At 41.2% G+C, this 139,837-nt stretch overlaps 4 protein-coding genes across 4 annotated transcripts; 3 read left to right on the top strand and 1 right to left on the bottom strand.

The window, feature by feature from the left end:
* Positions 1 to 4,691: 4,691 nt before the first annotated feature.
* VIRMA (vir like m6A methyltransferase associated) lies at positions 4,692 to 31,357 on the top strand. The gene is made up of 24 exons (XM_086465096.1): positions 4,692 to 4,754; positions 7,611 to 7,726; positions 7,976 to 8,062; positions 8,785 to 8,833; positions 9,369 to 9,537; positions 10,471 to 10,593; positions 11,116 to 11,403; positions 11,986 to 13,138; positions 14,097 to 14,588; positions 15,340 to 15,494; positions 16,883 to 16,965; positions 17,448 to 17,541; positions 17,681 to 18,225; positions 18,804 to 19,039; positions 19,749 to 20,001; positions 21,525 to 21,742; positions 22,997 to 23,129; positions 23,732 to 23,884; positions 25,375 to 25,535; positions 25,790 to 25,886; positions 26,911 to 27,077; positions 27,212 to 27,543; positions 28,409 to 28,552; positions 29,011 to 31,357. The coding sequence occupies exons 1-24, from the start codon at positions 4,692 to 4,694 to the stop codon at positions 29,166 to 29,168; spliced, it is 5,469 nt and encodes a 1,822-aa protein (XP_086321222.1). The 3' UTR covers positions 29,169 to 31,357.
* A 5,351-nt stretch (positions 31,358 to 36,708) lies between these two features.
* Positions 36,709 to 43,300, bottom strand: LOC104343185 (RING finger protein 151). The gene is made up of 5 exons (XM_009947003.2): positions 43,081 to 43,300; positions 41,714 to 41,853; positions 39,765 to 39,927; positions 38,422 to 38,542; positions 36,709 to 37,451 (listed from the first exon to the last, which is right to left on the bottom strand). Exons 1-5 carry the CDS (start codon positions 43,284 to 43,286, stop codon positions 37,215 to 37,217), a joined length of 867 nt encoding a protein of 288 aa, XP_009945305.1. The 5' UTR covers positions 43,287 to 43,300; the 3' UTR covers positions 36,709 to 37,214.
* Positions 43,301 to 49,014: 5,714 nt separating this feature from the next.
* Positions 49,015 to 112,726, top strand: RAD54B (RAD54 homolog B). Its single transcript, XM_086464991.1, is given in 16 exon segments — positions 49,015 to 49,049; positions 52,899 to 53,052; positions 53,751 to 53,925; positions 89,833 to 90,033; positions 93,218 to 93,505; positions 96,077 to 96,239; positions 96,926 to 97,151; positions 101,853 to 102,060; positions 102,586 to 102,725; positions 103,323 to 103,613; positions 104,952 to 105,127; positions 107,276 to 107,537; positions 108,817 to 108,883; positions 109,187 to 109,387; positions 112,499 to 112,707; positions 112,709 to 112,726. Coding segments are annotated over 15 exon segments (2,763 nt in total). The 5' UTR covers positions 49,015 to 49,049; positions 52,899 to 52,914.
* Positions 68,562 to 73,942, top strand: FSBP (fibrinogen silencer binding protein). The gene is made up of 2 exons (XM_009962177.2): positions 68,562 to 68,957; positions 73,171 to 73,942. The coding sequence occupies exons 1-2, from the start codon at positions 68,587 to 68,589 to the stop codon at positions 73,694 to 73,696; spliced, it is 897 nt and encodes a 298-aa protein (XP_009960479.1). The 5' UTR covers positions 68,562 to 68,586; the 3' UTR covers positions 73,697 to 73,942.
* Positions 112,727 to 139,837: the final 27,111 nt, after the last annotated feature.

Raw genomic sequence — 139,837 nt, 5'->3', positions numbered from 1 at the left:
TGGACACCCCGCCCGCAGCCGCCCCGGCGGGTCGGCGCCCTCGGCGCGGGACGAGCGGTGCGGGGAGCAGCGCGGCGGTGTGCGGGCCGGGGGCGGCGAGAGGAACTCCTGCCGAGGGAGCCCAGCGGCCGAAGGCGGCGGAGCCTTTTCCTCTGTTGTGCTCAAGGCAGCGGCGTGGCGGCTTCTGTACCGCCCTGGGACGGCCGGTCTAGCCGTGTGTTAAGGGCTGGTCCGTTTAGCTGTCGTAGCCTTCCCTCGATGAGTCTGGTGACAACACCCTCTCTTCTGGCGGTCAGTGTTTTTCACCGAAGAGGTCACTGAATGGAGGGTAAACAAGTAACACTAACTTTCCCCAAGGAAATCCAGTAGTACACCTTTAAGACCCCGTTTGTGTATTTCCAACTTCATTGTGATGCTGCTTCTCTAAATTTTGACGGAGATGATGGTGCACACGATGCTGTCCTTCATCTCTGTCTCTTGTGCTGGTTCACAGCTCGCACCACCTTTTCTTAACACACACGTTTGTTGGCTTGGCAGGAAGGGAAAGGGTGTGTTCCCCAAGCGCTGGGGATCCCGTCAGCCACTGAAAAGTCCACACGGTGCCCAGCACCCTTGTCCTGCCCTGCCGCAGGCTGGCGCAGCAGCGCAGGTCTCGCTGCAGCGCAGGTCTCCTTGCAGGGACTACCACCAAATTCCTGCTTGGGAGTTTGTGCGCTTTGATAGACAGCCTTTGTGTGACTGAGGGTGGCTGGAGTAATTTTCTCCCTTTTTGGTGTAACATTTTGAAAATGGCATTCACTGACAGCAGATACTGCGATTTCACAGCGGTAAAGATGGCAAATTAATTCCTCTGGTTTTTCAAAGTGGTAGCTGAAATTTGCCTTGTGAATCTGGCATCAGGAAACACCCGAGCTAATCGTGCCCCTTTTGCCAGAGGGTTAGAGTGCCTGGTTTTCTTTGTGTATTTGTCTTCCAACTTTCCGATGTGTTGAGTAAGACATACGCAAAGCGGAGCACCGGGGTGTGCGTGCTCAGCGGTGGTGGCAGCTGATCCGTACTCTGCATCTGAGGAGCGGGGCTGGGCCTCACGCAGGGAGTTTGCTTTGTGACCTATGCCTAGCCTGGAGCAGCGGGATTCGATGGTATAGAGAATTTCTTTGCACAGTTTCCCTTTCAGGTCTTAGTTTAGTGCAGCTTCTTAAAAAAAGCTTTATACTTTAGTAAAAAAGTCCAGAAGTACCTTTCTGACTTGCTGTCACATTGGAGCATGCCAGGTAGATAGTGCTTGCCTTGTGGGCTGGTCATCTTCCAGTGAAACTTCATCATCCGTTCTAGATGGTTTCCCTCCTAATGCCTGCTTGGCTTTTGAGATGCAGCCCTCATCTCTGTGAGAATAATGTTTGGACGGGCACCTGTTCCTTTACTGGTGATTTGTTGTGTCCTGGCTTGTGTGTTTCTTTTTTTCTTTCCTCTTATGCCTTATTGTCTCGTCCTATCTTGTCTCTTTCCATCTAGGGGCATCAGACTCCCCAGCTTATTGCTACAGCAGGCTGCCATTACGCATAGTAACCCTTGTCATTGGTTAAGCTCTACCTTAAAAGTATTTTTAATTCCCGTTACATCTTTTGGGTTCTTCATCAATCTGTGTTTTACTTATTTATTTATTTGTTTTGGAAGCCGCTTGCTGCTAGTTGCTACTGTAGTACCATTAACTTTTATTTTTCTCTTTCTTGGGTAACACATTCCCTAAAATGGTTATTTCCCAGTCACAGTTCCCATTCCACCCTCTTTCTTTCATGCCTGCAGTATCTGGTCTGACAACATGCACCAGTTGTTCAGGTTCCTGTGTTGCGTTGCCCAGGCTCCTGGCATTTGCGTACTCCCATTCCAGTTGCTTCTCCCTGGCCGTTCATTATCCCCAGGCCTGGTTAAGCACAGTCTTTGCATGAAGTGTCACCTTCCAGATGACATCATGCTGTTACCTACAGGAATGAACTAGGGTGCTTTGGGGCACGGTGACCTCTCAAGCCTCCTCCCAGCACCTTGGCACTGTGTTTCTCTCCTCTGATATTCCTTCCGTTTCCCGCCTGCTGTCCGTCTGTCTGATTTCCAGCCCCTTTGCTAATCTCAGTGTAACTGTTTCTCTGTCCTTTTTATAGTAGTTCCGGTTTCCCACCACACATCCTCTTGTGACACTTTCTGTTTCAGGACATTCCTGAAACTACTCTCACCTTCCTTCATGCCAAGGTCTTAACACCACCTGCTGACCACGGCAAGAGACCTACGTGCCCTCTTACTTATTTCCCTCATGTTCTTGAAGTTTCCTCACTGTCTATTTTGAACAAACCTGTGTCTTTGCACATCTCGCTGTCTCCAGGTTTTTCCTGCGAGTTCTGCATCTCCCACCCTGCTTTATTCCCCTATAGGAGGGTCTTCAATTCACCTCAATGCCACCTGTAGCTCTGCTATCCTTTTCTGTGCAGACCTTTGGTCCGTGCCAGGTCTCCCACCTGTATCACTCTTCCCCACCAGTGCTCATGTTTTCTTTCAGAATATCAACTTTTTACAATTGGAACGGGAGAATCAGCAGAGCTGTATCATTTTGTTAGAATGTGTTAATGGTTATCACCAACTGCTTTTTTGGTCTCTCTAAGATAAATGTTGCTGCTAACCAAATTCTGTTTTCTCCACTTTCATCAGCCAATAAATAATTCTCTACTGATAGCTAAATTGTTCCTTGAAAACGTGCAACTGCGTGTGACATTCAAACACTGCTGCTTTACCTTGCAGCAAAGAAATGCCGCTGACTTGTAAGCCTGGCCATTTGCTGAAATCAATGGCAGTGCACTCAGAGCCATCTGAACTTAATCCTGCAAAGCTGATTCTTCTCACGTCCAGAGCCGTAGCTGTTACCGGCAGCAAGGGAGTCACTGCAGCTAAAAACACAGGGCTGGAATTCCCCTGCCAGTTACTGAAGCTGCTCGCGCTAGGTGATCTGGTTGCAGTACTCTTCCAGGTTGTCCCAGGAGAGAAGCCATCTGACTAGGACTGCGCTCCTCCGGCACCATGGTACGCACGACGATGCCCATGTTTGGAGCAGGTCTGCAAAGCTGCTCTTGCATAGAAGTCTCCAAAGAGCCCATACACATAACCAAAACAAGCCACGGCAAGTGTCTCCAGCAGCTGTAAGGCATCGTGCTGCTTTAGCAAAATACATATAAAGTTTTTTCGTTTTCTACATTAAAAAAAAAATATATATAACTCCAGGAGTTTAGATATGTTTATCCATCAGGATGAGAGAGGGTCCTAGCTCAGGGCAAGAATGAGAGCAAGCAAATCTGCCAGCATGGCCAAGGAGGCCCCTTGATTCTCAAATTCTGAAATGTTTCTGTGAAGGGATTTGCAGTACTTTAACTACATCTGTTGCAATAGTATGAGGAGGCAGCACCATGTTTTCATTTTGGAAGCAATTCCAGTTGATGAGTCTCCCTGCACTGGCATGTAACATCTCTTCGGGTGTGCCAATAGAACTGGTTGTGGAACTGCGCGTTGTGGCCCAGCTCCCCAACATGTGGTGTGGGGACAGGAACTTCCTGAACTAGTTTCACCACTGAAAATGGATATATCAGACCACAGCCTTGTTTAAGCTGACGCAACTTTTTCATGTAAAGTCCAACCTAGAGGACTGCCACTCTTGGTGCAAGTGGAACTGGAGCGCTGAGAGCAGCTAGATTAGCTACAGAAACAAAAAAGAGTCTCACCAATTCCTGGTGCGCACACAGAACAGCTTATTTCATTAAGAAGCTGTTCCAGAGACAAGGCGCAGATAATAAGGTGTAATTATCACTGTTGAGGACAGCGCAGGTATGTGGCTGAGGCTCCAGTTGGCAGTTCAGAGATGTTACATCCTTTTCTCGAATTCCTCTAAAGGCACATGGTGCAGTTTTGCTGTTATAGCCATCAAGCTTGCACACAAAACTTGTGTTAACGGCTTGCATAAGATCAGTTCCACATCAGTCTCCTGGCCACGGGCTGACTCTGGCTTCACGGTGTCTCTAACTCACGTACAACTTAGTTGCTGTTGCCGAAGGGCACCGGATGCTGAACAAGAACATCGGAAGCTGCGGGAAGGTTGCAAGGAATTGTTCTACACCTGCTTGAGTGAAGCGATAGTTTCTTAAGTCTGAAAAGGGTTAGTTTTAAACACAGAAAGGCTGCGAAGGCAATCTCTCAAGCAGGACTGAATGGAGCCAGTGTGGAGCCGGAGCTAGGTCTTGTGAACCGAGCAGCTGCAAGGCTTGGGGCAGACTGCAGCGGCCAAGCGCACGGCGACGCACTCCGCGCTGGGGCCCTGCAGAGCAGGGGCACCGCCCGCCGGCCCCGGTGCGGCGGCAGCGACGCCGCTCCCGCCGCCGGCCCGCAGCTCTCCCTCCGCTGCCTCCCGCGGGCAGCCCTCGCTCGCAGGAAAGCCCGCGCGCCCTCCCCGGGCCTTTGCTCCGGTCCTGTACGGTTGCCAGCGCCGCGAGTGGCCCCGAGCGGCGGCAGCAGGTCTGGGGCCTCCCCCGCCGACCCGGCCCGGCCCAGCCGCGCCTCACGCCGTTGAGGGCGGCGGTTCCCGCCCCAGGACACGGCGGCGGCCCGGAAGCGCTCGCGCTGCCGCCCGGAAGCCCTTCCCCCTCGGCCCAGCCAAGATGGCGGTGGACACCGCAACCGAGCTGCTGTTTTTAGACACGTTCAAACACCAGAGCGCGGAGGTAACGCGGCGGGGGCAGCGAGACCGCCGCTCCCCTCCTTTTCCTTCTTGCCGGCTGCTGCCGGCGCCCGCCTGCCCGCACCGGGCCCTCCGCGGCCGGCCTGCGGGGCGAGCGGGACGGTGGCAGGCCCCGGCGGTGACAGGCCCCGGCGGTGGCCCTCGCCGCAGCGGGTGGCCGGGCTCCCGCGGAGGGAGGGTCTCCGGTTCCTCCCCGCCTTGCCCCCGAAGCCTTGCCCGGGCCGGGGCGCCGGACCCCGCGGCGCGCCCAGCTCACGGCTCTCCTGGCGGCCCGGGGTGCCGCTGGCGGGGGCTGAGGGAGGGTACGGCGGTGGGGAAGGGGCGGAGGGTTAGAGGTAACGGGGAGGAGAGGCTGGCGGGAAACACACAGAATAAAACTGATTCGAGATGTCCATAAGGGAGGAAGTTAGGGAGAGGGCGGACCGGGGAGCCGCCGGGGAGATAGCTGGTGATTTTCTGTAGCGGACGAGGAGGAGGGGTGCTTGTGTCTATGTGAGATGTTCCCGTAGATTTGGGCGGCCTGTATGCGTCGTGCACAAAGTGGATATTTCAGGCTTGTTTCAGCTGGGAGATCGTGCAAATACTGCACTTGGAGGCTGTTGGGATCCTGAGCATCCTTGAAGCTGCTTGGGTTGCAGCAGGTTTGCTGATGGCTCAGGCCGTTGCGCTGGTCAGGGAGGAAGAAGGGGACTGTCAGGGGAAAATGAAAAGTGTAGTGTAACATGAGAAAGATGTTGTAGAAGTATAGAGTATCTCAGCTGTGTTCATGAACAGGCATTAGGGAAAGAAAATTAAGTATTTTGAGCTGATGCTGCAACAAATGGGGAGTTCTTCTGGAGTCCTTTCTAGCTGCCAGGATCAGAGACACATGTGTATTTTTAATTCTGTTATTCAAGACAGCATTGGGCAGGAAACACTAGCCACCTCTTTTCCTTTGGGTAGGAAAGACGAGCCGTTCCTGTTACCCTCCGGGACAGTATGTTCTCTTATTGGACATTTTTAATTGCGTGTAACGTTTTCTGGGACTTTCATTCTCGCCAGTGACGTTTTCCAAACCTGAACCATATTGGATTTTTATTAAAGAAAAAGCCAAAATGTTTTTTACATGTTGCAGAAAAGCCTTCCTTGTGTTATGCTTACTCTTCAGCTAAATGGATTGTGAGTCTTGCCTTGGAACTTGCAGTTCTTTGAAAGTACTGCTGAGTTTTCTAATAAAATTATGTAGTTGGCTTAGCTCTGCAGTTTAACATGTGTTGGGCAGTTCTGATATAGTTATTTTTTTAAATGTTTTGGAGGGAAAGTGAATTGGATTCACTCGCCATCCTGGTGATGTTGATGCGTGGCTGTTAGGGCGCAATCCCATCTCAATGAAGCAGGAATTTGCCTGGTTTTGGGCTGTGCTGCCGGGGTGCAGCCGCCGCCGCCTTCTCAGCAGCAGCCCTTCCTCCAGAAATTCCGCCTGACACATACAGCTTTTTTTAAAGGCAGAGCAAGGAGCCCCCAGCCCTCGCTCCTCGCCGGCTGCGGTCGCCCCGTTCCTGTCGGTCGAGCTCTGCTCCCTGTCCCAGCGGGGCGGCCTTTTGTTCTCCCTCCGTCCGCTTGTAACGCGGCAGCCCTCGGGGCGAGAGGTTTGTTTGTGTGCTAAAGGAGGTGTACACAGATTTTTTACTAGAGGACAGTAATGTGGGCCCAAAAACACACGCTTGAATATTCTTTTTTAAAGCTTTACTCGTGAGTATTTATTTGTTTATTAGTTTTCTAAAAATCTTCGTACTTTTGTGCCTTATGCTGGTGATTTTGGGGTTTCTTTTGCTTTCTGCTTGTGATGGAAGTTATATGACTTTTGACTGCAGATGAATTTGGGTTTTTTAGTTTTCATTTTTTAGTTATGTTGGTAGACGCTTAGATCAGTTGTTTGGGTTGTTTGTTTGGTGTGGGTTTGGGTTTTTGTTTGGTTTTTTTTCCCTGCTAGTGAGTCTTTGTTAATCCGGCTTGCTAACTGGAAACATTCAGTGAGAAGTGTGATTCTGAGCTTCTGTTCAAGAAAGTCTTTATATGCTTACAGTTGGACACATAGTTGATCTATGTTTACTGTTTTCTGAGTGCAGATATGATAGAGGTGATGTATAAATATAATAAGACCTAATATAGTGCATCTAGTCAGAGGGGACTTTCAGCATTAATTTGGTGGCTGCTACATGAGAAGTCACTGTGACTTTATGATTACTTCCTGGTTTGCTGAAACATCTTTTAGGAGTGCTGAAGCATAACATTTCTTTATACTTGCAACTTCTGTGTTGTAAACAGAAATGTTATTTGCAAAAGGTTTTCAGACCTTGTTGCAAAATTGGAGAAACAAACATTGTACTGACTTTTTGTACAAGTCTAGCGAAACATTTATAGTATCATTATTACTTCTAATATTACATTTGAAATACAGTATTTGCTAGTGTTTAAAATGAAAACATACTTTTTCTTTTTTCCTTAGTTATAAACTTGATATGTTTTACCAAAAAGGAACTATATACTAGTTTTTTCATTAATAATTTAAGTTCCAGTTTTTGCCCTTACCAACATACCTTCTGTTGGAGAAGTTAGAACTTTTTGCTGTTTAAAGGATTCTTGCAAGTAAAGTGAACTAATGATGTAAATAAACCAGTAACGCTTTCTATGAAAAGTACTAGAAGAAAAAAATCTTGTTTAATAGTGTTTATCATTTTACATAATTGAATTTCGTAATTGCTAGGATTGTGACCTTAATTTAATTAATAAAAATCTGAGTACGTTATGTTGTTTCGATTTTACATTTCTTAGACTTTCACTGTTCTTTATTTTGTAGCAAAGTACCAATATAGATGTAGTTCGTTTTCCATGCGTGGTTTACATAAATGAAGTGCGCGTCATTCCTCCAGGAGTGAGAGCTCACACAAGTTTGCCTGACAACAGGGCTTATGGGTAAGTCAAAGATTCTGGGTGTCTGATTCAGAAACACCTTCCTGTTGTTTTTTCTTGAACTTGTATATCTCAATAGAGCCTTGTATATAAAAAAGGTAAAATGCATTTATGTGTCTGCTGAACTGGAAATTATTTTAAGGAATTATTTAGACAGGATAATTTAGAGTTGTGGGGGTTTTTTCCCTTATTAGTCCTGCTTACTCTGATAAGGTGCTTGAATGGTTTAAATTTTACTTTTGCTGTTTCCAGAGAGACATCCCCACATACATTTCAACTGGACTTGTTTTTCAACAATGTCAGCAAGCCAAGTGCCCCTGTCTTTGATAGGCTGGGGAGGTAAGTACTTTCAAGATTCGTGCACGACTTCATTATCTGTCTTTTCTTCCTGAGAATTTTTTAGTGCAGAAAATCACAGAATCGTGGAATGTTAGGGCTTGGAAGGGGTGTCTGGAGATCACCTAGTCCAACCCCTTTGCTAAAGCAGGTTTGCCTAGAGCAGGTGGGTTTTGAGTATCTCCAGGGACAGAGGCTCCACAACCTCCCTGGGCAGCCTGTTCCAGTGCTCTGTCACCCTTAATGTATAGAAATTTTTCCTTATGTTGAGGCGGAACTTCCTGTGTTCCAGTTTGTGCCTGTTGCCTCTTGTCCTGTCACTGGACACCACTGAAAAGAGTCTGGCCCCATCCTCTTGACACCCACCCTTTAGGTATTTATAAGCATTGAAATCCATACTCCCATGATCCGTAAAAAATCTGTGTCTCCCATGATTTTCCTGTTTGATCTGTTCTTTACTAGTTTGTGTTCTTGCCCTTCCAATCTCTGTGGGAGGACAGAGGTTCATGCTTAAAAGAAGATTCTGTTGTTTTTAAACTTACAGAGCACTTACATATGAATAAAAAAGCATTTTGTAGAAATAAGTGATTTTGCGCTCTTGTTTTTAAGAGCATGTATTTGTTCAGTGTTTTATTATTGGCTTATGGGTTTAGTACTGCTGCGTTTCATTTCTGCAAACATGCTTTATATTAATGTAAAAATAACTTTGTGTATTTACTTAACAGCCTTGAATATGATGAAAACACTTCAATTATTTTCAGACCAAACGCAAAGGTAATGCAATGTGATTTAAACCTCCTCTTTTCTACATGTCTGTTGTTTTGGTACAAATATGGTTGTATGTGGGGCATTAGCACTATGTAGAGCATTTGTTGTGTAGGATCTTGTTCTAAAACCTGCGTGTAGTTCAGATCCTCATTAATTTAGAGTCTGCCTCTATAACGGCATGAGTTGTAGATGATTTGATTGCTTAGCAGTTCCTATGGAGATTACCAACAGAACTATCCACTGCTTATGAGCAAACACAAATCAGAACATTGTGGCTGTGGGCCACAGCTAAGCACATAATTTTCCGTTCTGTTTGGATTTATTTCGTTTAGATCAGTGTTTGTGTGACGCACGGTAATGGGTTTTTTTGATTAAAAGCCTGTGTAGATTAGCAAGGAATTGCTAATATTGCAAGGAATTGAAGCCTTTAGAGAAAGATTATTTATTTGTTATAATGATTGATACTTTTAAAGTTTTCTGTGTTCAAAATGTGGGGTAGAGATACTTTAGTGTTTTTTTCGCTTTTCTTGCTTTTGCCCAGGTCAACACAGATGGATTGGTTCTAAGAGGGTGGTACAACTGTCTGACTTTGGCAATATATGGCTCAGTTGACAGAGTAATAAGTCATGAGAGAGAGTCACCTCCTCCACCCCCACCTCCACCCCCACCTCCCCAACAACAGCCTGGTTTGAAAAGAAACCCGAAACACGGTAAGCCTTGTGAGAAGACGTAGATTGATTTTTTTTTTTCTTTTTTTTTTTAAATCAAAATCAACATAATATCCATCTGAAAAAACCACAGTTCTTTCTCATTTTAGATTGCAGTGGCTTTAATTTTCTAGCTTTATGTCTTTGACCTTTAGTTTTGTATTTTCTTTTAGGCTTCTGTTGAATGGTTTTAAGTAGATTCTTGTCTAGTAGTTTTTTTGGGAGTGGATTATTTGGATCTGTTGCTAATTACTTATGATGGTCAAAATGCACTTTAATTTGTATGAGCTCATTAAAATTTAGATGACTGAAATCTCAAAAAAAATGGTTAGAATATTGTTAAAATTATAACAAGAAAATTTCAGTCATAATTAACTTTCCTTTTGTTACTTGTACGTAAGGTACATTACAGAAGAGTCTTTGCTTTGCCTTAGTGTTAGAATGGCCATGAATAGAATTCATGACCAAGTTTCTGCTTCAATTTTGGTTTTAGATTTAGAATTAGAATGGTCTTGTACAAGGTACAGCTGTTGGGCTGCCAAATTTGAATGCTCTTTAGTAAAAACCAGTTGTAACCTGTAAAAACAAGTTAATTAAAATGTAAACTTTTTTTGAAGTAACTCAGATGTTATTGGTAGAGTTACAATATTGCTGGTCTCAAAGCCAATAATGGCAATTACCGATGTTAATTTTAACCCAGTATTGTATTAAAAAAATGATGGTGTTAATAAGTTTGCTTATTGAGGTAGTTCTTGTTTATGTCAAAAGTGACGTCAAAAAACTGCCTATCATACTGCAGATGCAGAATACAGATTAAATAACAGCTGGGAAATGAAGATGTTCCCTAGTCAAAAGTAGCACTGAAAAACTAAAATTTCCTACTTTTATTCCTGTGAGTCCATTAAATGCAAATTTTTATTTTCACAATAAATATAGTTGATGGAGAGAAAGAAGACCAGTTCAATGGCAGCCCTCCAAGACCACAACCTAGGGGACCAAGGACACCTCCAGGCCCTCCTCCTCCTGATGATGATGAGGATGAACCTATCGCAGTGTCAGGTAGAATGAGAACAGACTGTTGTATCTGCTGCATGTCACTGCTTAGTGGAGGCAGAGTTCTGGGTTCCGGCCCGGTGTGAGGTTTCCTGTCTGCTGTTAACTTCTGCTGGGCAGATTCAGTTTTAGGAAAGGGACTTGAATGAAAATTTGTTGGTTGTGTTAAATTATATCAGTTGGAATATCAGCTGTTGACCAATACACGGCTTGAACACACTGCTCATATTTTATATAAATGTTCTGTTGACTCTGGTATTCGTTGCCCTTCTCCTTCATCCCTCTTCAGCATCTGCTGAGTTCGCTGGTCTCCATATGGGTTACAAGTGCCAAGAACTACTTTACGTGTTTCCTTAGTCTTGCTGAGCTAAGTGATTGTTGCTTGTGTTTGGTCAAATCACCTGAAGGTTTTCTTCAAGATGCTTTTTTGTGTCTCCACTATGTGTAATGTGAAATTCTAAAACATATTATTAAGTATTTGGTTTCAGAAAAGTATTCTCATTTCTTAAACTTTGTATGTATTTTTAGTGGTTGGGGAAAAAGAAGATGATGTGGACCATAGGGAGGATTACTTTGAGCCCATTTCTCCTGATCGAACATCCATTCATCAAGAAAGCCAGTATTCTGACGATGGAGAAGTGGAGGAAGATCAACCAGAAGACGGAGAAGATGAAGATGATGTGGATGTTGAGGAGGAGGAGGAGGATGAGGATGATGATGATGGGCATACAGTAGAGAGTATTGGTGATGAGGAGGAGGAAGAGGAAGAGGAAGATGAAGATGAAGAAGAGGGTGAAGAGGAGGAAGAAGGTGAAGGTAAGTGAAAAAGTTAAGGAAAAAAAAAAAAAGTTGGGTTTATGAACTTTCGATGACAGTACCATTATGGTGACGAGGTGCGAAGAGAACTGGATTTTTTTCCCTTGGTCATTGCACCATTGCCTGCCTTATTTGTGGTTCTGACATCTCTTGAGAACAGTATTTTGCTGTGGAATGTTTATTCCTTTATAGTAAATCTTCCTGTTACTTCCTGTAACATTTGCTCTTATCTGTTTAGTTTAAAAATATAGGAAAGTGGTGAAATAAATTATTTCTTAATTAAAAGTCAACAGCATTCCTGTAGTACCTAGTGGTACCCTAGTTAAACTTTTTGCTTTATACATTGTTTTAAATGTCTCTTATTACATAAAAAAAATCTGTCAACTGGGACTTTCACTTATATCTGGAGAGAGAAGACTTCCTGTGTGTTAGTGTGCGATTGTTCTCTAACCAGTAATGTTTGTATTAAATAAATTGCTGCTTTTTTATTTTGAGTGGATTCTGAGCGGTTATGAACTGGTTTATCCATAACCTATTTTATGTCATAACGGAATTTTTTTTTTTTTTTTTTTTTTTTTTTAGGAGATGATGGATATGAGCAGATTTCAAGTGATGAAGATGGAATTGCTGATCTGGAACGTGAAACATTTAAGTATCCAAGCTTTGATATTGAATATACTCCTGAGGATCTGGCATCTGTGCCTCCTGTGACGTATGAACCTTTCGAAAGGGAGCTCGGACCTCTTTTATACTTCAGCTGCCCCTACAAGACTGTATTTGAAAATGAAGTTGGTAAAATAAAGGACCAAGACCCAGAAAAAGAAAATTCAGGGGCAGTGGAAGCCTCAGTTAAATTAACTGAACTGTTGGAATTATATCAAGAGGAAAGGGGTGCAAAGTGGGTCACTGCATTAGAAGAAGTTCCAAGTTTAATAGTAAAAGGATTGAGCTACCTGCAGGTGAAAGACACAAAGCAAGACTATATTACCCAGCTAGTAGACTGGACCCTGCAAGCTTTAAACCTTCAGATAGCTCTCAAACAGCCCATTGCTTTGAATGTCCGACAACTCAAAGCTGGGACAAAATTGGTATCGTCGTTAGGAGAATGTGGGACTCAAGGAATAACGGCACTCTTGCAGGCAGGAGTTATTAACGTGTTATTTGAGCTGTTGTTTGCAGACCACGTATCATCATCCCTTAAACTTAATGCTTTTAAGGCTTTGGATAGTGTTATTAGTATGACTGAGGGAATGGAAATGTTTCTAAGGGGTGGTGTGGATGTACACGAAAAAAGTGGTTATCAGAAACTCCTGGAGCTCATACTGTTAGATCAGACTGTGAGAGTAGTTACTGCTGGTTCTGCAATTCTCCAGAAATGTCACTTCTATGAGATTCTGTCAGATATTAAAAAGGCAGTTGATCAGTTAGCAGAGAACACTCCTTCTCTTCCTAATCACACGGAGCCAGAACAGGACCAGGACTTGGCAGGGCTTGAAAGAACCAGCCAAGAATATGAGAATGATGTGGAGGCTCCTATGGACATGGATCATCTTTTGGAATCTTCTAATATAAGTGAAGGAGAGATGGAAAAACTTGTTAGTCTTCTTGAAGAAATCTTCCATTTGATGGAAACTGCTCCTCATACAATGATTCAGCCACCTGTGAAATCTTTCCCAACCATGGCACGCATTACAGGCCCTCCAGAAAGGGATGACCCTTACCCTGTCCTGTTTAGGTATGGCAAGTTCACTTTCTAGAATCTGGATTGTGCTTATAAAGTCTGAGAGAGTTTGATAGTTAATGTATCTGTTATTTTGTTGTCTTTCAATCAACATAGCATGCATATGACAAGAAGTTAACCTCTTGTTACTACTGGTACTGTGCTAGCCCTTTGGTTGCAGTCATAGATCCTGGATGAGACAGTTGTGGTAGGTGCTGTACAAGTGTATATTTGAAAATTGTTACAGATCTAGGGTGTTTTCCCTTTGTCGTCTTGGAACACGTCCGTGCACATGGATAAAACGAGCCTGGAATACCTCTCCGTATGCCGAGGTGGCAAGGGACAAGCCAGCCCCGGTTAGAAGTCATGCAATTGTGCCAGCATGGCTCAGTGTTGCACAGAACGGGCAGAGGAGCTGAGGCCTGCCTGCTTTCTGCCACTTGAAGGATCCCATGGGCCATTCCTCTCTTAGCAAGTTTCTGTCTAGAAATGATTTCTCTAAATGCTAAGAGGTTTCTTTGATAGTAGTGGTGTAGATCGTGGCTGAATAAAAGTACCTACATGCAAAGAGTCCTTAAATCACCTCTTACGTATGTTATAATGAATAATTTCTTACCACATTTAAAACATTTTATGCAGCGTTGATAATAATTCAAATACAGCAAATTTAATAGAATATAAAGTGTTATTTTCTTTGTAGTTAAGGTGAGGTATTTTGGGGGTTGGGTTTTTTTTGGAGATCAGAACTTTTATATTTAGGGATTTATTTCCTGTAAATATGATAGCAATGACATTTTGTAAGATTAACATTTTGTACTACTTCATAATTACTTATTATTTCTCATAGTCCACAGAGCAGTAGGTACTGAAGCTAGGAGGTGTGCAATTTCATATAATATTATTATGCAGTGTTGACAGATTATTGTAATATTACTGATTATTTTCCTGTTGGTTTTGCTTTTTTTTTTTTAAGGTATCTTCACAGTCACCATTTCTTGGAATGCATTACTTTGCTACTGTCTATTCCAGTGACAGGCGCACATCCAGGTGTGCTCCAAGCTATACGAGATATTCTGCGTTTCCTGGCACAGTCACAGAAGGGTCTTCTTTTCTTCATTTCGGAGTACGAAGCGACGAACTTGTTGATTAGAGCACTTTGTCAGTTTTCTGATCCAGATCAAGAGGAAGGTCTCCAGTCAGATGGTGCCAATGAGGATACTTTTGCCCTGTGGCTCCTGCATTCAACACAGACATTACAGTGCATTTCAGAATTGTTCTGCCACTTTCAGCGGTGCACAGCCAGTGAGGAGACTGACCATTCAGATCTGCTGGGAACACTTCACAACCTTTACTTAATTACCTTTAACCCTGTGGGAAGGTCTGCTGTGGCTCATGTATTCAGTCTGGAGAAAAATCTCCAAAGTCTTATTACTTTAATGGAGTACTATTCCAAAGAAGCTTTAGGGTAATTTATGCATTTATTTATATCCTTTAGGTTTTTACGTTTTATAAGTATCTTTTATAAATAATTCAATAAATTAAAATATTTTTTAGATCGTGATGTTTTTATTTAAAAATCAAACAAAAGAAACTTTTAAGAAGAACAACGTAATAGAAAATCAGGCCTGTCATTTGTGAAGTATTTAATACTCAAACTCTGTGTAGGTGATCCACAAAGGTGTGGTAATATAGGTCAGACTTTTGGCTAGATGAAGAGATCAGTAAGTAGGCAGTTTTCATTCAGGCATAAAATTTGACTGTGAAACAAGCAAAAGATTTGACTGGGGAAACTGGACACTGCACACTTCTGGGGTGGGTGGGAATCTCTCAGTTCTTTAAGTTCTTATAGGTGTTAAAAATAGTCATTATTTTCTCTGGAGGCAGTTCTACTGCTTAGGTAGCAGTGCTTTTAAAACAAGATTTGTAGAACAGACAAAGTTATGGAAGAAGATTTGCCTGCTGCTTGACTCGCTCTCATCTGTTGTGGATGTTGAAATAAATATGAAGTCAATGTAAAAGAAAGCTTTCACTTTTTCAAAAAGCATAGGAGGAAATGGTTTGTGGTTTTTTTTTTTTTGGTTGTTAATTATATGGGGCAATCCTTGGTGAAAGTAAAAGTTCTGTAGATAAGATTTTTAGGGGTCAAAGAATGAAAATGTAAGAGATACCCAGTTGTATTAGCTGAGATCTAAAGAAAATCCTTATTGTTGTTTCAGAGACTCAAAGTCTAAGAAGTCTGTTGCTTATAATTATGCCTGCATCCTTGTTTTGCTGGTGGTTCAGTCTTCCAGTGATGTCCAAATGCTGGAACAACACTCGGCGCCTTTGCTGAAGCTTTGTAAGGCAGACGAAAATAACACCAAATTGCAAGGTACAGTATGTGTCATTATCAACTGAATTGTTTGTATGTATAGAAGAAACCTTTTATATGTGAGTAATTGGTGCTTCATGGTTTGGATGATGTATATAATGAAGTTCCGTTTCCAGCTGCATGTGGTTAGTTGGGTCACTGAGATAATGTGTAGATTTTTTTTTTTTTATTAACGAGACTTAAATAGGAAATCTTTTTAAAGGAAATTATTTTTAAAGTAATATTAACTACATGAATTTTGGATAACTGCAGGAAGTTTGAAATTATTTCTGTGTTGAAAATAGGAGAGTAAATTCTAGTAAAAATGGACTAATTAGTTGGTGAGTTTTGTTGTTCCCTTTAGTGATGTAGCCTTATGGGGTCTTTATATACTAATAACCAATCCTGGGACAGTTTTCTGGCATCTAGGCCAACTGGCATGGAATAGTCCATGTTACCCTGTTACTAAATCTTTTGACCTCCAAACCATGTCTTGATGTGTTCCCTGGCTTGTGTCGACTCACAGATCAGGCCCAAGTCATTTGGAAAAAAGCTGCTGGGGACAATTCTGACACTCTGATGTCCAGAGTTGTGCTCTGCACTGTGTGACTGACACTTGCAGACAATACCAATAATTTCTTCCAAAACTTAAATACACTGAAAAGAAATCAGAATTCTTCAAACTTTTAGTTTAATTCTCTCCTCTGCCGTGCTTTGATTTATTTTCCCCTCACCTGATCATCAGACAGTTTCATGAGAAGCGGGGCTAGTTTATTAAACCAAATCATGAAATCAGTCTGAGAATAGTTGTCGATTGATGTCCGATCAACCTTTGAACCTTCACATTCTTTTAAATATTTTCAGGAACAATGGGTTTTAAAACTGTAAATCTCTTGTCCCAAAAAAGTGGACTAAGAGAGAGACTGTTAATCTATAAGGACTTCCAGTTTTCGTATGTGTTACTGGTGCAGATTGCCTCTGTTTGGGCATTTAATAGGAGTTTGTGTTCAGTTTTTAATAACCTGTTATGTACATTAAGGGGAATGTGCGTTGATCCTTGCTCTTGATGGCATTTTCTTCAGCTGACAGTGGGACCATTAGTGTCTTTTATAAAATATGTTTAATTACAAATAATACAGATAATAAAAGGAAAATTAGTTGAGTGTGTTTGGGTTGACTTGAGCCAAATTTCATCTGCGTACACGATGGGTATTCCCTGTTCTGAAGTCTTATTTTTGTTGATGCTTTTAAGCTGGCTACAGATGCAACATATGCCTCACAAGTGTCACACTTGGCCTTAGTACCTGTTGTGTAAATTAAGTACGTTTTTACTGAAAAAAGTTTTAGGTTCATAAATGCACTGACAAGTTACTTGATTAAGTCTTTTTTTTTTTTTTTTTTCCCCCTAGAGCTCAGCAAGTGGCTTGAACCTTTGAAAAATCTTAGATTTGAAATAAATTGTATTCCAAATCTCATTGAATATATCAAACAGGTCAGTAAAATAGAGATAGATGCTATCTTTTAGTTGTGCTCTATAAGCTTAGAACTTTTGTAGTTTCATATTTTATCTTAGGTATATACTAGCATATGATATTAAAAATGTATATGATTACCTAAAACAGATGGGTTTATTAAAGCTTATGATCATGGCCAGTTTTGCACACATATATAATTAAATAAATATTTAAATATTTATTGAAACAAAATCTAAAGTAACTACATGATGCAAAGATCCAACTGTTTAGGTCTTTCAGCTTCCCATAATACCACAACGCAAATGTTGACCCTCGTTTTTTTTGCTTCTGCTGTATTTGTGACTGCTTTCCAAAAGGTGGAATAATTGAGCTTAAATTTTGTGGAATACTTACAGTAACTAAATACAGAATTTGAATACTAAGCTAGTGATGTACTTGTAAAGTCCTTTCTTGTAATAATACTCTTTTTTTTTTTTTTTTTTTTTTTTTCCCTTATAAGAATATTGACAGTTTGATGACCCCAGATGGAGTTGGCCTTCCTACTGCACTTCGCGTTCTTTGTCATGTTGCATGCCCCCCCCCTCTGGTAGAAGGTATGGTTGATACATTTGTACTGCTTAACATGGAAGTTGTAGTTTTCCGAGTCTTCTACTTAAACGTGTGTAAAGTGTCACTAAAGTGATTGCCCAGGAGAAACCAGACATACAGAAATGTTATTTCTTTTCCATGCAGGTCAACAGAAAGACCTTAAATGGAATCTTGCAGTTATTCAGCTCTTTTCTTCTGAGGGAATGGACACCTTCATCCGGGTATTACAGAAGCTGAACAGCATACTTATTCAGCCATGGCGACTCCATGTCAACATGGGCACCACGCTTCACAGAGTTACTACAATTTCTATGGCCCGCTGCACACTTACTCTCCTTAAAACCATGCTAACAGAACTCCTGAGGGGTGGATCTTTTGAATTCAAAGACATGCGTGTTCCATCAGCACTTGTTTCTTTACACATGCTCCTGTGTTCCATTCCTCTCTCAGGCCGCTTAGATAGCGATGAACAAAAAATTCAGAATGATATTGTTGATATCCTACTGACTTTTACCCAAGGTGTTAATGAAAAACTTACAATTTCTGAAGAAACTTTGGCGAACAATACTTGGTCTTTAATGCTGAAGGAAGTTCTCTCTTCAATTGTGAGAATTCCTGAAGGATTTTTCTCTGGACTTATACTGCTTTCAGAATTGCTGCCTCTTCCACTGCCCATGCAGACGACTCAGGTATAATTTAGATTTATTTAGTTTTAAAAGAATTTTAATTATGTATAACCCTTGGACTATTTTGGTAGTTCTGGAGTAAGCAGGTGTGTGGAAGAATGAATTAAAGTTTCTGTAAAGCATTTGTGTTCAGATAGATTCTTTGGAGTTACATCTTTTTCTTCAGAAACAACATTGTTGTTATTTGGAGCATCTTTTTAAATTAGCAGTCATATGTTGTCTTTTGTTCCTTGTGAAATTATCTAGACTCCCATTCTATTACTAAATGATTGGCTATGAAGCCTTTAAATTTAACTCTGCATGCCAAACTGTCAGTGTATTAAGGCTCTCTTTTGGCATGGATCTTCAATTTGTGATCTTTAATAAGTAAGCATGAAAGGTGTGTGACAAACCGTGCTCCTGAAGGAATACCTAATTTGCTGGAATTGTGCCCTGTCATTCAGTGATAACAATGAAAATGGCATTCCATGTTTTTGATGAGGACAGTATTGCTATTTAGTCTTTGTTTATACCTTGTGATAGAATTCAGGTTTTATGGTAAAAGTTGAAAGGAAAAACCTCCTGTCCTTCTGTTCCTGCAGGTAATTGAACCACATGATATTTCCGTGGCACTCAACACCCGGAAGCTGTGGAGTATGCATCTTCATGTTCAGGCCAAACTGATCCAAGAGATAGTTCGATCTTTCTCCGGTTCGTCTTGCCAGCCTATTCAGCATATGTTGAGACGTATTTGTGTTCAGTTGTGTGACTTGGCTTCACCTACTGCTCTTCTTATCATGAGGACTGTATTGGATCTGATTGTAGAAGACCTGCAAAGGTATCTTTGTTTCTATTGCAAAGATTTCTTTCATGAACTGCTAAATCCACCTTGGTTCTGTGCAGTAGATTTAGCAGGAGGAAAATACTTTCAGAAACATTACTTGTCCATTATGAAGTGAATGAATTCTCAGCCCAGTGCTATATACTTGACAATGCTTAATGTTGCCAAGGGTATGTTTATGGTAAGTGTTTTAGGAAGATTTTTTTCAAACTGACCCTATGAAGCCTTACCTCATCTGTGAAGTGCTTCTAAAGGACTTGTCTGATATAAATAGGAAAAGTAGGCCAGTAAAGTTTGCTATATTGGGATTTGTGTGCCAACAGGAAAATGTTAGATGTTTGTGAGCTGGAGGAAGTTGAATACTACAAATTCAGAGGGGTTTGGAACAATGAGTACTGTTTATTTAAAAGTGTAATTATCCACATAGAATTATATACTGTTTGTATAAAAGCGTATTTATCTGTATACAATTAGATGCCCTATAGCGTGTTAAATTCATAGTAGATTAGTTAATTTGTGATGCAACCAGAAGTCATTTAGTGAAAGTTGAGCAGTTTTCAAAAAGTAAATGAAACCGTCAGTTTAAGTATGTAAACTAGGTGTTTTTTTTTAAAAATACAGAATTATGACTCCTGTAATGGTTGTTTTTATAGTTTTTTTAATCACTTTAAAACAGCTTTTTCAAATTGCATTGATATCCTTTCAGCAACACAGAAGATAAAGAGAAGCAGTACACTGGACAGACCACTCGACTGCTTGCTTTATTGGATGCCCTGGCTTCACATAAAGCTTGTAAATTGGCTATTTTGCATCTTATCAATGGAACTACTAAAGGTGATGAGAAGTATGCAGAGGTTTTCCAGGAGCTCTTGGCTTTGATGCGATCGGCTGGGGACAATGTCACTCATCAACAGTGTGCTGAATATATAACTTCCCTTTTGCAGTCCCTCTGTGATCAGGTATTTTCGAGATTTAATGCATAATGGCTGTTGATAATTGTAGGGGACAAGTGAGGTTATTTCTTAGGTGCCTGCTTTTTTCCAAAAGAAAAAAAGAAAATTGAACATGATTAAAACACAAAAAATAAAAATATGCATGGTAGGCTTCTTTGGCAGACTTCCTATCTTGTAAACCCTTTTATTCTATGATATCCCTTTTGCATTATGTGCACTATTCTGGTAGCTCATTAGAGACCAAAAACTGAATGGCAGAGACTGACCGTCCCCTCAGCTGAGAGGGATGTCGTTTCTCCCTGTGGGCCACTAGCAAAACTATTTGCCTCTTACCTGGTTGAATAAACGTGTATCTCTTAGTTGTCTAACTGAAACCTCTTAAAAATGTATTCCAAATATAAAGATAACATGTGATATGCTGCTACCATAAAACTCCACCATTAAAAAACAAAGCACCTAAGTTACTAGAGCAAGGTAAGAAACGTTACCTGAAAGGTGATTCATAGACTAGCCCCAGTAGTTTCTCATTAGTTGCATGCATAGATTTGCATGTCACTATTTGCCTTACTAGTTGCATGTGTTTATTTGCTGTAGTGTTTACCCACTTATGCAAAAGACTTTTGGGTGTTTTTGGTCAGTAGAGGTTAATCAGCCGTTCACATACAAACAAGACATCTTTGCCCATGCAAATTCATTGTGAAAGGCAATCTGGTTTTATTTTATGTAAAATATGGAGGGGGCAGTAGACCTCAAACTTCCTAGGTTGTGTCTGCAGCCTCTTAATTTTCATAGAACCACAGAATCATAGAGTATCTCAGGTTGGAAGGGACCCATAAGGATCGTGGAGTCCCACTCCCTACTCCTTGCAGGACTACCTAAACCTAAAGCATATGGCTAAGAGTGTCGTCCAGATGGTCCCTGAACTCTGCCAGGGCTGGTGCCATTACAGTTTCCTTGGGGAGCCTGTTCCAGTGACCGACCACCTTCTCAGCGAAGAACCTAATGTGCAGCCTGAACTTCCCCTGACGCAGCTGCGTTCTATTTCCTCATGTCCTATTGCTGGGTACCAGAGAGCAGAGATCAGCACCTCCCCCTCTGCTGCCCCCCTTGAGGAAGCTGTAGGCTTTGATGAAGGCACTCCCAAACCTTCTCTTCTCCAAGCTGAACAAACCGTGACCTCAGCTGCTCCTCAGGTTTTGATGAATGCTTTCAGATTAAGGGACAGTTGGTCTACCTACTGTACACACATCCAGTGACCATTCGGCCTTTAGTTGTGGCTCTGCTATTGCATTTCACCTCTTAAAGCTTTTACGGTTTTAAAAATCATATGGTTAGTAACTCTTAACAGAACCAAATTAAAAAGGAGTACCCTGAATTAGTATTTTACTGGTCAGTAATTGAAGTACTGGAATGAGATGATAAAGGAGTAGTGAAAGACCCTAGTGCTTCTGACTTCATCTATGGTTTGTACTTACTGCTGGTATGCAGAATGCATTTTTTACCATGTGTATAATAATTGTTTTTTATAGGATATTGCACTCATTTTGCCAAGTTCATCAGAAGGTTCTGTGTCTGAATCGGAGCAGCTTTCCAACTCCTTACCAAGCAAGGAGCTGATGCCCTTAATTTGTGACTGTCTGATGGAAACATTAACTAATTCTGAGAGCAGTTACAGTTGTCTGCTGACATGTATCCGAACAATGATGTTCCTTACAGAGCATGACTATGGCTTCTATCACTTAAAGAGGTATGGTATTGTAAGATATCGCTGGCAACTTAAAATTACTTAAAAACTTCTGCAGTGTGAAATCATTTCCTACTCATCTAGTAGGAAATGTTGAGGATGAGGCACCTGAACTTTTATTTCTCTTTGGGGCGATTTTACTCACTATTTTGGTCTTCCTTCACTTGAGATTTTACCTCTGAATCATTTCTGCAGTAAGCACACAGGAGTATTTTCTTTCAAGAAACAACCAAAGCGCTGAAAAAAGGTTTGTAGACTCATTTCCCCACTCCAAGGCTGGAGAATTAGAATGAGATACAGTGCTCATGTCCTTCTCTTCTGAGTCACTAAGTAATTAGAGCTCTTGGCGGGGGACATTGGAGAGCTGTCTGTCATTCCCTTGATTTTGAGGGTGTTCGGTTTGCACTTCCCCAGAGTGTTCTGAGCTCCAGGCAATTAAGGCTTTTGAAGCAAGGATTATTTTTTTTTTAAACTACTTCTGTTGACTCCACTCCCTTTTTAACAGAATATACCCATGCATTGGACAGTACTGTGTTGTTTTGACAAATTCATGTCCTGTGTTTGGACCTGTTTCTGTCCACTGAAGGTGAGGTGCAGAGAGGCAAGAAAGTTGTGAGGTTCTCAAAGACAAAAAGGTGGTACCTGGAGCCTTGTCAATAAAAGATTGTTCAAAACACTCTTCTAAGAGGTGCTACAGAACTGTGCTGCTTGGATTGCAAGCAGCTGTACAGCCCCCATATGAAAAATAAGCAGGTTAAAGGTGCTGTTGTTTCTATGATCCTGTATGTCTAGCGTCAGCTTCAGTGTGCAGCCTTGCTGTTTCTATGTTGATGATTACCTTTGTGGTTTGTTTCTGCAATTAGGCATCAAGGGGTGCAGTGGAATTGTAACAGCAAGCATGATCCTGCTTTATACACCAGGCCCTTGTGCAAGGAAATATTTCTATACTCCTGTCCCTTTTCTGCTGAAGATGAAAATGTATTCTTGCAAGATTTCTTGCAGGTTTTAGAGGTATTGCTGTAGTACATATAGCTGTATGTGTGCAGTCTGGAATATCTGCCAACAGCACTGTTGAAAGCAAGAGTGTAGTACAGAGAAAATAATGAAGCTCCAACTTCATAATTAAAACTCAACTTGATAATTGTAAAATTTACCAAATTAGTTGCATATCTGTTGTTTTCTTGTAACAAGTTACAGTGGGGTGGTCACAACGTATGCACTCATAAAGTATTTTCTCTCTTTTCATTATGAAAACAGCTCTCTAAGAAAACACAGCAGTGCTCTGTACACTGTGTTAAAGCGAGTAATAACTAGTTTTAGCAAAGACACGGGCGAACTGGCCTCTTCCTTTTTGGATTTTATGCGACAAATTCTAAACTCTGATACGCTGGTAAGTGAATATGTATTGAATACTTACACACACTCAGCTGCATTTCTTTGAAATCTGCAGCGTGAGACACATTCAAGAGCAATTATTTCAGAAAGGAGTTGGCTGTGCACATTGCTGTGTAAGGCTTTTCCACCCGCAGTGTTAGTGCTGTCTTCAGTTTTTAATGAAATCCATTGAAAGCTGGGCAGAATGTATGTTTAGTAAATAACAGGGGTTTTCAGTAGGAAGAATGGCATATTGAGTCATACTGATTTCGTAAGTGAATAGCTTGCTATTCTGTCGAGGTTTTAGATTCATAGCATCCTGTTAGAGAGTTACTGTATTGATATGTAATATAGAAAGGAATCTAAAATATTTGTTGATTCTGTGATACAAACCTCAGCTTATCTAGGAAAGGGTTCCATTCATCTCGATGCAGCATCTAAACTTGCCCATTGAAGTGTACTTTATTAAAATAATTTGCATAATATGTTTTTAAATCAAGAGATTACTCTTGTTTTGTTAGATTTGCTCTAATGTACATTTGAATTCTAAGGGGTTTGCAGTCCAGAAGTGTAATGAATATTTCTGTGTACTCATTTCCCACTTGTCAAATATTTCAGGGATGTTGTGGAGATGACGGAAGCCTTATGGAAGCAGATGGATCTCATCCAGGCAGAACGCTGGGTCTAACTACTGCAGAGTTAAAACATCTACTGCAGAACAAAGAAGAAACCCCAGAAAACCTGCTGCTTGATCTGGAGAAACATGTTATGGTAAAAGAATTTAAATAGTTGATGTTGCGGTCTTGTACCTGAATGTGTTTTTAAAAGAATATAGGCTGTCCACTCTTGATGAGAAGGGGGTGCAATTCTGCGGCATACCTTGCGGGATTGGTATTAGCTGTTGCCATTGTTTCCATACTGATGTCCGAAATCACCTGTTCTGGTGCAGGATGGATTCTGGTTGTATTGTTTGTATTGTGGTAATGCTAAGAAGTTTCAGGTAGGGCTGGGATCCCCTTGTGCTTGGGAGTATTTGCACACCATAAGAGCACAGGCAGTTAACTGTGCGATGAAAGGCAGCGAATGCGTACAACAGAGCACTGGGTAGTGGTGAAGAAGACTGTTAATGTAATAAGCAACAGGAACCACTGCTTAGCAGTGGCTTGGGGTTACTGGTGACCAGTAACAAGTGGAATACCCAGGAGTCCATACTGGGGATGATATTGTTAGATGTTTTAATGAGAGACTGAACATGGATACATCTTCAGTGAATTTGTGGATGACAGTAAGCTGGGGGAGTCATTAATGTGACAGACAGCAAAGCCTCAATCCAGGGGGACCTCAATAAACTTTTTAGGATCCATTTAGCAGAAAGCTTGTGTGGTTCGTTAGGAAAAATGCAAAGTTCTGCACTGAGAGCAGAGTAGCCCCATGCCTCACACTCCTTTTGGTAATTGCAGATGATAAAACCAGGGGCAAAGGGGCAGTGGCCTCATATTGTAGGTTCAGAGGTTCAGGTTGACATTACCAAAAAAAATCAGTGAGAGGGAAGTGCAGCACTGGAACAGGTTGCTCAGCGTGGCTGTGGGCTCTCGATCACCGGAGCTTTTTTGAGATGCAGCTACGTAAAGTTATGGCTGACCTGATTTGGCTTTGACGGGCCTGCTTCAAGCAGTGGGCGCTGGACTAGAGGATGTGCAGAACTCAACGCATCTAACATTGCTGTGATTCTAACTGCAAACTTAACTCTGTTACTCAAAGCTAATCCTACATAATTGATGGCAGCCGTGCAGTAGGTGGCTGATGTAGAAGAGTCCATAAACCAGCTGCTTTGCAGCCTGTTGGTCACAAATACCTTCCCAGTGCCGTACTCACTCCTGTCCTTTCCCTGGCCGCCTGCACCTGTGGTAGAAGATTAAAAGCCACAGCTGTGCCGAAGGAAAAATAGCGGACACTTGGAATGCTCTAGCAGAGAGCTTGTTAACTAAAACCTGGGGTGATGCCTTTGTTAGGACTGTGTTGTGGAGGTTATTGCATCAACTGGAAACGAAGACTAGAATGTGCAGGTGGTGACATGGTTTGTTTTATAGCATACTGAGGAGCTCTGCTGTTGTTTGTGTACTCGGGTGTCTTAGTTTTGCTATTTGTGGATGGATAGGCTGTTTGTGTAGTAGCCCCCTCCTTTTTTTTTTTAATTAGCAAAAGTATATTTCCCTCTCTGAGGAGGGGAAAAAGTTCTGACTTGTGCTGTGTTGACTTAGGATCGTTCCAAGGAAGATGATGGCCTTGAATCCCTACTGGACAACATCGTTGGAGTGAGGCAGATGTTGGAATCGGCGGGTGATTCTTGCCCGCTGAGTGACCAAGATGTAGAGCCTGTTCTTTCTGCACCAGACTCTCTTCAGAATTTGTTTAACAACAGGTAAAATGGTTAAGTGTGTGAGCATGCTACCTGTGACTTACTTAAGAAAATGCAATAATTTATGCATGAGTATATTACAAACAGGATCTAAACAGCACTGTCGTCGCTGCTACCGACTAGTCCCAGCGTATTTAATGTCATGCAAGCAGCAGGGGTAAGGCAGCAACCTTCACCCCAGGTTCTGTGACGCTGTGTGTGCTTGCAGTTGGTTGTAGTTCATAAGCAAAGAGGCATTTGGCATTGTTCTGTTGCAGGACTACGTACGTGTTGGCAGACGTGATGGATGACCAGCTAAAATCCATGTGGTTCTCACCCTTTCAGGCTGAAGAAATAGACACTGATCTCGATATGGTAAAAGGCTTTGTTAACGTAGCTTAAAAATGAAGGTTAACCTGAGCTAGTAGCATCAGAAATTCATATGGCCAAATGGTTTGTTTTCCTGAGCTCACCCTTGTAAACTGACACAGAAACAGGGGTTGGCGTTGGTTAAGGGTGGTTGTCAAATGCCTTCAGGTTCACTCAGAAGCGGCCGCAAGATCGGCACCTTCTGCAGTGCTGTAATGCAGAAGTCATCTCCTTCAGAGGAACGGTTGTGTCAGTCCTAACCTGCGTTTGCATTGCTGCTGGGGCTTTTCAGCAGTTTGTGTTAAATGTAGGTAAAGGTTGTGATTTTTTTTTTTTTTTTTCCTTGCTTGTCTTCCGCCACTGCAGTAATATCCAAAGAGCCTGATAGCAACAGGCTTTTTTAAAGAATCTTTGCTCTGATGCAATAAAAGTGGAAAATGGCAGTAGTAAATGCAGCTACTTGCACAAAAACTTCTTGTAATTTTTAAAAATATACAATGACATTCTTTTTTTTTTTAAACTAAGCAGTTGGCAGTGTCTTAACTTCTTATGTGAGAAATAATCAGTTTCTGTTGACTTTATTGCCTTCAGACTTTCTTTTTTAGTTTTACTTTTTGTTAAGTTACATGCAAAGATACTTGTGTTTTACTTTCTTAAGCAAAACCAAAACTGTTGATTGCTGTAAAAAAGCAGCACGAATAAATTTACAGTACAGTTAGGTTAAGCAAGAGAGTGCCTCGCTGTAGGTTGGTTAGTGATAAGGTGGGTGTTCGTACTTGAAAGCTATGCCCTTGACTTCACCGAGATTCAGAACCATCAAGATAATTTTGCTGCAGCTCTGCTGCTTTTTTGTTTTGTTACTGCTGCTTTTTTGTTTTGAGCCACACTACTGCATGAAAAGGTAGAGGATGGAGCTGGTTTTGCTCTAGTAGAAGGACCTTAACTGAACCTCATCCATCCTGATGCAGCATCTTTTCTTCAGAGGTGCTAGTAATGATCGTTGTGATAAAACTAAACTCTGTCATTGCAGGTAAAGGTTGACTTAATTGAACTGTCAGAGAAGGGCTGCAGTGACTTTGACTTGCAAGCTGAATTAGAGAGGTCATTTTTGTCAGAACCATCATCTCCTGGCCGCACAAAAACCACCAAAGGGTTCAAACTTGGCAAGCACAAGCATGAGACCTTCATAACTTCAAGGTAAGATGAGTTTAATGAGTAAACAGTGTATTCAGCACTGATTTGTATATTGCATCTCTGATATGGAGAATGCCTGACCTTCAGTATGAATTCATTTTTACACTAACTAAATAAATCATGGTTTCTTGTGACAGTGGAAAATCCGAGTACATAGAGCCTGCAAAGAGAGCTCATGTTGTGCCACCACCAAGAGGAAGAGGCAGGGGAGGATTTGGACAAGGAATTCGACCACATGATATCTTCCGTCAGAGGAAACAGAACACGAGCAGGCCACCCTCCATGCATGTGGATGATTTTGTTGCTGCAGAGAGCAAAGAAGTGGTTGCTCCAGATGGGATACCACCAGCCAAAAGGCCACCAAAAGTATCACAGAAGATTTCTTCACGTGGAGGTTTCTCAGGGAATCGTGGAGGACGAGGAGCTTTTCACAGTCAGAACAGGTTCTTTACACCACCTGCTTCAAAAGGTAAGTTGTTTCCTGTATTAGAATAAGAGTAAACCAATGCTGAAAATGCTTCAGTAACACCAACCCAATTTACTAGCAGTTAATATCCCTGGTGTGGGATATTCCTGAAGCAGTGTGATTGCAGCAAGTTGTTTAGCACTAGAAAAGGTTCTCTTGAGTGCTGTGGAATTGAAACAAGGCTGCAAGTTCCTGTGTTGCCTCTTTCTCCCTCGCTTTTAGCAACGGGGCTAGCTGTTTTCTTGTAGCAGCCGTTGGAGGGCCTCAGAGATGCAGTCAGAAAAATAAGAAGCCCTTTCTACCATTTGTGACGTGGTAGTTCCTGAAATCAAGCATCACAATGCATCTCTGGGTTTAAATGAGGCTTTTGAATAAAAGGATGGAAGATACTGAGAAGGACAAGATGCAATTTTCAGTGAACCTGGAGGTTCTAGCTACAGAGTGTTAAGTTTCTTTCATATATAGACAAGTTTGCATTCCTTTCCCTTCCATCCCGTAATTAGGGCAAGTCCTTGCAGAGTAGAAACAGAAAATACTTCCATTTAGTAAAGTTATAAATACTAGGATTTACTTTACCACAAAACCTGAAAGTATAGGAGTCTGTCTTAGTACACTAGATAACGTGAATTCTTTTAGATTTAAGTTCATGTATGAAAAATAGATATTTTCCCCGACTCTATATAATACAGTAACTTGCAGACTTGGAGTTAGAATGCTGAGGGTATGTTGGTGCAGAGTAGCTTTGTCTATTTGAATTACGTAAATGTTACGTTTACCACCCTGAGTATTGTGAACATTGAAATGAAAAAAAGAAAAAAAAAAAGTGATGTTTGCTCAACAGCGTGTGGGTTTTTCTCTCCCTATCTAGGAAATTACAGTCGTCGTGAAGGCGCTCGAGGCTCAAGTTGGAGTGCACAGAGTACGCCCAGGGGCACCTACAATGACAGTAGAGGTGGTCAAAGCAATTTTAACAGGGGTCCACTGCCACCATTGAGACCATTAAGTTCAGCAGGTACATGGTATTCATATGGGCATCGAACTATACAAAATTCCTTGAATTTCATTTTTGCTTTACAAATGAAACCATGCAAGGATGCTGCAGACACCTTGAAATTCAGCAAATGTTTTAAGCATTTATGAACAGTTGTCACTGAGACTGTCAAATGCGTGCTTTCATACGAACTGCCCTGTAATCCGTAGAACTTGCTGAATTGAACACTTGATCGCAGAACCTTAATTTTGCATTCAGATTTTTGCAATTCAGTTGTCTTCGTACCTACATGGTAATTATAGAGCCCATCAGAGCGAAAATGCTTGCCTAAAAGAAAAGTGAAAAGTAAAAGGAGAAAACAGACCCCGTTTGTGTCTCATCCTGTTTTTGGTTCGTTTGCTTTCCCAGCAGCTACTACGCCTAGGGCTTTTTTTTTTTTTTTTTTTTTTCCAACTGAGTATACTTTTCTTTGCTTTAAGGCTACCGACCGAGTCCTCGCGATCGTGCTTCCAGAGGCCGGGGAGGAATTGGACCGTCTTGGACAAGTGCTAATAGTAGTAGCAGTGGTGGCTCAAGAGGAAAGTTTGTTAGTGGAGGCAGTGGAAGAGGCCGTCATGTACGTTCCTTCACACGATAAAATGAGACCTAATGGAACAGCCCAACCATGTGGATTTCTGTGAAGATGACAAAAAGCAGCGGCACTAAAGGACCAATTCAGTTACTGGTATCTGGAGGACACCAAGAGAATATTTTTGTCCGAAGAAAAGTTTTTGTTTGATACAAGACTCGAAATTTCAATAAAATTCAAGACTTTTTGTGTACAATTGTAAATTTTTTGTTCCTTTTGAAAGAATGTTTTAATTTTTTTGTGGACTTCTGTAGACAATACTCAGTAAAGAACCTCTTTGAGTTAAGACTTGAAGGACTTCTAAATAATCATTGTGCCAAAAGAAAGGTACAGATATTTTGTGTGTGACTTGTTACTGCAAGAAAATTAAAAATATATATATAATGTAAGGCAATTTTAGTTTTTTTCTCTCAGGTTTAGAGCCATTAGCCCCTTTTTTTTTCTCCAGCCAGTCCGAGTTATGATGAGTGAGGTCCATCTGATGGCAGTTGAAGTAGCAGGTGATGGAAGATTGACTGAAATCAACTAATCTGTGAAAGGATACAAATGTAAACATAATTTATGTAGGTTTTGTTGTACATCTTTGGTAATGCGATCAGATGCTTAAATCAGATCCCACACCTGTTAAAATGAGTAGAAGATCTGTCACTGACTTCAAGGAGACTAAGAAAACATTCCAGCATTTTCTTTACAGCTCCAGCTCATGCATGAGGAGCACAAGGGTTATTTCATTGGAAAACAAAGAGTATTCTTTGAAGGTAAAAGGCAAGATACCTGAACCCATAGAGAGCCTGGAGTTGATGCATTGCCTGTCTCTCTGCTGGCTTGCCTGGTTGAGGAGAAGGCATAGAGAGAGATGGATAAACTGAGCAACCACACGGTGAAGTGCTGAACCTTCCCTTGGGGTGGATGTTTGGATTTTTGTTTCTGTAATTAGACTGAGATACAGTGTGGAAAGAAAAACTTTGAGAAGCAGGAATTAATACAGAAATGTTACTACTCAATTCAGCTCTAAATTTATTTTCATACTACATTGAAGTAAGCTTTGTGTATGTTTGCATTCCTCTGGGCTCCATGGGATTTTGCAGAATTAACCGATTCTCAAGAGCCTTTTAGTGTATCTTTGGATGGGGTGGGGAGTGGCAGCTTTTTCTGAAGGCCATACACAGTTTTTACAAACGAGCTCCGCTGTCAGGCTTAGCTGAGCTCAGTTGTCACTTACGCTTTGGTCTCTTGATGTTACAGAGGTGCTGTAAAGGGGTCTTAAGTGCTTCAATAAGGCCCAATTGTAAAGTCCTTATTTTACCTAACGTTGACTGACTTTGGACAGCTCTTCTGCCCAGACTCATAAACTATAACACCCTATTTTAAGTCTTTCTAAAGTGTGATACTACTTTAAATTCAGGTTTTTTGTAGTTATACCGCCTGGCTAAAGTAGGTTTGTATTTGATGCCCAGAAGCCCCCTATTATGTGCGCTTTCTCTGTGTGGAGACTCTGGGACAGTGTCCCGCTGTGAAAGGCATTTGGGTTGCACAACATCAGTTGACGTAACCTGTGAAAGTGGTAAATGTGTATGAATTGACTGCGTGCAGCTAAAGGGAATAGTGTCAGCTCACAAGGGTATGTGTTTTAACATTGTTTAAAATAACATGAACAAAGATTTGGATTGGAAGCCAAACAATTTTCTGACTGGTAAAATAACAGGAAGATGTAATTTTACTGATAATGCAGCTGTTATGACTAAAATGGGTGGAGCTCTCGCACACATTACAGGTATTAATGCTAATTTTTTTAAGGAGCACTGCATAAATATTTTTAAAGCTGACTAGCTCCTTCAGACCATGTTTAAGGTTGTTTTAATTTTTTTAGAAACTTTACTGTGTTGGAAACTAGCAGGGATATGAATCATTTGTTTTCTGGCAGGGAATTTGAAATGAAAAGTAATAGAAGTGTCACACATGGAATAAATATGTAAATATTTAGTACTGGTTCCTGAAAGTTTAAAATATATGGCATGTCACACTAGTCATTTTCAAAGGAGGGGGAAATAACAGATTGGTTAAATCGTTTGATGTATGGAAGCTCTGTAAATTTAGTTGAACTTGAAAAAGAAGTATATGTCTATCATGTTTTGGTTTGGTGGTGGTTTGTTTTTGTTTTTTTTTTTTTTAATGAATTCAGTTCTGTGACCCTTCAATGCAAAGTGATTATTTTCTTGGATAAATTTCAACTTTAAATAGTGCTGTGTAAAACTTGGGAGTTATTTGGTTTGCTCTTTTAAACTGGATTCCTACCATGAGTAAATAACACTTTAAGCATTAAAATCTGCTTTTTATACTCTGCCCCAAAAGCACTTTTCAAGTTCTGTCGCCTGACTGGAGCACCCGAGCCCTGCCAGCGCACCGCTGAGGGAGCCTCGCACGCACCCGTGAGCGAAGCCCGCGGGAGCAGCGAGCGACGGCAGCGCGGCCCCGGCCGCGCCGTGCGGCTCCGGCCGCGCCGTGCGGCTCTGCCGGCCGCGGGCGGGGGCTGCCCGTGTGCGGGCAGGCTGCGGGGGCAGCACCGCCTCGGCTGGGCGAGGGGCCTCCTCCGCGGGCGGGCAGACAGACAGACAGACAGACAGCCAGTGGCGTCGTCTGCGTACCGGGTAGGGGCGAGGCAAGCGGTGCGCGCCGCGTCCCTCCAAAACCTTCGGCGGCTGAGCGGCCCTCGTTACACCGCCCGGCTGAAGGCCGGCGGGGCACCGCTCCGAGCAGCCGAGCTGCCGACCCGCAAGCTCCTGCGCTGCTCCTGCAGCCGCGACACCCAAGCTGTGAGCGCTCTGCCCGCTCAGGGGCTGCTCCCGCCGGGCAAGGGGACGCGCTCCAGGCAGTTAATGCCGGGTGGCGCACGCAGCAAGGTCGTGCTCTCGAGTGCCCCGTGTCCCGAGTGTTCCTGTTTAAGCAAACGCATCCCTAGATTACAACTTCTGAACCACTCTCGTTTTCCTGTTCCTGTATGTTCATACCTTACACGAGCTCTTGTAGTAGCTATGAAAAAATTACGTTAGGAACGAGATCCCTTCAGTTGAGCGACAGTGAATTAATTTTTCCCTTTTTGACAGTTTATTATCCTGCTGTCTGTGCAAGACAGGAGTGGCACACTCTTGTAGTCTAGGCATTTTCAAAGGCGCTTTGCCTTCAAAACAGCTGCTCAACCCATCCAGAAAGCGCCATCTGTGAGGCAGGACAAAAATCCTTGAGAAGAGATCCTGGTTGACTGAACACCTGCCTTGGTTATGGCTATATAGTCCCTCTATTTGGCAAACACAGCCTCACCTACTGCAGTGCTCTGACCCTGAATCAGTTTATTCAGGACTTCTTCCCATGTTGTGCAGCCAGCACACCTGAACTTTGCTATTATTTCATCTGATAAAGAGGGTACTCAAACTTCCGTAACAGAAAAAAAGAAGTGACCCAAACAACTGCATTAATTATGGTATAGACCCTTTATTAGTTCAACTTTTATACAAAGTGTACTTCAAAGTGATACAAATAGTGTTACTGCTTCTTTTACAGACCAGAGATTAAGATCTGTTAGGTACTGTTTTATCCTTTTTCTGTATATAAAGGTAGAAAATGTAAATAGGTTGGCAGTGAACCATAATGCTGGAAGACAGTTCAATGTTTGTTAATAGAAAGTTGCATAGAATTGTAGGTCTTTATAAAGGCATCTATCTACGTGGCAAGATCTCCCTGACCTACCATAATTCATCCGACAAGCAGTACGGGAGGAAGGCAAGGCTAGTACTGCTCCTTTGAAATACTATCCAGCACTTCTAAGTAAAATGGCTGCAGAAAAGCACCATGCAAGAAATATCCGAGAGGACAGCACATGGAAGATTTGATTTGCAAGGCTACCCATGTCTATAAATCTTAGCAAGTGTTTGCCGCCTGGGACCTACTAATACATTAAACTTCTTAAAAATGCCTAAGAACATTTGAGATAGATAAACACTTTTGGACAGTCAAAATACGTCACTAATTAGGTATTTTGCTTGATCATGTCATTCCATTCCCTCCTGTGCTGACGAGAAACTCTTGTATTTGTGTGCTACTAAATTAATTTATCTCATATGAGGCTGTTACTCCAGTACTAGAATCACACGAACTAAAACCTGCCACCTTAATGAGCAACTCCACCAAAATTCTCACTTGCCACTCCTGCATCTGACTCAGATGGATGCATCGTTCTCAGTCCCACACCCTTTGGTGAAACTCATCTGAACCTACAGGAAGCTTTCCCCAGAATTACTGTTCCCACCTTAAATAAAGTAATCCTGGCAGCAATGGTCCATACTGGCCAAGACCACCAGCAATTTTTTGCTTTGCGAGGAGCAGAGGAGAACAGTGAATGCAGTTTTAATGCTGAAGGGAACAGAGGAAACAGTATGTTGTCTTGCATTTGACCTCTCACGCGCAGAACTCAGTTTAAGGGAACTAGCTTACATGTGGCCTCTTGGGTCTTCAGAATAAATGTGTAAACATTGATTTTCTTTAAAAGACAAACTTAACACTTGCTTTAAAATAGTAATATCTTTAAATCCATCCTTAATGTTACTCTTTCTTGCCCAATTCAATGTATTAATTAATAAGGACTTGCTCAACTCCTTGTAATACCCTGTGTCTCATCTACTTAACAGCTTGCTCTCTCCAAGTTTCATTTGTGAATCTCCCAGGCTTGGTACTATCACATCTCGCACCCACTTAATTGTGGATGAAGGTTTACTCTCCGTTGAATTCTGCCGCTAGGTCAGCTGTGGTGCCACACGGCAGCAGTTTTCACTGGGGAGCCAGCTGGTGGCACAGGCTGGTGCAGCTGCACCGCCACTCTCGGGCTGAGGGACGCCGGCCTGCACTTACCCTTTCCCTCCGCTCTCCCAGCTCCACAGTCTTCGCTCTCCCTCCTCTAGCTGCCATTAGCGGCAACTAAAAGTACAAGAACTGTTTGCAGGGCTACTGGCCCGTTTGAGGAACAGTTCCACTTGCTCTCAGCACAGTTCCACTTGTGAGGAAACGGAAGTGATTAATGTGTGATTTGGCATGAGAACAGTAATTCCAGTAATTCGGTGATGGAGCCCTCCTGTAATGCGCTTTTAGCAGTGTCTCTCATACAATCCTAAGACACGCTCATGACTAGGGAAGGAGCATTTTCAAGTGAATGCCTTCACTTACACCAAGTCTACTACAATATCGGGACCCTTAGTTTTTATAAAAAGGATCAACAGACTATTTGAAAGAAAGAAAAAAATCCCTTGCTTCTGCCGGCTGCTACTAAGAGCTGTGTAATACATGAGACTGGCAAAGCTAAAAGTAGACAAAATATTAACATAATGGGCTATTTAATTTCAGCCTAGTTAATTAAAAGACAGGTAAAATGATGACCACACTTCAGCATACACCACCCTGCGAGTGGTTCATTAGCAGAGGAGGATCTGAAGTGTGGAACAGTTACTAACACAAAGGAATGAGATTAAGCTTAAAGTAACTGGAGGGATCTGACGCTATTAGCTACTATGTGCCTGTTTAAAATATCTCTGCATGTGCTTCTTTGCTGCTAAAGGAAACCCAGGCTGACAGGTGATTCCAGCAGCTGGTGGGCCCAAAGTGTTGCCACATTTCAACGCTGGAAGTTCAGACTCTCCAGAGCTGGCACCGAGAAGCTACATAAATTGCACAGCACAAACTCCTTCCTTACCACCTAGGGTGCCTTTTCTCACACAGTTTCATGTCTCGTATGTCACTTAGGGGCTGGAGAGCAGACCAAATGCCAAGTAAATATTAAATAAAGCCTATTTCCTATACTAGAAGGAACATAGTCGTAAATAAGTCTAAACCAAACAAATGCAGAGATCCTGTTATGGAGAAAACACAGAGCTAATAACTTGCTGTTTTCTGTGGTCAGAACAGAAACGACTGGATGATCATTACTGCCCTCCGACCTGGGAAAGATGATCCAGCTCATCTGAGTTCTACAGGATTTTGGAGTAATTTTCTTCTTTCACATTAAGCAAAGTAGATAAAGTCACATCACAGAACCGCACAGTTACAGCACACAGAAAAGCACCGATTGATTCCAATAGCATGAAATCTGGTGTTGCCAAGAAGCTTCAAAATTAGTGTGAATGCTAAAATAGTCACACAGACCGCAGACAACAACAGCTTGCTCATTTAGAACACAAGGTAACAAAAGCATTCTTACTCTCTACCTACAGCTTTAATACGCACACCGATGTATGTCAGTTGACTGCTGAATGTTCAGTGTAAATGAAGGTCTTCCCAAATTACAGCTACTGTTCTACTCTTTCAGATTGTTACACACAGCTGCTTAAGAGATGTGCTATGTCATGAGTTGGTGAGACTGCTATAGTGACCTAAATACTGCCAATGATTCTAACTTAATCTAGAATATAAGGACTGAAAACAAGTAAGTATTTGGACATAACTCTTCCTATGAATGTTTTCTTTTAGGTAAAAAACCCCCAACATTTACAGAAGGGTTATTTCTGTCAGTTTTTAAATGCTCTACACCTGAACACGCGCACATCTGCTTCAGTGGTACTAAAGAAACATCAGTTTAGGAGGATTTATTAATGCCCAAAATTAAGACAGCTCTGACCGCAAGTCTTCATAATGCAGAGCACGTGCTGCCTCTCTCTTTGGTTGTGCTGTTAGCCATGAAAACATTGCTCCGAGTGACAGCAAGGCATGCACAGGAATTTCTAAATTATAAAACTAGCTTATTCGGATTGTGGCACCTGCACACATTTTCCTGAAAGTTCAAAACTGATTTAGCACACACTTTACATTCAGTAAACAGCAGGCCAGGTTTTTCCCCAGTTACTCCACTGAAGAGCTGCAACAGATAGAATATGGCTTAGCTGTACCACTGAAAACAACACAAATAGGCTGTGCGGGAAGTTTATAGGAAAGTCTTTGAGCTGTACAGATTTCTCATGCAGTCCTTACAGACAAACACCTTCTTGATTCAGTATTTGTGGGTCTGTTAAAAAAATCCTTGCTCTTACACAACTGCAAACTTGAGTACTAATAAAGATGTCCAAAGTCCAAGGGACTGAGCAAGTGTTTATCTGTTGTGGATATTAATGTTCAAGTAGCCTTAAACCTGCCAAAAGAAAACTAAGAATACTCTAGGTATTTATATATGCTTTAACATTACTGAGTACTGAATGGGCTGGTCTTGACCTTAAAGGACCCTGTAGAAATAGTTGATACTTTCACATGTAAAAGCTCCAAATTTTTAAATGACACACAGATCCCCTCCCATGAACTCCAAGTTGCTCACACATCTATTTGTAATGTTTTGGATGACACTGTTACCTTGAGCTTTGGTATTAGTCTCTTATGAGTGTATCAGCCTGGGAAATTAGAGAAGCTCTAAAATAAAAGTCAGCCTCACCTGAAACTGTTACATAGCAGTAGAATTACAATTTAAAGTGCTTTCTTTCCACCTTTGAAACATACCTTCTACAGACTATAAACAAACAAAATCTATTTCTACTACTGACTTACTAATTCTATTACTGACTTTTCCCAAAATTAAGTACACCCCAAATATCATTACTGATGATCACATTTTCTTTCTGTTTCAAGTATAAGCATAAACTAGACCTAAATGGACTGTAATGGAATAGGAAGGAAATAACCTTTTAAGTATTTTTCACTTCAAAAGGCTCTAGCTTGCAGGCCTGGAAAGACTCCTGTAAATGATGCACTGATGAGATAACAAACCAAGTCTCCTTCTCCCTTGTTTTTATAAAAACGTTAGCTAAAACCGTATTTGCCATTACTGGTTTTAATGCCCAGTGTTCCCTAAGAGAAAATTCACCCATTTGTTTTTATCCCCCAAGAGGAAATAAAGTATTAATCTACATTTTAGAAGAAAACAAGTAAATCAGGAATGACATAAAGTTTACCAATCATTCACAGAAAGTAGAAAAGTTTGCCAGATGGTCACAGAAATTGGAAAAAAATTCTTTTTGAGCTTACTTCTGTTTAGATAACTGTAACTTCCCTAGGTTTTCGTTTTACACTCTCTAGTCGTGTCAGAGGGCGGAAATTTGTTAACTTCCTGCTTCCTTCTGTAGTAGTCAATCGACAGTCCTTCTGCAGCCCCCTCAGCAGCTCCGTTAGTTCCCGTTTTTCCAGCTCTGCCTGCTCCAGCTCTTGACGGTGCTGTCTCTCCGCAGCCATCAGAGAGCGTACATCTGACATCATTCGTGACATCTGACTCTGAAACGCAAATACAAATTCACTGCAAGAAACAAACTCTTTTGTAACGATGGTGGCATGGAGTCAAATTGGCCATGCATGTAGGGTGATGTATTACAAAGAGTAAGCAACACTGAAATAATTTCTTGATAGTGCAGCCAGTGTAAACAATTTGAGACACAATCCGGCGTTCGCCTTCTGAGACGGTCTTGTTTCAAAGGCTCCAATAGTGTTTTCCTAAAAGTGCAAAATGTTTCTTATAAAGTACAGTAAGAAACAGTGGATTTACCCCGTTGCTGCTTACATTTTCTATTTCAAGACCCCAACCAAAATAAGGTTTTGTTTATGTTCAGGTACATTCTTCAAGGATTTCACATCAAATCCAGTAAAAATAAAAATGTAAACTACAAAGCACACCCATTGCTTTGGCTTTAAAAATCACTGTTCTGTGATGTAAGAAGAACAGGATGAATGAAAAGACAAGACGCCCTTGCTCGTTACTTGATTAAGTTTTACAGTGCAACTCTCCAAGCTTTTGACCACAGCTGAACAGTAGCGTAAGCACCACTGTCTGCGGTAGGGCTGTGTCAGCCCTTGATTAAGCCACTTTGGATAGCACTAAAAAAGGAGCTGGGTATTTAATTACACCCAATTTGTGATGCATGCCCTATGTTTATAGACACTGGAAATGAGTTTCAGACTGATTTGCCAACATGATATGCCTGCACAGAACAATGCAGTCCTCGCACAGGGGTACCCAGGTTAGCTCCAAATGAATTTGAAGTAGATAAACCACATGAATGCAGCACTCAGCCTGCTTCTCAACAGAGCTGATTAGTCTGGCAAAGCATCGAGCTAACACCTGTTTTGCTTCCCATACTTAATGTAACTCTCATCTGTATGAGACCACACTTACAAAATAAGAGACCGCTACTGGGAAAAGCAAAAAACTAGACTGTTAGGAGAGGAAAAAAAAAGTTATCATATTTACCTTTAGTTCTTCAATTTCATTTTGCAGAATACTCTCTTTTTGGACCATATGCCTTCTCTGTGAATCTAACCTTGACTCCATCTCATGTTTTGCCTCCTCCACTCTGCAGATCATTTCTGACCTAAAAAGTTTATTTCTCCTTGTTAAGTCTGGTAAGCACAGAAAAAACAGTATTTTCAAGTTCCAGAAAACCTTCTTGCAGCGAAACAGCCTGATCTGATACCCATCATACTATACAGGACACCCCTCTAGAGGCAGGACAGTACTATTTATTAATGTAAATAAAACTAGCATTAAAAAGTGCATTGTGCCTAGGGAGCACCAAAGTGACCCTGCACAGCCTATGTAAGGGACCACGGTATCATATTCCTGAAGTAATCCTATGTGCTCAAGAGCATCTATTTATGATTTAAATGCTTTACTGCTTTTCACCTACAGTATATGCTTGCTTAGTATTACTAAACACATGCAGTCAAGATAAAAAGTGTGAATGCTGTAGTATTGCTAAACATGTAATCTTGTCACTCTCATGCTGGACACTAAATGACAGTACGCAGTAAACTATGACAACCTAACCGTTCCCACAGCTTCACAGCCAAAAACTACCTTACCCTTTCGAGTTCAGAAACCAGGTAGGAGAAGCCCTTGTGTCTCAATGCATTTAAACCAGGTTTGAGCCTGGCTTCGCAGCAATGTTCAAGAGCACAAGACGTGGTGAGTTGAAAGACAGAAATGGGAAGGAGAATGGGCGTAGGGAAAAAAAAAAGTCCAACTGGAGTATCATGGAAAGGGAAAGCTACAGAAACACATATAACAGGAGAAAGAGGATGCTGGTAAGAAGAGTCACATTCACCAACTGTTATTAATCTGCCAGGATTTTAATAAAAATTGAAAATCAGATCCTCGGAGGTTTAATCTATCAGTCTGTACCTGCCAAAATAATTAGAGATTTTTATCTTCTGGATCTGTAAAAATATAGACTAAATATAATTATTAAATCATGTGACTTTGGGTCTATAACAGGCCAACGGAAAAATGAAATTGTCAACTTCAGTTTTCTTAGGTATTCTGTCATTTTACATAGTCAACTCACAGTTTTGTTCAACTGCAGGCAATGATATTTTAGGATTTATAACAACTTGGACAAAAAATCTAACAGCAAAAGAATCAAAACAGTAAGAATTTAAAGCCTATGCTGACTAATAATACTCTGGCCCATTAGTATTAAGTAATTGATGGACTATTTAACACATACCAGAATCCAGTGCTAGTATTTGAAGTGCCTTATGCAGTGATTTTAGGCCCAGACTAACACAAGCATCAAAGAAACAGAAGATTTGTACCGAAGTAGTTCTAGCTCGGTTCTTAGCTCTGCTACACAATTATGCTGTGTGTCTTCTGCACTGAGAATGGTGTAACCACAACCATTGGGGCATTCGCGGCTCCGATATTCACACACTGCCAGGTGACCATCTAAGTTACGTCGTTCAATCTGAACTGTACAACCTGAACAGGAACAGTAAGGTAGGCCAGCTGTTTACAACTAACAAAAGCATTTTAATTAATTCCAAACAAAAACACTCAAGCAAGCAAGATGAAATATCCCGAGCTAAGCAACTGTCAATCTGTTAAAGCATGAAAAAAAGTAATTTCTTTAGAACATGAAATATGACAGTTATAACACACAAAACTAGTAATAAAACACTCTTAAAAAGTCTTATTAAAATATTTTTTCATTAATTTGAAAATACTGAAAAACTGGAAGTAGGTATTTTCTGTAAAGCCTTCTACTGTTGCTCAAGCGTTAAAGCAACTTCAGTAACCACAGTGCGGATGCCAAGCTAAGACCCCAGCAGCTTGCCTGTGGCTGGAATTGATTTAGAATGCACATGTGTAAAAACAATTACGTTATCAAATTTAGGAAAAAAAGGTCCAAAGACACATAGTAAGAGAGATGTGGGCCAGATGGAATGTAACCTTGTCTTCCTGACATGTGGTTGGTCTTGTGTATAAAATACTAGACCACGTAAATAAACAAGAATGTTTATTGATGAACATCTAATAACTGATGCAAAACTAGAACATTTCCACAGAAATTCTAGGATACAAACTTTACAAATCTGTAGTGATTAAAAGTAAAACGTAGAGAACCAAAAATGAACACTATATAAATTACTGCTACATTTAACACTCTGAACTTCAAGTTTGTAGTCTTAATGTTTAAGCTTTGAGGCGCTGTTTGCTGTAATACATACTTGCATTAAATTTGAAGATAAAATTGATGTAAGAAAACTGAAACAATGAAGCAATGAAACTTGCCAACGAACCACATCAGAAAATTACAAAAGACAGCCCTCCAGAAGAGCTTTACTAACAAATAAAACAATTTGTAACTGAGGTACTCAAAATACACTCCAATGTATTCTTGAGAAAGAGTTCAAGGGATGCAAGAGCCCTCACACCCTGATCACCAGACATCAGAGAGGTGGCGTGGGAACCCTATAAATGCTACCATTTCCGCAGAAAGTGAAACAGGTGAATCTGAAGCATCCGCAGGAGTCAGTTAACTGCTGAAATTATAACTTCCAGTGGAGCAATTCTAGCACCTTAATCTTCTTACAATTAATTACAATGGCAGACTTGACTACACCTTTAGCATCATTAATCAGAAATGAACTTTGCCTAGGAACATACAGCATTTTGAATAAAATCGGCTGGGAAATTTTAAAAGTACGTTCCCTTTTAGCAGCATGTTTCTTCATCAGGAGGTGGAGGTTTGTTTTGAATGAAAACCTTAACATGAACCTAACAATTCTAATCAGAATTTAGCTTAAAACAATTCTTATTTCCAAGATACGTTTTTGTTAAAACCAGGAGACAGTGAGCGGATGCACAGGTACCAGGCAACCAGCTGTTTGATAAACAAACTGCGACCCCCTAAGAGTTCCGTAGATGCTATTACACTGATTCCAACATCAAAACAAGCAGTCAAAATTGAAAGACAAACTCATAACTTGACAGAAAGCAAAACAAATGCACTACTGTATTTTCCTAAATTTGAAGTCATAGTCACTCATTTTGGTTAGTTCTTGGATAAGAAATTGTTGCTAATGATCATGATTGCCTTATACTGGTAATACATTTGGGTCAACAACATTGCTGTAAAGTGTGGATCATGCCAAAGCTTCGATTTTCTGTTTGGAAAGATCGGCCATGATTGCCATTCTGTTGACAGATGACAAACATATGTTTTCTGAATATAAAGGAATCAGCTTCTCTGAACATTACTCACCGGCATTGGAGCAAGGTATCTGACTGTATTCACACTCCCGTTCATGCCTGTCTATAGACTCCAGAGAACAAACCATTTCACAGCCATACTCTCTGTTTTTGCAATGCAGCTGAAGACGGTTTAAATCATTTTTCATATATCTACACACGAAAAAAAATAATTTGTTCTTAAATCTGGGAACATTATTAAAAAAAAATGTATTTTCAACTTTTGGGAAAAAAAAGTAAGATTCCAATCTGCCTCAGGAAAAACTGTGAACAATCAATTAAAATTTTTTTTTCTTGGAATTTAAGGGACCATATTGAAAAAGAACAGGCTTAAAACAATGTTAATGGAAAATTCAGTCTCCAAAATTAAATGTGCTAATGAAATCTTTATTTTTGAATAAATTTTTTACTGTGACCTTTCACTAGCTCAGCAGATATTACCAATAACAATCACTCGGGCTACTCGTTCATCATTTGTGTTTCTAAACATGCCAAACCAAACTGACTCCAGTGAGTACAGACAAAACAATCTATAAATTAAACGCTAGGGTTCTGTCTACAGTATACTTCAACTTCCCAGGCAGTAAAACCTCAATGACAACAATACTGGGAGTACTAATGGAGTTAATTTAACATTTGTGGCTGAAGGTTTTAAACACAACATAGCTGTTAATCTGAGGAAGACTAGACAATGCAGGGGTTCAACACCAAGCAGTGTCTACTGATGAAACTGTGTGTTGGCAATGGCAGGAGTTAGTAGCATGGAACAGAATGGAAAAGTTCTGTCCGAAAGGACCCATAATGACCACCTTGTCCAACTGCCTGACCAAGTGTGGAAGACACTTGTGAAAACAGCCTGCTTACATGACAAGGTGGCTCATAACAGATAGTCTTACGGCTAAAGACCTTTTAAAAAAGGATTTAAAGGCGAGAAGTTTGGTTCTTATCTGCAGGAATTATTCATTACAAACCCCAGTACAGTATCTAGGTAAGACTCAAAAGAAAAACAAAAGATATATAGTGTTTAGTGACTGTTGTCAAGAGTTGCTTTGCCTGCTTTCTCTAAAACATTATGTGAAAGTTTTGATGCTCTAGAAGAAATTCAGAATAATATCCAGACAGATAGCTAGGATCAGCATTCAAGATATAAAATGGTGGAGAACAAACTAACTGTTCTTTCCATTTTGAAATTTTAATACCTTGAAAGTTTATTATAAATGGAAAGTGCTAATGCTTTCACGCAAGTGACTGATTTCTGCCATAGGCATATTGGATAAAGACAATTTGAGTGGCAGTAATGACAAGAGATGAAGCTGTGCAAGCAAAGTTGAGAAATCCTAAATTCATGTAATTTCAACATACAGCAGCATTATTGTATACCTGTAGAGAGGTCGTAGCAAAGATACATCAATCATTTGTCTGTCTTCAGGGCAGTTACTGTGATGAACAAGCCATCCATGTATACAAGCAGCACAGAAAGCGTGTTCACAAGGAGCCTGTAATGGATCTTCTAACACATCACGGCAGATGGAGCATAATAGCCCGTCATTGACGTAACCGACGAAACGCTCAATATCGTAACCCATAATCTCCACACACTTTCAACCTAATAAAACAACACAGAGAAATAAAGCAGTCTTTGTCCTGAATCTGTGTGGTTAGATCCACAAAAAGGCCTCGAAGCAATTCTAGAAATATAAAGAACTTACTGTGACTAAAAGAGTGAGAATACAAACACTTGCACAGTTTGGAGGCTTTAAAATTTAAGTGAAAATTTGAGGACTGTACTGCTGGATGTCAGAATCCTGATTTTCTGTCAAGATCCTCTGAATTCTGAAAGCAGAGACTTTAGCATACAGTTGAGCTGCACCTGTTTTGAACTGTTACTGAACACAGTTCTAGCAGACACTGTGAAACATATAGTTTCTATTTACTTGAATTCTACCTGAAGCAGAAACATCATAGAAGTTGAAATACAAATGTTTGCTTTCCATTTTAATGCCTTTTACATAATGCCTAACAAACTTACAAAACAGTGTCCTTACAGACAGTAGCTGTGGCACTTTTAGCTAGCAGATTTTGTACTTACAAACTGCACATCACTTAATGTGTTGCTTTCATACTGAAAAAAAAGAGCTAAGATTCTCTGCTCACTGTAGACTTCCATTCCAGAGGGAACAGCATGAAATCTCCACATGCCTACAGAAATACTTAATACTCAGAAAGCAAATGAAGCCAAAACTGCAGCTAACCCAGAAATTATGAGGAGCTACTGTCTTCTCCTACTTCTCTATTGTATAAAATCAAGCAGCTTTTAAATGGATTTGAAAGCTTTGTGAAAAAGAACTAACAGGCAATCAGCTTTCATCAAAATCCTATCATGAAAAGCCTAGTAGAATTTGGTAAGACTCCAGAGAACTCACTTAAAAGAATATGTTTTAGGCTTCACATTCCTCCTTAACATACAAAATTACTTTTGCAATCCCACTGAGACTTGTGAAGAGGTTTTCATTAGTTATGAGGTTTTACAAATTAAACAGAAAAGGACAATATCCTACCTTTTTAGATTTTACTACATATATATGTAGTTTGTCCAAATACTTCAGAAACAGTTTTCTGACCAGTAAGATATGTAATAGTTCCTTCCTTCAGTTTTCCTTCACTGCTTTATTATGCCTATGAGAAAAATTAGAAAGAAAAAGGCTCAGTGGTGTCTCCTAAGTTACCGAGTCCTACGTCTAACCAGCTAGCTGCTGAATAGATACTGTCCTAACAGACCACTAAAACAAAACTTTCCAAAGCAAGCCACTGTAAAACATACAATTCAACACAAGAGAGATCAGGGGGAAGAAAAGACTCATCAATCTCTTTCACTTATTACTGATGCAGATACTTATAACAAAACTGATCACCATTTAATTTTGAAGCCTTACATCTTTGTAAGACTGAAGACAACAGAGTTCATTATTACTGAAAAATAGCAACTGATAAAATTATATTCCTTAAAAAGATGAAAGTTTCTTATCTAACCCTGGTTTTATCTGGGCATGATATGCAGTTCATTTTTAAAACAAAACTACCACAGTCAAGTTCATTGTATCGACAAATACCATTGCTTTGATGTGTAGCATAACTAAGATTGCTCACTTAAAACAAAAAATTAAAAAGGACGTCATGACTCCAACCCCTTAAGTTGGTATCTACCAACTGCAACATGACATTCAAAGAGATCTCAATCTGAATTAGAACTGTGTAAGAATCTCTAAGGACTGATGTCAAATTTTGCTCTAAATGGGAAAAAACTCCGCAATTCACCTTCATGAATACAATATAAATCTGAAATTTAGATCTTGTATATCCGAGTATCAAAGTGTATTTTCACTGATTACGAAAGGTGCTTGTGTTAAAAGGGTGTTTGCTACGATTAAAGTTAATAAAAGCTGTAATGGAAGCATACAGAACACAAGCAAGGCCGCATTACTCAAATACAAAGCACATCATCTGCCACGCAGTTTCCGTATTGTGTTTTGTTTCTACTGGCACATTTATCGCACACGCAGCCAACACCAGGGCTTGCAGGGGTGCTTGAGCTGGCTTTAGGTTAGCTGGGACACCTACTGGCCGGGTCACCTAGTGACAGCGTTGCCACAGCAGCGGGGAGTGCAATCCACACCGACTCCTGACAAGGGCTCAGGCAGATTTCAAAGGCTGCATTTAGCCTTGTGCTTCTGCGGCCACATTGTCATCAACACCACGGTGAAACTATGGTGACAGGTACCTGGGATATGCTATTCCTTCGGCCACCGCATGGACACTCTAGGTCTTAAAAGAGTCTGCTCCAGAAAATACCATATTATGGAGGTGACAAACAATTGTTTTTACACTTGTTTCCTTGTATGTTTTTACAGATCTCATGCAGCCCGGGAATTCAGGACTTTGCTAGTTCAGCGTGAACAAAATGAGCATTAAGTTGGCACAAAGCTGTGCTGTAAGACAGCAAGGACCACAATGGGAAGTTACAAAAGTGGAGAACAATGTTAATTACCAGTAGCAGAATGTGAAGTCAAGTACTAGTTTCCAGTACTGATGAAAACATTGAAACACAGAGTATGTTTATGCCGGAGGACTGTTAAACAGCACATATACATCCTATAGTTTGAATTGTGAGCCTAAAATTTTGATTTGGCTTAGTGGATCCCCGAGGACTCAGCCTTTAGAAAACTTTCACAGAGATGTAAGCCAAGTCAACAAAACTGTGAGTATTTTTGCTGTCCTAGTTTCTGCTCTACTGGAATTGCAGATGCTGTAAGCTACATTTTGCACATCTTGCTGATCCCTCTGAGCACTAAGTCTTCAAGACACTCTTTGGTATATTTTAACAAGTTTGAAGTCTATCAGAATGCAGGAAAGAGTATTTTTATCAAGTGGGAAACAAAAAATTTATTTGTGCTTGACAGAAAAATGAAGTGCAACAAGTGTATATATACATATGAAGCCCCAACAAAAAACAGAGCTCAAACGGAGAGTGGATGGGAACTTCGAGGCAAAAAAATACAATCAAGGGGACTTCTGATGAGAATTTCAGAATGTTTTCAAGACTGATGTTGGAGCAGCACCATCCCACACAGTGCCAGAATCCTTGTGGCTTTGAGTCTTGAGATCTATGACAACATCTGTCACTGAAGTCCCAGACCTCCTCTGGTAGAAATTTCCTGACCTGAAGAACCAGAGATGTTTTATCTTCTGCCAACTCCAAGAGATGCACTTTAGTCAACAGGTAAGCAGAGGGAGGGCATCACATGAATGCCATGTGCTCTAGCAGTACAGATCACTTTACTCAGTATTTCCACCATAAAATGACATAATTTTGGACTTCTGTGCTTCCTCAGAAACTTCTCTCTTCTCAACTTGGCCTCAAAACCTCTTCTTCTATTTCTATCACAATTCACCAATTGTCATGCTCTTTTTTTGTTTACAGCTAGAAACCATGTAATTTATCATTGCCTTCCCACACCCCACTAACATTTCCAAACCTTGCCTTGTGTTTGGTTTCTCTGGTCCGGAATTTTGCCCATAACCAGCGACACTGTCCACAAGGATATCTAGAATTTGTAGGTGCCAAATCTGGAAGGCAGAAAACCCACAAACTATTACATGCTCTCCCCATGGTTTTTGACAAAGCAAAAATCTCCTCCAAACTTCAGAGATACTTGCTGTCATCCCACTTTGTTTGCCAGGCAGATGCACACCTAAAACCAGCCTTGAGCTATGTACTGCGCTGTGTGGATGTAACAGCAGAGAGAATATGGATGGGAAGTAGCTCCCAACAGCATAATCGCACAGGTTGCTAAATGTCTGGCACTAATCAAAGCTATTCCATTCTAAAAATCAGGACACTGAGGTCAGATTAGTAACTGCGTTTTTTTTGTCTGTAGTTTTTCCCTGATTTTGAAAAACTGTTTCTTTTCCACGTGACAAAACAAAGCATAACTGTTTGAAAGGCTGGACTGAGTCACAACAGAACTACAGATGTGCATCACTACGCATTTTCAGAAGTGCTATGTGGCTGGAAGAACAATCCATGCAGTACCCAGGGATGAGGTGACATTAAAATACAATATTGCTTCAGCTTCTATTTTCACAAAGGTACCCTGTGCTTTCAATCCTGCTATATAGAAGCAATGTTTTAGGGTGTCTTATGCCACTTGGCCACAGTCACTGTAAGCCACTTCAAGCCAGAATTAATGCCCAAAGAGGCAGGCTCACCCCTTCAACTGTGACAGTACAAGCTGTTTCTACAGCCACCTGATGTACATAACTGACCTGTTTTAAGACCCAATTGGAAAAAAATAAAAAAAGTTTTAACTTCAACTGTTATTCTACAGTAGCCCAAGCCAATCTAGCCACTAATTCATGTTCTCCCAGCCTCTCTCTACTTCCTCCCTTCAATCAGTTAGAATGTTTAATTCGACCCTTTCCTGAACTGGCTCAGACAATTAAATGTACAGACAACTACTCACTGACTTGCTAGGCTAGATTTTATTGTAGACGGCTCAGCAAAAACTCCAGTGACTGTGGAAGTGGGGCAAGACAGGGGATAAGAAACCACAGGCAGGGCAGAAAGGAAAGAAAGACAACAGTTAAGGCTGCTACAGAGCTACTCCCTCAGCTCAGCTCTCCAGACTGGTACATCGTGGAGTCTCATTAACACTCGTGCAAGAGAAAGGGAACAGAAGAGGGTAAGAATGAATGGATTGCAATACCAGCTTACACTGATTTAGAAAACTGACTCAGTCAACAAAAGCTTCTATAACAACCAGTACAAGACACACAATTAATGTAAGGCCTCTACTGGGAACTACCTAAGAAACTGGAACTACTTTGACAATGAACACCTGCTGTCCCGGTGCAAAACCTACTCAAAACAAGGCAACACAAGATATGCATCTCGCAGACCAACTTTTAGGCTTTGAAGGGCTGTATTCTGCTGCACCGAGGCAAGACCAAGGACAGAATAGCTCTCCTCAGAGGCTCTGGGGGTGGGGGGCGGCTCTGCACAGGTAGGAGGAAGGCCTCTGGGTCATGCCTGGGTAGGCTCTTCAGGAACGGTCAACGATCTTGGTCACATAGAACAAAACTGGCCTGGAAACACCTGGAGCAGCAACGTAACGCCAAGCAACCGCACCTGAGTGGGCTCAGACAATCGACACGCACTTACCGTTACCTTCTCAACAGGACGGCAAAGCCACCACCAGCCCGGCACAGGGGCCCAAAGTGCAAGCGCCAGGCCCGCCGACGGCGAACGACCCCTGACAAGCGCTAAGGTCGCCGCCTCCCGCCCCCGCTCCGCACGGCCACCCGCTTCGGCCTCGCTGCCCCCCGCAGCGCGGCTGCCCACAGCCCGCCCCGGCCCGGCGCGCCGGCAGCCCCCACGGCGGCCACAGCCACCGCTCACCCCGCCCGCCGCCGCCTCGCCCCGCCGCCGCTCGCTGTCGTGAAATCCAGGTTACTTTCGCGGCCCCTCTCGCTTGACGGCCGCGCGGCGCTGCGCAGGGAACGCGGCCTCGCCGCCATGCTGTGTGTGGCACGAAGGCCTCGCGCATGCGCCCCTTCCAGCCGCGCCAAGAGGTAGCTCAGCACAACGCACGCACACCTGCGTGTTTCCTAGGCGGAAGGGGTCGGGCATACGCAGTTGAAGCCCCCCCCCCGCTCACGGTTTCGGAGCATGCGTGCTTGGCGGGGAGCGCTGCACGGGGCGGGAGGCGCGCGTGCGCATGGTGACCGGCGGGCTGACGGGAACCGGTGGCGGGACAATTGAGTGCCGAGTCGGCGGCGGGGCTGGTGCTGAGGTACGGCCCGGGGGGGGCTGAGGTACGGCCCGGGGGGGGCTGAGGTACGGCCCGGGGGGGGCTGAGGTACGGCCCGGGGGGGGCTGAGGTACGGCCCGGGGGGGGCTGAGGTACGGCCCGGGGGGGGCTGGGATACGGCCCGGGGGGGGCTGAGGTACGGCCCGGGGGGGGCTGGGATACGGCCCGGGGGGCTGGGATGCGGCCCGAGGCGCTGAGGTGCGGCCCCGGCTGCGGGTCGCCGTGCAGGAGGGCTGCTGGTCTCTCCTCGCGGGGGCGGCGGGCGGAGCCGGCTGGGCACACCCGGCCCCGGTCCTTGTCCGCAGGGAGACACCCCGCGACCCCCCCGCCCCCCGTCTCCTACCTCCCCGCGGCCGTTACCGGGCGGCTGGGGCGGGGCGGGCAGGATAATAGCAATTTGAATGGCATTGCTTCTTGGACCTGCTCCAAATCATTAGTTACTACTAATTTGAAGTGATTTTTCACTAATACTGATGTTCAAGGCGATGCACCCGCTGCCTGTGGTTTAACTGAGTAAAAGTTAATCCTGTGTCGCATCTATTCTGCACCTCGAGTACTGTGTGCAGTTTTGGGCCCCTTACTACAAGGACATTGAGGTGCTGGAGCGTGTCCAGAGAAGGGCGACGAAGCTGGTGAAGGGTCTGGAGAACAGGTCTGGTGAGGAGCGGCTGAGGGAACTGGGGTTGTTTAGTCTGGAGAAGAGGAAGCTGAGGGGAGACCTTATTGCTCTCTGCAACTGCCTGAAAGGAAGTTGTAGCGAGGTGGGGGTCAGTCTCCCAAGTAAGAAGCGATAGGACAAGAGGAAACGGCCTCAAGTTGCACCAGGGGAGGTTTAGATGGCACATTAGGAAAAATTTCTTTGCTGAAGGAGTGCTCAAACATTGGACCAGGCTGCCCAGGGAAGTGGTGGAGTCACTGTCCCTGGAGGCGTTCAAAAAACGTGTTGATGTGGCACTTTGGGACATTGTTTAGTGGGCATGGTGATGCTGGGTTGACGGTTGGACTTGATGATCTTAGAGGTCTTTTCCAAGCTAATGATTCTGTCTTTGTAATTGTCCACAAAAACTGTTTAGCTTCTTCTCCAATGCTGGGAATGCCTATTCCAGTGTTCAAGAGAGCAGCTGGTTGAGCTTGTGCCAAGATGAGTAACGTAACTGCCTGTAACAGGACTCTGTGCATACTGTGTTGAGTTGAACATGTAAAATTTTGAAACATTCTTTGTATATGTATTTCACTTTAATGCAGCTGTTAAGGTGCCTTTAAGGGGAAAAATTCTACTGTGTTCAATGCTTGCAAAACCAGATGCATTCATCAGATATTTTAGGCTGTGGTTTCATGGTATGCTTAATTTTGTCAAGCTAGGCTGCTATAAAAGGCAGGCTCAGTGCTTTTTTCATTGCCCCCAGCTGTTGCCCTGCATCCATACTCAACAGTGTTGCAACTACAGGGTGTTTCAACATATTGGTGGCTGTCTCAGAAGAAAGGGTGTGTTTGCTTGTCAATTGATTTAGCTGTAATGTGGAGCTATTCCGTGCCGTTGCTACACCCGCTCTGATCTCATCTAAAAGATCTAGCAGCAATCATTTGTCGCATATCCATAATGGCCGTTTTTCTGTATAGTACTGTAAAAATACAAAATATAAACCATTTTTTTATTTGTATTTTTATTATCTTTTATAAAAGCTTATATTTTGAAGACAGAGAGGTGTATTGCTGGAAGCAATATTACATTTTAAAAAACACAAGCCCTAATGGCTTTTGTAGTTGCAAGTAGGTCATACTGGTAATAGTCTTACGTGTTCTTAAATTTAACAGGAGTGAAGTTACTGAGTTATCAAGGTTCATATCTTTTATATTTCTTACTAATTTGCAAATCTCTTAATTAGTCTGTTTTTGTGATTTAAGAGCAAGTGACAGTGCAAAGGCCAAATGGATTTGAAAACAAACCACTTTCATCACAGATACGTGCAGTTTATGAATTGCACAAGTCCCCTGTTCCACAAGACATGTGACAAGTTCTGGAAGTGAAGTGGGCAGGGTTAGTGTCGCAATTCATCCATGCTCCATAGTCCTCCTGTAGAGTCATGGGGTGCCCTGGGTGGCCTTCCCAAGTGTCACCATGCATTATAGGACTGGGTAGAGAACTTGTTCAAATTCACATGGCACCTGATGCTGGCTGTGGTCAGCGCTGGCACTTGCAGTCTGCTCCTCTGGAAGGTTCGTGACACCTTTGCAACTTTCACAGTGACTACCAGTTGTTTACACTATGGGTACTCCTGTTATAATAACCGAGGTACTCCCTTATTGTGTAGGGTTAACTAAAGGTCATGTGCTAAGGCAATTGTCAGGTAGGCCTAACTTGGGCGAACTGCTCTTGACACAGCCAGAGACCTCTTTACTTATATTTTTAGTAACAGCCACAATGGAAGTAACAACAGTTCAGGTCATTTTGGTTTACGTAGTAACATCCTATATATGCTAATTGTTCAGATACGAAGGAGACAGCAGTGCTTGCGTTAGTGTCCACGTGTTTGCAAAATATTTTGACAGTACTTGCTTAGTACTTCTGTGCAGACCTTGGGGAAAAAAAGGCTGTTGTGCCCTAGTAAGCCACTGGAGTGCAGAGTAGTGTCAAGAAAGTGCAGAAACACACTGGCTGTTGCAACAGGATGCAAACATTCTTTCAAGGTGGTAGAGCGGTAGAGAAGTTTGTGTCCTCAATCCATATTGTGGTTTATTTTTACCTAACAGTTGGGGGATCAATTAAAATAAACAGTTCATGTACAAATCATAGAATCATTGAGGTTGGAAAAGACCCTTAAGATTATTGAGTCACAGGATCACAGAATGGTAGAGGTTGCAAGGGACCTCTGGAGATCATCTAGTCCAACCCCCCTGCCAGAGCAGGATCACCTAAAGCAGGCTGTGCAGGACCGCATCCAGGCGGGTTTCGAATGTCTCCAGGGATGGTGACTCCAAACCAAAATATGTTCCATAAATTGCTGTACCATGCTTGTCTTCGTCATTCCAGCTGCTGGGTTATTCTACTGGAATTTTCTTTCCTTGTGTTGTTTCTACTGCTTTGAAGTATTAAGATTATAATTTGTTATTCTAGTGGTTGCAAGTATGCTTTGTATATTAACATCAGTGTAAGTTTGGTTTTGTCCTGAGGTTGTTTAGGGCAATAATGGTCTTATAGTTTGAGGGAAAACCTGTAATATGTTCCCTTCACAGTTCAAGTGGACATAACATGGAGTGATAATTTCTACTGTAATTTTGAGATAATTTTCTGCTGAATTCTAATCTTATTGCAGTGAATCTGAATGACCGATATAATTGACTGTTTAATGCAAAATACTACTTCCAGATATAAAACATACCTTCAACATTTGCTGTTCATTGTGCACTAATAATGAGCTTTTCAACATTATGTTTTAAGTGTTCAGAATAGTTAGTTCTGTTTCAAATTGTCTTTCTTTTTATAAACTGGTCTGAGTGTGTTAAACAGCCCTACATAGTGTATCTCCAGAGCATTTCTTGCTATTAAGAACTGCATTATTGGCTTTTCAAATGAAAAAGGAGGTGTTCAGCTGCAGAATTTGCTGTAGCTGATCTTTCTTAAACAATTAAACAATGCATTGCAATGATATTACTTTTTCTTAAGTTGTATTATGCTTGTGAATTAAGATTATTTGAAAACCTTTTATGCTATCTTTTATTTTGTTTTAAAATAGTGTTTATATTGTTATCTATGCATATAGTTTTATATTTAAAGCCTGTTCTGACTACAGTTGTCTTTATCTGCTTCCTTCCTTCCTCTCCACCCTCCAGAGCAGTACAACTAAATATGAGGCGATCAGCAGCTCCAAGTCAAGTGCTAGGAAATGTAGCCAAAAAGCCAAGGTTTATACCACCAGGAAAAAGTATCACAGTTTATCTCAAGAATGAAACTAAGGAGATGGACCAAGAAATGAAATCAAAGGAGGTAAACTGACCGATGCACTAAAAAGTGTATTTGTTTGTACAGTATTGTTACTAAAAGATAGCATCTGAGCTCACCACAATCAACCTCTGCTTAAGTAATCATTCTGTTCAGAATAGATCTTGACACCTTTGCTCTTACTACATTTGGTCTTGCTTCTCAGGTAGGTTTTTTTCATTGTGTGAATGTGAAGTGGATGCAGAAAAATGTTTTTCAAATACATAAAAGTAATCAGTATTTGAGTCCAAATACAATTCTCAGTGTAGCTGATGTATGGATTGCATCTTGGTGTGAGCTGCTTTGGATTCAAATGTTTGAAATGCTTTGGCAAAAGCAGTTAAACCAAGACACTTAGTAATGAAATGTCAGTACATGGAGTTGCAGTTTTGCTTCAAGGAACTTTCTCTGAAACCTTTAGTATAAACCAAAAAAAGCATCACAATTTTTATTGATTTATCTGCAGAAGACTCCTATTAAATTCAATTCATAAACTACTTGCACAAGTGGTGTTCAGTATTGTATGCATGTGCTTTTTGTTGTGAACAGTGGGATGCATATATTCGTGTAGGGATGTATGTATTTATGTGGATAGTCTGGTATCAAGATTAGTATCTATTAAGATCCCCTCTCGTTGCTCTCTTCTCTGTTTCTCTTCAACTGCACAAAGGGAATGCTACTGTGAGCTTGTTTCTCTTTTGCAGATAGATAAGAAAGAGGGAAGTGCTTCATTGCTTTCTAACATATATGGCCAGAATCAAAACGCAAATTTTACACAGTCTGTGGAGTCAACTGGAAAAGTAAAGACTACAAAAGCATGTTTCAGCGTTAATAAGTGTAGCAAGGTGGAAATGAAAACATTAAATACGCCCAAAGCTGGTAAGGTGCTCTTTCATATTTACTGCTATGTATCATAAGATAATTGTAAAGCTTATGAATGGTACGCTACTTACTAAACTTTTATGAATTACTAATATAAGGGTCATGCAATAGTGGCATTATTTGGCGTTCTGCTGGGTAGAGAGTGAAAGAAACAAACATTAAATTATTTTTTTTAAAATAGAAAAGGAAAAAAGTTGATGGTTTAGAAGCCAGTTGGTAGTGCTGCTATTCAGGTGGGTGTGTGTTCCAGAAGAGTACTGCAGTCACTCACATTAATCCAGAGTGATACAAGATGAGAGTTGGGATACCCTAAATAGTGGATAAGCGTTGTAATTTGGAGACCTTGTTGGCCTCATGCAGAGAATGCTAACTGTTCTGAGTGGATTCGCAGTTTTCAGAATTCATGAGGGTTTCTTTTCTTCAGTGCAAGATCCAAACTGTTTTTGTTGGTGTCTCCAGTGGGCACTCAAGGTTCAAGCGTGGGCTGCTAAGTCTAGTGCAGCATCAGAGCAGAACTGGCTCTGCTCATTCAGGTGTGTGCACCTACTCATTTGTTACCCCCGGTAATGAATATTACTCTGAAAAGCTGGGTAGTAAGCACTGCAAAGATACCGAGTGTCTGAACTGTAGCAAATGCACTTTGAGGGACCTGAATGACTGTGTGGTTGAGGGTCTTCATTTTCCCCTCTTCGTGTGCCCTGACCACAGACACAGAGCAGGGACGTTCTGTGTTGTGTGACTGCAGGTGTATGATCCCAGGAACCGAGTGCGCCTTGATAGTGTTGCACTTGAACTGGGTTACTAACATTGCTGGATGAAAGTTGTTCCTCGGAGCCAGCTCAGGCATTTCAACATCTGTCTTACAGTTAATTCACTGTTGTTTCCTCATAATTAATTACACTGATAATTATCTTTGTTTTAGCGTTCATTTAATTGATAATACTTTGTGTAATGAGTGGAGTTTTAAAAGAGCATTTCATGACTCCTTATTTCCTGATTCCACAATGGTTGGGATTATAATTCAGAAGGCTTTTAACAAAGTTATATTTAGTTTTGTTTGTAGTAAGAGTTGCTAAATCTGGAAGCCTGATAGAATCAAAGCTGCCATAGCTCTGTGTCCCAAGGTCCAGCCAATAGTGAGGCTGAGCATGTATTCCTAATAGGCACGCATATGTAAAATACATATTTACATATATACATATGCACATGGCTGGTAACATAGGCCAACACAGAGAGAGAACACAGCACTCGGGCAAACACAGGCAGTGCCAATGGACGCATCCTGTGCCCCTCTCTGGCTAAGCCTGAACCAAAAAGCCACTTTTTTGTGGAAAATAAATGAATACCTATACCTATATGTAGATACATACAGAGGGACTATAGATCCCTCCAGTAACTGATCTTACATGCTGAGTCTATTCAGTAGCTGGCTCCTTGATCTGTTGGGCACCCCAGCTGTGGGCACATGAACCACAAAGGCCCACAGCTCGCAGTCCAGTTGCTGGTACTCAGACCTGTACTCCCACAGGTAAAAACAGACTGTAGGTCCCTCCAGGGCTTTACACACTTGAGTGTACTTAGTGGTGGGCTCCTGGATCCACTGGTCTCCCAGTTGCCTTGTGCACAAGAGATGCATACATACAAACATGTCTCTCTGGTAGCTAGACTTACTTACTAGTAGCCACCCCCAGATATCCTGGTCTCTCCAGCAGCCAACTCTTAGACCATCTGGTCTCTCCAATATGTGGCCAGACTCATGGCTGCTCCAATATACTTGGCTCCCAAGCCTCTTATCCTACTTGCCAGCTAGTCCAGCTTGGTGTTTGCCAGCGATCACACAGTGTCACAAATACCCAGGCAGTACGCATGGGCTCTGGCCTCTCCACTTGCTGGCACATCAGGTTCCTGGGCCCTGTGACCTGTGTGTGGTCCAGCTCCAGCTGCTGGCATGTACGCTTCCATACACACTTAGATGTGCAGAATAGAGTCCCTTCACCCAGGAAAATATTAAAAACATAGTTTAATAAGAAGATGGGACAGGCTGTGGCAACAGGGTGCAGTGCATTGCTGGACAAGCATACTGACCAGTCACCTGTTTAAAGGTGACCGTTTTTTTCCTTTTATTTTCCTGTGCTTGTTGTTCCCTGAACCACCTTCAACTTGTCCTTTTGCTTGTCCTTGTTTTTTTTTCCTTCAAAAACCTCATTGTAAGCCTTGTGCGATCTCCAGATGCCCTTTCTAGCATCTTAGGAGTTCCAAGTCGCAGTAGGCAGCAACCCCCTTCATTCTGTAAGGTGCTCTGGAAAGCCCTTCCCATTGACTCTTCTTTTTGGGTTTCACTCTCAGAAAATGGAGGTTGACTGGTCCCCTGTGATAGCCCTGAGAGGATCTGCCATTATCATGTTATGTGACCTAGAGTATATGCACTCTGTTTGGCATGGGAAACTTCAACATGGGAAACTTCAGCCTCCTGGTATGTCATAAGTCTTTCTGGTCTCACAGCTTTTGTGTTTATATGCTGCATGCTGTCACTTCCCAGTTCTTCTGATGAAGCTCATACTTGCAGAAAATTTTCAGTGTGTGTGAGACAAGTTCTTGAGTGGTCCTATTTCCCTACAGGTACACCTGCAAAAATTTGTGTCTGCTAGTTCTGTCCAGCAGTGCACTTGAAAGATAACTTGTGGATTTACTTCCAAAATAATCTGGGAAATCAGCGGTCTTTCCAACAAAAAATGTGAAGTGGAAAAGATACTCAGTGCTTTTTCAATTTCATGAATTCTGGGTGCAGCTGGTATGGGTTCTCTGTGATGACTTTGGATAAATAACCAAAAAGATGTGGAATGAGACTGGATGAGCTGTTTCTGTTGGTGTTGTGCTGCTACCTTTCTGAGTGGCTGAACAAGCCCTTTTGTGCCAAAGCCTCTGTAGAACGCGGCTAACCTTGCAAGTCTTTGTGATATAAAATAATGATATCTAATGTTAGTTATGGTCATCAGGTTCACTAGTGATGCAAGCATTGTACTGTGAAAACAATCCTGCATCGAGGCTCCGTTAAATCTTAAGTAATTTCTAAATAACTTAAGTTTTCCAAGACAGCTTCTGCCCTTTGCGTCACTTTTGTCTGCTGTTCATTACAGCTAATGTAGCAATTACGTAGACTCTGTAAACCATAACCTTCTTTGTAGTGTGAAATGAAATTGTTTTGTCAAAGCTGTTTTTGGTATGAAATTCAGAAGTAATGGAAACCAGTTGTGTAAGCCAGAGTCAGTTTGGGTTTTTTATTATTAATATTGTAATGGAATTTTATCTGACTGCCAGTCTCTGCAGCCAAAGAGCACTTCTCTGTTAAAGGGGCATTAAAACAATTTAAAGATTGAAGAAGTCTATATGTATGCATTATTTTGTTTGTTGCTTCCATATAATTTAATGCATATTATAACTCTTTGTTAGCTTTATACCATGCCCAAGGCTGCTGTGTTTGGGTTTCCAGTGCAGCAGTGGCATGTGTGAATAAATACCCCACTTTCTATTGAAATTCTTGTGAAACACCTGTGGACCGCTGGACAACTGCACTGTTCACAGAGCTAATCTTTCTGAAACCCAGCCCTGAAAATGCTGCACATTCTTTCAAAAAAACTTCCCTGACACATGGTGTCCATTTCCTGGAATAGACAAGTTAAGGATTTGATTAAATAGCATCAATCTAAAAATTATAGCATATCTGGCTTAAAAAATACTTGCTTTTTTTAGGCTTCTTTTCAAAATAAACTTTTTCCTAAAATTTCACAAATAAAAGTAAAGTGGAAGTGACTCTGAAATGCTATGAGATGAGATATTTCTAAAGATGTTTTAATGAGATTGTAGCAACTGTTGAGTGAAACCTATCTATGTGTTGTAACTTTAGGACAGTTTGAACTGTAAGATATTGAACATGCTGTTCAACAGGCAGGTTACTAATTGTGATTATGAGCTGCGAATACTGGAAAATTATGTTTTTCCATAAATATATATCATTGTAGGAAAATGAACTTTACTACTGCTTTATGAGTCAGAGTTTGCTTGTTTTGAAGAGGCAGAGAGCATTGCAATCTTTTGGTATCTTTGTTTTGTATTTGGCTTGCTTTTTGTTGGTATTTTTAATCTAAGACAACGTTGCTCTGTTTTTTTCCTTTGGGCTTACTATGGCATGTGAGGAAATGAATAGCTCCTTCACCTGCATACCTAGACACAACACGCTAGTTGAACTGAGATTTCATTGTTTGAACCTGACGTAGGTGAACAGAAAAGCTGGATAGAGAGTTTTATTCCATTACAGCTCACCTCCTGTTGGGTTTTTGGTTCAGGAGTACTTTGTCTTTCATCCATCACTAACATCTGTTAATGCATCTTCCAAGAGGAACTTGGTGAGAAGTTGTACTCAAACACTACCTTTGAGCTAACAATGAAGACATCGCCACTGTATTTCATAACAGGGTTAATGTGTTCACCCTATGTCTCTCGACAGATGTTTTTGAATGTTTTTCATGCCTATGATATTAACTGTATTTATTATTTGCATACAGTTTTGAATGTATTTTCTCCCCTCTGAAATGTTAATGTTTACTGAGTAAGTTGGTCTATAAGGTTTAGATTGCCCATTTAAGTCAGTTTTATTTTCATAATAGGAATGTTTGTTGGCTCTTTCAGCTTTCTAGAACATTGTTACGGGTTAGTCTGGTGCCTCCCCTCACTTGATATGAATAAAAACCCTCTTAACCAATTAATTTGATTGTTATAAGAGAAAATCCACTCTTCGTTCACTTGTGACAGTAGCAATCAATTGCCTATCACTTCTAACCAGAGGATTAAAAATGTTATTTTCAGGATTTGTCATATTGTCCGATGTCAGTCTAACGGCCTACTTCTGGTTTCTAGACAACACACCTAAAACTGTTCAGGCCTGACATCTCATAATGAAGCATATTATTGGTAGAATTACTTCGATATTTGCAAAAGTTGAAGTATTAATTGTAATTTCTGTTATTGCATTCATTTCTATTGCGCTTCACAAATCGAACTGGGAAAGATACTCCAGTCAGGCGTATTTTTACCATCTGTTTATTTAGTGGTGGAGCTGCATGTATAGCTGCAGTTCAGTGGGCCCTCAAAATGTTTTTATAAACAGTTGGTAAAGCAGTTAAGTCTTTGGGTAAAAGATACTGCATAAACATCTGTAGCTGTTAATAATTACCAAGTACGCCTTAGTTGTACTAAGGTGTTACTGGATGCCTGAGTGCAAATAATTCATTACTGCATTGTTTGCAAGTTAGCTTTTACAGTTGTAATTTTTTTTATGATTTCTTACTCGAAATAGTATCAAATTACTTTGCTAGCTCTTTGTGATTTAAAATGACCTCCTACTCCCTGTAGTGTTGTAGGTAATACCGTTTATAATAGTGAATAGAAAAATGTATAGACAATGCTGTTTCTCAATTCAGGGTAGTTTCTTTTTCTTTACTGTTTGTGTCATCTGTACCTGTTTGATCAGTTGATCTGAGGAGACAGGGACTGGTTAAGAAAACTAGATTGATGTAAGTATATTGGAAGAGAAATTGGCCATTCTCCGATCTGACGCTGGTTCCAGAAGTGTTCATTTATACATCAATCATGGTGGGTATACACACAAATTGTCACCTATTGGCCCAGTGTGCCGCTGCCCGGCAGTCAACATGTTGCAGGCAGACTTCTCACTGAGACTCTGTGATTATTTAGTCCTAGATGGTTCGTGGTTTCTGGTCTGCAGCTTCGGGACTCTGACATCTCCTGAGGACAGACACCACCTTCTGCTTGCTGCTCTTCCATGGGATGTGAGATGATGTCTTCTACTCTGCTGCTGGCCTAAGACCTTTCCTAGCATCTCGCCAGCTGATTATGCACACTCAGAGTTCCCCTTGGCTGTGGTCATGCATTGTTTATAGTTTTGCATGGAGATGCTAGCAAAGCAGGGCAACAGCATTTTAGCAAAGCAACTTTAAGTAAAGATTATTTACTGTAATCTTTAAGTGTTCAAAGCTCTCAGGACTCTTAAAAAACAAACAAAAAGATGAGACGTTCTTTCACAGAATCACAGAATGGCCGGGGTTGGAAGGGACCTCTGGAGATCATCTAGTCCAGCCCCTCTGCTAAAGCAGTCTGACATTGCTTGTTCTCATGACTCTTAAGGGTTTTTCAGGGTTGGGTTTTGGGTTTTTTTTGCCTTCCTATTCCTGTAGATTCATCATTTCCTGTGTGGTAGTGACCAGAACACTGTCCTCGAGGGCTTTTGTTTCTGTGTTCAGAAGCACCACACACAGCAGCCATGAATTCCGTGCTGCTTTAAAGTCTGTTGGTGGAGAAAGCAATACTGGATTGTAGCAATAGTCAGATAATGTGAAGGCAGGTGCCACAGATGGAAAGCAAGCAAAAAAGTAGTGTGCTTATGTGATACACTAACCTGTGAAGGAGTTCACATCCCTAAGCAGTGTTACTCATCTTGAATTTGGGCTGCCCATCAGCTGGGTGGCAAGATGCTCTGTAATAGTAGAATTAGCAACCAAGAGTGAGATGGGAAGAAGGAACTTATACCAGCTTCACCACCTAAGGCATAATACTCGGCGACTGCAAAGCTGCCATCTGCAATGCAGTGTACCAGGCTGCTGTAAAACAAACTGAGACTGGTGTGATTCTAGTGTGGTATTTCCACAGTTAGTACAACATAATTTATAATTTCATATGATCGTATTTTGCTGTCACGTGATAACTAGGCTTTCTGTGATGATAGATGATATAAACAGGATATTTACACATTTTAGAAGACAGCAGCGAATTGACAGTGAAATACACTTTTCATTTGTCCTAGTTAAGTGTGCTCTGATATGTGTGTTTCAACTAATGGAGATAATAAAGGAGAGGGGAAGGGTACCAGAAATCAAAAGGGTATTACATGGTCAGAAAATAAAGAAAAACAAAGTTATATTAGATGTAAGATATTTAACATTTTTCAAAAAGTTGGAGGGATTAAAGGGAAAGTTTTGCAGTAGTAACTTGACTATTGAATGGAACTGTTGTTGCTTCTTTACAATGAAAAAATACAACTTGCTAGGTTCTGTACTTTTGAGTAGTGATATATCTGCTAGTGAAGAGAGCCGAGCATGCGTAAAGATGATAAACTTTTATGCCTTTTTCTTTAAGTTACCGAAAATCAAAATTTGTAAATGGAAAAAAAGACTTAAATACTCTTCCTTGTGCAGAGACAGAGACCTAATTTTGAAACTGCAGGTGTAAAGCAAACGCCTTTCCAAGGGGCGGCAGATGGGTGTGCTGGGAAATGAACTTGCTATCCCAGTGTATTTGTTATAATTTAGCTCCTGGGAGTTGCATGCAAACACACGACATATAGTCTACAACATATGGAAAAGGAATTTATCTAATATTGTAACTTTAAAAATTAGGAACTTAGGAAATACTCTGTATAGAGACTGTTTTCAAGGAAAGTGGATTTAAGGGAAGATGGACAAAGTGTAGCTATCAGGTGAAGGGACAAGAAATGCCTTATTGAAGGGAACTGGAAGGTTTTTTTGAGCTATCATGAGTAGTATTACAGACTTGGCCTGGATCCTTTCAAAGATAGTCACCAAATCTTTCTGTGGCTATGCTTATTGTTTGCATCCGCTTTGTTGCCATGCCAGCATAACTTTTGGCTTTGGGCCTTAAGTTTTCCCCTGAAACGGAAGGTTTGTCACAGTATGACTTCCCTAAAATCAGCAAGATAGTGATAAGATGGTTATCTCGCTGTCCTTAAAATATCCACTGAGTCAAATGAGAAGAATGGAGAAAGCTGCTTCTATGTCAAATGCAGGGTATAATGCATGGGGAAGTATTTTGAGATTAGTATTTAAAAGCATAATTTTTTCCAAAATTTTCATCTCTCTATGAAAAGTTTCTCTGCAGAAACTTGCCTTCTCTTAGCCTCTAGAAAAAGAAATGGTGCATCTTGTTAATAGGAATCTAAGAATTTAAGCAAAACAAGTATGTATTGGGAACGGGATGCACTATTGAATTTGTGAAGAATGGTGCTCTTAGCTTTTGTAAGGACATGACTTACAAAGTGAAGAGCTAATTCATGGTCACTGTATAGTCACTTAGATTATAATTTAGAGTCCTATAGCTTTAAGCCAAACTTAGTTTGAAGGATGGTTACAGATCTGAATGTGTGGGCCGTGGAATGTCAGACTGAGATGAAGATAAATTCTTTAAAATCGGTATGGGAGGGGGAGGGGAAGAGATTTTAATTGTCTAATTTGAATATTTCCCATTTCAGTGGGCTAAGTATTGAGAGAATGCCTTACATCAGCAGAGGGGACGGAACTGTAAGTTAGCTTTTGTGCTTGGAATTTTAGCTGATAAGAGCTCTGGAGTGGGCCATGTGTAATTCAGGCTAGTTTCAAGAGAGTGGTGTAAAGGTAGTAATTACTTTGTTAATATCTGTGTTTTCTGTGCTTGTCGCGAGATACCTGTGCCCTTGTTCTTGCAGCAGTTGCAGGAACTGTTAGATGTTAGAAGTTAGTATTTGCTAGATGGTGATCCCAGAAATAGATGCAGAAAAAAAGTGGTAAAGCTTCTCCTTGTTCTCCCCGCGCCAAAAGCAGAAGGGAGGTTTAGAATTGTTTAGAAATAATTGTGCAGGAGAAAGGAAAGGAGTGGTCTGAGAGGTTCAGGTACAGCAAGGATAAGAACAAGAAAGTGCAAAATTGATGGTGAAGGTGTTGATGAAGATGCAGGAAAAAAAACTCAAGTGATGCGAGAAAGCTGTTTGAAACACCACTTAAATGATCTAAAAGTATTTCTGAAAAGTCTGGTGAGAATGTATTTAAGCACTGCAACTTCCAGCCGAAGTTGTCTTGCAACTTTTGACTCACAAAACTTTGTCATACTTAACCCTCTCCTTAAAAATTAATGCCTGCAACCCTTTGTTTTGGAGATTAAACAACTGTCCCTATGAGAAACCTTTGGAGTTGAAAACTTTCTCACCCACCCTTTGCTGCAGCAGGGTCTCGAGACAGGCAGATCGAATGACTTGGCCCTGTCTTGCTGTCATGTCAGTAAAGAGGACTATATGATGACCTAATGGAACTTTTGCAGCCCTTACTACCTATAGACACTCTCAAGTCATCTTAAGCAGCTGACAAATTCAGTTGCAAGAGTGAGCAACTGCCTCAATACTTGCCAAATGTTTCCACTGCCAGTATACCCCGGTATATTCAGTGATGTGTAACATACCCCATGCTATCTGCTAAAGCTTCTTAGTTTCCCATAAGCACAGGGGTATCAGGGTTTCACTTCAGCTTTGATGCAAAGCTTGCAATCTTCCTCTTGTCCTTAAGATTTTCAGGTTCCTAGGTGATTGCAAATGCTAAACCCAGGTCTCTGCAGAGCCTAGCTTGCTTGCATGTTATTAAATAACAGATGTCCTTCAGACTTATTCTGGGGCTACCACTTTGTGGGCAGAGCACCTTCACAGAGTTTAGCAATCCTTTATCTGTTCATTTGGTATTTTTTGCACTAGTAGGTCCCAGCCTGAATCACGTAAGCCAGTGTCTTTCCTTTCAACATGCAAGCTTGCTGTCTGATCCAGACTACATCTTTCAAGACACATTCTTTCTTAGGGCATCCTTAATTCTCTCAGATTTTTTTTTTTTTTGTCTTTGAATCACATACCCTGTAATGATTTTTTTTAATTTTTTTTTTTATTTTTTTAAAGTCTGTCATGGAGAGATTCTTCCTCAGTTCTGTGTGACAAAGGATCCTTCCTCTCCCTCCATCCAAGATGTTGCCCCAATTTAAGACATTCTTCTTTACAGGGTGTTCTGTCTCTCAGTGTGCCTAAATTTACATGAGCCACTTGATGCAGTCATTGGCCAGGATACAAATCTGTTGCTTGTAAAATTTGGGCCCATTGAGCTTTTTCAGTAATTCATAGTCATTTGGCTATTTCAGTCCCTGACTCTATTATAGCTGTGATTTATTAATCTCTTGATAGCTCTCCAGGATGCACTATTTGTATCATTTTTTTGGTATTGATTCTAGACTTTTCCACAGCAAAAAGCTGAACTTACCTGTAGTTCTGAGTCTTACTTTCCAGCTGCTGAAGTTCTGCAACTTTAGCAAAAGGGGCTGTTGCTTGGTTTTTGAATAATGATGCTGATTTTCCTTTCCCTAGAAAAATACTCTGATCTACTTTCGCTGCTCCCATTTTTCATGAACTTCTAAATACAAAGATTTCATCTACTTGAAAACTGGGGTTTAAAATATTAACATTTTATTTGGGAAGAATCTGTGGGGTTTTGTTTTATTTTAAAGGAAAGAATCAAGCAAATTAAAAAAGAAAATGCTGAATCCAATACTTTTTTCTTTTCAGAATTCTGAGTAGATTAGTGAATTCCATCTTGAAAATATAAAGGAAAAATGAGCTGTACCTTCTGCATACAATTAAAACAGGAGGTATTAGAAGGCAGTAAAGTGATCTGAGGGATGCATGTATGGCTATTTTCTTCAGCAGTGACCAAAATTTCCTCCCTGCTACCTGTGGTTTGCTGTCCCCTCAGTTATGTTAATACAAGTTTTTGTAGGGTGCATTGCAAACCATATTGCTAAAATGATCCAGGTAAATGATCCAGTCTGAAGAAGCTTTTTCGATGTATTTCTTTTGTGCGAGCTATTTGTCCTGTGGCATACTGGATCAGGGAACTGCTGGTGGTTAAAACTAACGCAGCTCAGAAAAAAACAATTAATTTGCAGACAAATCAGTTCCCTGATCTGACTTGCTCAGAAGATTTGTGAGTGCTCATATCAGCACAGTGAAGGAGCAGGAACATGACAGGGTTGGGGGGAGGCAGAAATTCCTGTTCTGGCAATGCCCCACATTTATATTAACTTAAACAAATTATTAAACTCTATGCTTGCCAAAAAAAATAATAAATTGATTAGTCTGTAGCTGGATCATCTCCTTGAACTGGCTGTGCCCTGTGTTGCATAAGTACTAGTGTTGGTGGAAGGTATAGGATGAAGGGTGGACTGTGGCAACATTTCTTTTCCTGTAATTGTCTTGGAACTACACCTAATGTTTTAGCTCAATGAAGTCTATATGTAACATTAATATCCATGCTTCTCACCTTCTGTGATTTCTCATCCAAGTACTGATATGACCTTAGGCTGATGAGCGGAGCTATTTAAAAAAAAAAAAAAAAAAAGAAAGAAATCTTGGTTGGCAACCAGCTTCATTTTTACAAGGTTATTTTACACTCCTGCAGAACAATACGTAATTCAGACTGGTTCCTTCAGGCACTTGCTCAAGAGAAATCTTTGTACGGTATTTTTCTATAATTGCATTAGTGTGGAAACTTGGTCTCTCTAGCAACATTTAGCAGTAAGGTGATAAAGTAATACAAGTTTACATAGGTCTATATTAGGAGCTGCTGCATCTGGTAGCCCTGTATAGAGAAGACTGCTGAGCTCCTTGTGGCCGGGTCCACAAGGATGTATTCCCAAAAGGTGCACATGTACACTGTGTGTGTATGTACTGCCAGCCATACAGAAAACGCAGCAGTCACACAAACATGGATGGCCTCATCCTTCCCCTTCACTGTCTGACTGGGATGGAAGCCTGTTTGTAGAAAATACAGATGTATACAATATGGATCCCTCCAGCAAGTGGCCTTGGGCTCTTACTCTGCTCAGTAGCTGGTCCCTGGATCCCCTGGTCTCCCAGTTGCCTCACAAACCTGCACCGGGTCTTTCTGGCAGCTGGTCTAGATTTATGACCTTACTAGTGGCCAGTCCTGAAGTGTACTGGTCCCTCCAGTAGCCAAATCTCAGACCTTCTGGTCTCTCCAGTATCTGGCCTGCACTCAGGGTTGCTCCAATTCTTGGCTCCCAAGCGTGCTTGCTGGCTAGTCCAGCTTGGTGTTTGCCAGAAAGCACGCTGACAGGCAGTACACGTGGGCTCTGGCCTCTGCTTGCTGGGTGCCCCAAGCACTCGGGCCCTGTGAGCTGTGGTACGGCTCCAGTCGCTGGCAGGTACGCTTCCAGGCAGTCGTGCACGCAGAGCAGAGATTCCCCTCGCCCGGGAAGACAGTTACAAATGTAGTCTAACAAGGAGGTATGACGAACTGCAGCGATCAGTCGCAGGGCACGGCTGCACAACCATTCGGAGCAGCCACCTCTTTAGATCCACCTGGCCCCTTTTATCCCTTTTTCCCCAGTATCTTCCTACACTTGTTCTGTCCCAAACCACTTTCATCCCTCCCTTTTCTTGCCTTCAGTTCTTCCTCTAAAGATCCTGTACTATGCCTTCTGCAATCCGCAAATATTCTTCCTGACATCTCACAGTGAGTCCCATACCCAGTGGGCCGTGACCCCCCCTTCAGTCTGCGAGGTGATGTGGAGAGCCTCTCCTGTGGGCTCGTCTGTCTGGATCTCACCCCCAGCCCACGGGGCTGCTTGAGTTTCTGACAGCCCTGGGAGCAGCTGGGCTGAGGGCTCCGTGTCTTTCATTCGGGTTACTGGAGTTCTTCTGCCTGGCACTGTTCATCTGTGCTCTTTTGTGGGGAGGAGCCTTTAATCACACAGCCCAACACAGACTTCTTTATTTTGGTCACTGAGAAGTCAAGAGACTGGCACTGCACAACTGCTTCCACAGCAGAGGGTGCAGCGGAGGCTCACCTGTGACTCCTCCGTTTTGATACTGCCAGAACTTAAATTATCTGAGGCACGTTCAAGTTTTAATTTTTTTTTTCAGTTACTGAAGAACAACCAAGTGCATAAATAAGGGGGGGGGGGGAAGGGAAAGCCACCAGCTTTCTACTCTTAATCTTTGCGAAGTGTGGGGAATTTGGGAAGGATTAGGTGTTTAAAAGGGACGGTTTTCATAGAGTTATTCTAACCACATGAGTATTTTGTTTCTCAAATTCTAGTATTCAGACTGTAAAATGCTTTATTTAATCTTGGCTTGAAAGCAATTCCAGCAAAGTGGACTGGTTGCAATTTTGTTAGGTGGTACGGACAGGCCGAGCCTCAGAAATGGTTCCAAACGTGTTTATTATTCTAAATGCTAATTGATTTTTAGCAGTTGAAAGTGTCCCTTTGTTTAGTTTTAATTTCTTCTTTTGAATATGGTTTGTGTCTGCTTTGTTTTTTTTTCCCCCCTCTGAGCAAACAAGTTTGTACCTAGATCTTTATAGCCTTAAGATACATCAAACTATAATTAGACTTCTCTTTCCTTCACCCCCCTTCTAGGCTCCCTGCTTTCAAGGCCGAACATGTTAAGCTCGAGAAGCTTTGCCACTATCTCAAATGGCGTTTGTTTCCACCCTCTGGACTCTATTTTTTCAGTGGTGTACGTTGTTTTTCAAACTTCGTTTTTGCTTTGTGTATTTGAGAGCACCTTCCCTTGCATCTGCAGCTTTTTCTGTCTCCGATTTGTTGAGTTTAGAGCAGAGAAATGTAAAGCCTTGTGTGCATTTTTACGTGAAGTCTTGGCTTAAGGTGCTACGTCTGCGTTTTGGAGCAGACGTTAGCGCTGCAGGCACACAGCCTATGCCCACCTTCTTCATGAGAACCAGGGGTTTATCCCGAAAGAACGCCCGGACGCGTTACTATCCAGCGGGTTGCTGCCGGGTGGACATCAGCAAACCCCAGCACCGCCGCGCTCCCGGGCACTGGCCAGTGTGGGGACCGGCCGCAGGCTCCCGCCGCACCCCGCCTCGGTCGCGCCGCCTCCCCGTCCCGGCGGGCCGAGGGGCGACGCCGCCGGCGCGTTTCGGCGGGCGCAGCCGCGGGCCGGAGGCGCAACAAAAAGCCCATTCAGCGCCGGGACTGGCGGCTGGCGCGTCGCTGCGGCCCCGGCCCGCGGCGGCGGTGGCGGCCTCTTTAAGAAGCCCCCGCGTAGGCAGCCGGAGCGGGCTGCCGAGCGCTGGAGAAGCTCAGCTTTGCGGCGAGGCCCGCGCCTGAGTGTAACCTACCCGGCTGGAGGATATGCCGGCCCTGATTGACAGCGGGGCCAGCGCCGTGCAAATGGCGGCGGGCGGGCGGGCGGCGCGGCGCGGCCGGGGGCTCTCTCGGGGAGCTCGCTACAGCCGCCGCCGCGCCCGCCGCCCGCGCCCCGCAGCGCCCAGCGCGCCTCACGAAGCAATTGTTGCTTTTTTGGGGACGTCGCTACGTGTAAAATCATCTCGAGCGCGGTTTCAGTTTGAGATACGTGTGAGAGAGCTAGGGAGATGTGTCAGAGCTTGTTACTCAAGCTAAATTAGGTAATTTTTAGCTGGGTAACGTGCTAATCTTTAAACCTTTATGTTTTTAAATCCTGCGTGTGTCTGGTCTCTTCATACAAAAGTGTATTTTGCTTGTTTCTTCTCGTCTTCTTCAGTCTGAAGCCTTATGTAGGTCAGGCTTGGCTTAAGCAGATTTCCTGAACCTGCGTCAGCTTAAGCTGAAGGAATTTTAATAAACCCTCCCTTGTAGGCGTGGGCCTAAATGAGACTAGCCTAGTTAAGCCTGATCTTTTTCTGTTTGTGAAAAAGAGCTGAGCAGAGCTAGGGACTGCATGGTGGCTTCACAAACGGCTTCCTTAATTCAAAGATAACAATGGTTGGGAAGGCCAGATCTTCTAATTTTACCTTATCTGAAAAGCTCGATTTGCTAAAACTCGTGAAGCCATACGTTAAAATTCTCGAGGAACATACGAATAAGCATTCTGTAATAGTGGAGAAAAACAAATGCTGGGATATCATAGCTGATAACTACAATGCCATCGGAGTAGATCGCCCTCCTCGCACTGCACAGGGCCTGCGCACGCTCTACAAGAGGCTCAAAGAATATGCCAAACAGGAGCTATTGCAGCAAAAGGAGACTCACTCAGATTGTAAAAGCAGCATTTCCGAGCCAACCAAGAAAGTTGTGGAGATGATTCCACAGATTTCCAATGTGTGTTTAAGAGACAGGAGCGGTGTTCAAAGGTGAGACGATTCTTTTTATTTTGTTACTGAATGAAAACTATGGCGCCTCCTATCTACGCTGTAACGTTTTGCTTGTGTTAGGCTCCTAAAGGAAATGTTTGTCAGAGAGAATCCCCCCATGAGGAACAATGACAAAATAATATTGCCTTTGTTTTATGGGAAGCTTTATGGTGACTTAGCACTGCATTCATTTTTTTTCAGCTCTCACAAAGCCTGTTTCAGAGTCTTTGTCATACTCTGGAAAGTGAGGGTTAAGAGAGAATCAGAGAGAAATAGTAGCTCCAACCTCTACCCCTCCCCTACCTTTTAATAGGCAGATTATTCAAACACTGGCAGAGTGATGGCTATTCTCCTCCATTTAAGGTAATACTGCAGTCATTTTGCAACATATGGAACTATTACCAGTTTATATAGGATTTTTAATAAAGTTAGTTCACAGGGCTAAGGTATCTTACTTACACACCTTTTTTTCTCTCATTGATGTTTGCATGTTATATTTTAACTGATCCAAATCCTTAAAAAAATATATCTCCCCACAACACAATGCCTTTTTGAGTGCAAATGTTTTTTTAAATTATACTTTTCTTGCATTGACGGTGGTTCCCTGAAACTGGAGCAAAGCTAATTGCAGTCTAAACTCCAAGCAGTTCTGTACTGTATGTTAGGTAGTTTAAATACAGAGAGAAACTGAGAGGTACAGCACTAGAAGTTTTCTTTTTTTGTAGTTTTGCTTTTTTTTTAGCTGCTCAGTAAAGTGAGACACACTGTCTAGATTTGAGCCAGACATAATACAGGCAGGCAGCATGCAGGCTTTCTCCCACAGCTGGCTAATGCCCCTCATATCTGACTTGCAACACTCTGCTGGTTCTGTATTGGTCCTTGAGGGATCAAAAAATGCCTGGGTCAGGTTTTGGTTCCTCCAGATTCAAAAACTAAGCTAGGGAGGAGGAAAAAAAAAAAGTCAAATAACTCTCCAGCAGCCTTGAGAAAGATCTGATTTTTCTTATTTTCCCAAGCAGATTAATGAGAAGTGAACTTGCCGTATTTTAATCAGATATACTGATAGTCGGTGCAGCAGCATAACACTCTAAGAAAAGCTGGCATGCGCACAGACGCTGTATTGGATTCATGGTGCCACTGGTTGAACTGAATGGTAACAATTGTCTAAATCCCAACGTGCCAGATGCTCTAAAAATATGCTGTTGTGGGTCCTTTGCGTAAAGAAGTCTGAAGCAACTGGGCTGTGCTCCTGCTCCTGGTGAATGCCCCTGGAGGAACCGTTCCAAAGAATTCTCTGGAACAAAATGAGGCTTTTAATTGCGCTAATAAAGGTTGCAGTGTCTTGACTACCAACTTTTGTAAGGAGGAAAAAAAAATAGTGTGAGAACTTTGGTTTGTAGATCGGCTTATAAAAAGCACTGACGCTTTTCATGAATGATTAAGAGCTAATGATCTCCATAGTTTGTCTCCTATAATTTAAACATTTTTTGCAGTCCCTTACGGGTCTGGGAACATTGACTTGGTTACTGCTTACCCAAAATGGTTGTTCCTAGGACAACCAATACACTGTGTGCTGAAGGAAAATAATACAATTTAAAAGATTATTTTTTCCCCTGCCCAAGTACATCATTATTTAATAGTTATAATTTTAACTCCTGAGTTGCATTTCACCCTAATTTTCAAAACCCTGTGTTGGGTTTTAACTCACCAGGACATGGCTTAGGTTTGTAGGAGGGAAGTACAACTTACAATGACTCCAAATTCTTAATCGCACCATTAAGCAGTTTCTAGCTCCTTGTGATTAAACAAAACCTGGTGAATCACGGGTGCCTGCAGGGTTATAAACACCGTCCCCCAATTGTGGTAACTGTTGTTTGTCTTTCTTTCAGTCAAGTTGTCAGAAACAACATTAGTAACCACCATACAGGCGGCTCTTTTGTTTCTCAATTCCTTCTTTCTCTCTTTGCTGTCTAAATTGTTTTCCTTTTAAGACACTGACTCTAAGGAAAAAAAAAAAAAAGAAAAAGAAGCCTGATCAGGGTTACCTGAAGATTTGGTAATTTTCTAGTGCTGTGTGGATTACACTTTAAGAGATGGATTTTTCACTGTTTGGAGGCTCTAGTCTATGTTAGACTAGATCTTACCTATCTTTCTTCTCTTTAACCTCTCTCACTTTCTCTTTCAGCTTTCTCTCTCTTTTCCTTTTGTCAGTGACCTGCTTCTCCTGCTGGTTGTTTCCACTTTTCTCAGGCTAGAAGCTGGCCAGGAGCCAGCAAATAAGAAGGAGGGAAGCTGTGTTAGAAGCTGTGGTTGTGAAGAGGGGGAAACCCAAAATTACAGTCAGCACTAGGGAAAACAAGTGAAAATTTGTGTGTAGGATAATACTTCTGATGCTCAGTGAGAGAAGTACAAGGAATGTGAGAAAGAGATATACAGGAAAAAGTGAAGCTTTGTGGCATGAGGAGGAGGGAGTAAGGTAATAGAATTGATACTCTATAGGCAGCTCAGGTAATAGTCAATAGAATTAAGATTATCCTGGCATTTTCTTCGGGGAATAAATGAAAGGTCCATTTTAAATACCTGGTTCAGATGGACTTTTCTGGGTTTTAAATCTTCAGTTAAAATAGTTTGGGTGGGTGACAGGATTAATTTCTGGAAAATATATTGCTCTGACCCTGTTGAACATTTTTACAATTGACTATTGAGAAGCTTTCATGCTTTCATTCTAGAAAATGCACTCTCATGTTAATGGATTGCAGGCTAGATCAGGGTCCTTTGGAAATAGCAATTGTGACTGCTTATTGCTTTTAAACCAAGAGTTTTGAAGAGCATGGGAGATATAGAAGAAATGATCGTGCCACCCTTTGTTTTAGGAGTTAGTGCATTTACGCAAGAAATAGGATGTGCAAATTAAATTTCTCCTTTGCTTCTGGGAATTTGAACCCACATCCATTGCTAACCAGGATAGTGTTATAATAATTGTATAGCGTTTCTCAGCTTGTGGATTGTAGGGCTGACAAGGAGTTTAAAAAGTGTAAACAAACACCTCCCACCCCCCAGTTTAATAGACAGCAACTCAGGTCCTCCAGGGTTGGGAAGCATCTGTGGGTGTTACGTTAATCGTGGATCCACTTGCTGCCTTTAGCTGCTAGCAGCAGCTCAGTTCTTCAAGGTTTGGGGAGTGCCTCGTATCTGCAGCCACCAGTTAATGATGCACTGTCTTCAGTATCAGTACCAAGTTAATATATTCCTGTTCCCATGTTACCCTATACTGCTTTCCTAGTCATGCTGAAAGTATTCTTTGTAGATCTGTACTGTAAAATAGATCCAGAAGCTGATCTGGCTTAAAAAAGCATTACCTGAATAAAGGAGTGATGTGCGGAAGTGTAGGGTTACAAACACAGCTGATGGTAGAGAAGTGGCAGGAACAGCTTGAGCCATCAAAGCCAGTGTAATGTCAAATCATGATTTGAGGTGCTGCTGACTCAGGGGTTTACACAAAGACAGATGAGTCAAGTGGGTGTTGTACTTTCAAAAAGAAATGCACAGAACTATAGGCTGTTCTTAAGGGAAGGATACCTGTGTCTTCTCTTGAAGCTTCAGAAAAACATTGAGATCACCGATTCAAAGAGAAGGAGCAAGAATTAGTTTGATTCCCCAATCTACTGGCAGGGTTATCATTTGGGCTCTGGTTTATTCTCTCAAGGCCCTTTGTGTAATTTTATTCAGTGATTGTTTTACATGAAAAAGACCCCAAATACTTGGGTACATGAATCAGAAACGAGGAACACATTACAACAGATACACGTAATAATTTTGGGAGGTGGAAATGATTCTGCCATAGTCCACTCAGTCCAAATTAATGCCCTTTTAAAATCACATTATATATTGTATAAAATCTTTGTCACTTACATGACTTGCTGCTGCTTTGTTTTTAAGTCTCATTTGTCACTAATAGCCTTTCTTGGTTCTCCAGTGTCAGAAGAAGGGCCTGGCAGTTCTCTGTTGGCTGTGCTGCCTTTATAGCAATAGAATCTGAAGAAGACAGGGCTGTGTATGTGTGGTGGAAAGAAGGAGGGGTACAGGTGCTGTTCATGTAACTAAGTAGACTCACAGGCATAGATAGCAGGTAGTGAAGCTTGGGTTACTTACAACTACGCCTTTTAAAAATAGTTTTTAATGGATTGTTTAAATATGATTTTGTGTGTTCTAGTGCTAGTATCGATAAAGAAACAATTGCTGGTACCAGTTCACCACAGGCAATGTTGGATCACCATTCTGCGACAGTCATGATGGAGTTGCAGTCAGAAGAGGATGTCAAACCTCCTCCCTCTTTGATTATAGACTCACAGCAAAATGAGAATTTAGAACAAGAGGAAGAACACCAGCTGGTGCATATTATGGAAAGGTCTCCTTCAACATCAGTGTCTTCAGTTGATATGAGAGTGATGATGTCTCCGTCTCCTGTACCAAGAAGAGATGAGTTTTTTAGGCTTGAGGTTGGAGAACGCTTTAGACCAATGTGTAGTTATGACCCACAGATGTTACAAATGCTGAAAGAAGAGCATCAAATAATATTAGAAAATCAAAGAAAAATTGGTCTTTATGTCCAAGAAAAAAGGGATGGTTTGAAAAGAAAGCAGCAACTGGAAGAAGAACTGTTGCGAACAAAAATCAAAGTAGAGAAGCTGAAGGCAATACGACTACGCCGTGATCTGCCAGAATACGGCAATATCTAAATATTTTATTACCTCTGTCATATTCTTTGAAATACTTAATAATAAATGCTTTCGCCCTAGCAAAATTGTTTCTTGCGTTAATGTGGATGGATCAAAATCTGGGCTTGAGAAATGAAAACATATTTTCCATGTTGTGTTTATGTACCTTAGAAAAATACATTGTATGGGTTTGAATGCACCAACTCTTCCGATCTGAAGTATAATCAAATCTTGTATATTTAAGTGTTTAGGTTGATAAAAATCCAAACTTTTAAAATATTTCTGCTTATCTCTAATAGACTTGTGATGAGCTAATGGAAATTTAGCTCAGCTCTTGTTAAAAGTTTTGATCATATGCATTATTTTTTCAAATAATCACCTATCCTTTCATATCTTAATGAAGTTACAATTTAATAAATACATATAAGAAGGAGGAATAAGACACTATGTTTGAATGTCTTACTCAAGTTGATAAATCTTATGACAGTGGTGAGATTTTGCTGATATATCAGCTTGGAAAACAGAATTACTGGATTGTTATATTTTTTTAATGTTCAGTAGGCAGTTGAGTAAATGTACACCTTTTTAAAAAGTTAATACTTTTTATTGTTGCCAGTGGAGGAGTGTTTCCTTAGGACATTATTAAAATAGAGACAATGAATGCAACGCTTGGTTTTTAAAACTGCATGCATGTGTGATTTGTGTGTACAGTTACCATGATCGTATATTGAGTTATAGTAATTATACTGGTGATCAACCAGAAAAATGTCTGATTTCCTCATTTGCATGCATAATTACTACAGTGCATGTGCAACCAAGACAGTTGCAGGTGCCTTTGATCAATATCACTATGACTATAAGCTACTGAAATGAAGTTTCTGTATGTAAGTAACATGTGACTTGAAATCAACGGAAGATTCTTTGTTATTCTGGGTTCCTTTTATAAATGCTGTTGTTCTGGTCTTTCGATTAGTTTCAAATAAAAAGCCCCAAATGAAAAAGAAATTGATTCTTCTGTCTGTCCTAGTAGCAGCCGTTTCCTCTGCAGTTATGATCAACGTTCATAACTGGAAGAAAAATACCTGGAAAGCATAAGTCGCAGATGATTCATTTCTTCATAATTCTTAGTCTCCTGCTTGTTATGAATGGATCCACAACTGCCTTAGACGTCTGGCACTTATTCTCTGTAACAATACTTTCTCCTTCCTCTAACCTTTAGCACAAAAAAAGGAAGTGAAGCACAGCATCAAGGAAAAAGAGAGAACAAAGGACATATAATTCCTCCTGTGCCTCCCATCTCAGAGGGCCCCAGCAACAGAAAGGACAAAAGCAATAGGAAGGAGAATGTTTCTTCCTGTGGCTGCTTGTAACTGTTGCTCCTGTCACGACTGTTTTCCCAAATTTGCTTCCCTCTCCATTCCCACAGAAGGTCAGTGTGCGAGCATGGGGCACTGGTCTGCATCAGCAGACTGCATGAGCAGCGCACCTCCTTGTCACTCTTCTGAGTGAGTCAGGTTACCGTTGTAGCCACAGGGATAAATGTTTATTGAAAACTGAAGGGCTTAAAAAATTGTAGTTAAAATTTTATGGTAGTGATAGGAGGGAAATAATCTTGACTCATGGTGCCTAGGATAACTTTTAACAGGTTACAGGGAAGCAAGTCTTTTGTTTACAAACTGAGGAAAAATACAGACAGTGAAAACCCATCATCAATACGGAGTTCCCCAATACTTCCTCTTGCAGTTGTTCTTTAGAGAAGAGAGCACTGTAAGTGTTCTGTTGAGAAGTTTTATGTGCGCTGAAGATGGTGATGCCTGAATAAATGGCCTCTGTTTCTGTGCAGTCCTTGGCTTTCTGCTGTATTTTTCAGTTCAAGGACATTGATCTGTTTTTGTGTAGCTGGAAACACTTCAATGAGATACACACTTCCCTGAGTTTGTAAGAATCAAAATACTGATTTTAATAAGTAAGGATTTTACTTGTTCTACTTCTCAGAAATGGGAAACAGCACTAAATTCTTTATACTTGTCATATATTGGAAATGCCTGATCTTATACTTTCAGTTGAAAGTCAGAATTCTGGTTTCCGGCGGTAAGGAATTAGTTTTTATTTGTCGTTTCTATCCAAATGAATAAGTTTTTAGTAGTTCAGAAAATAATTCCCATACAGCTCATTGTCTTGCAGTGGTTTTTGAATTGCAGCTGCTCTTATGTTGGCCACCAAAATGCTCTAGAGACTTTAGAATATTTTCTGTTGAATTCTCCTTGAGCTAGATGAAGAGTTGACCTCCAGGTTTCTATTGGCATAGTATTTTTATTTTGAGGACTAGAACCAGAGGTATTTCCAGTCTTTGAAAGCTTGCAGTCCTTTCTGAACTGACAGGCAAAGTAGATGCAGAACTAGGACTCTGGGTAGAGCAAAGTCGCCCTTGTATTCTTGATACTGGGAGGATGCAAATGAGTAAAGAAATAAAATACGCTGGCCTGGTCAGAACCGTCTCCCTATAATCAGTGTTCTTCCATGTTTGGTTGTTCTGGCTTTGTCTCACTTCGTAGTGGAAGGCCTGTCATTCTTATCTGCAGGCAGCATGTGTGGTTGAGAGATTTCTCGTGCTTCTCATTTCTGTTGTTCTCGATTGTGTTTCTTTTGGTTTCGGGGGGGCTTGGGACAGAGGTGACATCTCTCGAGTCCCTGTGGAGTTTCCTTGTTTCTTTACCAGTAACATGACATTTATTTCCTTTCACTCTAGAAATGTTTCCTCCTTCAGTCACATTATAGTACTCTGTCACGCAGTGTGGTGCTGACTATATGTTACACCTCTCCGTGCTGGTGGATCTGCATTTCTTTCTCACTCCACATCTGCTTTACAGTATCAGGTTATCTGTCTGAGTCAGACTTCTCACTTCTCAGTGCCTGTGTGTTGGTTTTTTTCTCCGTGTATTCCTAATGCGGGTACATGCACCACAGCTGTGGCTAGTCCTTCTGGGCCTTGAAGTGCTATGAATTTTTACTGTTCCAGTGAATGATACTTCGTTAGCATGTGTGAAAGGGCTGGTAGGAAGCACTTCCCTCCTTCAGCCCGTTCTTATCCTCTTTATTGCCATCACTACATCTGGCAGTGCCATTCCCTGTCTGCATGTTTATAATGTGTGTAGTACAAGCAGAGCAATTTTAGGCAAGGACAAATTTATACCATATGTTCATGTCCTTCTACTAAGATAACTGAAATAAACAGGCTTCAGGAGTAATTTAATTACCAACGTCTAAAGCACTTATGTTTAAGATTAAGAGTAAATAACTGTAACAATGATAACTTTGTAATAATTGTGGTAGCATCTTGGGTAACCTCATCTATCTGAGTAATTGTCTAATGTTCAGTCTATAATTTTGTTGGCTGCTCCCTAATTATCTTGCTTTTTTTGTCCCTCTCCACTTCCCGACGTAAGCTTTTGACTCCTGTGGAATCGTCTCTGTTGATGTGCTTGCCTTAGATCAAAATTCCTACCAGGTAGAAATGATAGGAGAGAGTAGTTCAAGACCAGGAGAGATTGGTTATAGCTAATTTTGCTTGTCATACTCTGGCTTTCTAACATTTTCTATCTCACTGGCTTCGATTCCTTTCTTTCATTTGTATTTCTACGCGTTTTCTGGCTTGGGATTTTTACCCCCATAGAAAGAAAATACATAGACTAGAGCTTGCATACTGTCTTCTTTGGGCAGACTTTGTGTCCGCTGGATTTCCAATAGGCAAAGCCATTAAGTTCATATAATTAAAAGAGAGTTGTTTCGAAGTGGGAGGAACAGATGAGGAATTGTGATATCCAGGCTGGCTGGCTAAGCTGTCTTTTAAAATTTCTTGTGTCTTATCTTAAAATGCTTTAGGATGGTTCCACATGAATTTTATCTTTGGTAAAATCATAAAAAGGTTACTCGTGAAGATGATAAAGTGTTGTTTTCCTAAGATGTTGATTACTTTTCTATTTTTCACATGCAAATAAAGAGAAGCCTTTAAAAAGAATGCCTTTTGGCATTTTTCAAGGTTTTAAAAGACATGAAATGTAGCTTCTCAGTGTGTATTTCTAACAAGTCATGCTTTTATTCTGCTTGTAAATATCCAGGTCTTAAATCATTTGAGAAATCTCATTGTCTAAGTCTTAGATTTAAAAAAAAAAAAAGTGTGCTGTTTACAGTAGTTAAAATAATAGTGTGTTAGCTGAGTGTGTAACACACGACTAAATTTCAGTCATTCTGTGACCTGTGCTTCTGTGTTTTATCTCTGCTAAAAATGAAAGCGTTTACCTTGATGTGGGCCAAGTTGCCTGTGTAGTGATGATTGCTTTTAAATGGCATCCAGTTTGTCTGGGCAAAGTTTCCTCCATAGTAAAGATATAATTTCCTGAAGTTCTATTTAATACTAGCTAACCAAATTAGTCTCTGTGAAAAAACCTGCACTTGTTCAATGCTAAAGTAGTTGAAAACCTTGCTTGTGATTTGTGTGTAAGGGGAGGTGGATAAGGGTCAGAGAAACCAAGGAAAGCGCAGCTGTCTGCAGGCACTGGCATTCCCCACTGTCCCTGCCTTTCTGCAGCGCTACGGGATTTTCACACTACTTTATCCTAGTGATTACACAGAACAATTTGTTGATGTATCCAGACATCTCTGAGTGAACATTAACACCTTGTTTGATTCTATTATTCACACAAGAAGAATATAATTTTCACTGAATACTTAATCAGCAGTTACTCCATATGATTTATGACTTCTATTTGCTGTTTAGCAAAACTGCAGACTTGAAAAATCCTACTTTTTTTTTGTATTTTGTGTATGCAAATAGAATTTTTAAAAAAGTCGTTGTTTCCTGGACATTTTCTGGTGGCTCTCAGTTTTCATCTACGGTTAGCATAATCACAATAAGTAGAATCATTTAACATAAATGTCAGCTAAAAAATAATTACTTCAGAATAAGGTGCCCCTTCATAGTCAGTTGATGCCAGGACCCAGTTTGGTTAAGGCTCGGTCATTTTGTTTATAGTATTCGATATGTCACCATTTGCTTACTTGGTATGTCTTTGTATGATCGTTGACAATATTGCTAATGCTTTCTCAAAAATGTCTGTTTTTAAAGCTCAGAACTTTCTGCATGCTTGAAATAAGTAAATCAATTTATAAATTACCAATTCTTTTTAAACAGTAGGACAAAATGTTTATCTAGTTTGGGGATGGGGAGGAGGGATTTTGGACTGCCTGTGGTTAGTTACTACAGCATAATTTGTTTCGTCTATTGTGTCAGATAAAGTCTGTTGCAGTGATCTTGAGTCATATCTGTTATTAATCACTGAAGATGTCATGTGAAAGAAGGTAATTTATCATAAATCTGCAGCAATTTGTAGGTAAATTTTACTTAGCCCACTTGTCAATGGTGTTAATATCATTCAGTGAAGTTTAGAAATGTTTGTGTGGCATGTACCAGAAATGCAGAAGTAACAGTGGATATGTGTAACATTACTATAACTGTGGATACATTTGCTGTCATAACATGGAATTCACTTAGGGGTGCATGTGTAAGCCAAACCCATTAATTTTGACTTGTAAACTTTGCAGATTTCACCTAGGTGATGTTTGCATTGTTTTGCATTGTAAGGAAGCTTTGGCAGTAGGTTGTACATCTGGATGGACTTCCGAGTGACGTTGGTAACATCAGCTATCGGTTTGGCCAAACCACTTTGTGCTGAATTACCTCCTCCCAGGCTATAATGTGTGTGTTCTTGTTACATATTTGTGTTTGTTTATGTCTTTTTGAAGTAGCTCAGCTTTTTTTCTGTGAACCAGACTGAGGGGAGAATACTCTGGTTTGAATGTATTGAATTTTTATGATCTTCTGATGGTAGTGTTCTAGTTTCTCTGTGCTTTTGAAAAACTACTTAAATTTGTCCATGTGGTCTTCGGCCACTCAAATTTGTCTAATTCATAAGTCATTGGCAAACACAGCATTTGGTCATTTTCAAGTTCGTTATACTTCAGATGCAGTCCTTAATTGAACTCTTGGGAGAGTGTTCAACCTGGGCACATTGCACTGATGAGAGGAGGACAGTGATTTCTCAGCTGTGAGCACCTTGAGTGAAAGCAGGAAAGCGTGTCCCTAGTTTTCCCGTTAGCAGGCCAGGCAGCCTCAGTGAGGAAGCTGCTTTTTTTAGATCCAGAGAAGGTGACAGCAAGGATCTCAATCACAACTGCCCTTCTTTCAGGGCGATAAGGATTTCAGAGCTCTTGGACTATACAGCTGGATAGGTCATGGCCCAGGTCTTCTGCGAAAAGTTCAAGACCAGCAATAGCCTGGAAAATAGGGCTTGCAGCTCTGTGATTCAGAGTGCTGCATAGTGTGAGCACAGGTGAGGGCCGAATGTAGCCATAATTGGTTGTTATAATTATTTCTGCTAGATAAAATTTGTTCCTTTCTGAAGAGGTTTTGTTACATAGTTCTATGTGCTAATTTGCTGTAGTTGGATTTTGGAAGAACGCAATTCCTAAGTCAACTTCCAAGACGGAATTAAAGATGTTTTTCAGCAGTTCAGAAGTTAAATATATTTTGAGTGTTTCAGATACTTTAGCTGTGAAGATATAGTGGGCATCTGTAAAGATTGTTTTCAGATGAAATATAGTAGAGATAAATTTGATCTTTTTAAAAATCTTACCCTTCTCTGATGAGTATGCGCATGTACATACTACACCCCCCACCCCCCCCCAATGAGATGTGCATATGGTAAGTTGATAAGAAGAGCTGTGCGTGCTGCAGACGCTTTCAAGCGACATCAAGGGTCAAAGCTGTCCCTTGGGAGCAGCAAGTGGACCCAGTCTGCTGATGGAAAGCTGCCACATCTCCATGTCTTCTAGTGTTTCCTCATGTAAGTGATCAGCTCAGAATAAAAAATAGGTAGCGTTGACACAAAATAGACTCTGTTAAAGGCGTCCTGAATTTATGGATCCCTGCATGGAATCGTCTTATTAATTTGCATTGGAATTTCTGTGCAATTTAAGTTATATCCAATTTTCTTACATCCAGAACCAGCAAAGGCAGCACGGTAAGTGTTGCTTACCTCCACAAGGATGAATTTCTCCTCTTCCCTCCTCCCTCATCTTCCCTGTTCCAGTTTTGCTTTCCTAGTAAGAATTACAACTAGAGCTCTAGGTTTTTGTGCTTGGGCCATAAATACTACTTTTCTGCTTGGACTACTGAATGGATTACATTTATGTACATCAGAGTTATGTAACTTGATTTGGAAAGATTACTCTTTCCCTTTCCAAATACTTCGTCAGCCACTCTGCAAGTAATCGTTGCTGCATAACACATGAAAATTCTCAAAAATATGACTCATCCTTTGTGTGCCTCTTTCCAGGGTAATGTCATAAATTTTAAACAGTCCTGTTTAAATAATTCAGGATAGGAATAGGTTGTGTTTCCTGCTTATGATAGTGGGCATAAGTTTTATTGATTATTTTTATTTTAAGGACTCTTTATTATAATCCAGGGAAATCAAAGATGGCCATTAACAACATGAGCAGTACATTAAAAATGTTTTTCCTTCCAATACGTGCTAAAACAGATGTTAATACAAAGGATACGTGATCTTAAATCCCTTTCTGCCTGCTTGCTTTTTGTTACAAATCTAAAAGTCTGTGTATTTTAGGAACAGAGATTTTGTACAGCGCAGAAGTATAGTTTTATAAAAACCGGTAGAAGTAACAGCAAATACTTCAGAGAATGGCAAGCTATGCATTTTCAAAGTACCACATATGGATTTAGCTGTGTACCTTCTATTAACATTTAAACACAAAAGGATGCATACTTACATCTCTGCAAGCTGCTTCAAAAATTGACTCCTTTTTGAGACGGCTGCAATGAGCCTGTGTTTGTGTAATAGTTTAACTATTTCTTAGTAATTTGGGGTTTTGGTAGTTGAAATATTTGGAATTTTTCTGTTTCTATCCATTTAGACTATCATTTATTGCAATAACATTCAATGTTTACAGAACCCAAGTATAGAAGTTGCTTTCTGACGTGACTTATGCATTTATTTTTTGAAGTAGAAGAGCCATTACTTGACAAATTAATCAAAACAACTTTTGGTGTGGATGGCAACATTAAAAAGTGTAGTAAACAGACAAACTTATTATGGCATTTGACTGGTTCCAACGTTTTACCGAGCTGATCTGGCTTACTGCACCGAATGATGCCTGCAGCATTTCACAATTCTCAATGATGCTGCTTTTTCCTTTGATAATAGGACTTGCACATCTATTTCTGTGGACTTGACAGAAGCTTTCAGCTTAGTTCATTAAATTTTTACAGTGGAAGCTGGGGTCCATTGGATTTTTAGACGGTTGAGAGGTTTAGGAAGAATAGTTTTCTACCATGGAGCTATAATTTTGAAAGCATGGGCTTTCCATCCTCCCTTCTCTGCAGTTGATACCCTTAAGAGGTAAATGTTTCATTAAACAGTGATGAAAGGATTGTTCCTACTTGCTCAAATTAAGTACCTCTACCATCTCTGTTATTGCATGTAGAAGGTTCCTATTTGAAAAGAAAATTAAGGTTACAGACCCAAGTACCCAAAAACTTGCAAATACGCACAACCTGAATCCAGCCTTAATTACATGATTATGAATTATATTTATGTAGGCTTCCTTGCTGGTTCTGGTTCACAGAATGGACTGTGTCCACTTAGCGACCCACTATTCAGTATTTTCTTTCCACCTTTTCGTTCAGTTATAGACTTATGCCTTGGTTTCAGCACACTATTCAAACTATTTTGAATTAATTAGCTAATGTGTTTGTTTTTTTTTCTCTGGTGCCCATCATGATAGTATCTGAATGCTTCACAAATGTAATTACGTTTCACAACATCCTTGTGAGATAAGAGCTTGGTATAATCTCCACTTTTTAGGAGATAATACAGGAATTGAGGCACAGAGAGAATAAAACCAAAAAGCCCCGTTATTACTGAAGGTGCAGACTGAAATCAGGTAGGACTGCATTATCTCAGTGCTGTAGCATACCGTACAGTTAATCTTTCCAAACCACAACTTCCATCTGCACCCGTGAGTGTTCACTGTTACTACAAATGAGGCTGAACCACAAGTCAGGCACTCAGACAAATGTTTACTGCTGAAAAGTTGTGGTTAAATGTGTTCCTTACACCACAGAGTAATTCTAGAAGACAGGCAAGTAACATCCAGTTCTCTAAGGCACAGTTCATCTTATCTGAGTGGACTTTCTGTCCTTGCAATCTCGGCCTCCTTGGTCACACACCTTTTGCAGCTTGCCACAAAGCAGCTGAGGGATCACATAGGAAGCAGCAGCCTCTTTTTTCCTGCAGCTGCCGAGCAGTTCGGTTCTCTGCACTGACTGAACAAGAGGTCCTGCAGCAACATAGTGCAGCGTGTTTTCTGTAAAGACCTTATTAATGCATACGTGCAATGGGGCAGATCAGGTCACGGGAACAGTCTTATTTTTTGACACCTCCAAACTTTGCTCAACTTCACAACCTTAAAACTATTCACTTAGTGGAAACTAGGGTTTGGGGGATGGTGTGGGGGTGTGACGTAGTTTTGTACCACGGGGTTGTAGATGTTAATCTTTTGGCTTTTAGAGCAAATTAACATTTCTAAACAGATTATTCCATATAATTTGATGTTTTCGTCTATGTGAGACAGGCAAGGTTGAAACCCTTATCTTTACCCTTTGGGATAATAAAGTGAATGACTGCATTAGGAGGTCACTGAATTCAGTGTAGACCATTAATACAGTGGCATGCAGTGTTTTGCTCAGTGAGTTTTGCACGTGTTTGCTGACAGCAAAGAAACTGAAAGACTGAAAATTTTTCAGGTTGAAGAGCAGAAAGTATCAAAGGCATTTGGGGGAAAACGATACAGTGATCTGAGCTTTAGCTTCTGCTTTGCCTTCACTGATTTGCCCACTAGAAATTATTTGCCCGATTCTGGGTCCTCCACCAGTCCTAAACTCAGAATTGATTTGGGTTTGTCTTGCAGGGTACAATCAGTGAAATGGGTTGAGTTCAAAAGCTTAGTTGCCTCCATCTGCTATGTTGTGCCTAAATCTCCCCTTGCTCTCCTGCCCCAGCCCTACCCACATGGAGAGCAGCTGCTGAATCTCGTTCTGTAAAATTACATGGAACAGCATAACAACGATAGTAGTTTTATATTGGCTACCTTTAAGACTACCTTGGTAGTCTTAAAATTTGAATTAGTGAAAATGTTAAACTAGAAAGATGGGGGAAGAGAAGTGGGCCCTGTTTACCAGGAGGTTGGGTTGCTCTGTGTGCCCTTCTGGGCTCACCTGCTTGACATCTTTAATGTTGCAATGCCTTGTTGTCCTTAGCTGGTTTCTTCCACTGTCACTTTTCATTTTATTTTCCCTGTCACTGTCTAATCAGCTCCTGTTCTCATTTCTTCTTCTCAAGTCTTCCCTTGATTTCCCATGATGGCTTCCAGCCCATGTGTTTGAGTGAACTTTGAATTTTAAGGGACAGAGATGAGGGGCAGTAAGTTTTTCTTGCACCAGTTTGCTCAGAAAATCCCAAATCTCTTTCTGCTGCTTGGCTCTTATAGTAGACTCCAGTCCCAGTCTGCCCCAGTTATTTTCCCCATCCCTTCTCCTATAATGATCTGTTGTCTTCCTGCTCTTTTTATTCCCTGCTTGGTTTCTAGCCTTTCCCTGGCATGCTCTGATTCCAGCTCTGACTTACCATCTTTTACCCAGTTGTCAAGTTTTCTAACAGTTTAATGTCAGCCTTCCTTTCCAGCAGTAGTCTTTCTTTTCAGGCTTTTTCTCTCAAATTGCTCTTCCTTGTAACTGATCCTTATCCCCTCTGCCATTCTTCCCTGGTTGGTATCAGAAGGTGAGATGGTATCTCCAAAGGAGAGGGGACCAGGAGAAATTCCCTGCTGCCGTGCTTAGAAGAGACCCAGCTTTGGTCTGAGTCATGAGAGCTGTGACTACAGAGAAGGCTATTCTCAGCCTCAGTTAGAGCATGTCCAGTGTGTAATCCTCAGGAAATTAAGCTGCGGAGAATGTGCAAACTGCATTTATTTCCAAGAGCTTTTAGCTTTCAGGAATGGGAAAAGTTTTACCTCAGCCAAAAGAAAAAAGAAACGCTATCTTTTCCCGATTTTTAGATTCCTCTCCAGACTATTGAGTTATTAGAGCTTCTACAAGAAGTAATAGTTTATTATGACTAAAGCTGTATTAATATGTGATTTTTGTTCTCACAAACAGTTACTTTTCTTTCACTGAAAGTTTTTATGGCCATTGTGCATGTATGTGAATATGTATGCTTGAACTGAGGTACCCTGGAAGATGTCATATGGACTGATGAAGGCCTGGCAAAGTTATCAGCTAGGTAACATAAGATCTCCTAATGGAAATCCTCATAGTAATGCACATTCAGCAATCTAGAGGCTAGTTTAATTGGAGTTTCAGGTGAAACCTATGCATGTAAAGTGACTTTGATAGAGATGTTTACAAATATTAAAATATATTTATCATTTGCATTTTTGTTTAAAAATGATTTTGAGTGTAAAACAATGATATTTTTTCAAATAAATATTCCTGCTTGAAATAGCAGTCTTTAGGTGAGTTTGCAAACGATGCTGCTATGTGCGAGATGAATTACATATACATTTTGTGTTTGAAACAGGAGTGCAGAGCATTGGGTTGTGATCAAGCAACTCTGAGATGTAATCCCAGCTGTTATCGACTCCTGTGGTTTTAGGGCAAGCCAGCTTGACTCTTGTCGGTTGCACTCCTCATAAAAGTCTCATAGAAGTGCTGTGAGAAGAGTTATTACATATTTTTCCATCTTTGTGGCAACTAATATACATTTACATGTTATCTTAGTATTAAGTTTATCGTTAGACTGAAATTGCTTTGCAGATGAAGGATGGTGCAGCCTGTGTTTCATATTTCTTTAAATATTCCTCAAATATCTCAGGAGTGCTTAACATACAGATCTTTCATATGGAACAAGACATTTAACTACTATGTAAACATATACATCCATTCTCTAAATGATATGGATTAATTAGATTAAAGGATTTTTTGATTACTTCCTCTGCTCAGAAGATGGAGATGACACTGGCTTTGCGGAGCAGATCGATGGCACACGCGCAGAGTGGCAGAGCACTGCCATCACATTTCAGCTGTAACTCACTCAGAGCTCGTATCTCCTTTCACCTCAGTCCAGATTTTTTGCTCTATCTCCCTTGCTTTTTTAGTTATTCCTTAGTGCTGTAGAGTGAAACTTGAATTCAAGCTGTCTTCTTTCAATTGTAATTTTGCATTGCAACAGTGCTTTTTATTTAGAAGATTCAGAGCGATTGAGGGAAAACTCCCCGTTATTCCATACATGCTTACAATGTGGACATTCAGGTATGGAGGTGTTGGGTAACTCGACAGGTCCCGTGGTTTTGAAATCACCCCAACATAACAGTAGCTGCCACAAAAAAAGGGTCAGCCACCCAGTCTCCTTGTTCTGAACCACATATATCCCTTCCCTGTATTGACTGTAGTTGCTGATGGGATTCATTGAGCTGGCTTGCCTGCAGCTGGTGGATGAGAAGCAGAGGGGGAGAGGGAAGGGAAGGTGAGCTCATGGGCTTTGGCAGCAGCCTACAGTTGGATGGGGTTAAGCCATCCATTAAACTACACCTCAGGCCAAGGTGTCTGGTGCCCTGCTCACTGGAGCATGCTGCACTCCTTACCGTAACACGTTTACAGTGCTGCAAGCTACAGCGTATAGTCCACTGAAAACGCATGTTTGAGTTACCTCTTGTAGTCTTTCATAATGCAGCTGCTTTCTTGGTGCATAGGGAGTAACCTAATGCACTTCATCAATGCATTTTCTCTAAATCTTGCTCATCAGAAACTGGTTAAACTAGTTTGCCATTGGAACGCTCCCCTGTCCCCTCTCCTGGATCCTGTCCCGCTTTCTGTAAATCATCACCTTCCTGAGGCTGCTGAAACTTTTCCTCGTATCAACTAGGCTATGGTTTATATCTTGAAACTTAAGCCCTTGCTTTCTCAACCAGAGAGAGAAAGCTTTTTCTATTTGTGAAAGCTTTTCAAAGCCTTATTAGCCATGTCTTTAAAGTTCCCCAGCCCTTTGTTCTGGGAGGAAAGACATGCCACTTTCTTGAGTTTCTTGATGGTTAAGAAAACTGCACTCCCAGTCTGGACGGTTTGCTGTTTGGGAGAGAAATGAGCGGGCCTGATTTCCTGATCTTTCTCACTGTGGTGTACACGTAGTTCCTGTTACTTATTATTTTGACTCCAAACTGATTAACAGCAGAGCTCAGCATTTACAACTACAGTTTTTCTTTCAGGGTCTCAGCAAACCCAGCTCTATATAAGATACTGTCCACGGTTGGTGAGCAGCAAGGGTTTTACTGGTGAAACTGTTGCTCTCTGTACCCATGTGTCAAACACTGAACTTAGTCCCTGTGCATAACAAACCCGTCTCATTTCAATTCCTGAAAAGTTCCTGACACTGTAGTTATTGAATTTGGGTATTCTGCTATTGCACTGGAATAAATCTTTGAAGCTAAATAGGTGTGATGCTAAATACAAACAAAAATGTTAAGATAAAAAGAAGGTTGAATGCAAGTACCTGATCAGCATTGTTGGTATATAGGTTTAGGTTTTCTATTCAAGGAAATTCTGTGGAAGATAATTTTGAGACAATTAAATTATCTTTACATAAAAATGTTTCATTTTTAAAAAAAGAAAAATACCTTAACACTTTCATCTGAAACTCTACTGTAGTTATAGTAAAAGGAGAATATCTTATGTAGCATAGAAACAAATTGTTATTGGATATTTTTATAAACAGAAATTAGATAGTTCACAAGACAAATTGAGGGAAGAGGTCTGAGCATTGCAGAGGCTGTTATTTTTCAGTTTTCCGTAGGAAAGAATTATATGGAATATTGGTGCCCAGTTTGCTTCTCAGTGGAGGCAGCTTCCTTTAGAAATCCTCTTCGGCAAGTCACTATTACAAAATGCTATCAATTTCCAGCCCTGTTCCAAAATTATTGTTTTTCTTATTATTTTAAATGAAGGAGAGATAAGAAGAATTTGAATAGTTGTTATTGACCTGAAAGTTAATCTACTGGTGATTCAGGTAACGCCACACAGGACTCCCTGAGTAAAAGAGCAATGACCGTAAAACAGATCTCAGGGGTTGCCAAACACATGTGGGAGGTCAGTGGAGGAGACAAGGAGGTGGTCATTTGTTTATAGATGGCCATCCTTCAAGAGAGAAGAAGAAAGTTCTGCAATGAAATCTTCAATTCTTGCAGTAAGTTACTTCAAGTCTTAATACAAGGGAACAAGTTGCTGATTAAACTAAGAGAATCGGTTTGAAAGGCAAAGAGAAAACACTCTTATATTTGTCCTGTTGAATCAGTTTACAGTTAGAAACGCAATGTAGAATCAAATTAGTCTTTTGTATTTTTAGCAATGTACAGGTTTTCTCCCACCCGACCCCCTCCTTCTCTCCTCTAGATCTTACCACTTCTGATTACTGAAGATCCAATAGAGCTCTTGTAGCTTTTAGCAAAACAGCAAGGATTTATTCTTGCTCTCTGGCTCATTTCCCAGGTTTCATCTACAAAGAATCCCCTCCATTTCAAAAAGAGATGCTCTGCTATGTTTTCTCATCCTTCTGTGGTGTGCCAGTGTTCAGTAGCTGTTCTGTTACCCCTTGGAGATGGGGGCATCTGTCACATGAAACACTACGGATGTTGGCTAATATCCCGAAGAAACGTCCACCCATGGAAAATCCTGTCTACGTTAGGCACTGTGTTAGCATAGAGTTCTATACAGACTTTAGAGAGCTTTGGGAAGAAAATTCTATTCAATAAATCTAGCATTTCTCATTTAGGTAATACCTTTTTAGTAAATGCTAATCTGAAGAATTGCATTCGTTTTAGGCATGTGACTTAGGAGTGTTTTGCAGTTTTAAGAATATGTAGACTTAATGTAGAAGCGATAAAGTCGCCTTTATGTTGGACCATTATTATGACCGAAGGTTTATTCTTGCCACTTCTCCTTTAAATACCAGCACGCTTGGAAATTTCGGAAAGGTTAGTCTGTGGCATAAGCACTTTTTTGTAACAATTTTGTATAGTGTTGAATCCCGGATGGAATCAAAGGAGCAAATCGATTTAAGCCTTTAACCAGCATGCAAGGGTATTTTAATGAAAATTAGTCTGATTCTCCCTTTGAAGCTGTGCATGTGCTGCAAAGGAATGCTACAGATATTCTTTTAGGTAATGCTTTGGACTCATCTACTATTACTTATGTCAGATTGCTGACTCTTGAAAGCAAGTGTTTATTCTTAATTGATACTGTAATGAACTGCTGTCTATTCTATTACAATTTCTTAACCTTATTAACCTAAATATTTCCTATTAATATTTACATCTGTGACACTTACAGTTAGGTAACTGCTGCTAAATCTAAATCAATCTCAGCCTAGTAGCAACATTTGAGTTGCTGCAAACTGAAGAGATGGTCTGTTTCAAATTTGCACAATTACTTGTTTTTAAAGGTTATAAGGAAAGGAGTTGAAATAATCTTTTGCATTATTACAATTATGGTTATTCTGCCACTTACTACTAATGACTTCAGCTCCAGATCTGGTTACTGGCTTCCTTTTCTCCCTTTCCTGAATTCTGTATTCCTGTCCTTGCTTCCAGAACATTGCCCAGTACCATCTGACCAGGACCCTGTTTTCATTTTCTCCTGTGCTTGTTTCCCTTTTACTTTTTTCCAGTCTTTTCTTTTATCCTTTCTCCACTCTCATCATCCTGTATGTCCAATCAGGAGCTCTCTTACTAATGCACCAAGTAATGTGCTTTTCCTGAAAGTTCATACTTTCCAAAAACAATTTAATGATTCCTATTTCAGCACAAGTCCTTATGTGCTGTTCTGTCTCAGTCCAAACTTACCAGAAGTGGCCCAGGACAGGAAATACACCGCTTTGTTTATGTAAGATGAATGCATAGATTGTCCTTGATTTGTTTGAAATGCAAATATCTGTATGCTTGAGATATTCTTTGTTATTTTATTTCCTTTTCAGATGCACTGTGTTTGGCAACATCAGGGACAGCAAGGGGAGAAGCAGCTCAGGAAGAACCTGACTGCCTTGAGAAATATTTCAGTGTTGTATGGTGTAAGGCATCAAAGAAAAAGCACAAGAAGTGGGAAGGCGATGCTGTTCTTATTACAAAAGGAAAGTCGGTAATATTGAAAGATATGGAAGGCAAAGACATTGGAAGAGGTACTATAGATTTGCATACTTGTGTAAGTGAACAACTGGTTTAAAATTGTTGTGCTTTGAATAACAGAGACACAGCTCTTCAGATAATTTATATCTATCTTTTATATCTAAAAAGAACTCTAAAGAGTTCTCTATACCAGTGTCAACCACAGGATGAAAAAAGTCTTTGGCGGGGAGAAGGAGACAGAAAGAAAGCTTTATATTTTTTACACACAAGGCAGATGCATGGGGGAGGCTGGGGCAGGCTGAATAACATTATTCACAGAAACACCAAATGCTAGTCCAAGGAGAGGATCTGGAAATGAACGGCTGCACTGATTCAGCAGAGATGCCAAATTGGGGGTGAGTAGTTGATTTTGGTTGCTCATATAATCCACTGGAGAAGGTTTAGAATTAGGGGAAGAAATACAGGTAAGTTTCTTGTAGATAGTCCACTCAGTAGTATGGCAACCAGGAATGTCAGAGGCTGGATCTGTGCTTTTCAGCCAGTCAAACAGCTAAAAATACTACCTTTGTCAGAAACACAAGCAAACAGCAACATTTTCCAGCCCAGCCAAAGTCAACTGTGCAGCAATTTTTAGTCTTGTAGTTTTAGCAGCAGCTGCTGCTATAAGACATGGTTTGGGTTGATATCAGAGTTAAAAATAAGACTTGCAAACTATAGGCTGCAGTCAACTTGAAGCAGTAATTTTTTACTGAAAGCAAAGCAAGAATTAACTTTGCTAACGGAGCTAAAGATATTTTGTAAGGGAGTAGAATTGGACAATGTTGCTACAAAACGTAGTTTGATTAATTTTAGAGCTCAGATGGCTTGTCTGCTCTTTTGTTACAATCATGGCATTGTGAGCGTTGTTAGGACCAGGCAGTTTTGATTTGCAAATCAGTCTGTGACTTAGAAGTTAATTTGAATTTATTTATAGCAAAGCAATATATGTACAGACTTGCTTGTTTTTGAAAAAGGCAGAGAGAAAGAGAGTAATGCGTGGAATGCATCAGCCACCACCCTGTTGTTCTTGTGTTTTTTTTCCAAGTCCTGTCTTCTTGAATTAGCAGAAAACACAATAGAAAAATGAATATTCTGATCTTTGCTGGTAGAAGTCTTTTTGCTGTGTTTGATGGTGTCAGGGATCACAGTGATACTAATGTCATTGGTGCTAACTCGCCCATTCAGAGTTGCTTTCAATGCTTACTGATTATAAGAAAATCATAAATTGACCAGTTTAAGCAGCGTAAGTTTTCAATTTCTGCGATTATTCTACAAGCCCATTGCCTGAGAAGGAAAGGTCCGGTAGTGGTACTTCCCTCCAAAATTATATTTGATACTAGGAATTTACAGTGAATGTGAATGAGCATCCAGGATTATTATTTTTAAATGAGAAGAAAAGGCAAAGGAAGATTTTAATTTTTTTTCTTAGGCATACCAGGGCTGGATCTAAGAAGTGGCACAGGAGCCTAAAACCAGCACAGGCTGTAGCTTGTTTTCAAGGCAGCAGAACATTTTGCTTTTCTCCCCTGCAAATGTCCTAATTCCTTGATAATGTATTACAAAGAATTTAGGAAGTGCTCTCTTGTAATTTGCTGTATGTTGTAGAAACAGATTTCTGGCAGTTGCATAAACATTTGAGCTTTGTAGGTTTGCTTTTTGCCTTTCCTAAGTTCCCATCTACCCTTAAAGCCCATCCTGTCTTAGAATTAGACTCTTCAGACTAAAATCCAAAAGATCCTGCACAGGGATACACCTGTATTCAGTATACTCAGCCTGAAGCTATGTAGAGGTAGTAACAGAAAACAAAAATGCAGAGCAAAGGAGAGGTCATAAATGCCCTCTCCTGGCACCTTGTTTAGGAAGGTATGTGCATTCCCTTGTGTTCAGGCATCTTCACCTCTTTCCTGAAAGCAAGTGTTCTTCTTTCAAGAACCAAACATGGTTTGCTGTGTGCTTTTTGAATACATTTAGAGGAGGGGAAGAAAAATACCTCCCTTTCCCTTTTGGCCAGCCTATTTTTCAGCTCTTGGTTAGACTGTGAAACACCTCGGTAAATCTTTTCTCATAAAGGAATTCAAATCCAGATCTTCACCTTCCAACCTTCCACATTCCTAGAAGTGGGAGTCCTGAGCTTTACAAATGGCTCTCAGAAGTCTTTATATGTAGTGCTTGCTGGGTAAAATATGTGTAAAACCTTGTGAGGCTTTGCCTCTTTCACAGGTGAGTGCTTTAACTGCTGATCTACACAGTCATGCTTTTTAGTTTTTTGGCCCGACTAAGGATCCAAGCCTGTTTATCCAAAGTGGCACAAATTCAACAATTGGTGTAAAGAACGTACCCGATTCTAATTCTGAGGTAGAGATGTGTCTTTGCCCTCCCTGAGATGAGAAAATAAATTATGTATGTCTCCTGTTCCTTATGTGAGAGCTTCAGCCGGTAGAATGCTGTTTCAAAGAAGGAAGCACCACTCTTTTCTACATCTTTATCTTAAAGGAAAGTGGCAGCTGTAGCTGTATTTTGTAGTGAGACTAATAGTATGTGGTAGCTGCTCTGAGAGTGCCCCCCTGTCAGAGTCCCTAAGGGGACACAGAAAAATGCATCACCTACCTGGTAGGTTTTTGAATAAACAAACTATTGAGCTGATTGATAAATCCTGGCAATAATCAGAACCTATACGTTTTAGAGCATGTGTAGAAGTAAAGATTTCAGATGCATGTGAATGCTTAATTGTAAAAAGGTAATTTAGAATGATTTTGAAAGCATCATATTCTGTTCAGATCAATAGCAAGAGGGGGTAGTTGTATTCTTGTTGGGGCATGAAAGGAAGGAAGGAGGACCTAGAATGGTCATTAGTTTTGACCAAGTTTAAAACTAAGGCAAGCTGCTAGATTTTATGATACGGGGATGTTTTTTGTAAATTCTCTTAAATGGGTATTTGACATTCAGTAGAATTAATTGTGGATAAGGATGATTGAGTATTTGCTCACATATTCTGCTATCTGATTCTGATTGTTAGCACTCAAATGTCAGTCTGTTAAGGAGGGAAAGACTTTATGAGTTCATATGTGTAACAATTCAAATGCTTAAGAGTCAAATACCTGCTCACAGTTTTGCTTTTCCTTCCTGCAATGAGGAATGGTGTTAAGGAAGTAGTATTTGCTGTGTTGTTCTAATTGATAAATTTTTATATTCTTTTAGGTACTGGATATAAATCCAAAGAGCTAGAGAGTCTTGATGAAGGTCAAACACTGATGGTTGGAGGAAAAGAAATTGAAGTGATGGGTGTAATTTCAGCAGATGACTTCAGCAGTGGCAGGTGTTTTCAGGCTGGAATAGGGATTCATGACAGAGTCCCAACTGCTTTGTCTCAAACCAGTATGAAACCATTCTGTAAACCATTCAAAAGTGTCTGTCAACCCAATACTAAAGAGAATATGTGCAAAGATTCTCAAAGCTGCAAACCTCGCCATGATCCAAATGCTTCAAGTAAGTTTCACATTATGAAGCTTCTTTAAGCACCCTGTGGTTCTCAAAAAAACGTTAAATGTGTAACCAAAATTTTCATGTTACCCAATGTATTACTGAAGTATTTCTGACATATAGGCCTTGTGTTTCTATCAATACTATGTTAGGATTTATTATGTGTATTTCTTACAAGTGAAATACTCTACACTACATAAAGTTTCTCATAGTTGTTACAGATGGCTGTAGAAACAAGTTAGAGTGGTTTCTGAGAGTTTTGCCAAGAAAAATTAGTTTATTGATCAGAAAAACAGTGTGACACATGCTAGAAGTTCTAGATGAGTTCCAGCTTCCCACTTGGCTCAGTGAAGCACTGACATAATATGGCAGCACAGTAATTGCAGTGGAGGATCAGTAATAGAGAGGTTAAGCCTGATTCAAAGCACTGCTCCTGACAGTGGTGGATCCTTCACAGCCAGCGAGTGTAACTACACTGCCCAAACTGATTTTGATCTGGAATAAAAGTTTTGTATTGTGATGCTACAAGTACCATGTGCCGAGGAACCGTGAGAGTTTACAAATTGCCTGGACACAGGCTAGTTAAGCAGTTGTATAAAGGGGGATCCTGTGAACATTTGATAGCTGCAGGAAGTGGCATTGCCTATCAAAATGAGAAGTACTCTTTTGTCTGTCAATAACTGACCATTTAGGAGCTATATTCTGCTGATGGCTTTATCTTTCTGATGCAAGATAAAAATGATTTTAAAGAAATGTTATTAAGCAGAGCAATGCATAGTAAAAAAAAGGAAAGTTTGTTCTACATTCTTACTATAGTTTTACCTCCATGCTACCTGATACTATATCCTGATACTATGCGGCTTTTCAGAGCAGCTACCTGGCTGCTATGTAAATAAACAATGAAATCCCAGTCAAGTGGTAATTAGTGATATCGTTGGCCATTTTGTAAGAGCAGCCTTATTAACACCAGCTTCTGTCTGAACTCAGCTTGATCCTGTTGTATCTAAGAATATTCCTTCCTGTAGTTGCAAGATGATACTCCATTAGCTTTCTAACCTAAAATCCGGCAAAGACATGATGTATTCAGCACTTAAATTAACTTCTTTGTTCTTTGTGTGCTAGTCTGTCAAAAAGCTATGCTTTATTCTAGTTCTTTGTCTCCCATGACTTTTCTTCTGGTGAATTTGAGTACCTCCTATGAGATTTCCCTCAACTGCCTGATATGGAGGGCCCTCAACACATCAGTAGGTTGGACTCTCGGTCATTAGTGTTGCTTACACAGGAGAATCAAGTAGATTATTTAATGCCTTGTTGCATAAGCTCTTTCAGAAGTAATGGAGATACTTTCCTAGACCAGGAGCTTGGGACTGGAGCATTCAGAGGTTTTAATGTTGAGGTTGATGCCAATAGACAATTCAAATGCAGCTTCTTCAAAATGAAAACCCATTTATCCTTGTGCTCAGCAGAACAGAGCACAGTGACAAAGATGTAAACCCATGTCTTCCATGTATGATTTCTAAACTTTTAGTCCATTGCTTATCTAAGCCTTGTGGCTTCCCCATCTCTGAAGCTGCAAAATTTTGTTAGAAAAGTTATCTGTTTGTCACCACTGGGTCTTATATATACAGGTATGCAATTTGATGTTATCTATCAGAACTCAGCCCTTTGTCAGTAGGAAACAAAATCTCCCTGAATGATACAACCGTCAACCAACCTATTCCCATGAGTAAATTATCAATATAGATCTACTCTAGTGACATAAAAATACCAGCAGCTATAAATTGCTTTCTCATTCAGTCCTCTGACAATACAATTTTTCAGTGAGGATGTGTGGCATCAATATAAGCAACCTGGTATGGACATTGTAGCAAAATTATGAGGTTAGAGTTTGTAAACATATTATGGCAAGCAAAACTGTTATTTAGATGTAGCCAAAGGATATATCCCAATACTTCATGCTGTCTTTGCCTCTGTATGTCTTCAAACCTGTCAACTTCTTTTATTCATGCACTGTGTCAGCCTTTGTCAGCTCAATCTCAGTCCTTCCCTTTTTTTAAGCAAACTGTTGTTTTTTTATCTCTGTTGCTTGGGCAGAGAGGTCTTTCTGGGCAGCCACAAGAATATTGCAGTGAATTGTAGCGTCTAGACTTTATGTAGGTCATTGTTTATGTTCTTTTTCTTAAACTTTCCTTTAAGAAGCTTTTTAGAACTTCTTCTGATTTAACTCTATGCATTGAAAGCTGTCATGCAATGTGTCATACCTATTCTATGATTTATTAGCTAGGCAGTTTTACCTCATCATTAAAAAAATACTCAGATTTCTCAGCTTGTCACATTTACATTTGAGAAAAGTGCAAACTGGGAAATCTCCATAAAAGGACTTTTCTTTAGGCTGTCTAGGTGCTCTGTTGGTAAATGCATTTTCCCACTAAGAATGGTCAATATATTAAACAGTATTTTTAGCAGTCATTAGATCATTGACTTTATTCTGCAGCTGAGTTAGAGAAATAATACTCTTTGGTAACAGACTAAAAATAATGTTTTTGTGCAATACTTGCATATGTTTTGAACTTCAAGATTCTCTAGTTATGCCAAAACCAAATGCAAGTCATCAGTGGATGTTCAATAAGGCTGGTTTACCTATGGTGGATGTAGTTGTGGATCCTTATGTTGCAAATAACCTCCGACCGCACCAGAAAGAAGGAATTATATTTCTATATGAATGTGTAATGGGAATGAGGTAAGAAAATAGTTAGCCTTTTGGCTTTCAATACCTGTAATATTTTCATGCCCATGTTCAAAATTAGACAATTTGTATGGGAAGATTTGAGCAACTGTTCAATTAATTAGTATTAGTAACTTTCCCCAAGTAAAGGTTGCATGAGTTTTTTCTGACCTGTATGTAGCATCGTGCTTGCATGCAGCAGATGCGATGAGGAGCTAGTGCACCAAAAGTTCTAGTGCCTGTCAGTTCTACTGCAAATACCAAGTCTTGTAAACACAGATACAATCTAACCCATGCTAAAGCACACTGCTTTTTGGGATTTATAATTCATGTTATTCCTAATTATTCATATAATTTGTAATTCAGCCATTTAGAATAAAGAAGCTGTTATACCAACTTGTTGAAAAAATACAGTACTCTTCAAAAGTGTTTAGATTACTTAACATATATACAAGTTTAAAAAATATTAGATAATATTTTTAATTCTATAAGACGTTTTAAACTATATGGTTTTGGAGGACTAATGAATTAATATAGGAAACAAGGAGTTTCACTCTAAGGTCGGCCGGTGTAAGTGAACGAAAACATACAGTAGAGCATAATAAGCATAAGTAGGTTCTTTATACTTCAGAAAACAACCACAAGAAGCAATTCCCTAAACCACTTGTAAACAGTTACCGCTGCCTAATTATATCTTACAGAGTTAGTGGCAGATTTGGAGCTATTCTTGCTGATGAAATGGGCTTAGGAAAAACATTGCAATGCATTGCACTTGTCTGGACTCTCCTGCGTCAAGGGGTCTATGGATGCAAACCTGTACTAAAGCAAGCACTAATTGTCACCCCTGGGAGTCTGGTAAAGAACTGGAAAAAAGAATTTCAGAAATGGTTGGGAAGTGAAAGGATCAAAGTCTTTGCAGTTGATCAGGTAAGATTTATTTCCAAAAGGGGATTAGGCCATACTTGGCTCAGAACATAGGACTTGTCTTTTCTTTTTTTTTTTTCCCCCTTTTTTTTTTCTTTTTTTTAAACTAGAGACCAAAACTAGTAATTCTCTATTAATATTTATTTGTGATACTTTATTTCTCCTTCAGGTAATTGTGCATATGGACATTTAGCTGTCAGTAACCAGGTCATAACAGAAGCTTACCTGCCTCCGTAGCATATGTCTGTCTTAACTTTCCTCAGGCATCATCTTTGGAGATGTAAAAGTTGACATGCTCCTCCGTGTGTCTCTTTGGTTTAAGGAAGGGCTTTCTGTTGTCTATCAAGGTGCACACCTTCCCTGCTTTAGGCACCAGAGCATCTTCCTTAGTGACTTGTACTCTGTTTCTGTTAGTAGTTGCTTTTGTTCTCTACAGAAAACTTTTTTACTCTTTGTTTTGGCAACCTGTTTCAGGTTACTTCAGAAGGTTATTCCCTTTACTGTAACTGTCAAGAATTAGGTTTCTGTAGGGATGATTTAAAGTCTCATGAGTTACCAAATCTAGAGTCTCAGTATTAGGTGATGTGAATACCTCTCATCTCTAGAAGAATGCAGACAAGTACAATTCTTAATAAAGAAGCGGGATGATGCTGATCCCTGACCCTCCTATAGTGGAGCTGTAATGACACTCCCAAGTTCATGTAGGGCCTGGATGATTCCCATGTGCTGAGGAAGTATCTCATCTTTTAGTGTCTTGCCTTTGTTTCTGAAACACAAAACTCTCTCTGTCCTTTACTGCAAAGACTAAAAGTTCTAGCAGAGGCTCTGTGCTTCAGTGACCTGTGTTGACCACTTTAGGCAGAAAAGCAGTTGGCAAAGTAAAAGACAAGGAATTCAAGGAGTGAGGCTGTAGCATCACTGACTGAGGGCCTTCTCTGGAGGTGAGCCACATCTTGCTCTGGTTATCCAGTAAGGCTTTCTTGCCATGTAAATTTTCCCATTAAGCGTGACTCAGTATCTCAGTTAGGTTGAGGGTTGGGTCCCCTCTGGACTGGGATTCATGAAGCTCTGAACAGGAGACTTGCTCATGCCTTCATTAGTGCTTCTGAAGCTTTCAGATTCAAGCTCAGTTTTGTATAATTCACCATCCAGTATTTCTTTCCTAAGACTTCTGGTTGCCGTGTCCATATGGAGTGGGCATTCATAGAGAAAGGAGGGAGAAATTGTTTAGCAAACTGTGATTTCTATATGTACATTCAGCAATCTGCTGTACCCCTGCCTTTTCCTTGCTCCTCTATATTTGAATTGTGCCAGTGGAAGGGAGTGGAGAACTTAAGAGTATCTGCTTGCAACAAAGATGCAGATATTTATTTTCCAAAGTTATTTTTTATTGTAATAGTTCCATACAAGTAGATTGAAGAAACAAATAGTACTTCCTTCTAAAGAACACCCAATTCTTACATCAACCAGATTTGCTTTTAGTTTCTTGCATTGTCCTTATTGTCTCTATGGAAGAGGGAATATTTCAGATGAAATGGAAGTTTTCAAACTGTTTTTAAACTCTTGTAGAACGTACAAAATTTTGTAACAATATCTGTTTCTTCGAATTCCACTCATTATTGTCAAACCCTTGAAATTACTGAATCCACTCATCTTCCACTGAGGACAACCTGCACGTCTGTTTGAGTAATAGGTGTTCTTTGCATCATTTGCTTTTCTTAGTAACTCATTTCAAATTGTGGAAATGAAGCAAACTGATTTGTCAGGAACTGTCATGTAATACAAGTTAGGATGAGAAATATGGAAGTTTCTAAAAGAAGTGGATACAAGGTAAAATATAATATGGCAACTTTTTTACCTGAAAAGGTTATTTAGAAATAATTGGACATTTTCTTGCAGTTTTTATGAATAATGTTGGGAGGAGAAAACCTGAAATTGCTTACAGTTACTACGACCCAAAATGACAGTAGCTTTCTTTTTCTTTTAATTTAAATAACTTTAATAGTCTTACTCATCTTATTCGAGCCATTTGGATTGAGGACACTCAGCAGCTTTTAAGATTGTGTTCCCATATAGCAAGGAATACATTGTCATGCAAAAGGAAGACACAATATGACTTGCCTGGGGTATAATGAGGTATTTCAAAATAATTTACTGTCTATCTTCTCCGGAAAAACAGCAATTACCATACTGTTATTCCTCTAGTATAACTTAAAAGGAAAAGCTTGTCTCAAAGGTTTTTTCTATTCTTGCCTATAAGGAATACATCCAAAGAACTGGCAGACTTTTTAAAATGTGTTAGGCATGTTTTCCTCACTTTCATGATGTAACACCACAAACTGATCCTAACCCTTCAGTAATAGACTCTTCAAAAACCAGGCCATTGTCTGCTTTTAAAATGTGATCACAGTTTACTTCTGTTAAAATGCAAATGTTATGTAGAGGACATTGCTTTTAAAATTAAGGTGTCCCTACAAAGGTTGTATTTAGGTCTCAATCCATTTGTCAGCATTTGAGACAGTAACTCCTTTATCTGTTTGCAGAGTATCACTTCTACTGGGGTTGTTTTGGTTTGTTTTTTAAGTAAAAATATCTGGAGATTAATTCAAGGTTTATATTGCTTCATCATTCAGCATTTTTTAAATTTACACTTCATCGGCTACACTGGTTTTGGACTAGTGCAAAGAAGGGTCTGTTCAAAGAGTAAGTCTGGGGCATTATGGAGCTCTAATACTGATTGACAGTTGCTCCATATGTGGCTCCAGGCAACTCGCTTAAACCTGTCAAGTCACTTTGGATAATTGTGGAAATGGAGGCTATAACACATACGTATCTTGCAGCCAGTTAAGAGGATAAATTAATTACTTGAAATTAGCTTGTAAATTTATTTTAATTTTTAGGACATCATCCACTGCTGCTGTTATATACAGCAGGGAAGATATTATATTTGGCTGCAGGGGGCTTACAATATGCCAGGACTTTCCTGCTTTTTTTGAGGGGTTCAAGCAGTCCAGAAGAGTTGATGATTTACCAGGGAAGGGACGTTGGAGGCAGTTCCCCAGTGCTCCCACCACTTTCCCTGTGGTTTCAGCTCACACCCAGAAGGTGTAGGAAAATTGATTTCTGAACCCTGGGCACCTGCTGATGCTTTACCATCCCTGGAGAAGCCTCTGTCTTCAGGGCTGCAATGTGAAGCCTGAATACTGAGCAGGGACAACACTGGGTGTTGCCTACAGGGCTCCTCTGTGTCTCTGTTCCTGTGTTGGGAAATTTTCTGCTCCCATTTTGAAACTGGCAGTAAGAGTACTGGCCAGAAAACTGGTAGTTAACTACAGTCCTGGAAACAACAGAGTGCTTGGGTCTCATCCAAACACCTGGAGAAATCGGTGCACGCCCTTGTTACCTGCTCTTCACCACTCCTTGCTTCCTCCAATGCATGCTGGGCCTCTTTGTGAGCAGCATGTGGGGACTGATCCGCCACAAGGTACTTTGTGAGATTAATGTACTAGATTCGGCCCATAGATTCATTTGAATCACCTGCTAGGAGGCTCTAAAGGTTGCAATAATTAAGTGGTGCTGCTTTTTCAGTGTATTACACCATCTGGCTCCAGACTTACTTGTCTGTACTTGGTAACTGATCTTGTTTGGAAATAAAAATACCTTCTGAGGCTCTAGCTTGATTTGCTTTCACAGTTAAAGAGGTCCTTCAGCTTGTCAGCTGGGCCCATAGCCTGCTTAGTTAGTGAACATCATTAGGAAATAGGAAGGAGCATGCAGGGAATTAACGTCTGGAGATAAGTGGAAAGGTGAGGGACATGGCCACAGTAGGTTTTTCCATTTTCATGCGTAATTGCAAGACAGGTTAGTGATCCTAGTGCATTCACAAGTCTGCACAGAAATGTAACTATTTCTAGGAAAATTTTTTTGGAAAAAGCTACTTGTCACATTACAGTCACTTTATTTAGTGTGTCTATTTCCTTCAATAGACATCAAGACTTTTGATGTCTATTGAAGGAAAAGGGCTTGAAGGGTACATAAGGGCAGAGGGGCTCACAGCCAATTTTTGGCCACTAATACAGGGTTTAGAAAACAATTGCATTTACTTCCTAATAAACAGGCATGTTTTCAGGGGCTAGTTTTGGCCTCTGTTTTCTGAGTCCCAGGCTGCCCTTACCTATTGGCCAACCCATCAATGTTAAGGGCTTGTAACAAAGTTAATACCATGTTCAATTCAAAACTACAAGAGGAATTTTAGGTTGGTGGAATGTAGTAACTTACTACTGGACTGCATTACTGCACCCTGCAGCTTGAGATCCCAATGTGAACGTACAGGCAGCTACTTGTACATCTTTGTTATCTTGGCTTTAATTATTCATTTGAAGCTTACCTAAATACCAGGACTGGGAAGCTGTTACATGGAGCCTGTGCTTTTCACCTTCACGGTAGTGTGTCTCAGAGAATTTGAAGGCCTAAAAGAATAATAAGTTTTCTTATAATGAGGTGTTAAAACTATAAATTGCTGTATCAGATCCCATATTTCCTTTGCAAATTAGGAAAGAATCAATAATCTAAACTCATGAAGGAGATAGCAAATGCATTGTGTCATGCTAGAAAAAAATTTCTGTAGGTGCTGGATGTTTAAGCAATCTGATGAGTTCTCTCAAAAGAAATAGTTATATGGTATATTTTCCTTTATACCTGCAGGACCATAAAGTAGAAGAATTCATCTGTTCTCCACTTTATTCAGTTTTGATAATCAGTTACGAGATGCTACTGCGATGTTTGGATCAAATTCAGGCTATAGAATTTAACCTCCTAATCTGTGATGAAGGACATCGTCTGAAAAATAGCTCTATTAAGACAACTACAGCCCTCACTAGTCTGTCTTGTGAGAGGAGAATTATCCTTACGGGTTAGTATCTGTGGCTACTTTAATATTTAGCTGTGCTGATAGTAGTAGGTTGGGGTAAAGGAAAAAAGCTGTTGTAAGTATGGCAGGAACACAGTATAGAATTTGGCAATGGGTATTAAATGTACAAATCTAGGGTCTTGTAAAAACAGATTATTTCCGATTTTTTTTTAAGATAAGTGCAAAATTTGTTTAATTTCACAGACAGGCAAGAAGCCTGGGAACTTCCGTAAGGGAATCAGGACTCTGTTTACATACACACATTGTTTTCCTTTGTAGTTATTTAATAAAATTGATTTAGAACTTGACTTTTTTAATTCCTTTGTCAAAACTACTAAATGTGCATTCTGTTTAGTTAGGGGAACAGTAGTTTATTAATAATGATAAAGTGCTAGATTAATTCAGTTCTCTGAGTAATTTGCATTGAAACAAAGCATTCTCAACATTAAACCCTGCATTCAACAATTGTACTTCTATAGTTTTCAGGAAAAAGTTACCAAGTATGGAATTATTTTGTTCTCTGTCCAGGTACTCCAATCCAAAATGACTTGCAAGAGTTTTATGCATTAATAGAGTTTGTGAATCCAGGAATACTTGGTTCTTTATCCACATATAGAAAGATATATGAGGAACCAATTGTCAGGTCTAGAGAACCTTCAGCCACAAAGGTATGTTTTTAAAAAAGAATGCAGTTATAGAAGAAAATTCATAGACAGCTCTGTGAAAAAAGCTTTCTATGGAATAAAATAAAGCTCAGGACTAATAGTAGCAAAAGCTTTTCACTTTCCTCTTTGAAATTAAATCAGTTGTTCTCCAAAGGGAGCTGGAGGAATATACGTGCATGTTGAGATCACAGCATTTCATCTGCCTATCAGTTATCAGGCAAAAATTGCTCTTCCAACACCTTGCATTCCCAAAAATGCCATGTGTATGACCATGTGATGATACTTTATTCATTCTTAGTTTCTCCACAGTACTGCAAAATCTGCTTGATTTTATTGCATCAATCAAGAAATTCTGGGACATAATTTGAGGCTTGGATATCTTCTGGGACATTATTTTCCTTTGTTTAAGACTTCAGAAACCAGACCTAAAATTAAGCTAATGCAGTGGTACTAAGTGGAGAAGAATTGATCATTACAGTCCCATGTCAGAAAGTGGTATCCTACATTTGAAATGTTCTTTAACTACCTAATTAAAATTGTACAAAAAATTATTATGATGAAATGCAAGATTATAATTAATTTTGTGCTTTGTTCTTTTAGGAGGAAAAGGAATTAGGAGAAAAAAGAGCAGCAGAACTCACACGCCTCACTGGGCTCTTTATTCTTAGGAGAACTCAAGAGGCTATAAACCAATTTCTGCCCCCCAAAAAGGAAAGCATAATCTTCTGCCGACCAACAGCACTGCAACTTGAATTGTATCGAAAACTGCTCAGTTCTCGAGTTATTAGGTCCTGTCTGCAAGGCAGGCTAGAAAACAGTCCTCACCTAATATGTATAGGAGCTTTGAAAAAACTCTGCAATCATCCCTGTCTTCTGTTTAAAGCTATAAAGGTATCTGTTCCCGTGGGGGTGGGTGCCTGCAATTAGACATTGCAGCAGGCAAAGGTCACTAAAACTATATCATGGTCAATGTGCATGTTACTTCAGGTCATTTCCATATGCTCTTCTCACGTACAATCTGCTTTCAAAAACATAAACGTTAGGAAATCTGAATGTACTCAGAGAAGGTATCTCCCCAGTTTCCTATTGTCTTACGGTATTTTCTTGTTCTTCATGATTTTTCCCTCTTAATCTTGTCTCTGAGTATTTGTAAAAAACCATATAAATGAATTTTACAAAGAACACCATTAGCTAGAGATTATTCAGCGTACTCTATCTGCTGATTCCTCTGAAACCTCCATGTCCACTTGATAGTTTTACTCTCTTAAGCTCAGGCTCGAGATGTCAGTGGTACTAGATGTCTCCATTTCCACTTCTCCTGGGATCCTATCATGCTGTACACCTTGTTATTTCTATGGAAATGTTCTCATTCCTATAGGCAAATAATGTGATAGTTAGAAGTTGTTAATACTAACTTCTATAGCAACTAGTCAAAGTCCAAGTAAGGTGGGTGGAAATGTAAATCTTAAAAGACGTACTTCATGACTTTGTAGGAGTACCCACAGCACAGACCTCCCTGTATCGTTCAACACTGCCAAGTAAAGGTCATTGCTTTTATAAGCATTAGAAATTTTTTGTAAGTAAAAGCATAAGCCTTTAGAAACTATAGGGATGGAAAGGGCTATATGTGCAAGTCATTTATTGCCATTGTGGTTTTGACTTTTGAGTAGTTTGGTGTTTTCCTCCCTGTGAAACATTGATTTTCAAATTGCAGCAAAATATTACCTGTATTTCTTTTATTTTATTGTTTTTACCTGCTAGCTTTTCTTCATTTCCAGTTGCATAATTGAATCTTAGTGACAGTATCTTCCTAAAAAAAGTCAATGAGAGGTTCCATAATAAGGTATTATGGGATTGAGAAAGAATAAACAAAAGTATTGATTCCCCCCCCAATTTTAGATACGGCTTTGCTGTGAATGTACATCTGTGTGGCTGTTTAAGTGGAGAAATAGAAGTAAACCTCATTTTTTAGTTTTAAGTATTTAAACTTTACTCAGCTGCAAACAACAGCTTAGATTAGGGGGTGTAAACTAAAATAAACACTATCATTATTTTAAGACTGTGCTTTAAACCCAGTATTGGGGAGGTAGTTGTGCTCACATGATACACTACTTTGTGGCAGCTTTTGATAGCTCCTTTTGTCTTTGTAAGAAAAGTATAGCAAAATTTTAAAAAAACCCAAAGCATGTTGGAGGCAATACAGAACTTGAATCATTGTATTTTCAATAGGAAAAAGGCTGTGACCCTGTGTCTGATGAACATGATGAGTCCAGCCTCTACGAAGGTCTAATAGATGTCTTTCCACAAGAGTATACTTCGGACACTTTCTCTGAAACTGATTCAGGGAAATTGCAGGTGCTGGTGAATTTGTTAGCAGCAGTCCATGAGCTCAACTCTTCCGAAAGGCAAGTATGAAAGAAAGGTAAAAGGGAGATAATGGGAGTGACCTTCTGGATGTTGTTTTGCTTTCCACGTGCATGGGGATGTAATATTCAGAACAAAGGTACTGCGACTGTTTGCAGGGGTACCAAGCATATTTCTGCGTTGTACTCCTGGCTCTTCCTTGTTAATTTACTAAACTAGGATTTGCAGCATGATTTGACATAATTTTCAAAGATACTTTTTCCAGATAAAGGTACTTGTCTTTTTCGTAGATGTACTATGTCATAATATCCTTACTTGTGGAGATTTTCCCATGCTTTGTATCTCCTTGAGGAGATGTATTAATGTATTAAATATTTTAAATTGCACTAAAATATTTTTAATTACTAGATTATAAGTTATTTCCTCTTTAGTCGCATTTAACTGCTTAGTGCTTGCTGCCTTTTCTGTCCAGGGTAACCAGTCTCAACAGATGAACTTATACAGCAACTGCTTATTTTCCCCGTGCTAAATGCCACTGACATGTAGGAAAACCTCTGTTTATCATGGGGTGATAGGATGCACGTGGTTAATTACTGTGCCATTGCTGATTCATGGAAATCTCACATGACCTTGTGTCCCTTGATAACTTTTTTATGGGCTCATGCCTTAAAGCCTGGCTATTCCAAGAGTATTTAGCTTTTAACTTTCATTTAAACTGATGCTTAACATGCTGTACTTCAGTAGTGGGAAGTAACAACTGATCTTTTGGAACTGATGTAATGGAATTTGAAGATACTCTCTTTTTACTGAGCCTGTTGTTGGAGTTTAGATGCCTAACATCCATTGAAACCACCAACAACTAAATATCTAAACGTACTGGCCTTATTTCTTGTAGGTCAAAAGAAACAAGGGTATCAGGAAAAAGCACCTCTCCCTGTATCAGTGCTATAGGAGCTGCTGAATTACAGCTGGTTGAGGCATTATTTTATACCTTTAAAAGTTCTGTTGCTCTAATTCAGTGCTGTTCATGTTTCTTTTCATTTGTTTTCTGCTCTCATTAGTACTAAATAGTTTTTGCAATATACAGGCTGAATTCCAGTCCTTTTCTGAAGTTTATATTCTATTTTTGAGTGAAAACAAAAGTGTGAATTTGGTCTTGAGTGACAAAAAGAATCAATCTTGCAAAGTCTTTACAAACAAGTCTTGGATGTAATTCAATTGTAAAGTGCAATAATAAAAATACTTTAAAACAATTTTAAAATGTTAATTTATCAGGTTTTCCCTGAATTTTTTTGTCTAGTTCTTCAGTACTTGTTTTTAATCAAAATAATTTAAAAAAATGAAGCACCTTTGATGGATTTTGTTACATTTAGTTTAGATTATAGAAGACCTCCAAACAAGATCTGGCAGAAGATGCCCTAACTGTCCTTATTACTTTATTTATGGCTTAAATTCAAAAGATCTTTCCTTGGCCACTGAGTGGAATCATCCTTGATATCTGGGAGGGTAGAAATTCTAGTTACTCAAAATTTCGGAGAAAAAAGACTGACGTAGTATGGGCCATTAGACTGATGTAAGCGATTAGACTGATTTTGCTTTAAAATAAGTAACAACAAAAATCCAGACTATATTGTTTGTTGTATCTTTCACTGTCCTTCATCCCAGTTCTTTTCAGTCGTAAAATGTAGGAGTCACTGCTTTCCTATTTGACTTTCATTATTTTATTTATTATACTTTTCCAAGGTTGTCTATAGGAGTTCACAGTAGCTTTTTCAGTAAGTAGAGTTATATATATATATATTATTTATTAGCTGCTACAACACCCTCTGCAAATGCTGCCTTAACAACAGCTATTTTGTATAAATAGAGATTTAAAAAAAACCCACCCTAATCTTTGTGGTTGGTTCTGGATCCCTGCAATCTGTGAATTATGCCAAATTCTGTTGCAAATGAAACCATTCATTGTTTAATATTTGAATGCTTGACAGTATGTATAATGTGTCCAAATCTAGTATGTGCTTCAAATTAATAGGAAATGTTTTATTTCTTGGGAAATAACCTCAGGTTGATGTGTAATTCTTTCTTGACTTATAATTTTATTTTCTTAGATGTCTTCAGTAATTTGTGATTGGACTTTAACTTTACCAAGGTCTAAGATGATAAGATAACTTTCTTTTACTGTTTGACAGAGTTGTACTGGTATCCAATTACACTCAGACATTAAACATATTACAAGAGACATGCAAACGTTATGGATACTCTTATACTAGACTTGATGGACATACTCCTGTCTCCCAGAGACAACAGATTGTTGATACTTTTAATAGTAAATTCAGTCCAGCTTTTATCTTTCTGCTGAGTTCAAAGGCTGGTGGAGTAGGACTGAATCTGATTGGAGCATCTCATTTGATCCTGTATGATATCGACTGGAATCCAGCTACAGATATTCAGGTCTGGTAACAACTGTGTACATGTGGGTTGGGATGGGCATCAAACGATTTCTTGATTGATTTTGAAACGCCTGACTTTGCATGTCTACCCAATTATCACATTGCATCTGGAGAAGTACAATACTGAAGGAAAACTCTTTCTGAGAAGAAGAAATATTTTTCTGTTGTATTATATATATTTGGATCATTAGAAGCCCTCTTGCAGTAAAAAATGAAAAGATTAAATTCTGGTTTCTTTGGAGGAGTAAGTCATGTATCCTGTTTGTCTCCTGACCTCTTTTTAACTGGAAAGTTACTGTGTTTCTGAAAAGAAAAGAAAAACATGGTTAGACTGTGTAGCAAATGTTGCTGTCGATGTGCAATACCCAAGAAGAAGGGAAGGGTTCTGATCAGAATTAAGAGAGTGAGAAAATCATGTGGCAAGGATGCCAAAAGAAAGAAAACAAAGCCAGTGCTGTGCTATTCTTGTAATAGTGTTGAGTTAGAATAGTCCTGAACAATAACAGTTTGAAAAAATCTTTTTATAAATGCAGTAAGAAACTTTTTATTGTAGAGTAATGCTGTGTGCTTAATACCTGAAATAAGCTCTGATTCTTGGCCCTGCTCCTGTTCCAAGTGTGAATTAGTACCCTCGTGTGGTCACTACTTTTGTTGCTTGAAACACTGTCTGCTAAATCAGTCAGAATTCCTACAGGTTGACAAAGACCACAAACCATATTGTGGGTACTTGTATCCAGTATGTAGGTGTAACCCGTACATTTTTGAAAAAAATCAGTTTGAAAAAAAGTCCTCATTTACATTTTCTTTGTTTAAGGATTAAAGGAGGTGTGAAACACTAATTTTGCAACTTTAAAAGAAATGGAAAAGTAATTTTTAAAGATGTATTTTAAAGGTGTGTTGTGGCAAAAAATAATTTTGGGGGTGAGCGAGAATGATGAGTATTCCTGAAATATTAAACAGTTGCTAATGCTTGGGAAACAAATACAAAGAGGGGATTTCTGACAGGAAAGAGTTGCACCCCTGCTTTCCTACTGGAGTACACAGAAAGAAAGGGGAGCATAAGTGGCAGAAAGTAAATTGTATTTTCAAAATTATTTACAGTTAGTACCAGAAGACTTATAAAACCTGTCAAACAGTTATTGAGGAATGCTTTCTTTGGACAACGTCTTTTTGAATGAGCTAGCAGAACTGGTAATTTGATCAGCAAAGGCTACAACTTGTAGTTGAAATACCGTTGTATAGTAGGCTGTTAATGCTTTTCATCTTTTTGCTTTCTTCAGGCAATGGCTAGAGTGTGGAGAGATGGTCAGAAACGTCCTGTGTATATCTACCGACTGCTAACCACAGGTCAGTGCTCAAACACACCCTAGAGTGAGACAGCTATTGAAATTTTGTCCGTAAAAGAAAGGGAGGGAGGGTTTTTGGAAATCATTCATTCTTTAAAAATATATATTATTGGTTCTGAATTCCGTTAAAATGGAGACATCACATGGATTCATTTACCTTTGGCTTTGCTTTTGCTTGAATAACTGAAAATAGTGTTCTAGCATTTCCTATGAATATTGTTATTAAGAAATGGATTTGTCTTTTCTTATTGATGAGTACTGGTCAAAAATTATCCCAGTGTGTTTTGGTTTTTTTTCAATGTAGGCTCAATAGAAGAAAAGATTTATCAAAGACAGATCAGCAAACAAGACCTTTCTGGGGCAGTTGTAGACCTTTCAAAGACATCTGAACACATCCATTTTTCCATTGAGGAACTTAGAAATCTCTTTACTCTTCATGAAGATTCCAGCTGTGTTACCCATGACTTGCTTGAGTGTGACTGCATGGGAAAGAAAGACCATCAAAGTGAGTTTCTTTTTCATTGTCTCTGGCCATTGCTGAGAAGGTACATCCATTGTGAATATATAATCTGTCACTGGAGAAAACTTTGATGCTCAGTAAAATAGGATTGAAGTAATGAGGTTCAGTATGGGATCTTCCAGATGTTGGCTGATTTTTCTAATTCATAGGAGCCCTTCACAAGATGAAGAGGAGAAAAGATTCATTCCTTGCAGTAACAACCAATTCATGTATCATGCCTCTTAAATCGTTGAATTAGCTATGGCCAGCTCAACCAGTGATTCGTTACAACCAAATGACACTATGTGGTGTTCTGTTTCTAAATATCCAAGGACAGTAATGAGTAGCTGGTAAGGGCTAGTTCAAAAGCTGGTTATCTGAGGACAGCTATACTAGATGAAGATCTATGCCAGATCTCTGAATATAAACCTTCATTTCACAGTTATTAACAGAAGCTGATACAGGACGATTAACATAGTTCTTTGAGAAATGCTTGAAGATCTTCTGGCACTTGTAATGCCAAGTTGCAAATATTTGCATCTGTCCTTTCTGTAGGAACCTGTCTCTTGTTCTTTTGGCATATCAAAATTGTTTTAATACCTTGCTGCATACAGGTATATAGGTTTAAGTTAGAAGCAGAATTAAAAAAAGATTTATCGTAAGTTATGTTTACATCTTATGCATTTTAATTTTTATAGCTCATCTGGTTTCTTAAAGGAAAGTGTCTGTTGCCCTGGTACATTTCTTTCCTTTGGCCATGAAATATCCGTGTACATCCAAATTCGTACACCATGTATTTACAGGTGTGATAGTGAGGTACCAATACTGATACCTTCTAAATGCACACAGATTCCGCAATAAAAAGAACCAAAGAACGGTACAAGAGTGCATGTTCTCAACAGACATGGCCAAGAAATTAAGTAATACAGACCCAATGAGGCTATTTTGCCTGCTGGCTTGCATGTCTCCAGGTAATAGACCGGAGTTGTCTTCCTTTCTCATCTCCTCCTACCCAAAATGGGGAGGACTTAGCTAGTAACAGCACAGTGTTTCTGTAGCCATAAGAATTTTACTTTCTCCTTTTTTGCTCCACATGCTGATTTCATTGTCTTTGTATCTTTCTTTAATGACTGAAAAATTAGACCTTCTGGTTTTGCATGAGTACATGATGTTCTAAAATATACCAGTCTCCACTTAGGCACTACTACAGGATCTGTGCGGAAAAGGCACCTTTAGTGTTAAATGTTAGCGAGATTTTCTCACTGGAGTGCAGTGAGGCAGGTAGAGCTCCTGGACTGCAGAAATCCAGAGACATTTTACGTTGTTACTGTGATAAGCACTGGTGCATAGAATTTTATTTAATGTTTTTCAATTGTCTGAACACTCTTGACTGCTTATCTTATGCTTTGAACACATACTGGTTCCATCATTTCAACCCCAGCATTGGTCTCTTGGATCCTGCAACCAGCACTTCTGCAAGGGTAATTATATCTTGGTCCCAGTGAACAGAACCTTTTGGCAGTAAATAAAGGAAAAACCTGAAGGTTTTTCTTAGACTTAAGTGGTGGAAATGATAGATAGAGTGAGGGGAAGCTTTGATTTCCTAAGGAGCAGAGGACAAACTGGCTCATCAGTTCCCTAGTCGAATAGTTGTGAGTCATGGTCTTCAGTTTGATCACCCCAGAATGCAGCTACCAGTACTTGGTCTCTTTGCCTTTCCTCAGAAAAGAAAGCTGTCAAATTACTTCTTCAGGGAACCAGATTCCAGGTTACTGGGGATAGTTACTGGTGCACAGAAAAGGCCAGGAACTTTCACCGGTTTGTCTCCTCCATTTCTCACAAGTATGATTCAAAAGACAAACTATTCAAAAGATAAACTAAAGAGGGGCCAAACAATATAATACAGACTTCACAACATAAGAACGTTTCATAGTGATCGCTATTAGATATGCCAATGAGACTGCATACTCTTGATCAAGCTCCTGTTGTCCATTCGCACTAGCGCCATCTTTAGGAAACCACAGGAGTCTTGAAGAAATAAACTGTGCATGGATCATGCAGATGGGTTGCTTGCTATTCTACCGACTTTCACATCAGCTGCAAAGCTGTAAGGCTATTGTTTTACCTGATTGTGGCATAATTTATGGAGTTAGAAATGCAGAATTTGTAAAGACTTGAGAAGTGCATCTATTCTAAATTTTCTTCTGGCCAGGAAAAATATGCTTCAAGTCTAGTGCAAATGTGCATCATATGTCAGTCAAAAGGAAAGTCATGCATATATGAGTCTTAATGGGCTCTCCAATAGTTTAAATAACCTCAAGAATACTCTGAGTCATCATATTGCTCATATCTCTGGTCTTTCCTAAGGAGCATGTAACACTGCTATGAAAACATTTGACGACAAGTTTTAAGCCAATAACAGCTATTTTTTTCCCATCCAAAATGATTTCTTCATTTATCGCATGCATCAGATGAATCATGAAGCCAGCAATGCGTGACATACCCTACAATGACCTGGTACTGTTTGGGGATTTAGGATTCTTTGTCAGAAGTGAATTCCTCTCTTCGTGCTTCACAGCAATAGTCTTTTCCTTACTGTGATGTGCAGTATACAATATTGTGTGTATTGAACAACTTGGCGTAATCTGGATGTACAGAGTGCACAGCTCTAGTGTGCTGGGTCAATGAAATAGCTATTCAAACTGTTCTTAGCTGGTTGGAATGACTCCTCTGGGACGAAATAGAAACTAGCATGAACTTTGCTGCAACCTACCTCTAGATTCAGATTTACTTAAAGAATGGGAGCAGCCCAAATGTCACAGAATTAGGAAGAGAGAAGAAGGGAAATTGCCAGATAAGATACTTCCTTTCCCATCCATGTGTAAAAGGATTTGTCTGTATGCTAGCATATGGTGATTTTGATAAACTCAATCAATGAGCAAGAAACAGCCTTTCCCCTCTTGCTGTGGATACATATGTTTGGGTTTCATGGACTCACAAGGATTATATATGCTGTCCTATTTTCTCTCATTTGTTACCGCCAACTGGCTTATTGATTCAGACTGAAAGTTTCTGTCTTAGTTTTCTCTGATTAGTCCACTGCATCATTTTTTTCAGATCCTTCCTCAGAAAAGCCTTCTGAATCTAGAAGTTGCCAGCTTGGACAAAAACATGGGAAGCCTAATTCAAAGAAACCACTCTCCATGTCACAGTTGATGCAATGGAAACATTTCTCTGGGCAACATCAGACTCTCACTGATCCTTTCCTTGAAAGGATAAAAGGGAATGTTTCTTTCATTTTCCAGAATGTAACCAGTCCAACTTCCCCCACCTAATAAAACTTAAGTGTCTCTCCCTACCACTTGTGTCCTCCTCCTCAGAGGTAAACAGCTGATGTGCAGTTACCTTTTATTCTTTTTGCCAAGTTCTGTTTTGTGTATTTCTGACGAGGTTTCTGGGTAAACGTGATTCCTGGTGTTTGTACAAAGTTACAGTTATTACTAAGTTAGTCATACTCACTATAATAATCATACAGATTTTTAAGACTAACTTTGCTTTCCAGTGTTCTCTTCCTTTGATATCATAATTAGTAAGATTGGGTTTATGGACATTCCTGTCTATGTCTACTTTGTTTTATAGTTTTCATTTGATCATAATGATTTATTGCTTGTAAAGCTGGCAACTTTTCAGCCAAATTTTATAAGATTAGGCAGTGCTATATACATGTATGTGCTGGTAGCAAGACTCTGGTTGGATTTTTGTTTTGACAGTGAAAAGTTACATATCTGTATAAATGTGGCTTTATAATAAAGTAGGTTGTTGCCTTGAATTTACAATTTAATGAAACTCAGAGCAATAGCCACTAAGGCCCAAAATTCCAAAACCACAGCTCGATACTGTGTCAAAATGTTCTGAAATTCTGTTATTGCTTTTACTTGGGAAAATAAAAAACGTTATTTCTCAGATATACAGAGTACAGGCTTGTCTGCGTTTAGCTAACTCCTTTTAAGGACACTTTTTGCCAAACACTGGAGTACTGAGCATATTTTCATGGTATACTTTTTAATGACTATATTTTCCTCCTTTGAAGGTGCAAAAGTTTGAAATCAGTTTACAGCTTTTAAGTGAAGTACTTTGAAAGGCACAGTAGAACAGAAGGTTGGATAATTTTCAGAAATATTGCAAACTTAGAGTATTTGAAAGACCTTGAGGAAGAATAGGGCAGGGTGGTAATCCTGCATTGTGCCATGTGATGTACAACCTCTTGGTATTTGGTACATGTGATATCAGTGGCTAAATGTCCAACCAACTTTCGGAAAACAGTTAAAATTGGTCTCTTCTCTGTTATAAGTTAGGGTTCGCTGTTTCTGTCACTGAGTTCATAGTCCACCCTAACCCATCATCAAACATTTTCCTTGCATTTTGATGCAGTTTGGGAACTGAAAGTCACAAGCGCTGACCTCCCTTCACCATCCACATTTATTTCAGAGGGTTTTTTGAGTTTCCTTTGACTCTAAATGCTGAATGACACCAGAAAATAATGAAGACCAAAGTGAGAGAATGATTGAGAAAGTGATCAGTCGCATGCAAATTGTGTTCTTGGTAACGATTAGAATTATGTTAATAGGTACAGTTTAATCCTTTAACATTTTAGGCAGGCTGTTAAAGAGCCTGTTCTTCACCCTGGATATGGTGAAGTGTGGCAGTCATGCTTACCCAGGTGCTGTGCTGCTGTGGTGCCCATTCACTATTAGACAAAGGCTGTCTGATATCTTCTGGCTCCCACAGCTTATTTTAATTAGCAAGGGCAAGGTTTGCCTGCAGCTTCTTAACTCCAGAAAGAGATTCTAGCCAATCTGTATAATAATTATTACTGTAATTAATAATTATCTGAGGCTGATCACACTTTGATCCGTGCTGCCCATAGGTTTCTGTAGGTTGCACTCCTGTCCCTGTCGCAGGAAGCGTGCTGGCATTCTCTGCTCTCTTGGAGCAAACCAGCTGGCAGTGCCCTTGAGGAAACCTGGGCAAATAAGAGAAGGAAGTTTGCTCCAGGATGCACACCGTGCCATGTTTCATCTTCTCTGCCTAAGGCAGTCCCCCAGGGGTATCTCAGCAGGCCACCTCCCCTCGCCTGTTGAGCCCTCAGACAATCCTGCTTGCTGTCACGTCACGCACCGCTCCACACAATGCAGCGGTAGCTGCATGCTGGCAGAGCACAGGTCTGGCAGAGAAGCCCTTTAATTGCTTGTCTCTAGGGTAGCTATTTTTGGGCAGTTTTTAAATAAATACATTAAAAGCTGGCGCTAGACCGCCATGGAGCTCTTGGGAGGCCAGAGGAGATGAGCCCCCAGATGAACCATACTGCTGTGTGTGTGAAGGTGATCCAGGCTCAGATCCTTGTTCTGGGCGGGGTTTCTGGCAGCTGGGCTGTCACATAAGTAATGTTGCTTCAAGGTTAGGAAGCCCAAAGCGGCCTATACAAACACAGGCACTGCCAGTTACAGCTTCGGTCTGATTCCCTGTCTGTCCTCTCTATGCCAAGCTGACCCAGATCTCTGGCAGCAGCAGCTGCATGGTGGTGCTCAGTGGAAGGCTCCTCCAGCATCCACCCAGCCAGCCAAAGGTACACCCCTTGTTAACCCTTCACGACTTGATTGCATGTGGCATTACACGTGATGCAGATTGAAAATCTGATTCTGAAATTTGATGCATCCTGGAAAATTATGCTTCTCACTGGAAGAATATGTTGTGGAAAATATAGGAAGCATGCATACAGACTCTAATTTATTACACCATCTGTGATTCTCCCACAGTAGTCTGCAGTAGCCTGCAAAATGAAACTAGCCCCCCATAATCATAGTATAATAATCAGCATTTTCTGCAGCACATGGACATGTGAATTTCTTCACCCATAGGTGAGAAATGTCTACTAAGTCCTTGTGGTGAGTTTACCCTAATCTGACTGTTGACTGATGAGGTATATATAGGATTTCAAGCATGTACAAGGTCACGTTGCCCCTTCTCTTAACGGTTGTGAAACCCCAAAGGATGGGGAAGGTGACTGGTGCTGAAAGGCGAGTATCAGATCCTAGCAGAGGGTCTCAGATGTGGCTTCTGTATTCGCTGTGAGTGATACCAGCAGTAAAGCACTATGTAGTTTATGTTGCATGGCCCCACCAATTACTCCTAGTCTCCTAGATCCAAGACTTGCTCTGCAGAAAGGGAGAGGCAAGAGCTGTTGAAGCCATGGCTGTGTTCTAGTGCAATGATTGAAATACAAGATGTTGATTCATGTACTTGGTTGCCTTTTCCAGTTTTTTGAAGGATGCAAATATTCATCTACTGAGTGGTAGTTCTTCTAAACCCACGCCAAAGAATAAGGCAAGTCTGCTTAACAATAGTTCTCAAATGGTGGCTCCATCGGTGCGGCATGAAGAGCAGCAGAAACTACAAGTGTAAGCACAATGGCAAGCAGCGTACTTTTTCAAGAAATGCTAAGCAAAGATTGCCAGTATTTGACATTTATTAGTGCTGCAGAATCAGCATAGAAATATGCCTGAGGCAGCAAGTGGCAAGTGCAGTGCCAGCTAAACATCCCAGTGCCTTTATAGGTGTGAGATGTGAGGGTTATCAAGTCAGGGTGCGCTCCCTCTGAGCCGAGATGTGTCTCAGGGCACTCTGATGAGTGACACCGATCTGAGCTGCTTTGCACCAGCAGGCCCAGAGAGGAGTGCTCACCCTGTCAGGAGAACAGATCCCAAAACCACGTGATTTTAGGGGATGGTCTGCTAATCTTAGAATGGCTACTGCAGGGCTCTGAATCACGCTGGGCAAGGAGGGTTGTCAACCAGCCCTCAGATTCAGCAATCAATATTGTGTTCCTTGCCAGCTCTTAGATGGGAGGAGGGGATTTTGGAGAAATTCTGTTACTTCTGGTATAGGGCATACTGCCAAAAAGACAAACGTACTTCATGTTCTTGACTGAGACCTACCCTGACTTTAAAAAGCAGAAGGAGTGGTGTTTTATTTATTTTTGTATATTGCAGCAAGGTTTTTTTTAACTGGTTTCGTATGACTGTTTTTGTTGATTCAGCTTTTATCCATCCTGGCCCAGGTTTTTTTTGGGATTGAAATGGTGACCTTATATCATTATTCACTTGCAGAATAGTAATCTGAATTATAACTCTATCTACTTATTGTCAGACAAGGAACCACATAACAAGCTTTGGGTGTCATACAAGTTTGCATGGCAACTGCAGTAGATACATCTTGTATTCTGACAAGAGGTTGACATCAAGTCCAGTTAAGGGTCTGCCTTTTTCAGAGATCGTGAAGTTCTTTAACTCATCATCTGGTGCAAAAAAGGTGCAAAATGGTGACTGAATGATTCTGTAATGGAATAAACTCACGGAAATTTCTTAAAATGCCAAATATGGAACAAGCTTTGACAACTGCTTGGGGTTACCACCAGCAATTCGCAAAAAGAGACTGCAGTCCTTGCAGGCAAGTAACACACAGGAGGAAAGTCACTCTTTCATGCGCTTTCCATTGAATGAAAAGTTGACGTAAATCATGGTTGTTTATGTGTGGCTCAAATAAATGATGTGTTTGTGGCTAGAAGATCTGAGAAGGCTATAAAGAACAATGAGGAAAATGACTTTTGGCTTTATAGAGTAACTGAAGAATAAGCTGAATTGAAATCTGTTTTTAACAAGGTTTTGTGTGCTATTAGTATAAAAGCAAGTCTGCTTTTGTAGACATAGGTACTTACACGGCTTATATTGTACGACTCAGCGTTCCACTCAAGGGGCAATACGTGTTTGCACAAGCAGCATGAGTCAGGACACAGATAAGTAGTACTGAACACTGCAACCAACTGGTGGGTATTCTGCTAGAAACTTCCGTGGTTGGGTACATTGGTTGCTGCTACCGTTCATCAATGTGTGGAAATCTAAGCTAATTTGAAGGAAATATGTCAGTCTAAAAGCATCTGCAGCTGCCGCTACTTCCAGCCCCTTCTTGTCTTCTCTGTCAGCCTTGATGTCAGCCTGAGTTCTCCCTGTGCTCCTTTGTTTGCTTAGTTTAATTTACACCCACTTGACAACATATGCTCTTCATTCTCCTCTAATTCATTTCCTTCCAAATAGGCAAAATGTCAGCCACTGTGACAAAAGCCTGTGCCCCTGCAAGCTAGCTTTTTGGGTATTTTCTGTCAATTAGCCAAAGACCTTTTCCCTCTCTTCATTATGACTGCCTTGGCCCAGGCTTTAGTTTTCTAGAGCGTGAGTTGTGTCACGTAACAGTGAACTCCCTTGTGACCCTTGGCTTTTTAAGGTTCCTTCTGAGGCATGTAGCCTGCTCAACAGCAGAAGTGCAGCCTGGAATTTCCTCCCTCCCATTGGATGGTGTTGCCTTTGATGGGATGTCCATCCTGTCCTGTAGCTGGTTTGGACAGAGGTCTCCACAGTCTCATTGAAGCAACAGAGCTCTGCAGGAGCCAAGGCTTATTTAAAACCTTGCAGACTTGGGATCTGGATTAGATGCCCAAATCATTGAGTCAAGTAGATGAACCTTGGTGGGTAGCTCATACTAATGGTGGATTTAATATACGTACTACGGATGTAGAAGGGGTTAGCAGTACTTCCTAACACTAAAGCTGGCCAGCACTTCCTGCTATACAGCACTTTTCTCATTAATTTGTTACTTCGAAACTTTTCCTGTTTGGGCTAAATTTTCCCCCCATCAGTTTGCTGCTGCCAGGCTGATTTATGTTTTTGTTGGGTCAAAAGCTTCAGCAAAAATGGCTGATCCATTCCTAAGGCTGTGGGTTGGAGAAAACAGTTTGTTTTGTCCTTATTCCAGAACTGGAAACCCTTCTGCTGAAATGCTTCTTGCCTTCATATTTTGCATTAGGACTTAAAATAGAGGTGGGAAGAGATGGGAGGAAAAGACATACTTCCTTATTAGCATGTTTTTCACTGTTCCTCTTAGAATCTGCACCAGTTTATAAATATTTGCAAGAAAAAGGCAGTAGGAGTATGTATGGTAACTACTTCTTTCTTTTGAGAGGCTGAAATGTCTCCTGTTTTCTTCCACACCAGGCTTGTACCAGACTCAGAACTGCTAGGTTTTACCTGTTTGAGGAGCTGCATTCACTCCTGTGAACAGGGCATGAATACACCACGTTCCATAGAGTGGCTAAACACAGTACAACCCAAGTTGTTTCAAGGGATTCCTCCTGTAATTCTTGCTTTCAGTTGCTCACTGCTGGGCAGGGCACAAATGCAGCAGCTGACAGCAAGGAACCATCTCGTCGGAGTGCTAACTCAGCCTACCAACATCCTGTCTGCCTCAAGGAGGAAGAAGAACCAGGTCAGAGCAGTAAAACTAGACCCAAGGTGGTATGAGAAACTGGTGAGATCAGGCTTGGCACAGAGACAAGGAAGTGGAGGGGACCTAGGGGAGCAAGGAGGTGGACAGGTAGGAGAGAGGGCTGAGACTGGGCAGGCAAAGCCTAAGATTGGGTACAGAGTCAGGTAGAGAAGCCAAAGAAGTCCAAGGTCCTGCTAAGTGAGCAGGATGGGTGGGGATGAGATGGTGCAGAAATCAAGGTTGGAACTAGCTGCTACTAAAAAGAAAGAACCATCAAGTTTGGTGGAAGGAGGGAGGATGCTCTCCACCCCGTGATTCCGTGATTGCCAAGTCTCACCATTCTCCTGCTTTTGGCAGACGCCTGTGAAGTCACTGGTAAAGATATTGTTTCCTCTCAGCTGACGCCTATAAGCTTTTAGAGTCACTGAATTCTCTTTGCTGTTCATTTGTGAATCACTGGAAATTGGAAAGTGTGATCCAGATGAAAATGTTTGCAACCTTCATTGCAACATGATCTCTTAAAGGATACAGATATTATTTTGCAAGCTGCAGGCTTTTGGGGTTACTGTTGCCTTGTGGACATTTAAAGGCCTTGTACGTATGCACCGCAGTGAGGTCTCTCATGAACACATTTTCTGTTTCCTTGCTTAATCCAGCTAAAAGGACGGACAGTGATCCTGGAATAAATGGAGTTGTAGTGGATGTGAACAGAATTTATGCTTTCTACATATGTGGAAATCCGGTGCTGTTTATCTTAACGAGGCATTCCAAATTAGCAAATGTCTTTGACTCTTTTGTTTCTTTGACTTTTAGTTGTTGTCTTTAGTCTCTATGTTCCACCTCGTAAGTGTGGTTAATAACTCTTCATCTGACAGCAGCGGTGTGAAGATACATTAACTAAATTGCCTGCCACACTTGGCTGTATAGGGAGGAGGTCAGACATCTGACCTGGGGTTTAGAGAGCAGATGGATCTGAGCTCTTTTCAGAGGTGCACAACAAAAGGATAAGAGGCAACAGTTATGAACTGCAGAAGGAAAAATTCTGACTGGTGTGTGAAAACTGCCCAGCTTGCCGTGTAACAAAGATGCAGGCCAATTAGTGTGCTTATTTTGTACCAGCCTTGGACAGAATGCAGGCAAACTAGTGCACTTATCGTTTGAGCAGGGGAGGAAGGATGACCATTTTGCTTATCTGGCCAAGACACAGCACAGATGTTGGAAATTTTACGACCTGTCAATTTGGATGTTTTACAACTTGGTCCAATTACTGCGACTGCTGGGAGAAGGAGAAGGTGTTATAGCCAGGAGCTGTATCAACAAAACAAGAGACAGGGCCTAATTGCCAGAGGTTGTACCAACAATACCGGCGAAGGAGTCCACATCTGTAGCAAGCGTTGGCTTCCTGCCTCCCCCCCCAGTTAGTAACGCTATTAGCCTGCTAGGAGCCAATCAGTACACGAGATATGACTCAGTCCCACCTCATCAATAGGTCTAAAATTAGTCTTCAGAATCCTCTATTTGGAGGGTAAGAACTCCAACTACCGAATGGGTTGACAGGCCTGGACCTCTCTTCTCCCCAAGCAGGGTCACCTTCTTGGTGAGAGTCATGTTAATAAATTATAGTGCTTACTTGATCTATGCTTGCTTATTGTAGTGCTTACTTGTTAGAGTGTATATATGATTAATGGCAGTCAATAGAGATGTACATTAATATTTTGAGATGACATTTACATTTGTGTGAGCGCATTTATCAATGGCAATTCCAAACTTGTTACATCTGTCGCCTTAATAAATTGCCTGTATTTGCAACTTTGCAAAACTGTTTCCATGGAAGTCCCTGAGAGGGCTCTGGCAGGCAAACGTTGACTCTAATACGGGGCTTGCGAAACTGTCCCAGTGAAAATCCTTTGAGGGTTCTGGAGTAAGATTAATAAGAACAAAAAAGGAGTCTGGAAGTTACACACCAACACTACATATACCTTTAGACATAAGCCATTAACAAAGTCTGGGACTAGATTTGATCTAACCGTACTCTCTGAAGGAGTTTGGAGAGTAAGGGAGTCCTCTCTGAACTTCACGATGCAACAGGAGGGTTTCCTTACTCTCTGTATTCTTAAATGTAAACTGTGGGCTGGTTCAATGGGAGAGGTTTCCCTACCCCTCTTCCTTTTCCTTAGACACAAACTGTTGTCTGGTTCAACAGTAGGGCGTCCCCTCAGCCACATATCAAACTCGTTACCCCTTTTATACCACAACTAGATATAAAGAAAAGTAAAAAAAAACCCACAGCAAAAGAGATTAACTCTGAAAGAGGCCTCCCAGAAGGCTGTGGAAGCTCTATCCTTAGTGGTTTTCAAGACAAAATCCTAAGCAACCTGATCTAACGTTCAAGTTGGCCCTGCTCTGAGTGGAGGGTTGGACTACATGACTCCAAAGGCTCCTTCCAATGTAAGTGATCTCCTAGCCTGTGTCAGGAGCATGGAGAAAGTACAGATCTGCGAGGTCTGTGACTGGCTAATAGTCACTGACTATCTTCAAAAGCTTCTTGGGATCTAAAACCTGCGATGGATGTAGAACATCAGAATCTACTCAGGAACAATGGGATTTTAAAATCTGATGTGATGAAAGAATTCAGGAATCCTGCTTTGTGGAGGGAAACTTATTACCACCAGTATGAAATAAGCAGCCTGGAAAGGGTGTGAGGCCTTTTACTAAATGTGTATTGGCAGCTCCCAGAAGCCAGTGTTAACCACTGAGCCTGTGGCATGCAGATGAACAGTGGAAGGCTGCCTAAACCTGAAAGCCACTTGAAATTGTAGCACCAGCTTTCCTCAAACTGCTTGTAGCAATGACTCTTTGTCTAGTTATTGAGTCTCTCTGTATGTTTTGCATAGCTGTACAATAAAGAAAAACGTAACTCAAAAGGAATAGTAATCCGTATCTCCCCTCCCAAAGATGTTGCAAAATTTAATGGCCTGAAAAGCTCTTTACGAAACTTCTAAAGTGTTGTAAGTTCTGAAATCTCATCTTCAATTTGAAAACTAAACACGTCCTAGAAATTACCTTGCTAGAGCTTCTCTTCCCTAGCAGCTATGATGGTCTCAGACTCCAACAGACAAAATGTTAGGAGGGAAGAACATGCTGGAGATGAAAATGTTGCTGACCCTGATACTCTTATGAACGAAACTTGTTTGGAAAATAATCTCTGCTTGCTCCCTACTTCAGCATGTAAGCAACCTCTGGAAAGAAGCTTCCAAGAAAAATCCTTATCACCAGCGGTAGCCTTAAGCATACATTTTCAAGAGGACATTAAATTTCCCAAAGGACATGGATTTTTTAGTTCTGCACTTATATGTGCCAATAAAAGTGGTCTCCAGACAATTAATTTCTTTTCCTCTCCTTAGGAGAATGACAGAAGTATCACACAAGTGAAAAGATCACAGGTATAGCAGGAGAGCAATAAGAACAAAGATTTTGCCCACCTTCAAATAGGTTTTTGTTTAACCGGCTAGGCAGTAAAAGCCGACCCCCTGGCTACGAAGGACTGGCAGAAGCAAAGTTGCTCCACTGAGCTCATTCTTCCTCCTGCAGCGCAGCAGCCCTGGAAGTGAGGAGGAGCACTGCCTGCCTTCAGCACAACACCCTGCCTCGCAACACTGGCGGTTCCCCCCCTGCTACCTCATTGCTAGCTCATCTCATCATCTCATCTCATCTCATCTCATCCCATCTCATCTCATCATCTAGTCCCCACTGTGTCAAGACCTATGCCCCTCAGCTGCTACGACTTGATGTAGGTGGTATGCGGTGGTATAAACACAAGCAGAACTGCTTGTTAAAAAGCAGTTAGGATTGCTTGACGCAGCACTCTTATCCAGCCTTGCCCACAGCTGTGGGTCTAGCTGCAAATGCGCCATTACTGTTGGGGCAGAGGAGTGTGAGGGTGTGAGTGTCTAAATCCAACCGGGGATTTACCTGGGAGTTTGGAAGTGGGGAATTAAGGTGACTTCAGCCCACCTCCTCCTTTAGCTCTGGTTTCCAATTTCCCTCTTGCAGTTCCAGTCCTCGCAGGTAACATGTTCCTGGGGCGGGTGCAGCTTGTTTGGGCTTCGTGTTCCTGCAGGCCTGATGCAGCTGCCTGGCCGGTTGCCCAGGTGTGCCAGGCTCGGAGGTTTTCGGTTAGCAGAGAGGGACCGTGTGCTGCTCCCCGGGTGCAGGTCTGCCCTGCAGCCTCGCTCCTGGCCCTGAACCTCAGGCGTGTGCCGGGACTGTGGCCCCGGCGGCCCTCCTGCCTCTGCGCCGCCGGTGTCAGAGCTGCCACCGCTCCTGCTCTCCCCGGGAGCGTTGCGGTGAAGCGCCTCGGCTCACGCCAGCGCGCCCGCAAGGAGCAAGAACGGCGCCCGCCGGCAGCTCGGCGGCTGCGTTTGCCTCTCGCTCCGGGCCGCCGCGGCAGCGCCGGGCGAAGGCGGGAGAGGCGTTGCGGAGGGTGACCTGCGGGTGGCAGCAGCCGCTCGCCGACCGCCGGCCGGGCGGTGCCGAAGCGCCCGTACCGGGTGCGAGGGGCTGCGGAGCCCTGCGCCGGGGAGCGCCGAGCTGCGGGGTGGTGGCCCGCGGCAGCCCTCCGGGGTGAAGGTGGCACAAGATCACTGTCACGCGTCGGGAGTGCCTGTGACCAGAAAGGCGACTTTGCCACAAAGGAGGCCCCACGTGAAGCTGATTGCTGCTTCCAGACAGAAGCGAGGCACCACCTCGCTGTTTCTGTCCTGGAATCGGTGAGGCACACGTCGACCTGGCGACCAGGTCTGTCGTAAGCGGGTCTGGTTTCTATACCTTCCAGTGAAGAAAGGGCAAGCCGTGCGGGTTTATAACTGACATAAAAGACCACAGTTTGTACATCAAAGCGACAGCCGGCACGCGATTGTGGGTGTCTGACAGCCCAAGGAACCGAGCACAGGCACTAGGCGTTATGGCAGCAAAGGGACCTGGGTACCCAAGTGCTGTCCTAGTGCAGCTATAGGCACCTAAAAACCCAGAGTCCTGAAACCACTCTGCAGCTGCGGGCTGAGCTGTGAAATATCTAAAGACCCTAAACACCTAGGCGAACCAATAAACACCCTGAGGGTAATCTCGGGTCAGGTTTTTGCTGCCAAAGACTTGCCACCGTGATTAAAGGGCTGGGCATGCCCTTGCGTCTTTCTCCTAATGCTGTAGACACCTGTGGGCCCCAGCTGAAGTACCCAGCTCTCCCCAGGTGCTGCAGAGTGTGCCTGTGCACCTAACTCCTGGCTACGGTTTCTGAACACAGCAGGAGGCAGCAAAAGGCTTGGTGCCGTAATGCTGAGTTTCAGAGCACCTGTGTCTCTGCAAATCTGACCGATGCTGGCATCCCTCTCCGAGGCTTGCTTATGAGCCAAGAGGGAAAAGCAGAAATGACTGCATAGAACTGCTCTGTTCATTCCCAGGGCCAGCAGAAGACAGTAGGAGCTTGTGAATAACTTAGGACAGCCTGAAGGCTTCTCTAAATTACAATGCCTCGTAATAGTTTAAAGAGGTTGCTCCATCACAACCCATTATAACCTTCAGACGTGCCCTCAGTGGTGGTTAAGACCATGGAAGGTCCCAACTCTATCCATTACCAAATTTGGCCACTTCACATCATTCTATCAGGATCCAGGATCTTGGTGTTTCGTTTGGGAGGGTCAGAGTCCTGTGGGACAGAATTAATTCTTACTACATTACAATTAGGCAATAAACTCTTGAGACCACACACAGAATTTCTTTCAGGCTACACTTCTCCTGAAATCCTTGAGTAAGAACTGAGTAGGAGAGGAACAATGCTTCGAGCCTGGCCCTTAGTTTTTTTTCCAAATCATGAATATGCTCAGTGCCAGTTTAAGCAAGCCTGGCATTCTCCAGCTGCTTTTCCCTGATGCCTGTGGGCCATTGTAACTTAGGAGTGCTCAGCTGAAGACAGAACAGAGTTTAAGATGCAGAGGGCTGACCTGCTAAGGAAAGTATCTGAAACTACTGTGTCTTGCTCACTTTCTCTCTTCAGATATGACAGCTTCTACTCCTCTTCCAGGTGCTAACCATGTGAACAGTATACATCCCACTAACACATAACTGTTACAACATCCAAGCCAAACTTGGCTGGGTTGGTTCCAGTGTGGTGACATCGGAAGTGCGTTTCTAAGAACCAGGAAAGTACCATCTGAGAAAGGCCATGGGGAAAATCTGGTAAAATGTGGGAAAACATTTGTTTGCATTCCTGATAATTGCCTATCAAAGTGGGTGCTGCTTCCATTTAATGCCGCAGTATGCTGGGCAGATAACTTCTGTGATCAGAAATCCCCTGTAGAGGTTGTTCATTATTAGCCAGACCTGCTTTGCCCAGACCCGTGGAGATGGGACTGATGAGAGCTCGTGCTTGAATGAGTACAGCTTCTAAACAGTCTCTGTTGACGGGGCCGATGCACAGACAGGTTTAATGATAAGTTAAAATTAATTACCCCATGTCCAGCCCCTGGCTGCTACCAGCAGTTGTCAGCAGCAGGTCTTGTTCTGAGGTGGCTGAGGGTGGTTGTGCTGCCAGCTGGAATGAAACAAAGTCCTTCTGAACCTGAGCTCTGAAGCTGGCCTGGAGACTTCCTCCAAGGAGTCTGCATGTGGGACCTGGTTGCTCCCTTGATGTTATCTCAGCGGATTTTCTCCTGTGGGAGATGTGAGGGGTAGAGAGGATGTTTCAACCCACAGCACAGTCATCTGCTGAGAGCTGCCACCCTGTGAACATCCCAGCTGGTGGCTTGGCTGCAGGCACACCCTGGCTTTGCCACTTCTTGCCCCTGCGAAAGGTGGTGGCTGCTACACTACAGTCCCCACTGCATTTTGAACTCAGTGGGAGGTTTGCCTGCTCAGATGAACAAACTGGCTGGAATCCCCTGTAGAGGTAGCTCCCACCTTTCCCAGATGAGAGGTGCTGCCGTACTCTGTACCAGGGCATGCCAGCTCCACCTGAAATGCCTGCTGTGTCCTGGCACGAGCTGTGTCTGCAGCCACTACAGGCTTCTGCCGAGCCCTGAAGGACGTCTGCAATGGGAACCCTTTCTCTCCAAATGGTGGTCTGCACCTCTTGAAGAAGATGTGCTCTGCATTACTGCACTTTGGTCACAGGGCACATACAGGGAAATAGGTCAGGAAGCAAAAATAACAGGAGCTGGAAAGGAGGATGAGAAGTTACAGAGAGCAAGTGTTCCTCTTAGACTGGAAATGAGTTGCTGGGAATAATGCATTCTCAGTGTTTAGCAACTTTGACAGTCCCCAGTTCCTCCTCTGACCATGGAGCACCCCTCCTGCTTGTGGCCATAGCCAGTGAGGGGCTGCAGCTGGGTCAGGGCATGGGGACTCACGCCAGCCCCTGGGTATGGTGCGGTGGAAAGGTAATGGCTTTCTTTCAGCCAGACAATATCCAAAGTCATTTCTCCCCCCCTCCTCCAACTCCCCACATGATTTGCAAAGCCAGGAAACATATGGCCCTTTGTTCTTACTGCATCTGATTTAGAGAATTCAGTACGTGATTTGCAACGAGTAACAGTTGTGCTGGTGAGTTGTGCTGATAAGAAGCCCTGATCTTTGCACTGCCTTGGAGAGAAGGCAGCTGTCTCTTGTCCTCCAGCCCAGCTCCTGAGGGCTGTCCCAGTGCACTGTGGCCTTGGCTGCAGAACGGGAGGCTGTGTGGGAAAGCTGCTGGCGAGGCCCCAACTCAGGTGCAGGGGGCTTATTTGCTGCTGCTTTCTGACACCCTACTGAGTCCCCATGAGAGCCCGCCCCAGTATCTTCCCACTACCACCTCGAGATTTCCACCTAACACTGCTGTGAGTGGTCAGGCTTGAGGATGAACAACTCTCAGCGATGGTTTGGCAGACCATCATCAGTAAAGGGTCTCTCCGTCATTTTTGGGAAGGAATTCACACACTCATGGTGCTAGAAATGTGTGCGAGAGGAGGCCTGTAGAGAAGGAGGTGTTGTGGTTACTGATGCGATGTGCTGCTCAGAGGAGGAAAGTCTGATGAGGAACCATCCCCAGCGTCCTAAGGGGGTAACGCAGTGCTGCCCAGAGGGAGGAGTGCCAGCATTTCCCAGATCAGTTTGATATCCCTCTCAACACCAGAGAAGAGTTCAGTGATAACAAAATGCATTTTATTATGTTCCAATGCAGAACTGAATACCACAGATTTCTAGAATTATAAAATTATTTGCAAGTGTTAGAATGGAACCATACATTTCTGATCACCGGTAATGTTGGTGCGGACTCCTGAGATACGCCTCTGTGCACTCTGAGTTAACAGGATTAATCTGCGGCTGTTAAGGTTGTCCCAGTCCATCAGGTGCACCTTCATGCTCCACCCAGTATGTGATACCAGGCAGGGGCCTTAATCCCGAATGGTCTTGTTTTGTGTATATCCTTATTTCCTGGAGATTCACTGGTTATAAACACTCCTTGGGCTTCCTGGTAATGCAGTAAAATGCATATTAATTAAATATGATACAAATTTCTACTCCTCATGTTAATCAATTTCAGCAAAGAGCATGTATGCTGACCTCCCATAGCTGGTGAAGCATAGCAGGTGGATATGCATTTCAGTGTAAAGCAATTAGTGGAGGTAAAACAACTGCATTGATTGCGGTCTCCTGGTTTGTCTCAAGTGTAAAAGTTGGAGCCAGCTACTTTTCTTTTCATGCTTCAGGGTGGCTGATGTGACTCTCTCTGCTAGGTTTGCTTAGCTAAGATTTTCTGGTAAAAGATGCATCTGAAACACGCAAGGTTACAGACATACTGAAGTAACACCTGAAAAACACGTCAATGCCAAGCCAGGTGGAGGGATTTAGTGTAATATTGCTGAAAGCAGTTTTAAGGGTGGGATGCCATGTTGCACTCACTAGTGGATCTGGGAAGTTTCAGTGCTGGAGGCTCCAATGCCGTTGTAACGTGAGGACTGAAGACTGCTCTTGCACGGATAGTGTATGTCAGAGTGCCAAAAACTGACAAAAGTTGTGAATTCCCTTGCATCCCGGATGGGCATGTTTTTGGTTGTTTATCAGCACATGATGCTGTACAGACTCAGTGACACAAGTTCAATGTTTTAGGTGGCTTCCAGAAAGGCATCAATTTTGTGCTCTGAAATTCCTTGTAATTTGCTGTAGCGGACAAATTTGGAGCCGAGGTCTGAATGGGTGGCTTCATCAGCCTTTTGGGAGTACAGAAGAGCTGCTAATTGTAACTACATATTTTGGCATCGGACCTTCTCTTCCTGCTTGCTGTGATTAGCCTACCTATTGGTCATGCTGTCTGTCCAGCCGCTGGTGGCATCTCAGAGAAAGCATTGAGGTAGGTAATGTTTCCTTTAAAGACTTCTGAGCTCATGAGAATGAGATAGTGCATTCCCGTGTGGTTAAGTTACACTCTTACAAGTCCTGGCTAGAAGTGTTAGCAAAACAACCTTTGGTTGCTAGGAGGTGCTGTATGTGGATTAATTAATCCGGATGGTTGTGCCTTCTGTTTACTATCATTGCTGATATAAAAGAGATGTTTCCAGAGCCGAAAGTTGTGATGGACTCTTGTTGGGTTGAGAGCTTTACATATAGAAACACACAGTAAGATGTTTGTGGCAAATGTTAGTCATTACAAAATACTGCTCAGAAAAAAAAAAATCTAAACTGTGAGGCCCATAAGAGGCTCTGTCTGTTCTGAGATGTTCCTCTGTCCATGTTGTAACGAGCAGCAGTGACACAGAAACAACCAAGACTGCTAGCATAAAATTTTCCTCTTCCACTGAATGGTGAAAAGAGGCTGCTATTTAGCTCAAAGATTTTTGGTCTGGTTTTAAAGCAACATGTTAAACTTCCTTAATGTGCAAGTAAGAGACTTGACTTGTCCCTTGCAAAGGCAAAAATGCTACCACAAGTTGCAGCTCCTTTACTGTAGTTGAGCTGCCCATATGATTACTTTCTGATGTATCTCCACCAATACAGTTTAAGTTAGTAGATGGGGAAGTAGATGGCATAACAGTAAGTCATCAGGCAAAACTGAAAATCCATTAAGAGAATGGTAAAACCTAATGGAGCTCGGAGCAGTCTCTTCAACTGGACGATGAAGTGTCCCCAAAGCCCCAGACTGTAGTAGACACAAGGCAGTCTTGACTACACTCACACACAGAGGATTGAATCCACACAGCTTTTAAATGCTTTTAGATATTAAACTCGTTGGACAAGCGAGCTTGCTACTAGTAGGCTCCAAGCATTCCCTGGGAGGTACTATCCAAACAAAAATATTTAGTTTCCCATCAGCTGAAGTCAGGTATTTCCTCAGCTATTTGAGAAGCCCGTAGGCAGAAGGCAGGCACGGTGTTCAAATCCCCAAAAGCCCTTAGCTTGGTGACACTGCATGACAAACTTCAAGACAACTGAACCCGGGGGTCACGTATTTGATACGTCCTGAACCAGGGATGGGTGCCCTAATTCTGTACCCTGTGGGGCTAACGCTCCTTGGGATTGATCCGTGTTAAGTGCCGTGTGAGGCTGGGATTCAGAGCCCCCCACCAGCGTAGTCTGGTGCCTGAACAGTTCAGCGGGTGCAATCACAGCAGCATGTCCATCATTCACGGTGGGTGTCAGGAAGGGAGAAGGCTGTACCCAAAAATGAGCATGTGAGCTCTTCTGGTGCAGTGTAGGGGGAACGCAGTGAATCAACTTTACAGAACAAGCCACACAATCACACCTAACTCCTGTGTGCACCCAAGAGGTATTTTTTTATCTTTGTCTCTCTTTCAGCCTTAGAAAGAGGGGCCTGCACAGAAGGTAAGGCAATATTTTGTGCAATAGTCATATCGTTACACAGTTCATCCATAGGTGAGCTCCTTATCCTGAAGCAATTCAGCTCTGCAGCTTCCTCTGCTCAGGAGCATGTCTGAAACCCTGCTCTGTAGAAGAGTTGCAGGGGACAGGGAGCAAATTCTTGTCAAAACTGACACACTGGGCTGATAATATTCAAGGAAATGGTCTAATATACAAAAGCAGGAATGTAGTCCAGACGTAAAATATTCCGTTCGGAGGGGCAGGCTTGAGCTTCATCCCTGGGCTCTGCGTTGATTCCTCAGAGTATGTTGCAGCAGCAGCCCAGCGACCGTATGTCTCCGAGTCCCTTCCAGGGCAAGAGAGGAGTAAATACTGCTTTCCCATTTCCTGCATGAGTGCTCTATCCACAAGGCTGCTATGAAAAACTTGTTGGAATTCATCCTGTAGCTATTTCAGGATGGAAATGACTACTGCTTGGGACGGGTTTCTTGTTTGATTGTCTTTTCCTAAATGGATATTGCTGAATAGTTTAGATACATGCTGGGAATCCCTAAGGGACCAGGCTGTCACGACAGTGAGCAATTTGTGAATCTCAGCAGAAGTGTTATGATAATCTTAGCCACAGCAGTGGCACCCAAGGGCATGCACAGTGCAGAATTTTAAGCACCTGAGAATATCGTTTGGCAAAATCCTATACGCCTATATCTTCTCAGGTGTACTGTCAGGCTAGGTGGGATCTGGTAACTTGTTTTGCTAGGGCTAGCCACCCAAATTCCCCCTTGCATTGCACTTCAAGAACTCGACGCACACATTTTCGCTCCCTTGTGTCCCTTGCACCAGTGTTAGACATGAGGGCTGATGCAGCCATTGCCTTTTCTGTACTCACAGTAATGTATAGGTTATAAGTGCTAGATGTAATTATAGACATTTCCCTCTCCCATACACTGTGCGCTTCCTTGCTAGCCTCAGTGTAGAAGAACCCCTGCCCAAAGCTGAGAGGGGGAAAGGCTGAGCAGTTTTGTCTCCTCTGGGCGACAGGATGTTTGCTCTGGGGGGGTTTGAGCCTGGGCACTGCAGCATCATTGTCCTGGTGGCTGCCCTCACTGCTTTGCAGCACTGGAGTATCAAGCCATTGCCCATGTCGTAAGCTGTTCTGCAGCCTGAAGCGACAACTCTCTGCTATTTATGATGAACAGGATTACTGAAATACGGTGAGATAGCAGTGAACAGACTTGCTGTGCAGGCGGTGTAGTTATGGTAAATCAGTCTGCGGAGCCCATGCGCTTCTAGAACAGGAAGACTGTGCTGCTGCAGGAATAACACATTGCCCCACTGGTGCTGGCACCCCTCTTTGGGCAATGTAGCTTCTAGCAAAAGGTTTGCGTAAAGGAGTTGTTACCATGCAAGCCTGTATTTCACACCTGCGGTTACCTACACGTGCTGGGCTTATTATCTCGTGCCCACCTGTGTTAACAGATAAAGTGACAATGAAGTGGCACACCAACATCTCTGGCACAGCTCTGGTGCTTGCAGAACCCATACTACAGCTGAGTACAAACTAGTTTTTGCTTTGTACCTCTTGGGTGAGCGATCGCAGCCCTGATCCTGAAAGTTGTTTAGGTTCCTGCTACTGAAATCAGTGGGGACAAGATGTCTAAATATTTTTCAGAATGTGGGACCTGTGGGAATGTTCTGCTTGCTGCAATTCAAATGCGTGGAAGGATCCCTATAAATATTTCATGGCCTCAGGGACAAACGATGATGTGGCTGCAAAACTACACACATATATGTCTCCAGGAGGATAACAACTCTGCAGCAGCAATGGAGGAACCCTGCTCCTAACCTATCAGTACTTACAGCTGTCAGATCCAGAACTACATAGTTAAATATTTCTAGTTAAGCCTAGAAATAGGCTTTGCACCAATATAGGTTTTCGGTTTTTAATATGTCTTTTAAATGAAGCAGAAATTACATGCCTGTCTGCCCTCAGATTTTCCTTATTAGCTTTAATCAAGCACACTTGACTCACAGATGAGTTTGATTAGGATCATGTATACTCTTAGGAACCAAAAATAATGAATCATGACTTGAGTGTACATGCTGTTGCAGCCAACATTGTTGCTTGGTATCTGCTGCAGCAGTGAACTAACAGAAAACTCCTGGAATTGGATTCCAAACCACTGGCAACAGGAGATGGTAAGTGGCACACATGAAATAAAGAAAGCAAGACCACACAAAATGGAAAAGCTATAAAGTGCACAGTTATTTAAATGATGATATAATTGGTTGAAATTTTTTGTTTTCTGACATAGAATGGAAAAGTTAACTCTGCCTACATGAATACACAAATATTTTTGTATATGTTCCAGCCTGTGCCCCAAAATGTGTAGCTGTTAGATCTGTGAGCTCACTTACACTTCTTGTTTATAATGCAAACAAATTCTTCTGGTTGTTGGTCTCTTAGCACTGAAGAAAAAAAGAAAAAAAGACATTTTCAAAAAAAAAAAAAAAGCATTTGAGCTGTATTTCCCTCTGCATGTAAGTGGTGTAGCTCTGTGTGCAAATCATGTTTTACGCACTCACCACCGCACGTGTAAATTGATGCAAAACCCATGTGCACAAGCACCAGTTGAGAAGCCAGCAGGGAATGCAGCATTGCACTGCCAGTAAAAATGTTAGTAGATGAAAAGAAAAACACAGAAAGAAGTGTTTCTGTTTTGGCAGTTTATTGATATTCCACATATTGATATTCCACATAAATTATTCTTACCTTCTGTCACCCTCCTTTTTATTTTTTTTTTATACGGTAAATTTTATTGTGCAGTAATTCTTATTCACACTCATCTCACCAGCAAGGTCCATAAGGACTGTCTGTGTGATGAAAGGATGCAAGACTATATGTATTCTCTGTTATCTCAATTACCATAACAACTGCCTGGGCCTTTGGCAAATCTGAAATCTACTTAATAGTTTACCTAAGTGCCAGAAAACACCTGTAAGGGAGGAACTAGACATATGAAAAGGGAATAACACACAAAGAAACGTGCATTGAGATAATCTGTCAGTTTTGGAAAGGTCTTGGACAACAATACATACTCTTGGTATAGCGTCATGCTCATGACGCTGTGGGTTTTTCATTCTACTGGCAGGCCTTCTCTGGTGTGTATTGAGCTTTTATCGTATTTGTAAGGTCCCTGCTCTGTGCAGGTCAGGGCCCCCCCTGACCCTGGCCTGTTCTCGCATTGGGTTAGGAGGCGCTGCCCTCCCTGCTGTGCAACCTTTAGAGATGCTTAGGTTGGAGCAGGTGCCTTTCTCATTACTGCCTGCTTTTTTCCTTCTACGATCTCCCCCAATTGCCAAGCAAGCCCCTGGGGCTCCCTGTCCTGTCGCTGCTTTCTAGTCTTTGATGCTGCAGACCCGGCTGAGGGGTGACTTTGCCCAGAGTCCCCCCAGTCACGAGGACATCCTGTGCCTTCAGATCCTCCAAAGCACGTTTTAAGAACCGCTTCTTCAGGAACAAATACCACCTATGCCAGTATGTGCAACGACTGGAGAAGATAACTGTGCTGCTAAGGAGCAGAGGATGCCCTGGCAGTGAGCGTTGGTAAAAGTTTTCCACACTAATTCAGATCCCTGCCAGGGAGTTGCAGTTACCTTGAATTCTGTCCCATTGCTGTGATAACAGCAGCAGGTAATTGATGGTGGTGTTGCACAACTTCTTGCCAGATAAAATCCACAGCTAGGGAGCCACCTTGGAAGGGAACTGAGGAGACAGCATCTTAACTGGCTGTGGGTGTGGGCTGATGTTGTAACTCCTATGCTTCCACTGCTTGCTGGTTTATGAAACACCAGAACTGCCTTGAGGGTAGCTTGCTGGCAAATATTGAGCTATTAGGGGAATACGCAAAGAAAGGAAAGTTTGAAAAGCAGAAACATATTTCATACAAGGTTTTTATGGACTTTTTCAAGTGCAGATGTGCCAAAATGTTTCCACTGGAAACTTTGTATAAAATGATTAATGTAAAGGGGTTCTACAGTCTTGGCATCTCTCTCCCCTCTCCCGAGAGCCGTTGTAGCTTGTGACAGCTCTGTTCTGCATACTGGGAGCATCAGCAGCTGGAAATTATCATTTGTTAGTCTTAGCCTTTCTGTAGCTCATTTCAGAGACTGTGCTGCTAAATGAGGGCTCTTGCCCTTTTACCTTCAGGATGGTTTGGAATTTCTCTTTCAGGGCCAGAAATAAATCAAGCATCAAATTTATAACAAGCAGAAAAAAAAATAAGCATTTAATACAGTATTCAGACCCATTCTGAACATTCCTCAAATTCCTTCAAAGGACAGTCAGAGGCACAGATGTGTCATTGCAGCTCTGGGCTCACTTTCACCACTGTTCTGCTGTTGCGTGATGCTCTTAAAACCTACCCCTTGCTTTTTGTTCATCCTTGCCTTTCTTAAGATTTTACTCAAGAGTTTTCAGATGCCTCTTGGACTTATGTTTCACTTTAACCTCAGAGTTCTCTAATGAAATCTCATCCCTTTCTTGCAGGGCTGGGCTGCAGTGTGCAGGTCTGACCATCCTTGGCTGCCCACTGCAGTTCTCGAGCCACGGTCTCCTGTTTCAGTAGCCACGTGGTAGAAGGCAGCTTTCTGCAAAGAAGGGGAGACTGGGGATCTGCGAGTTTGGGAAACACAGCATCTTCCAGGGCTTCCGATAAGGTGGATTCAGGGACATTTATTTCATTTACACCTTTATTGTGATGTCAAGCTCTACTGGACAGAAGGTTTTCCTGGTGGCTATTTGCCTTCTCAGGAAGGTGTGAGGGGTGTATTTTCTCTTCTTCCCTGGCTCACATGAATTATTTCCATGAAAGGCTGAGATAAATCAAATCCATACATAGTAAACAGAGAGACTGCAGTCATGGTGTCAGTCCTATTCTGCCAGTGTTCCCTGTCTGTCAGAGGAGTTCTTGGAATAAACAGGGTGAAATAGAAAAAAACATGTCGGCTGCAGCCCGTGTCCTTTCCTTCCCCATGTTCCTCAGAGTGTTTTGTTCTTTCACCCTCCTGATGGCTATGTCTCTACTCTCAAGGAGCGCAGCATCCTGAGTCTTCATCCCCCAGATGTTTAGACCCAGGACCCACTGTAGCTCGTGTATGTATCTCTGTGTGGGATCTCTTTCCAGAGGAGAGAGGATGCATGTTCATGCCTTGTCCTTAGGACGTGACCAGCGTGCCGACCTTGCCTGTGGGACAGCAGTGAGGTAGCACTCCCAGCAGGAACCCCGCTGTCACCGGGAGTCCCCCTTGCCAAGAAGGTCTTACTCAGCCCTTTTTCCTACTGGTGCCAAGGGTGCCTGTTTAAGGAGCAAACAAATCTGCCACAGGAATCTCCTGTGTCAGGATTACATGTGCAATTAATAAAAATTGCCTTCAGATTCTAAATTGAGACACTTAAAACCCACAATGAATGCATTCTGCATTAATGAAAAAAAACACCATCTTTTTTGTTGAATTTTAAATAGACCCATGAACTTCATATCATGCATGCTATTTTAAAACTGTAAATCTATTCCACTTTTTCCATTGTGGTTGTTTTCGTATTTTATTATATTCTTACATAGGCAAATCTTTGGTCTTTTAATATAAAGGATTTTATGTTTTCAGGCACAGGTTTTTGTGCCCAGCTCAAGAGGCTTGGTAAGAATCTAGTTTTCAGACACCCTTTTTTCTATGGTGCAAGATTAAAATAAGGAATTGAAGAAAGTATTAAGGCACCAAGGCATCAAGAAATTATTGCTAATTCTGGAAATTTAGATTAACGTGTTCTAAACATTTTTTTTTAAATGAAAAAAATAAGAAAACATAAATATGGGCAAGTTAATTATTTTCTGTGGTTTCTTGAGGAGACCAAGTGGGACTCAGACTAACAGACTAAGGCCAAATGTTGTGTTATGCCATAGATTATGAACGTGGCCTGAAACTGGATGATAAATTCTATAGGCAATGTAAAGGCAGGCTAAAAGCCCCGAAGCTATTTAGAATTCAGTTAAGAAATGTACTCAACTGTGCTCCCAAGAAAATCTCTTTTCCATAGCAATGAAGGAGAATTTATCTACAGTTTCCACTCTTCCTTTTCCTGTGCTGTCCCTTGTGCCTAGAAGACCTCTATAGACCACAGAGCTATTTCATTCTCTGTTAATGCCTACACAAAATTATTTTTTGATTATTCTGCAACTTGTATGTTTGTTGTGATGCTGATTTGCTCTAGCCATTGCCTTTCATATTGACCAGTGCTCTGTCTTTGTTTCCTTCTGTTTTCCACGCCTCTTAGCTTAATAACGAGGCTAACAGTTGACTGGGACAAGGGCTATATTTTTGATGTATGTTTGTATAGTGCTTGGCATGATGGAGCTTGGTCTCTGACAGTATATGTAAAATAATAATATTATTTCCAATTCTTTCAATCTCCAGCTTTATAACTGTTTCAGAAGTTCTTTTTTAAATAGTTAGAAGTTATTATTTTAGCAATATTTTCCACATCAGTTATGAATTCTTTTAATAATCTAAGCGTTCTTTCCAATATGCCTCACAAACACTGTGTTATGCCTGTATCATTTTACTGATTTAAAGCTCAAGACTTAACGATATAGAGATCTGCTCCAGATGTCTGAATAAAATGCAATACAACCACTGAAAGCGAAGCACTGCAGCTCTGGAGGGAGTGCCTTGCTAATGAGACACAGGACAAGGAGTACAACACATGCCTTCCAATACCTGTCCTCGATGTCAGCAATAATTTAGTCTTTACTGTTATACTCTCGGAGTATTTACCTATCTCATAATACTTAAGGGATGTCCTTGTCTGAGCACAGGAAATGACATAAACATCAGAGGTGTCAAACCACCGTCATTGATAAACATCCCTAATTAGTGAAACCCACTATTCGCTGGTTCATCATTGTGTCTGGGCTCTATTATTATAGTCAAGTTAATATCTATTTCCTGAGTGGACTATTAGGATCTCCTTCTGTACTAAGCCAGTCTCTAATCCTTGTACGCAGCTAAACACAATCACAACCTATTTATATACTGGGCTATCCCCAATTAAACTGAAAAATACTATAACCTAGTTCAGCTGTTGGGTAACACTGAGTATTAACGGTGGCTATTTATATCGTTAAGATGTTTCGGACTTGCTGTGTTAAATAAAAGCTTGGGCTAAGCTTTTTAATGCTTGCTGTCACTTACAGCCACATGATCTTGAATACGTAACAATGTGATCATGACCCCAAATTTTCTAGGCAGGGCTGGATCAGCTGTGATTTCCCTGTCTGAAGTCCCTGGCTTGCCTGAGCCCTACAGGAGGCAGCTCCTACGGCAGCTGTGGGTATTTCGATGCAGTTTTGAACTTGGCAGCTCCTTCCCTCCACTGCAGCTGGCAAGGCAACAGCAAGCAGGAGGTCCTGTTCAACCTGCTCAGGAATTTCTCCATGTATGTCCATGTTTGATAAATCAGTTTTCCCCCAAATGCAACAAGCACAGTTTGTGCATTTAAACAGGTAGGTTTTGGGAACTTGTTGCTCCATTTGCAGGGAAGTATACACTCCACAAGTGCATCATGGAAAGACAATATTACTGAAATGGTGACGCAGACATTAAATAAATGAAAAGGTTACTACCAGGTGATTTGTGCAGCTCTGGTAAAATTAGTAATTAATATTAGAGACAGCGTGTTGCATTTGACTCTGCAAGGCAGTATATTTTACTTTGTCACATCTAAGTTTGGGATTAGTCTGTCTTTTGCTTTGCCACAGGATGCAGAGAGCTGGTGTTGCTGCCAGTCTTCAGTCATGGCTATGTTTGTCACTGTCACTGGGTTTTGGTTTTTTAGAAAGGGTAAATATATGTGATTACTACTTCCATTGCTTCTAGACCAAGCTGGGGCCAGGCAGCTGAGTTTCTCCTAGTATTGGGTGCTAATGTTGTGAAGGCGGAGCAGCACCTTCAGCAGGGGACTATGCTACATGTACCTGCCACTGAGAAACCACTGGCATGATCTGGAGGTGAAATTAGAGTTGTGGGACCAACAGCAGAGTGTTGCCAAGTACATTCAAGATGTGGAGTAACTTCGTGAAATAGCTCACTTACCACATGTTGTGTGTTAAGAATCTGCCCTTTCACTTCGATGACTTTTTTATTGCACTTTTCTAAAATTCATGAACTTTTTCCCTCGCTGTGAAAAGTACTTTTGAGTGTTCTTCAGAAATGGAAAAGAAAATAATCTGAAAACCAGCTGCTTGCAAGCTGGGTATGTCCTTCACAGAAAGTTACATTTCATGTCTGATACCTCTAGAACTTGACTGTTTCCTGGCTGGGGAAGAAGTAATCTCATCTTGTCTCAACTCTCATAATTGGTAAAAGTTGTTAATGCAGGCTGTCCTTATCTCCACGTCCTCACATTTGTCCAGTTCCACAGACTTCGGGGCTGAAGCTGATCAAATGTACGGGTTCCCTTTTTTGTTGACTTTGAATGAGGACTGCACATGAGTTTGTATATTTGCTCCACAGCCCTCAGCATGAACAGAACAGCAAGTGTTTTGGAGTCAGCCAGTGCTAGGGCACTCATAGGGAAAGTTCTGTTTTTTCAGAAAGCTGGAGAAAGGCCAGCTAGGCAAAAATCCATGATGAGGAGTGTTATGTTACTGACACTTGAGGAATGCCTTGGAAAGCCAAAGTGGTGGAGCTCTTAAGTTTCTCCTAGTTGTTTTAGGCTGGGGAGGCTTGACTCCTTAATATAGTCACATTACTGTAGGCAATATGAGACTGAGCCACTGGGAGCTGGGGGTCTAGAGGACTTCCAAAGAGACCACTTTCCTGGGATGCTGGCAATATAACAAACTGTGAGTGGCGCTAAGCAAATGATAGGACATCTTCAAATAAGGGACAGTGCTTGAACCTGCATTATCTCAGAATAGCCTTCTGAGAGCAGGAAGTCTCTCTGTCTCTCAATCTCTTCCTCTCCTGACTTTTTATCTTTTTATTCAGCTAGAAGGTTTACAAGGTAACAAGTTACATGCAACATATAAGGGCAATACTGATCATGTGGTTAATCAGAAAATAATCCAAAAGTGCTGTTGAAGGCCTCCTGCAATGTGAGGGCAGACAGCAGGGACAATCCAGGTTAACAAAGGCAGTAGATATGGGCTGTCCTTTGTGTGAAGTGTGGTGTGAGAAGCATCTAGGCATGTGTATTGTACAGGTTTTGCTGATCCAGAAATGTGCAGGTATATGGGGCATGAGGTGTTCAACCCAGTGGAACATGTGGGCTTTCACTGCCGTTTTCCCTTTACGTAATTTGGATATGTTTTAAATCTCATTTATGCTTGATTTTGACTTATTTTAAGGGTGACTTCTGACACATACCAGTGTGAGAGGAGAAGGAGGCATTTCATAAGAGCAGATATTTGAAGATGTTCAGGTAAGCTGTCAGGCAGTATTTCCATGCAAACCTCTAACGAAAGAACATTTTGTTCCTGAAGAGTGCTGCTCAGTCAGCTTTGTCTTGTCCTTAAGCTGCTGAGGGAGAGCATGGGAGGCACTTCCGCACCAAAGCCTACATTAGGTGCTCTGCCACCCCTTCTGAAGGAGCCCATTTCCCTCCACTGACTCACTGAGCCAAAGTTGCCCTTGTGAATACCCTGCTAATGAGGCAAAGAGCTTCTGGAGGCAGCGTTATATTGCTCAGCAGTGGTGATGTAATTGCCGGCAGCATAGTCTTGGGTCAGAAGTCAAACAGGAGTGGGCTTGTAACTAGGAGATCAAAATATTTTCTTTGTCTTTTGCAATGGGATGAGTCCATATTGTTCCCCCTCATGTCTCTCTTTGTTCACTATGATATATTTTATCATCCCAGTTCATGTTTGTGGTACATTGGGTCTTTACAATGCGAAAGAATTGTTTAAAGTCCGTTGGACCACAGTTGCAGAGAGCACACAGTGTGACGGGGAAGAGAGTGGCTGTGCGGCCGGCTCACTCGCTCTGTTCTGTTGGCCAAACTGTGAGCTACATAGAACTGAGATTTGTAGAGCATCAACAATCAGATCTAGTTTATGAGTCATGCTAGAATTACGTTCTTTAAGCTTGTGACTTTGAATTACCTATTTTTCTTTTAGCTTCTAAATCTGCCAGCCTGGCCATTGATTAAACTTCCAGCAACAGAGGGTTTGTGAAAAC

The sequence above is a fragment of the Leptosomus discolor genome, chromosome 5 (assembly GCF_034619465.1).
Source record: "Leptosomus discolor isolate bLepDis1 chromosome 5, bLepDis1.hap2, whole genome shotgun sequence".
NCBI classification, from domain to species: domain Eukaryota; kingdom Metazoa; phylum Chordata; class Aves; order Leptosomiformes; family Leptosomidae; genus Leptosomus; species Leptosomus discolor.
The sequence above is the reverse complement of the archived record's forward strand: the minus strand, read 5'-3'. Positions and strand labels throughout refer to the sequence as shown.

What these genes read in the sequence shown, in the direction of transcription:
- VIRMA (XM_086465096.1), top strand. Translation starts at nt 4,692, where the DNA reads ATGGCGGTGGACACCGCAACCGAGCTGCTGTTTTTAGACACGTTCAAA. An exon ending in GTCTTTGATAGGCTGGGGAG is followed by an intron (nt 8,063 to 8,784) that starts GTAAGTACTTTC and finishes TTTACTTAACAG; the next exon opens with CCTTGAATATGATGAAAACA. An exon ending in TTCTAAACTCTGATACGCTG is followed by an intron (nt 23,130 to 23,731) that starts GTAAGTGAATAT and finishes CAAATATTTCAG; the next exon opens with GGATGTTGTGGAGATGACGG.
- LOC104343185 (XM_009947003.2), bottom strand. Translation starts at nt 43,286, where the DNA reads ATGGGTTACGATATTGAGCGTTTCGTCGGTTACGTCAATGACGGGCTA. An exon ending in TTGCTACGACCTCTCTACAG is followed by an intron (nt 41,854 to 43,080) that starts GTATACAATAAT and finishes TTTCGTGTGTAG; the next exon opens with ATATATGAAAAATGATTTAA. An exon ending in ATGAAATTGAAGAACTAAAG is followed by an intron (nt 37,452 to 38,421) that starts GTAAATATGATA and finishes TTTGCGTTTCAG; the next exon opens with AGTCAGATGTCACGAATGAT.
- FSBP (XM_009962177.2), top strand. Translation starts at nt 68,587, where the DNA reads ATGGTTGGGAAGGCCAGATCTTCTAATTTTACCTTATCTGAAAAGCTC. An exon ending in GACAGGAGCGGTGTTCAAAG is followed by an intron (nt 68,958 to 73,170) that starts GTGAGACGATTC and finishes TGTGTGTTCTAG; the next exon opens with TGCTAGTATCGATAAAGAAA.